The 144179-nt window shown below is 43.9% G+C and overlaps 1 protein-coding gene across 2 annotated transcripts; it reads right to left on the bottom strand.

Moving 5' to 3' along the window:
- Window positions 1-70249: 70249 nt before the first annotated feature.
- ELOVL4 (ELOVL fatty acid elongase 4) lies at window positions 70250-143092 on the bottom strand. Of its 2 annotated transcripts, none has more exons than XM_075923780.2 (6): window positions 109358-109492; window positions 108674-108861; window positions 102027-102107; window positions 78681-78852; window positions 75581-75708; window positions 70250-72892 (listed from the first exon to the last, which is right to left on the bottom strand). In XM_075923780.2, the coding sequence occupies exons 2-6, from the start codon at window positions 108833-108835 to the stop codon at window positions 72617-72619; spliced, it is 819 nt and encodes a 272-aa protein (XP_075779895.2). In that variant the 5' UTR covers window positions 108836-108861; window positions 109358-109492; the 3' UTR covers window positions 70250-72616. The 2 variants fall into 2 exon arrangements, with proteins under 2 accessions (XP_075779895.2, XP_075779894.2); XM_075923779.2 differs by lacking the exon at window positions 109358-109492 and adding an exon at window positions 142693-143092 and having other exon boundaries at window positions 70251-72892.
- Between the last annotated feature and the right edge of the window lie 1087 nt (window positions 143093-144179).

Here is a 144179-nt window from a genome sequence, read left to right as displayed (position 1 = left end):
CCTTCTCCCACAGCAGCAGCTTGGGGACCAAGTAAGACGTGCCTGTCCATGGCTGCAGGCACAGCTGGGGGAGGGGTGCATTTCTCCCAGCTGGGGGAAAGACAGACAGACACAAACAGACACACAAACTCTCAGAAATATATAGTAGATAACTGTCCCTTTCTCTAGTCCTGCCCCCCACTAGCCCAATGGGATTATAGCTATCCTTGTCCCCATCTCTGGCCCCTTGCTGCCCCCTGTGGTCATTCTGCAGCATAACTCCCTCCTACCAGACCCCTCCTTTTCCATTTGATGAGAAACAATAACATTCCAGACACATCCCATTATTCTGGCACAACCAAACCCTGACACTGCTTTAAATGATGATAAGAGGAATCTGCATACCAAAGTTGGTGGTCCTAGCTCTTACTGTTTAGGAGGAGTTCTTGAATAAATGGATTCACAGATGAACAGACAGACAGGGAGATGCACATTTCTAAAATATATAGTAGGATTTGGAAGTATTGATTCTAAAATGTAACTACGAGTGCCCATATTCTGGGCTCTGCCAGTTCCATATAATACATAATATATATAAATAATTATATGGAAAATATATTTAATATATATTTTAGTGGTCCCTCACTCTCCAGTGGGGAAGGCAGCCATTCTGCCTCACTGAGTCAGGTGGGCTTGGGTTGCACTAGCAGGGCCAAGCAGCAAGTAATCTGTTGCCCTCCTAGCAGCGGCAAACAACTATTAACAGCCTGGAGTTCTAGCCCCCTTGGGTACAGCAGAGAAGTAAGCAGCCTTTCCCTGGAATCTCCCATCTAGGGCTGACACCAATCAAGAGTCAGGTTCTGGCTCTTTAGCCCACAGTTTCCTGGCCGGGTCAGGCAGCAATGAACAGTCTATAAGTGAAGTTCTGGCCCTCTGGGTCAGAGCAGGGAACAGCCTTTAACCTATGGCACTGGTTTAAGGCAGACAGCACTGAGCAGTATAGGACTCTGGTCCCCTAGGCAGAGTAGAGAAATGGGGTGGGATTTAGCCTAAGGCTCCTAGCTCAGGCAGCCAACAAACTCACAGTCTGGGTCCACAGTCTCTTGACTGGGGCAAGACAGAGTACAGGCCTTCTGACCTAGGGGTGACTAGGCTGCCTTCCCAGGGACGGAGTTGGCAGCCAGATGAAGGGGGATCCAGGTCCACCCTACACCAGGTCCCAGCCCAGGGAGCTAACAGTGATGGATGGTTCCACTACTGGGTCAGTGGGGATCCCAACAAAACACACTGACTCATACTCCAACAACAAAACTGGATTAAAATCAGGTTTCCCTGAGCAGTTTCCTACCATAGTCCAGGTGCAGGGCTCCACAGTCTAAGGATCTTCCATCTCCTTGAGGTCCAGGGTTGATAGCAGTCCTGGCAACTCCACTCTAGGATCAGTCAGTCTCCTCTGGATCAGGACATTGCGCAGCATGTTTGCAGACCCAGAGTTCTGCAGCAGGCTGGAGACATCTGCCTCCTTCTATGGCTCCAACTCAACTTAGCTTCAGGATTCTCCCTTTATACCTCCTGCTCTGCCCCAAGTACTTCTAGTGGGGAGGTAGGGCAAGTTTGGCTTGGCCCACTGGGAGAGTACAGTGTTCCCTCATACTCAAATCCAGAAGGTGGCCACTCCACCTCACAACAGTGTGCCATATATTAAAATAAGAAAGTATGCATAAGGCTGCCCATGAATAATTCCACTTCAACCACACCCTCCTCTTCTTAAAGAAGAGTGGAAAAACCAGGATTTTGCAGCATGCTTAAATATTACAAAATTTGGGTTCTGATGGACCAAAGAGGGAACTGAATTTCAAATGGAGGGCCATGTAGAGAATGCTCTGCTAACAGATCCCTTTCCTTTACATTGTGGGAGCTCCAACTCTGTCCCCTCAGACTCTTTTTGGCATGTTATGCATTCGTAGGGAAGTAATTAAGAATAAGTCCCTGTACTCTAAATAAATGTTGCCAAGCTGCAATTGAGGGCCGACCCACAACATTTTGGCACCTGAGGTGGGGAGCTCAAATGAATCCCCCATGCCCCCTCGCTTGGGCCAAAACTTTGAAAGGTCTCAATTTTGCTTTCTTCCTGTTCTACTCCTCTTATGGCAATCCACCATCTCTGTGCATCTAGAGCAGAGAGAATACATATGCACCGGCAGTAGACACAATTTTCTATACTCTGGGTTCTAGTGGCATGCCCCTGCCTCCCGCCCCAGACTGGCACCTTGAGGTGGCTGCCTCAGCTCGCCTCATGGTAAGGCCAGCCCTGTCTGGGGGCAGCAACGCTACTTCCCCTGTATGCCAACAGTAGGCATTCTGGGGAGAGTCTGGGCTGGGTCAGGCTGGTGGTTTGGGAAGGCAAAGCCTTCCCCCGCCTATTATGCTGGATACTCATGCCTTTTATGCAAAGCAGAAGCCTGCTTGTCTTGTTCTGCTAAAAGGTAATTTTAGCATGATTTTCCTTTAATGAATGTTTCAGAAGGCTCTGCAGCGTTTTAATATATGTATCTTGGCTTGATACCTGGAAGGAGTATTCATTTAACACAATTATGACTAAATCATTTTCATTGCATTTTGTTTTTTCGGGCAACAAAAGTCTGTACTTTTCAAAGCCCCATCCCCCTTCGTCAGATACTTGTTAAAAGTGCTTCTCTGTATGTCTCCTTGGATGAGGTCTGTGCAGAGAAGTGTTGCTTAAATATGTGTTTCCTTATCTATTATTCTTTACAGCCTGGGAGCCCTGCAGTAAGAAGTTTGTCTTTAATTAAATGCAGATTGGTGCAATGGATTTAACACAAGTTATAATCAGATACAATCAATTCTAGCTGCTGAAGATTCCTAAGGTCTTATTCTCTTCTCACTTTTCAAAGTATAATTACTGGAAATATATAGACTGGGAAATATATTGACTGTGTCAACTGATTTATATATCCCTATCGACCTAGTTACCACCTTTCAGGGAAATAGGTGACCTATGCTGACCAGAAAATTCCTCCTACTGACATAGGAAGGTTCTACTCTGAAGCATTATACAGCGGTGCTGCTACAACTGTCTACACTGGCCACTTGAATTTCCGCAAGAACACTGACGATCTCATGTAAGATTGTCAGTGTTCTTGCAGAAATGCTATGCTGCTCCCATTCGGGCAAAAGCCCTCTTGTGCAAATGCTTTTGCGCAAGAGGGCCAGTGTAGACAACGCGGTATTGTTTTGCGCAAAAAAGCCCCGATCGTGAAAATGGCGATCGGGGCTTTCTTGCGCAAAACCGCATCTAAATTGGCAAGGATGCTTTTCCGCAAAAAGTACTTTTGTGGAAAAGCGTCCGTGCCAATCTAGATGCTCTTTCCGCAAATGCTTTTAACGGAAAAGCTTTTCCGTTAAAAGCGTTTGCGGAACATTATGCCAGTCTAGACGTAGCCTTTTTGTTTTATGTGTGGCTATATCTTTAGAAACCCTGGGTAACACTCTGGCCTCCTGAAATAAATCACAAAACTCCTATTGATGTAACAGGGTAGGAGTTTCCTTTATGACAATATATTGAAGGTGGTAACTGATTCACCCACATTCTTGACCTCTTGTACTCTTGTATTAGTGATTCATTTGCTAAAAGTATTTTGTACCGACTCAGGCTCTGTTCTTGAATATGGTAAAACTAGTGAATGAGGTTAGAGTCACAGTGCACTGCCCAACCCTGAATGGATTCAGGAATGACATATTTATGCTTCTGATGAGGATCCCTTGGGGATTCCTCCACACACATAACTGACACTGGATCTCTTTGTTTTACTCATCATTACAATGAATAGACCCAAGAAGCTCATTTGAACACTTCCATTCATCTCTCTTCTGCCATGTTCAAAGATTGATTTTATTATTTCAGGCTGATTAGTGAAACTGACTTAATTTCACGTTCCTTTAAAAAAAAATTAACCTTATATTTTCTCAGAGCTGGATCCAAAGCTCACTGAAGACAATGTGAGTCTTTCCATTAACTTCGATGGTATTTGAATCTGTCCTAAAAGTAGTTTGGTGGATATTACATAGTGTGCAGTTTAAATAAATCACTGCAAATGCTTTAAGCAGGATGATAGCACAAATGATGTCCCTGGGAACAAAGTAATGTATAAAGATAGATTGATACATGCAGTAAATCTACTTCCTTGATCATTTCTTTTTAGTATAAAGTCATTACCCTGCATCTTTAAACTCATATGCACAATTTAATGATCAGCATCACAGCTGCTACAAATGTGACAGAGAATCATGTTAAGTATCTGAAGTGCTTGCCACTGTTTCAGTGCAGTGACTAAGGAGAATAACCTAGTTAACCTAATCAAACACACTTCAGTGCTATCACACTAATATAGAGAAGCTCTCCCTCTTACTCAATAAAGGGAGATCTGGGGCAAAACAAAGGTATAACATTTACTCCATGTGGTAGGTTTAGTCACTTAGTTCCAGTTTTTCCCTCAGTTATAAAGTTCGCCCCATGAAATGGACAGAAGATTTCGGCCTTGCAGCCGTCTTTTGCCATTTCAAATTGTCTCAGAAAGTGAAAGTTCAATATTCAAAGCAATAAAAAATCCTACAGTGAAAAGTGATTTTAGTAAATCTGTTGGGTAGTTAATCTAACGTGGAATCAAAATCTGTCCTACCTAGACTCCCTGTTTATACTCCCAAGGATCACATCACCTCTTTTGGCCAGTGCTTCACACTGGTTATATGGAGTTCCATACACACACTCTTATCAAGGTCAGATATGTATTTGTTGTTGACCGATATAGCTGAGTAACCTCTTTAAACCAGATTTGAACCAAGTGAATTGGTCATCTTTAGACAAAGCTGAAGATAGTTTAGCCTTGACCAATTTTGCTACTCCATTAAGAAAATGGAGCAATTCATCCTTCAACACAGAAGTGCTTTAGTGTCTAAATTACTTTTAAAAATAGGATTTTGTAGCCTAAGGCATTTTGGCACTTTTGAAATTATATTCAACATGATTTAGCACATTTGCTTAGTAAACAATAATCAGAGTAGTCACAGCATTGTCTACCATGGCAATATTAAATTAAAATAGACAGTGAGATATTTTATTGGCACAGGAATTACAGTAAAAAAAGACCTGAAGTCTGATTCCCAGATTATGTTTCTGCAACAGAAATTTAGAGTATTAAAAGGAGCAAATAAATCTAATTAAACCTATTCCTGGTTCTCCATTACCTTTCCATTGTTTGAATTCCATGAGTGTAATCTAATGTAAAAAGTATATTTTGTTTACATGTAAATTAGTTATAGCATTCCTTTACTTCAAGCAATAACAGGTAAGTGGGAGAAAGAACTGGGAGTGAAGTTCTGCGAGAGTCAGTGGGGACATGAAGAAAGATACGTAATGTTTGACCACACGTGCATTGAGATTGATATCTATGAATAGTGTTTTTGAAATTTTTTCACGAGATATATATTAGATATTACACTTTAAAACACCCATGTTTAATTACTGCTTAAAGCTGGAAGTATATTTTGACACACATTTCATATAGTGGAATTAGCCAGTATTGCAATGAACTAATAGAAAGGGTGTAATATTTAATAGCATGCAGACTCCATTTGATAATTTTCTATGAGAGTTTCTTGTGGTGAAAACAAGATATATAATGGTTATCCCAAAAATATTCAGGGATGGGGGAGAGAAGGTATATAGTGCTTTACTTTCTTTTCCACCTTTGATCATGATCATGTGATGACCAGAGAGCAGAGGCAATGTATGAAATTAGCTTTTCTTGCTACGCGCAAGGCTGAAGGAAGGGTTAGTTCATACACAGAGGCCAACACAGATGACTACGCTTGAGGAGTGGGAGGAGTGAGAAAGGGGAATGCATAATATTTCCTGCAATAGGGCATAGCGTGCTTTTCTGTAATACCAGGAACAACTCTGCCTGAATCATCCAGAATTCAGTTTGCTGTCCTGAGGCAACATAGGGCTGTACTTTAAGTAAAAAAAAATGTGAGTAGGTGTAGTTGACATAAGTCAGGAGGGAAAATAAGGCAGAAATGAACACAGTCCAGAGAATTTCCAAAATCTGTGAAAATGGTACACAGTCTGGAAAATGGGTTTTGGTTCCCTCCTGCCCTCTTTCCCATGCCATTTAATGTTAACTGCACCTCACAGTGTTTTTATTTAAGTACCAGAATTTTAAAAAACATTGATAGTGAAAAATACTGATCGTTCATGTTGTGTAAAATAAAGAATTCTGTGGAGAAGGGAGATGTCTTTAGATAACTATTTTAGCGACACCTATGATGAAACACATGAACAATTGCATGTAATGGTTGTTTATATATATATATATATATATATATATATATATATATATATATAATGGAAAATTATTTTGGTAAAGACTGAATTACTGTGTAATTTTGTGTTTTGTTTTGTCCCAGTGACATATGGATGTCATTATCACAATCTGCAAGCAAGTGCACTTCTATCATCCAACTGTATTCATGGACTGTACTTAACTACAGCACAATACATCTCTTTGAAATACCGAATCAAAGGAGAAAAGCTTCATTCACATTTGTTTACTGGCTTTCATGTCTTTGGATAAAACTGAAAAGTGAATGAGTGTTCTATAATTATTTGTCTAACAACAACATAGTCCTCTGATTTTGTTACAGAAAATAAATATATTATTTAAGCTTATCATCTCAAAAAGGTATTTAGTGTTCACTTTATTACCTTTTTTACTATCTTCCCTAAAAATTGAAAAATGTAATATTATTGAAAGGTGATTCCTCAATATTTCTCTAACCGAAATGGTATTGGGTTTGTTCCTCTGAAACTGGTAAAACAGCCATGAAGATAAATAAGATGGCTAATGTTAGTTCATTAATAGTGATCAATATGATTAGGGGGCTGGAGCACATGACCTATGAGGAAAGACTAAGGGATTTGGAACAAAAGACAGAACTATGTAGCACTTTAAAGACTAATACGATGGTTTATTAGGGGATGAGCTTTAATAAACCATCTTGTTAGTCTTTAAAGTGCTACATAGTTCTGTCTTTTGTTTCAGCTACACCAGACTAACACGGCTGCATCTCTATCACTATTCTACTTGAGGGATTTGGGTTTGTTTAGTTTGCAGAAGAGTAGAGTGAGGGGGTATTTGATAGCAGCCTTCAACTTCCTGAAGGGAAGTTTCAAAGAGACTGGAGAAAGGCTGTTCTTAGTAGTGATGGATGGCAGAATAAGGAGCAATGGTCTCAAGTTACAGTGGGGGAGGTCTAGGTTGGATATTAGGAAAAACTATTTACTAGGAGGGTGGTGAAACACTAGCATGGGTTACCTAGGGAGGTGGTGGAATCTCCATCCCTAGAGGTTTGTAAGTCTCAGCTTGACAAAGCCTTGGCTGGGTTGATTTACTTGGGATTGGTCCTGCCTTGGGCAGGGGGCTGAACTTGATGACCTCCTGAGGTCTCTTCCAGCTTTATGATTCTACGATTCTAATATGCTCCAAATAAAAGCTGTATGTATTATGTTGTCAGCATTTATCTGGAACATCTCATTCTATTAACCTGCTTTGACCCTGCTAAGAAAGAGTTAAATGGATTCTCTTCATAATTTGCTGCTGTGATTTTCTATTACTAGGCATGGTCAGAAAAAAAAGGGGATGATGCTGTAAAATGGTTTGCTTCTGCCTGAGAGGGCATGGTCACCTCAGTCTAAGGTATCTACAGAAAGGAAAACTTACTCCTTTCAAATGTGCTAACTTACTTCAATTTTACCCTAGCAACCAGCCTCTTACAAGGGAAATACTTTATTCTCCTTTCACAAAGTCTGATTTTTTAAAAACAGAATATTTGGAAAGTCACAAAATGTCTTTTGTTTATAATTTTGCTATTCAGCAACAATAAACAGTAGAATTTAGGAGCAGTGGGAACCTCTCTTACCCTTCTTGGGATGGAAAATAACATGTAGCCCAAACCTGGTTGTCCTTCCTAACCAGAAATGATGGGAGAAGCAAAGAAGTCCTGTGGGCCATATTAACCTCTGTAGATCCAATTTAGTCTTTAGATAGATGGCTGCAACTACTATTGAAGCTGTGTCCTTATGTTGACTGGAGGGTAGGACTGGGATCTACTGGTAAATTCAGTACCTGTGTAAATAGGTACAACTCCATTGACTCCAGTAAAGTGTTAGGCTCAATATATTTTTTGTTCAGTACTTAAGATGGCTGGTGTGGAAGTGGTGTGTTTTTTAGAGGAAATTTCTTTTGTATGTCAAAATTTTAATAAGGAAATTATATAGGATTTTAAATAAGGTCAGGCATGGTTTGTTTACTGACAGATACTTACAGCTGAGCAGACATAGACCTGGTCCACACTGGAAATTAATTCAGTGGAACTACATTGCTCAGGGATGGGAAAAATCTGCACACCTGAGCAACACAAATAAATGGACCTAACCACTGGTGTGGGTAGTTCTAAGTTGATTGAAGACTCTTCCATAAATCTAACAACCCCCTCTCAGGGAGGTGGGTTATTGACACTGATGGGAGAACCCTATCCATACAGGTAGCATTTAAGTTGAGTCACTATTATGGGATGTCTTTAAAAAGTTTCCATGCAACTTGCAGGGGTTTCACTTTTGACACTGTATCTTTTAATTTTAGTTTAACTAATTTTTGTGTAGGCTCTATTTCTGAAATTAAATGATACATTGTTGGGCTGCTGTGGGTTTTTTCTGCCACAAGGATGTTACATTTAATTATATTATGATCGCTATTGGACCAATTCCTGTGTTCCATTTAGGACTAAATTAAGAATTGCCTCTCCTCTTGTGGGTTTCAGGACATGCTCTTCCAAGAAACCATAATTTAAGGTGCTTAGAAACTTTATCTCTGCATCCTGTCCTGATGTGACATATACCCATCCTAAGTAGCTTGTCCATTTAAGATTTTTACTTCATTTGATTCTATACTTTCTTTCACATGTAGAGCCACTCCCCTACCAGCATGACCTGTTCTGTCCTTCAGACATATTTTGTACTTTGGTATTACTGCGTACCATTAATTATCATTCCACCAAATGTCTGATGCCTGTTATACCAATATTCTCACACAATATTTCACAGTGTTCACCCTTATTATCATTTAAACTTCTAGAGTTTGTATATAAACACTTTAAAAACTTGTCACTTTTTAGATGTCTGCCATTTCATGATGTAATTAAAAGGGGTCTTTTTCAGCTGACGGTTTCGCATCAAAGCCTACCCATATCTTATCATCTTCCATCCTCTCCTCTTTAGTAGGACATAGAGAATCTCCATGAATAGATCCTTCCCCTTGAGATGTCTCTGTCTGAACAATGTGCTCTTCTGAACCTGTGGGCTTTCTTCCTTAGTTTAAAATTGCTCTACAACCTTTTTGATTGTAAGTGCCAGCAGTCTGGTTCCATTTTGGTTTAGGTGGATCCCATCCTTCCTCTATAGACTCCCACTTTTCTGAAAGTTTACACAGGTCCCAATAAATATAACCTTTCCTCCCTGCATCGTCATCACATCCATGCAATGAGACCCTACAGTTTTTCTGTCTGCTTGGCCCTGTGAGTGAAATGCTCTCATGGAGGTTCTGGACTTATCTAGTCTCTTATCTAGGAGCCTACATTTGGCCTCCAAGACCTCTCTTGTAGCCTTCCCTATGTCATTGATACCTACCACCAGCTCCACCGCAGCACTACACATAAGTCTATCTAGATATCTCGAGAGACTCTCAATCTTTGCATTAGGCAGGTAAGTTAGCATGTGGTTCTCCTGGTAACTGCAGATGCAGCTGGCTATGTTTCTAATGATTAAATCCCCCAGTACTAACACCTGTCTCTTCCAAATAACTGGAGTTCCCTCCCCTGGAGAAGTATCCTCAGTGCAAGAGGGTCCCAACTACAGGATTTTCTTTGCTCCAGTTGGATGTTCTCCTTCCTAGGGACTTTCATCCTCCTCAATAGCACAAAGGCTGCCAGATCAGGGGTGGGACTGTTCTACAGTGTCCCAGAAAGTCTAATCTATGTACCTCTCTGTCTCCCTTAGCTTCTTCGCTTCAGTTGCTCTGTTCTCCAAAGCCCGTACATGGTCTCTGAGGGCCAGCAGCTCCTTACACAGAATGAACACATATGCCACCTGCCAACTGGGCAGGTAATCATACATGTTGCATTGGGTGCAATAAACTGGATAGCCCCATTCTGTGGCTGGGCTTCTGCCTGCATCTTCTTTTTACTCCTGAAGCTCGGACCTTTGTTGTTTTGTTTTCACTGGGGCTGTTTTTTATTTTAAATTTAAAGCAGGGGTCTCAAACTCTTGACCCGTAGGCCATCCCCGTCCGAAGCAGTTGCTCTGTGCAATCTGGCCTGGGACTCCCAGTGAGCCAGGGAGACCCTGTCCAATCCTGGACCCTAAGCTCCACCCTTTCTTACCGTCGCCACACCCTCTCTCCCCATGACATCCAGTCCCCAGGACACAGTGTTGGGGATCACCTTGGGGGACTTGGTGTCCCTCTCACTCCCCGCAGTGGCAGGAGCCACAGGGAAGCGGAGCACAGCACATCTTTCTTTTTTTGCTTGAGATGAAGCTTCCAAATGGTGATGCATCATTTGCATTCCCTTTATCCCAAGATTGTCTTGGCAATCCACTTCACACCTGTTATACCAAAACGTCTTTTGAAGTTCCTAATACTTCCCAGAGATTTCCTTAGTCACATCTCCTAGAGAAATTACATACAATGATCAATAAATAATACCCCAAAGATCTTTACATTAATTCCTATTGGTTTTTGTGGGATATTGCCAGATCTATCACAAATACCATCTTCTAGGACTTGTTTCTCCCTCACGAAGTTTGGCACACAAGAAGACAGACTGCCTATTGCCACTGAAGATTTCTACGAATGATTCTCATTCCCATTTTTGTCAATTATTTCATAGAATCATAGAATAGTAGAACTGGAAAGGATCTTGATAGGTCATCAAGTTCAGTCTCCCACCCTCATGGCAGGACCAAACACCATCTAGATCAGTGATTTTCAAACTCTGGATCATGGCTTGTAAGGGCTAGCTGCTAGCTGGTTGTGAGATGCTTTGTTTACCTGCACCTCCCCAGGTATGGGCAATCGGTGTCCTTATCCACACTACTTCCCACAGCTCTCATTGGCTAGGAATGGCAATCCACGGCCAACAGGAGCTGCAATTGCCCGTACCTGGGGAGATGCAGGTAAACAAAGCATCTCACGACCAGCTAGCAGCTTGTACTTACAAACCACGACCCAGAGTTTGAAAACCCCTGATCTAGAAAATTTCTGATAGGTGTTTGTCTAACTTGCTCTTTAATATCTCCAGTGATGGAGATTCTACAACCTCCCTAGGCAATTTTTTCCAGTGTTTAACCACCCCGACAGTTTGGAAGTTTTTTCTAATGTCCAACCTAAACCTCCCTTACTGCAATTTAAGACTATTACTTCCTGGCCTATCATCAGAGGCTAAGGAGAATAACTTGTCTCCCTCCTCATAACACCCTTTTGGTACTTGAAAGGTTTTTAAAGAGCCAGGCTGATTACTAATGGGAATGGTGTCAATCAATCAACTACTGGGTGATGGGCCAAGGACACTTCCATTGTACCTCTGAGCTTCTGTCAGACCACAAAAGAGAGACAGAATTTCCTTGCCTGATCTTATATTCCATATACTAAAATGCCCATTTAGTCAATTTCTGCATAATTCCTGGTTAGCTTAAAATGGCTAAAGAGAATGAATGCATGTCCAAAGTGAGCATGGAAACTTTGAAGGTTTTTATGGTTTCACTTATTAGGAGGCATAGCTGTCTTCCAAGCTCCCAAGCAGTCTAATGGACCACATGTGTGAGTTCCTTTTGGAGCAATGCATAAGGGCTAAGCTTCCAGCACACAAAAGGATCTTAATATTAGCTAGGTTTAGCTAGAGATACTTTTTTGTAATAGAAAGCCAAATCTATTTTATTCTTTTGTTTGTTTGTTTTGTTTCTGACAGACTCATTGGCTACTGGAGAACTATCAGATTTATGAAACCAAGACAAACCATGTAAGAAAACATGATTGACTGTGGAAACTAGGGGAAAACTAATTTGTACTCTGATTATTTAAAACTGTTTTTTCTTTGCACCTATTTAATGCAAATGCCTTAGGCCATGTCTCCACTTGCCATGCTGGAGATTGATCTTCTGGCATTTGATTTAGTGGGTAAAGACTTGCTACATCGAATGCTGAGGCACCCCTGGTCGGCACCAGTACGCCTTGTAATCGCGTGGAGTAAGAAAAGCTGATGGGAGAGTTTGCTCCCATTGACCCTGCTTTAAAGATGGTGCCAAGCTCGACTTAAGATATGTTGACTTCAGCTACGTTATTTACGTAGCTGGAGTTGCGTACCTTTATCTTACCTTCCAGGTCTAGCATAGAGCTGGCCTTAGAAACCTTGGTAGAAGATATGTTTCTGTTACATTCATAATATTTCTAAGGTTAAATAAAAGAGCACAGAGGTGCCTCGCCATAAAAAGACCCTTCTTAAAGTTTCCTCCCTCCCACCTCTTTTCAGTGTAATAAAATATCTGATGTTTAACAAATAAATTCAAACACTAATGATCAAAGTGAAACCAGTGAGTCAGGCCTTCTGCCACAGAATGGGGAGGGGAGGTTGTGGGTATGGCCCCTTAGACCTCCCTCACATGTTGCTAGTTCATATTATGGACTAGAATAAGTCAGACATTCAAAATAGAGCAACTAGTTTTACTAGATTCCATTTTTCAATATGTAATGGCTGAAAGAAGCCTAAAAATCAGATGCAATCATGTTTCAATCTGTGTTTTTCTAAAGGTCCTAATCACTCCAAGAATAACTATATATTATTAATTAGCTTAACTTTCAGCACTTCACTATTCAGCCTTGAATATTTGTGTTTTAGATAAAATATGTGTTTTTATACAAAAGGAAAACACTTGACATTTTTCTGACTAGTATTAATCATCTCTATGTAAAGAAGCCTTTCATTTATGATTACTAAGAATATATTATGTGATTAGTATATTTTAAAGCATAATGAATGGAAATTTTTCCTCTGTTCTTCCAATGAGGCAATTTTAAAATTCAAATTATGTTTACATTATAAATAGCACAAGCTGACTTCATTAATACTAATAAAATCATTTGTTATTGCTTTCTCGGCATCTGCAGAGTGTATTCTCCATACAAACTGATTCTATTAGATTTATATCCAGCTGTGGTGTTTACCTGACAAAACATTTGTATGCTATTAGTGCAAGTTTTCTCTTACGCGTCTGACTGTCTTTCAGCTTTTCTATTTAGATACCAAGGACTAGCCATATTTCTGTGTGCTTGTTTCACATTGAAACAAATTAGTGTTCTTTCCTGGTTTAAATTAGGGAATATCTCACCCCTTTCTGATCTACAATACTTTTACTACATTAATCTTTCTGATAAACCGCTGGAGGTACCTACATTTCACTTCCTAGGCTATTTAAACACCCAAGTTTCCATTAACAGTAAATCGGGACAGCTGATTCTCTGCAGAGAAGACACATCTTTTTTCCCACTTATTCATACCAATGTTCTTTTTCATCAGAGCAGTGCTTCAACTCTAATAATATTTAATATCTACATAAATGATGATTGATAGTAGAATCATTATGTATACTGCAGTACCATGTGCTTACCAGAAGCTCTCATCATAAAAAAACTATTTCTATAATGCATGTAGCCTTAGAAAGAACACTGTAAACAAAAATAAATGTATTAGATTGCATCTTTTACATCTGTGGGGTTTTCATTCTAATAAGAGACTTGCATTACTGGGGCAATATAGAACAGTTAAAGAATAAAGGGCCAACAGGGGGTCCAATGATTGTCAGGCCCCTAAGCAATGTGGTGGAGTGGCTCTGCACTCATGGAAGGGGTGGGCCTCAGGAAAAAGATGCAGGGCAGCCTTTACCACCTCAGCCCAGCTCTCAAAGCCACCCAGCATGAACGGTACGGTGCTCCAGTGGGGGATTAAGGAGTCCAGAGTTCCACCTGCTGTTGTGACAGCAGTGGCAGCAGCCAGTAGCTCTAGGCCCTTTTGAATTGCCACGCCCTGGGGCAGCTGTCCTTTTTTTGCTCCCCTTCCCCATTGGTGGGCCTGAGGGCCAAATAATCCTCTGTTATAGTGATCCAGCTCCACTGAAGTTGTACTGATACAGGCACAGCTAGAAAAGTACAGTTCCTGCCCTCCTCCATGGAACAGTGATATCCGCCCCCATTCTGAGTTTTAACGTGCTGAAATCTCCATTTAACTTTCTCCTACCACATGGCATTCTGTAGGTTGGTCTGTTATAGCTCACTGTAATTATATCACACATAAACACATATGTGTGCACAAACACACACACAAGCTACATGAAAAGAACATTATTAAGATTGTAAACCCAAACACTCAAAAGTTAGGAAAGTCAAATTTAAGGTTGCTGGTTGAATCTGAATTCAGTCACCTGGTGCATATGACTTATGATACAATCTTTAATTACATGCTCACATCTTATTTTTTCCACCGGATACCTACCTTATTCAGTGTACAGGATGCTTAATGCTCACTGAATTATTCAATATTTTGTTTACGCCTCATTGTTCATTATACAATCCTATGTCTCATTCACATTATTTAGTCCATTCTGATGACAGAATTATTTATTTCATCATGGAACTCGTCTATGATGCTCACCACTATAATATCTGAGTGCTTCACAAGCAGTAGTTTATTTTGACTGTCTCCTTATGATTTGAAGGGACATCATTATTCCCATTTTATCAATGTGGGATGAGGCTCTGTGAGATTAGGGTTTACAGATATTATGTAATTGTGGGTGCCAATTTGACACACAGGCACTAATTTTTCATAGAATTTAGCATTAGAGTACACAGACAGTGCCATGTGGAGAGAAAAGGGGCAGTTTGCCTTGGATACCAGTTTGAAAGCCCCCCCCCCACGCCCCTGTAATTTGAGTGGCACTGTGACCTGGCACATGGGATCGCGGCACCACTCAAATTTGGCCAGGCTGCCTCCGATGATGGAAAATGTCAATTTCAGGATAGCGAGGTTGGGAAAGGGGAGGGCTCAATTTCAGATTTTGCTCTGAACAGCCCTGAGCCTGGCTCCCATTGACCTCAGCTGCAGCTGTGGGTGTTCAGAACTTCCACCAATCAGACCTCAGATATGAAATTGGGCACCCAGAAAAGGAGGCAGTAAGTTGCCAATAGTAACCTACAATTAGCTGATCACTGACATTTAAACTGTAACCTGTTAAAGATCTACAGGTAGCATTCAATATCTCCAGCATTGCTCTTCTTCCTTATACACAGAATAGGAAATAACTGAAAAGTAGCTTTATACTTTTGTATTTCATATTTTTGTTCTTAGATTACAGAAATAGTAATTATTTTGTATAATCTTCCTGCTGTTTTATTTTGAGACACTTTTGCTTTATTTTTCACATGTATTACTTTTGTTAGGGTTAGAAGAATACAAATTCACTGGCACATAGTGTCCCATTTCACTTTTCCATCTTCTCTTAGGAAATGTTATTACATTTACTAGCTGGAGGTCGAAACAACTGTAGCTTCAGTCCCTCATAAAGCATCATATTTAAATGTTTCTATGTTATTGAAGGCTATATTATTGAAGGTTAGATTACGTCAAATGTCTAAAGACCATATGAATTTCATTGATGAAAACATTGACAATGTGGTTATCTTAAGCTTTGACTACATTTTAATTTCTCTAACTCAATAAAGCTGTCCAGACGTACTATCTTTTCTTGTTCTATTGCTAAAAGGATTAAAACATGCACTAAACTAAAATTAGAAGATAATGTTTTGGGTCTCACAACTTTTTATGTTCTGTTACCTCTATTGGACAACACTGTCTAACTTCTAAATGTCATTTAAAATGACGTTTTTGTTCTCTGTATCACAACATTTTGTTGATCTAAAAAATAATGATTGTAGGTCAATATACAGTAGCAGCTCAGGAGATGACATAGTTTGAGGGAAGAAAAAGGAGTGATGGGAACAGCTTATGAACAACGAGAGTTCAAACAAATATAACTTCCCACTAAAACCTCCACATTAGTCTCCTCCAAACCGTTCATCAAAACTCACATCTGCTGTGATGTCTCCAAATAAACCCATAATAATTTTTAGGCAGCTGGTGTGCTGTGCTTATTACACTGATCTAAATTGTCTCATTATCACCTTTTGCTCCCCTTGTCTGTGTTTTGTATCCCTTACCCATTTATAGTGATAGTCAGGAAGCTCTCTGGCACAGTTCTTAGGACAATGGAGCTAGGTCATGTATGCATTACCATAATACAAATAATGAATCCAAGATATGTAAGTATGCTGGCGGAGTTATTTAGGAAACAGCTGGAAGAGACTGAATGTGTATCTTTTGTAACAACCCCTTGTGGGTGTCAGTGGAATATTAATATTGTACTTAGCTGAGAGGAGTGTTATGCCAAGATTCAAACTGCATTTCACAGCAACGCTGACTTGAGCTCTGCTATTTAAATGTTTCAGTTCCAGGTTCAGTGTCAACTTTACCATCGCCTAGTAAGCATAACAGATTTTAAAAGTTCCCCATTAAAATCCCTTCACAAGATGATGTGATTAAAATAGACAGCTGGTGTTATGCCTTGAGACTTAATCAGCTTCTTTTCAAGTAGGTGTCATTGCTCTTCTCCTTTCCCTGAGAGTTAGTTACTATAGCTATATATTTGGGCTTTTCCACTAAACCAAGCTAATGGTTTAGGTCAGTGGTTCCCTACCTTTTTGAGCATATGGACCCCTTTTCAATCTATTAAAATTTCACGGACCCCTCAAACTATCCATTTTTGCTAGCAGCCCAGCTAAACCCTTCTCACCACTCTAATAGCTTTCGAACAGTTAGATCGGGGTGACATATTAAAAAAAGAGAAAAAAATGGTACAAAGTGACTAAGCCGTTTATAAGCTGACTCCAGAGCACAGTCACAGTTTGTCAGTGTCAGCATGGGCCAAGGAACATGCAGACTGCAGGGCACGGAGCTTCTCAGGTCCCATTGGCTGCTCTTTGCCTGCGCTGCTTCCTCAGCTCCTGTCCCCTCCATCCTCTGCCCATCCACAGAGTGAGGGGGCTCTTGTGGCCAAAAGGGAGCTGCCAGCTCCTCAAGGGTGGAACTTCGGGAGCGTGGGAGGAAAGGGAGGCAGCAGCCATATGTGCCAGGATGTAGTTTGCTTTTGATCCCGTTCCCTGGACACTAAGGGAGTGAGAGGAAAGTGTTTTCATCCCGTGCATGCCTCTCATACACCAGCCAGGTGTGAAAGGCATGCACGGCATGCAAGCACTTTACCCACACTCCCTTAGCTTCCAGAGAAGGGGAAAAAAGCAAGCTGCATCCTGACGTGCATGTCTGCTGCTCCCCCACCCGGGGTAGGGGAGAAGAAAAGGAAAAGAAAATAAGGAGCGGGACCACTGTAGTGGCTGGAGGTCCGGAGGCCACAGTTTGGGATCCACTGCCTTAGATGTATGTGTATCAGAACTAAAAGTATATCAAGGGGAACACGAACAAATCTTTCTATCATGATATCCTTCTCCCACACCAGCTCCACCCCCTCATAAGTCCAAGATTTCCCTTCCCCACAAACCTGGGAAAACAAATAAATCTTGCTGTATGCCTTGAATATCACCAACTCCTGGTAGACCAAAATAAGTGAGGATCCCCCACTAAAAACACCCTGCCAATAGGCCTCCTTCAGTTTCAGCTAGTGACTGTTAGCTTTGGGCTATGGAGTGAGGAATTCTTCAGATCTTTTTACAATGGTATGCTTGAAAAATTTATCAATACATCAGAGAGGAGTTCAGCCTAAGAAGCTCCTGAACAGCTTCCTCCTCCATTATTTTATTCTCACTGTAGCACAGGATGCACAGGCCTAGTGATGTTGGATGAAAGGGCTGTTTTCAGAGATTTGTAACGTCTGTAAGCAGCTCACTAACCTGTTCAGTCCTGCAGCCTCTATCTCTTTGTTTACTTTGACTATCATACTACTCCCATGATTGTAAAGTCTTAGAGGTCTCAACTCCAAACTCCTAGTCTTTCAAGCTATATACATATTTTAAACAAAGGCAAATGTCAGATGCCACTTATCGTATAAAGTTAGGCATACCTCACTCTTCACAAATTTGAATTCCAAGATAAATTTAAAAGATTTTTTTAAAAGAGCATGTTTGAGGTTAAACTAGGAGATAACAATCAGAGCACAATACTGCAGGGAAGAGTTTACAAAATACAATCTAAAAAATGATAATCCTTTTATAATCCATCTATTTTATACCTTTCTGTGTCTGAGTGTGACCTCAAGAAGACATCTAATCCAGCCCCCTATAGAAAGGCAGGTCCAAATTTACTTATACCATCCATAACTGATGTTTGTCTACCTGTACCCACAAACCCACAATAATGGGAATGATACAACTTTCATGTGGAGCCTAGTCCAGTGCGTAACTATCTGTACAGATAGAAAGTTTTTCTAATATCTCATCAAAATCTCCCATGTTGAAGATTAAGCCCATTGCATCATGACCTTCCTCTAGTGAACATGGAGAACAATTGATCACTGTCCTATTTATAACTGCCCTTGACATTTGAAAACTATTATTAGGTTCCCCCCACATACTTTCAGTCTTCTTTTTTCACAACTAAACAGACCCAAGCATTTTTAACTTTTCCCCCAGATCAAGTTTTCTAATTTTTTTCTCTTTTTTCCTCTTCTCTGGACCCTCTGCAATTGGTCCACATCTTTCTTAAAGCATGGCAACCGGAACCGGGAGCAGTAGTCCCAGCCAAGGCCTCACAAGTACTGAGTAGAGTGAGCCAATTACCTCCTGGCTGTGTCTAGATTGCATCCCTTTTCCGTAAATTGGATGCAAATTAGACACATCGCAATTGCAAATGAAGCGGGGATTTAAATTCCCCCCACTTCATTTACATAAACATGGCTGCCGCTTTTTTCCGGGTTGGAGCTTTGCCGGAAAAAAGCGCCAGTCTAGATGCGGCTCTTTCGGAAAATAAAGCCTTTTCCGAAAGATCCCTTATTCCTTATTTTAAGAGGAAGAAGGGATCTTTTGCAAAAGGCTTTATTTTCCAAAAGATCCGCGTCTAGACTGGCCCTTTTTCCGGCAAAGCTCCGAGCCGGAAAAAAGTGGCGTTCATGTTTAAGCAAATGAAGCGGGGGGGATTTAAATCCCCGCTTCATTTGCAATTGCAATGTGTCTAATTTGCATCTCTTTTACGGAAAAGGAATGCAGTCTAGACACAGCCCCTGTGTTTTACATACAACAGTCTTGTTAATACCCCAGAATTTTATGAGCCTTTTTCACAATGGCATCATATTGTTTGCTCAGATTCAATTTGTGATCTATTATAACCTCCAGAGCCTTTTCAGTAATTCTGCTACCCACAGAGTTATTCTCAGTATTTTATATTTGTATATTTGATTTTTCCTTCCTACTTTGTATTTGTCTTTATTTAATTTTATGTTGCTAATTTCAGACCACTTCCCCAATTAATCAATGTCATTTTGAATTTAAAATGAAGCCACGTAGTTTAATTTGCATGGTTCTCTTATTAATTATAGTAGTGCCTTTGACAATGACAAAGGTAAGGAGATTGCAACGTGACTTTCATATACACTCACTCTCTCTTTATCTGGACTACTTGGGCTAATTTTGGCCCTCAGTGATATCCATTGTATGTCTACTAGACCAAGTCCAGCAGGCTATACATGAAGACCATAATTAGCCTAAATAGTCCAAAAGATATCTGATAAAGATGAAATATAACAGAGGGATAAGCTAAGTATATCAATGGGCTTGTGGTATTTTAAACTGAAACCACAAATTCAGGACCATGGAGAGCATTCTGTATTAATGTAATTTTAACAATGGAGAAAAGGCTCTAGGATGAATGGCAAAATAGGAAGGTGTATATAAAACGTTAGCTGGCCAATTTGCTGTCTGACAAAACTTCCCTCTGTGTTCTGTGTTGAAACATACAGTCCAGATTGTGATTCTTGCAGGACCAGATAAAGGAATAGGTACTGATGCCTAACATCCTGCGGTATTTGCGAGTATTAGAATCTCAACTAACATGTTTGAATGAAAATTTCTAAGGTTATGTCTAGACTGTGGTGCTATTTTGGGATACTGAAAGCCCAAAATAGCTATTCCACATCTTTTGAATGCACCTGTTATTTCAAAATAGATTTCAAAATAATGGGTGTGCTATTTTGGTGTCCCTGTAACCCTCAGTCCACAAGGGTTAAGGGACATTTCAGAATAGCAGTTTATTTCAAAATTTGGCACTATGGCCTACAGTCCACTGAGCCATGACTCTTGTCTAGACTGTATTTGCATGCTTAACACAGCCAGTGCTATAGAGAATTGCTGTACCTTCCTGATCTAAAGCTTGGGCTCATAACTTTTGGTGTTCTACCCTAAAGTGCAGTTCAGGCCCTTGAATGTTTGCTGTGTGCCATACTGTACTTAAAGGATACATAAACTAATTCAGATCTCTCTGACTGTAGGCCAGATACCTGAATTGTGTACTTCTCCTCTCTCCTTGCAGGCTGGACTGAAACTTTCTACAGATTTGCCTGAATGCAGGCCAGAGCCCTGGCTGTTTGCTGTCTGGACCTACATGAAGGCTGGGCTTAAAAGTTGGTACTGCTCCATCCCAGCATCAACCCAGCTCAACCCTTTGATTGATAAAATTGGCTGTAAATAATAGCTCATCATTACATCTAATATCTGGCTCAATTCAGGACTGGAATACCTAAGGAGGCTGCATTACTGACTTCTTTTTAGCCAGTGTAGGCAGACAGAAGTTTACTTTTGTTGCTGGTTTGGTATGTCTTATGAGAGAATAAACATTAGTTTTCAGGTGCGTCTTCCCTGTTTCTCAGCAGTTTGTCCTGAATTTGGTATTCTTAGTCATGACTCACTGAGGTACATTGCCAGTGTGTTCTAACCAAAACCCACTGCTCAGCAGGGAGAAGCAGCACAACCTAGCTCAGTGGAGACTGTGGATGAACATAAGAACATAAGAACGGCCGTACTGGGTCAGACCAAAGATCCTTCTAGCCCAGTATCCTGTCTGCCAACAGTGGCCAGCACCAGGTGCCCAGAGAGAGTGGACTGAAAACAATGATCAAGTGATTTGTCTCCTGCCATCTCTCTCCAGCCTCTGACAAACAGAGGCCAAGGACACCATTTTTTCCCCTGGCTAATAGCCTTTTATGGACCTAACCTCCATGAAATTATCTAGCTTCTCTTTAAACTCTATTATAGTCCTAGCCTTCACAGCCTCCTCTGGCAAGGAGTTCCACAGGTTGACTACACGCTGTGTGAAGAAGAACTTTCTTTTATTAGTTTTAAACCTGCTACCCATGACAGGAGGAGAAGGGTGCATTTGGTCCTGTCCACCAATTCAGGCAGATACTGGGGTAAGTAATGGAAGTCATTCTTTTACTTGACGAGACTGGATGCCAATAAGGAGGAGAGGCATTGATGCTGTTTTCTGAGGGTAGAAAGAGAAGAGCTCTCCTGCTCTCACTTCTGCTGCTTCCAAAAGTAGATGGAGCTTACTGTTGCCACCATCAAAGAGAAATGGAGATCTCTTGATGCCACCCTGGCTTTTCATTGTGGAGTGGGATCTCCAGCTGGTGTTTGGCCCCAGACTGCCATAACCCAGCAATGGGTGCTTGGATGCTTTTCTGATGGACCAAGGATTCTGACACTGCTAGTTCAGAAATAATCCAGGACTGGGAGACACTTTTCAATTTACCACTAGGAGGGAGGAAGAGTTCAGCATCAGTCAACACATCACCTGCTGCTACTTCTAAAGGGATCTTCTGTGTCTCTACACATCTGGGGTATGTCTAGACTACATGGCTCCATCAAAGGAGCCATGTAAACTAGTTTACCTGGCATAGTCAATGAAGCGGGGATTTAAATTATGCCTCGTAAAACGAGGTTTACAGGATCGGTCGGCAAAGGCTTCCCCAGCTGACAGATCCGCGTCTAGACTGCCGTGCTATGCTGGATCAGCTGATTGTCAGCACAGCGCAGCGGCCATGTTTATTTTAATGAAGCGGGGATTATTTAAATCCCTGCTTCTTTGACTATGCTGGGTAAACTAGTTGACATGGTTCTGTTGATGGAGTCATGTAGTCTAGACGTACCCCTGGAGTGCCCCTTTGCCAGCCATAGAGCTTCACAAATGGGATGTAGACTAGACTGGTCAGGCTCCTAGCATGGAAACCAAACTGACTTACTTTGCTTATTAAATAGGACTCTGCAAATGGTACAAATCTAATAGAAAGGTCTGAAAGAACATCCAGAATAATAGTTTAGCAGGTGCCATCTTACCAGTCAGAGAAATCAGATTTTTAGGGGTAAGAGAACACCCAGAGTTGTAGTCCACGTTGTCCATAAGTCACCAATACAATAAAGTACTTAGCCATCAACCAGCCCCATCCTCTTTCAGCAACGCTATTTCAAATTAAAGTAGAGAGGATCAATTTCCAAATAGTAGCTATCCCTTATTATTTAGACAGGAACTATATTACTTTTACAATAGATGCCTTTTTCAGTATTTGTGGAAGCAGGGTCTGAATGAATTCAGCTAGCTGTCAGGGAGAGGCTTTAGGATTTAGTAAACTGTCAAACAATTAAAAAGATTAATCACCATTAGTCATGACATTAAACAATTAATCATGACTGTGGGATTAATCATGTGATACATTGCACTGTTAATAAAATAATATCATTTATTTTAAATATTTTTGATGTTTTCTACATTTTCAGATATACTGATTTCAATGACAACATAGGATACAAAGTCTACAATGCTCATTTTATATTTATTTTTTATTACAAATATTTGCACTATAAAGAACAAAAAAATGCATTTTCATTTAATCTCATACAAGTGCAATCTTTATCATTAAAGTTGAATTTATAAATATGAAATTATGTACCAAAATGCATGCATTCATAAATAAAACATGGTATGATTTCAGAGCTTCCAAGACTACTTAGTCCTACTTCTTGTATAGCCAATCACTCACATACACAAGTTTTGTTACAATTTGCAGGCTATAACTGCCTGCTTCTTGTTTACAATGCCATCTGAAAGGAGAATAGGTGTTCACCTGGCACTATTGTAGCTGGCATTGGAAGATATTTATGTGCCAGATGAGTTAAAGATTTATGTCCCTTCATGCTTCAACCACCATTCCAAAGGACATTCCAGCACATCCATCCTGATGGTAGATTTTGCTTAATAATGATCCAAAGCAGTGCGGACTGAAATATATTCATTTTTATCATCTGAGTTAGATGCCATCAGCAGGTTGATTTTCTTTTTTGGTGGCTTGTATTCTGTAGTTTCCACATCAGAATGTTACTCTTTTAAGACTTCTGAAAGAATGCTCCACACCTCTCAGATTTTGGAAGGCACGTCAGAGTCTTAAACCTTAGTCAAGCACTGTAGCTATCTTTAGAAATCTCACATTGGTACTACTTTGCTTTTTGTCAAATCTGCTGTGAAAGCGTTCTGAAAACTAACATTTGCTGGGTCATAATCCAAGACTGCTATAACATGAAATAAATGGCAGAATGTGGGTAAAACAGAGCAGAAAACATACAATTCTCCCTCAAGGAGTTCAGTCTCAAATTTAAATCATGTATTTTTTTAAAGAGCATCCATCACCATTCTATCCTCTGGAATGAAGGCTGAAGAATGAAGGGGAATATGAATGTTTTGCATACCTGGAAGTAAAAACCTTGTATAAAAGTATAGAAGTTCAATGTGAACACCTGTTCTCATTTTCTAGTGACACTGTAAACAAGAAACAGGCAGCATTATCTCCCATAAAGAAGAAGTAGGATTGAGTGGACTTGTAGGTTCTAAATTTTTGTATTGTTTTGTTTTTGAGTTCAGTTATATAACAAAAAATGACATTTGTAAGTTATATGTACTGTAGAGATTGCACTTCAGTGCTTGTATGAAATGAATTGAAAAATACCATTTCTTTTATCATCTTACAGTGCATATATTTGTAATAAAAATAATATAAAGTGAACACTGTACACTTTGTTTTCTGTGTTATAATTGAAATACCCACAAATATTTAATAAATTGCAGTTGGTATTCTATTGTTTAACAGTTCAAATAATTGTGATTAATTTTTAAAGTAAAATTAATGTTTTGAGTTACTGAATTTACTGCAATTAATTGACACCCCTGCATTTAATGAACACACCTACTCTGCCTCTCTATCTAGCAAATAGAGCAGTATTGCTCAAATGAATAAACTTTGGCTGGTGTTGGTTTACTAATCATATTAGTAAAGAAAGTAGGGGTAGTGAAACAGTATTAGGGTGCATCTAGACTGGCATGATTTTGTGCAAAAGCGGCAGTTTTTGCGCAAAATCTTGCCGCCTGTCTACACCGTCCACAAGTATTTGCACAAGAACACTGACTTTGTAATGTACAAAATCAGTGGTTTTTGCGCAAATACTCCAACGCTCCTGCTCAGGGATAAGCCCTTTTGCGCAAGTATTCTTGCGCAAGAGGGCCAGTGTAGACAGCCACGTTAATTTCTTGTGCAAGAAAGCCCGATGGCTAAAATGGTCTACATCGGAGCTTTCTTGCACAAGGGATGCTTTTGCACAAAGGCACATGCCAGTATAGACGCTCTCTTGCGCAAATACTTTTAACGGAAAAACTTTTCCGTTAAAAGTATTTGCACAAAATCATGCCAGTCTAGACGCAGCCTACCAGTTTTCATTATTGTATGAACACAGGGAAGTGGAGGACTATGATTTATCTGTCCCAAATGAGGGGGTCACCTTCAGCTGAAAGGACCTTGTTAAGCCAGGGGCTCAGATGCTAGAGTCATGGTATCCCAGCTTGGAGGTGTGTGGAGTCTCCCTAGGGACCTCTGTACTGGTTTGACCTGCTCCTCCCCATTGTTCAAAGTAAGAGCTAAATAGGCTTCATTAGGCCCCTGTTACTATTTTAAATGCTCAAGCAGACCTGAAATCACTTGAGATGGGGCAGTGTTTCTGCTCATCCTATAATAGAGCTAGAAATTAAAGAGAGCTGAAATTTGCTAAGAAATACAGACACATTAAGGAGTAGAAATGAATGGCCTAAAGCCAGACTTCTCTCACAGAGTGAGTGCCCTAGGGCCATGTCCAGACTCAGGGGTTTTTTCGGGAAAAGTAGCCTTTTCCCGAAAAAACTTCCCCTGCGTCCAGACTCAAGCCGCGTTCTTTTGAAATTATTTTGAAAGAACGCGGCTTTTCTTTCGATGGCGGTAAACCTCGTTTCACGAGGAAGAACGCCTTCTTTCGAAAGTTCCTCTTTCGAAAGAAAGCGTTCTTCAATGTAAAGAGGCCGTCTTCGAAAGAGAGCATCCAGACTCGCTGGGTGCTCTCTTTCGAAAAAGCGGATTTCTCTTTCGAAAGATCCGCCTGCAGTCTAGACGCGATCTTTTGAAAGAGGCTCTTTCGAAAGATGCTTTCGAAAGAGCCTCTTTCGAAAGAAGCCTGCAGTCTAGACATAGCCTAGGTGTGCTCTCTTCCAAAGCCTGTTCCCAACAGAGCTGGGTTCTTTCCTTTTAACAGGAGCTGACAACCTTTGCAGGTTAGATGAAGTGGAGCTGACTGAGCCTACAGTAGCTCATTAACCCTTTCCATAACAAGAAGATACAACTTTTATGATTCTTGAGACAAGAGACCTTCCAATGCTAAGCAAATGTGCAGATAACAGCTCTGTGTGATTTTACAGAAATAGGTTTTGTGATAGGCTCTGGCTATGTCTACACTAGAGTTTTTTGGGAAAATGGCCAGAGGAGGCTGTGAAGGCTAGGACTATAATAGAGTTTAAAGAGAAGCTAGATAATTTCATGGAGGTTAGGTCCATAAAAGGCTATTAGCCAGGGGATAGAATTGGTGTCCCTGGCCTCTGTTTGTCAGAGGCTGGAGAGGGATGGCAGGAGACAAATCGCTTGATCATTGTCTTCGGTCCGCCCTCTCTGGGGCACCTGGTGCTGGCCACTGTCGGCAGACAGGCTACTGGGCTAGATGGACCTTTGGTCTGACCCAGTACGGCCGTTCTTATGTTCTTGTGTTCTTATGTTTTTGAAAAAACTTCACTTACAGCTACACAGCAATCGCGTTCTTTTAACAAAATATCAAAAGAACAGAAGGGTTCTGAAAGAGCTCTTTCGGAAAAAGGCATGTGTGGACGGGGAAGAGGGAGTTCTTTCAAAAGAAAAGGAAAGAGGAAAAAAGCACAGGTGCCCTGATGGCCACTCCATCCATAGTAATCACAGCTTAAATGCGAGATAGTGTCCATTCAGTGTGAATGCTATCTTTCGAAAAAGCAGATCACTTTTTTGATGTGCTTGGGCAATGTGGATGCTCTCTTTCAGAAGACGTTTTTTCAGAAGACCTCTTCCAGAAAAGCTTTTTCCAAAAGAAGCCTGCAGTGTAGAAGTAGCCTCTTAAAACTGAATTTTCATACAAAAAATGGCCAGTGAAATAATGATCTTACCTACAAATATGGAATCTGAAATTACACTGTTCAGGACCAAATCCTATAGTCATTATTATTTGGGGAAAGGCTTCCACATCTTGGCTGTGTCTAGACTGGCAAGTTTTTCCGCAAAATCATCTGCTTTTGCAGAAAAACTTGCCAGCTGTCTACACTGGCCGCTTGAATTTCCAGAAAAGCACTGACGACTTCATGTAAGATTGTCAGTGCTTTTCCGGAAATACTATGCTGCTCCCGTTCGGGCAAAAGTCTTTTTCCGAAAGACTTTTGCGCAAAAGGGCCAGTGTAGACAGCAGAGATTTGTTTTCCGCCAAAAAGCTCCGATCGCAAAAATGGCGATCTGGGCTTTTTTGCGGAAAACAGCGTCTAGATTGGCCACGGACACTTTTCTGCAAAAAGTGCTTTTGAGGAAAAGCATCCTGCCAATCTAGACGTGCTTTTCCGAAAATGCTTTTAACGGAAAAGTTTTCCATTAAAAGCATTTTCGGAAAATCATGCCAGTGTAGACGTAGCCCTTAAGTTTGGAAGACATGTGTTATGCTGTGAAGGGTGATTAATTTTTTATTCAGACCCAACTTGGAGTAGTTTTCAGAACCTGGGGACTCGGGATATTCCATGTTTAAGCTGTTTTAAAATAATATCAATTAATAAAACATTAAGGTTATTTTTCTCTCCACTCATTTCCCTGTCTATTCATTTGACTGAACTATTTAAAGGGATACTAGACAAACTATGAGTAAACCCTCTGTTCTCTCAAGAATCTGTGCTTAGTCATGATAAGAAAGATTTATATGAAATCCCAATAGATCAGAAGCCTGCCAGTGCCTAAATAGGAAATGCTTTTCTCTAGTAAAAGAAAAACTTCATTGCATGACATAAAAGACTCAGCATCTTCAACTGAAGAAAGTATTAGTGACAAATGCATAAAACATGCAACAAAGTTATTTCTTGGGGTAATTTAAGGCAGCGTCTGGTATAATAATTTCATTTTCCATAATTTTCATAAGTGCATCTGCCAAAATATTTGAACATCCCCATTCTTGTTGCATTGGGAAAAGTCAAGCAACCTCTCCATCTGCCAGGGTACATTTACTCTTTTTGGCACCCTCCTGGTATCACCCCTGTCCCTCTCGCAGCAAACAGAGGACCAATCAATTTAATCCTCAAAGTAATATAAAATCCATATGTGCAAGTATGCACTTTATCCAAAACCACCTTCTCCAAGGACTAATATCTACTAAAGAAAAATGTTTGCTGTACAGCGATAATTTAAGAACCTTTAGTTTTCCATCTTTCCTCTTGTTCAATAATACTAATTGCAGACATTGTGACCTAATGGCAACTCTTAAGCACTACAGTACTATCAGCATGAGTGTGAGGTGGGCTTAGGGAATTGGCAGTAGAATCAGTTTCTGTATGTCCAAGTCACACATATGGAATATAATCAGTTTAAGTACTAGCAGTAGCGTTTTTGTCATAGGCCTGTGCCTGCAAACATGTATGCGTGTGTGGTAGCTGGGCCAAGGTCATTTACCTGAGAAGCAAAGCAGGTATCTCTGCCTCCTAATCCATGAAGTGAGCAATTGACCGAGTGTAACAGTGACTCCATCCTCCCTCTTGCTGTGGGTTGAGTCCCAAGTCAGGGCCCCATGTGGGTACAAGATGTGCAGCCTGCCAGAACTAGGATAAACTTAGCCCTCCGTTTAAGTTACCTGAAAGCAAAGATAACCTGTTTTAGATAGGTATGAATATTACTTTAATTCTAATGGAAACAGTTTTATAAATAGTCCCCTGAAGTGTTTACAAACCAAACATTGCAATATTGTACAAGTGCATGAAAACTTGTCAATAAAACTGAGTGGGTAGTCCTAGGTTAGTTCTGGGTCAATTTTCATTGATCAAGTTAAGAGAAATATAGCATGTAAAGCAAGCAGTACAAATAATGCAATACAAACGACATTTTATACAAAAAAATATAGTAATGGGCATTGCTTGTAAATGGGGTAAAAGAATTTCAGGGAATTTTAAAAGGAAGACTTTTAACCTGGCAGTCTCCCTTTGAATTATTGGAAGGAAGGAAGGAAGGAAGGAAGGAAGGAAGGAAGGAAGGAAGGAAGGAAGGAAGGAAGGAAAAGTGAGGTGTTTCAGACCAGTTGTTTTGCTGGCATCAAGAAGTATGATGCAATTACTCAGTCACAGCACAGTTACTTAATTTCTCTATCAAGAGAAAAGCTGTGATAAGACTGTTTTGATTTAGGAGGGGAAAGGCTAAAGCCCTATTGATATAACCTGACAGCACATGAGGCAAATGACACGTCCTGTGAGGAAGAAATCCCAGTAGACTGCCCTCTGTGAAAGAGCAACACATACAGTTTGGCATTTTACATGCTCACCTGTAATTTGGTTTAGATAATGTCCTGTCATCCACTAGGGATTTCCTCACCACATAGAGGGACCACAGATTTTTAAGGAATCTGTGGGGCTGGAAGGGGTGATCAGAGGTTCCACTTGCCCAGCCAACCTCTTGCCCCTGCCTCTACCAGGAGATTCCTGATCCAAGGAGGAGCCCTCTGGGCTTTCTAAGAAGAGTGGGGGTACTTCAGTGTGGGATGCAGTTCCTACTGCAACCAGACCTTGCAAGCACCATATGTCCTGTTGGATTCAATGGAATTATTAAGGTTAGTAAAGCATTTAAGCTTTTGCTTTTAGATTATAAACAATTGTGGGCAGGGGTTGACACAGTCTGCTTCCCAAATAATCGTAATGGTAGAAGGTATTTTAGGATCTGGGGCAGGACATGTCACTTTGAGACAATCTGAAAAAGATATTATATCAAATGTTCCTTACACTAGAAGTAAATATTTTAACACCAAGCAAAATGACAGTTCTGGCTCTACCAAGGAAGGAAAAGTTAAAGTTAGATGGTTCTTCACTGTGCTGTAACCACTTTTCAAAAGCATGACAAGAATAGTCTGTGCAAGAGAACTGCAGCTTTGCAACTTACTTGGGGGCAATCACACAGTCAACTTGCATCAGTGAAGGTTATGTGTGCTGTCTCAGATGCACACAGCATGTTGTATCCACACAGCACACCCCAGAACCACTGTTCAGCTTGCAAACTGTGACACTGCTGCAAACAAAGTACAGTATGGCTGTGTCTAGACTACATCTCTCTATCAACAGAGAGATGTAGATTAGGCATGTCGAAATTGCTAAACGGGGATTTAAATATCCTGTGCTTCATTAGCATAAACATGGCTGCCGCTTTTTCGAAATGGAACTTTTGCAAAAAAATGCGGCAGTCTAGACGTGGATCTTTCGAAAAATAAACCCTTTATTAAAAGATCCTGTAAACTTCATTTTATGAGGGATAAGGGTTTATTTTTCGAAAGATCTGCATCTAGACTGCCGCTTTTTCGAAAAAGCTGCATTTCGAAAAAAAAAGCGGTGGCCATGTTTATGCTAATGAAGCATGGAATATTTAAATCCCTGCTTCATTAGCAATGTCAACATGGCTAATCTACATCTATCTGTCGATAAAGAGATGTAGTCTAGATACAGCCTATGGGAAAGAGAGTGGTTATGGGGCTGGAGTGAGAGGATAAAAGGGAAGTGGAGTGGAAGGGAGAGAAAGGAGACACTAGAAAATACTTGAGGTGGGAGTAGAAGGCAGAGATAAATGGCTAGGCAGGATAGGGTGAGAGCAAGTCATGGATGGCAAGAGCAGGGAATCAGCTAATTAAGGGTAAATAGGTGGAACAATCAGTGAAACTTAATAGACAAGAGCAATCAGTTTGTACTTGTGAAATATACCCGACATGGGGTTCCAACACATCATTATTAATTGGCACTCTACGTTCACAAAAGACAGCTCTGATTAATGGCTCTACCAGCATGAGGTACGTGCAAAAGAAATTTCTCCTTCATTTGTTAGTAAGACAAACAATTTCTGACATCAAATAATAGCAAAGTCTTTGATTTTTACAGAAAAATACCACTCATTAATCAAAGAAATGGGATTCCCAGCAGGTCTAGCTATAGCGGGGACCAAAATGGTTTTCACAGGCAACTCAGGAATTGATTCCTGAGGTCCTCTGTTCCCTCTATATCTCTTTCAGCATTTCACAATAGACATACAGTAATGCAGAGCTTTATTAGTCATTGACCATTTACATTAGTATTGAAATGCTATTAAAATAGCACTTGATAGGGCCATACATTTTAATTAACCATTCAGGTTTCTGAGCTATTGAAAAACATAAGTAATGCTGCCCACTTGTAATGAGTAAATCCAGACAGATGTGTTTCTGGGAGTTAATATATCAGTACAACGATATAATCTAACCAAGAAAAATAAGGCCAAATTTGTCCCTACAGTAATGCCACTGATATCCATTTGACTTGTTATAGTCAACCCTACAACTACATCAAATAATTTGAGCTGCAGGGGCCAGAGGTGTAGTCTTCATATGTGAAAAACGGAACAAAAATATATAAAAAAGGATATCCAGTGCTCTTTTTGTGTTCTATTGGCTCCAGCACTGTCCTCAGTGGGGGGAAAGAATATCTCCTGTAATAGCACTGCAGCACCTTACCAAATTCCCCTCCTCCTGCTACTAGTTCCTTCCTTAATTTAATCCTAACAGTTGAATTGCTCTGACGCTTGCCTCCAAAAATGCAGCAGTTAGAACTGTCCAAAATGTTTGTTATAAGACCCCAAACAATGTAAAATTTACTTTAGAAAAGAACCCGCCCCTCAAAATTTTATCCAGCTCCATGCTAGCATCCCAGGCCCAGTTTTGGATCAAACTGGGAAGATATCCACTTTGCCCAGATTTTATATGTCTTATATGTCTTACTACTTGAATTATCCAAACTAGTTCAGTTCTTGCCTCCTCTTTGTTAGAATCATAGAATCATGGAGTCCTAGGGCTGGAAGAGGCCATAGGAGGTCATCAAATCCAGCCCCCTGCCCAAAGCAGGACCAACCCCAACTAAATCATCCCAGCCTGGGCTTTGACAAGCTGAGACTTAAAAATCTCTAGGGATGGAGATTCCACCACCTCCCTAGGTAACCCATTCCAGTGCTTCACCACCCTCTTAGTGAAATAGTTTTCCCTAATATCCAACCTAGACTTCCTGCACTGTAACTTAAGACCATTGCTCCTTGTTCTGCCATCCGTCACAACGGTGAACAGCCTCTCTCCATCCTCTTTGGAATCTCCCTTCAGGAAGTTGAAGGCTGCTATCAAATCCCCCCCTCACTCTTCTCTTATGCAGACTAAATAAACCCAAATCCCTCAGCCTCTCCTCATAGGTTATGTGCTTCAGCCCCCTAATCATTTTGGTTGTACTCCGTTGGACTCTCTACAATGAATCCATATCCATGCTATAGTGGGGGGCCCAGAACTGGATGCAATATTCCAGATGTGGCATCACCAGTTCTGAATAAAGGGGAATAATCACTTCTCTAGTTCTGCTGTCAGTGCTCCTAATGCACCCTAATCTGCCATTAGCCTTCTTGTCTACAAGGGCACACTGTTGACTCATATCTAGCTTCTCATCCACTGTAATCCCCAGGTCCTTTTCTGCTGAACTGCTACTTAGCCAGTTGGTCCCCAGCCTGTAACAATGTTTGGGATTCTTTGGTCTCAAGTGCAGGACTCTGCACTTGTCCTTGTTGAACCTCATCAGATTTCTTGTGGCCCAATCCTCCAATTTGTCTAGGTCATTCTGGACCCTCCAACATATCTGCCTCTCTCCCTAGCTTAGTGTCATATGCAAACTTGCTGAGGGTGACCGCTCAGCGCGCTAGTCTGGATGCTCCCCTGCCGACATCAAAGCCCTTTGTCGGCAGCCCCAGTAAACCTCATCTCATGAGGAATAACGGGGCTGCCGACAAAGGGCTTTGATGTCGACAGGGGAGCATCCAGACTAGCGCGTTGAGCAGACAAACAGCTGATCAGCTGTTTGTCGGCTCAGCGCGGCAGCCATGTAAATTTAAATGAAGCCGCGATCATTTAAATCGCGGCTTCATTTGACTTTGCCTATGTGTCTAATCTACATGCCTCTGCCGACAGAGGCATGTAGTCTAGACACAGCCTTAGTCTTGTCTTACTTCTCATGCTCCTCCATTCTCCTTTGCAATGCAATCATACTTTAGTCACTCCCATCTTAGAATATAATAAGCTTGACCTCACTTGACTCTCCAGCTATCACTCCATTTCCCTTCTCCCTTTCCTTTCTAAACTCATTGAATGTGCTATCCACAATCATTGTCTGTTGTTCTTCTCTTTCAATTACATCTTAGACCCTCTCCAGTCCAGTTTCTGTCCCCTGTACTCCACTAATTTGTATTATCATCAAAATCTCTAAGGCTATCTTCTTAGCTAAAACTCAGAACCAATACTCTGGCCTCATACTCCTTGGCTTGTCAGCTACCTTTGACATCATCGGTCATGCTGTGCATCTTGAAATCTTTTCTTCCCCTGGCTCTTGTGATATTTTTTTCTCATGGTTCTCCTCATACTTTGCTGCTCATGTCTTTATTATGTCCTCATCAACCCTCCAACTTTCTGTGGGGATTTCATGGGACTCTGTCTTTGGTCCTTTCCTCATCTCTTTCTTTACCTTATCTTTGGATAATCCCATCCACAACAGAAATTCAGCTTAGTCACTATACTAATGATTTACCCAAATGAAAATCTTAGCCTCCTGGCCTGTCACCTTTCCTATTTTCCTTCGTCTCTCTTCCCAGTCCTCTACTTTATTTTTTTAAAATTTTATCAGCTTACCACATAATCTATCCAGTTTATCTGCTAGCTCAGCATCTAGGTTCTTTTCCTTTCCTCCTCCTCTATAGCATTCTCTGTAGCTTTTTAAGAACTCTTCCTTTGATATAGCACAGTCTACACTGGGAGTTAAGTTAGTATAGCTACATCTCTCAAGTTTTCTTATCCCTGAGAGACATAGCTGTACTGATGTAAGTTCCTAGTGCAGACCAACCTTAAGTAAGATTCAAAGAAAGTTTAGTGATGTATATAAAAGGAAGCACTCACAATTACCATTACATTGGATACATAACTTGTATAGTATAGTATAGTATAGTATAGTATAGTATAGTATAGTATAGTATATATATATATATACACACACACACACACACACACACACACATATATATATATATATATATATATATATATATATATATATATATATATATATATATATATGTATATATATAGATATATATCCATTTTCTCAAAGTTCAGGTCATTTCATATTTTTTATAAAGGTTTTTTGCACTTTCTTCTGAAGCATGAATTAGTGGCTAATGTCAAAGACAGAACACTGTGCAAGATGGGAATACTGCTCTGACCCAGTATAACAATTTCTATGTTTAAGAGTCGCTACAATTTTTCTGCAAGTGTTGGGATATACAATCATAGAATCATAGAATCATAGGACTGGAAGGGACCTCGAGAGGTCATCGAGTCCAGCCCCCTGCCCTCAAGGCAGGATCAAGCTCCGTCTACACCATCCCTGACAGATGTCTATCTAACCTGTTCTTAAATATCTCCAGAGAGGGAGATTCCACCACCTCCCTTGGCAATTTATTCCAATATTTGACCACCCTGACAGTTAGGAATTTTTTCCTAATGTCCAATCTAAACCTCCCCTGCTGCACTTTAAGCCCATTACTCCTTGTCCTGTCCTCAGAAACCAAGAGGAACAAATTTTCTCCTTCCTCCTTGTGGCACCCTTTTAGATATTTGAAAGCCGCTATCATGTCCCCCCTTAATCTTCTTTTTTCCAAACTAAACAAGCCCAGTTCATGAAGCCTGGCTTCATAGGTCATGTTCTCTAAACCTTTAATCATTCTTGTCGCTCTTCTCTGTACCCTTTCCAATTTCTCCACATCTTTCTTGAAATGTGGTGCCCAGAACTGGACACAGTACTCCAGCTGAGGCCTAACTAGTGCAGAGTAGAGCGGCAGAATGACTTCACGAGTTTTGCTTACAACACACCTGTTAATACAACCTAGAATCATATTTGCTTTTTTTGCAACAGCATCACACTGTTGACTCATATTCAACTTGTGGTCCACTATGACCCCTAGATCCCTTTCCGCCATGCTCCTTCCTAGACAGTCGCTTCCCATCTTGTATGTATGGAACTGATTGTTCCTTCCTAAGTGGAGCACTTTGCATTTCTCTCTATTAAACCTCATCCTGTTTACCTCCGACCATTTCTCTAACTTGCTAAGGTCATTCTGAATTATGTCCCTATCCTCCAAAGAAGTCGCAACCCCACCCAGTTTGGTATCATCTGCAAACTTAATAAGCGTACTCTCTATCCCAATATCTACATCATTGATGAAGATATTGAACAGTACGGGTCCCAAAACAGACCCTTGAGGAACTCCACTTGTTATCCCTTTCCAGCAGGATTTAGAACCGTTAACAACCACTCTCTGACTACGGTTATCCAGCCAATTATGCACCCACCTTATCGTGGCCCTATCTAAGTTATATTTGCCTAGTTTATCAATAAGAATATCATGCGAGACCGTATCAAATGCCTTACTAAAGTCTAGGTATATGACATCCACCGCTTCTCCCTTATCCACAAGGCTCGTTATCTTATCAAAGAAAGCTATCAGATTAGTTTGGCATGACTTGTTCTTCACAAACCCATGCTGGCTATTCCCTATCACTTTATTACCTTCCAAGTGTTTGCATACGATTTCCTTAATTACCTGCTCCATTATCTTCCCTGGGACAGACGTTAAACTGACCGGTCTATAGTTTCCTGGGTTGTTCTTATTCCCCTTTTTATAGATGGGCACAATATTTGCCCTTTTCCAGTCTTCCGGAATCTCCCCTGTCTGCCATGATTTTTCAAAGATCATAGCTAAAGGCTCAGATACCTCCTCTATCAGCTCCTTGAGTATCCTGGGATGCATTTCATCAGGACCTGGTGACTTGCTGACATCTAACTTTCCTAAGTGATTTTTAACTTGTTCTTTGTGTATCCTATCTTCTAAACTTACCCTCTCTCTGCTTGTATTCACTATGTTAGGCACACCTCCAGACTTCTCGGTGAAGACCGAAACAAAGAAGTCATTGAGCATCTCCGCCATTTCCAAGTTTCCTGTTACTGCTTCTCCCTCCTCACTAAGCAGTGGGCCTACCCTGTCCTTGGTCTTCCTCTTGCTTTTAATGTATTTATAAAAGGTCTTCTTGTTTCCCTTTATGCCTGTAGCTAATTTGATCTCATTTTGTGCCTTTGCCTTTCTAATCTTGCCCCTGCATTCCCGTGTTGCTTGCCTATATTCATCCTTTGTTATTTGTCCTAATTTCCATTTTTTATGAGACTCCTTTTTTATTTTGAGATCATGCAAGATCTCCTTGTTAAGCCAAGCTGGTCTTTTGCCATATTTTCTATCTTTCCTACACAGCGGAATTGTTTGCTTTTGGGCCCTTAACAACGTCCCTTTGAAATACTTCCAACTCTCCTCAGTTGTTTTTCCCTTCAGTCTTGCTTCCCATGGGACCTTACCTACAAGTTCTCTGAGCTTATCAAAATCTGCCTTCCTGAAATCCATTACCTCAATTGTGCTGGTCTCCCTTCTACCTTTCCTTAAGATCATGAACTCTATTATTTCGTGATACTTGCATTTTTCATTTCAAAGCCTAATTACAATGTTCTGTCTCTGACATTAGCCACTAATTCATGCTTCAGAAGAAAGTGCAAAAAACCTTTATAAACAAATATGAAATGACCTGAACTTTGAGAAAATGGATATATATAAGTTATGTATAATTTCAGTAGAACAAAGCGTCATTTAAAAATTACAGCGTGTTCTTCTAAATACTTATTCAAAACTACAGAGAAATTCTTGAATGTACTCACCTCCCAACCCTAAGTGTCCCTGTGATTTAGTATTATTTATGATATGGTATGCATTCTACAAATATTGTAAGCAAGATATATATCTGCTTCTGGATGATACCATGTGTGATGGATAGGAGGAGTACTGGCCAGCACCCACTGACTAAAGGGTTAAACTCAGGTAGCTAGCGGGGGTGTTGGCAGAAAGCCAGAAAAGCCAATGGGAAAGACTGTTGACATTTGAATTGTATATAGATACCCTAGCTGCTTCTTCCTTTGTGTGAATTCTAAGTTAAGGGCTGGAGGGAGCAATACGCAATAATCAGGACTACCAAGCCTCTAAAGAATTCAAGGCATGGAAGTAGACTGGACTACAAAGGGATCATGAGCAAATAGGGGGAAAAACGTATATTTAGTTTCAACAGGGAATTTTTTTCTTTGTTTTGGTTGTTTGGTTAAACTTCTCTGTGTGAATTCCGTTTGCCTTCCCTCTCCTACTCACCATATTTAATTTACAGCCCAAAGAGATGTTTTCTTTGTGTTTTGATATGTTCTTTTCTCAGCTACTCTGTAACATCTAGCAATCAAGCACACTTTATCAATTATATCTTTTTGTTTTGTTAATAAAATTACCTTTTGTAAGGTGATGATTTGATTCTTGTGTCCTGAAAGGTAACAGGAGGTCTGTATGTGTGCCTGCCTAGGTCAGCTCTGAGGGACACAGTTTGTTGTCTGTGGGTTTTGTTTGTTTGTTTCTTTCTTTTTTCAAGCTCTCTTGTGGCAAAAGAGCTTGGGGTATCCCTTGGGAAGAATTTCAAGTGTTTCTTCCCGTTTTTTAGTGATTAAATCAGTTGTTGGTGGCAACTACCTCCCCAAGTCAGTGAATCGGTGACTCTGGGGAGTTTTTGTAAGCAGAGACTATACAGGCAAGTTATTTAAGGTCTCTTGTGAACCCCACCTTCTACACTTGAAGTGTCAGAGTGGGGAACAGCCCTGACACCATGTATCATGATATTGGGGCTATATGGCTGTGCAAACATTCTCAGAAGAGCTATGAGATTTTAGAGACCTTGCTGCGTGTCATGACAGGTTGCACATTAAAATGCCACCGAGCTTCCAGACATGCCTGTACAACATCAGGTTTTGCTGTACTTTGGGACAGCGAGGGCTTTGTTGAACAGCTTTTGGTGAGATTTATGCAGAGATAGATGCCAATAGAGAAGAACATGCTGTGTTGCACCAGCTAAAATGCCCCACAAATGGTTCTGAAACATCCAGTGAGAACCTTCTGTAAACAGAGAGAACTTTATTCAAAGTGGAATTACATTTTGTGATGATTCTTGGAGTACTCAGGACTGTGAGTCACCTTGTTACCCCGCCTCCACCAAGAGGTGGTCTGACCTGTCGTGGCTGTTTGACAACTGGGGTCTGAACACCCCAGGGGAGAACAGATGGTTTGACTGCCTCCTGAATAATCAGTTAAATGCACTGATTGTCCAAAGGATGATTGCACTATAAAATATAGTCAGTAATGTCTTTTATGAAATATGATGTGATGTTTTGAACTTGATGGTCGTGATGTGATATGTATACAAACAGTAATGAATTTATATAGCTGTATGTATAGAAAACTGTGCTCATAATATGTACTATACCTCATGGCAGGACAGTGAGCTGTCAAGCAGGGAGGGGAACCAAGGTAATTGATTATATAAAGCTGGCTTCAAGTAAGTATTCCTTGTCAGACAAGTGAAATTGAAAAGAACATCCTGACTCTCAAGTGAAGAGGGAATTTCTCCTCTCTGAAAAATTGTGAGGCAGAGGGGACTGAGGGAGTGGGGAAATAAAGGAAAAAATAGTTTTTTTACAAGCAGGCTTGAGACAGGTTTCTTATCTAGAACTTGAGGGAGTATCTGGAGATGGGAAGCTGACCATGGACTCTGGTTAACTCCTATAGCTAAAGGATATCCTGCAGAAGTATTTTAGGGCAATAGGTAAATTGTATTAGAAAAGAATTAACATAACGTGGAAATGTAAAGCCTGAGTGTGACAGGGTGCAGCCACTGAAGACCCTTTGGGATTGTGCACCAGTGTGCTGATTATGACACTGACACACGCCTTCTTGCTCTCTGGGACTCTCAACCACCCTGTCCTGCTGGGCCAGATCCTCTGATCTCCCCCAGAAAAGGCACAGAGTTGGAATTACTGCCCCCTTGCAGAGCAATGCAGACACTGAACCAATACAGCTTTGGGAGGACACAGTTCTAGGGCATAGCACCCAGAAAACCAATTCTCAAAAGGAATCAAAAGCCCAAATAAATCTGTCTTTCTTTGGGTAAAAGTTTTACACATCTACTGTCATCAGAACTCTGTTGATAAAAGGCGTTATTCCTCTTAGAATGAGGTTTACAGCTGTCAACAAAACTGCTGAGTACTGTCGATGTTATGTCGACAGAACTCAGCGGCAGTGTAGACGCAGGTATAGTTGTGTCGACAAAAGTCCACTTTTGTTGATAAAACCCTGTAGTCTAGACACACCCTAGGTTACTAAGTTAAAATGAAAGAAAACAAGTAGCTAGTTCTAAATCACCTGGGAACTTATTGCATGCAGATTCTTAGCCTAAATAGCTTTTCAGTATTTCTGGTATTTCAGGTGTTCAAACTAGGGGCTTTAATTCGAACTACTGGGTCCCTGCTGCGTGTACACGTGGGCAGTTAGTCCAGACTTGTAAATTTCAAAAAGTGGCGACCGTCCGGGAAGATGCAAATCAAGCGTGGGATATTTAAATCCCGGGCTTCATTTGCAACTTCAAATGCCTACATTAGCCTCCCTAGTTCGAACTAGGGGGCTAATCTAGACATACCCTCAGAGACAAAAATGCTTTGCTGTCCTTCATTGAGGTAGGCAAGCAAGCAGGGAAAGCTGAGAACCGGCTGTCCGTGGTGGGGGGGGGGGGTCCCTTTAAGCACAGGCCTCAGATAGCCACAGGCAGCAGCCAAACAAAGTAACTCCTAACCTGATGCCCTGCTGGACTTGGTTCCGGCCGGCCTTAAATGCGATTCAGCATCCACTCAGTGTAGATGCGCTATTTCTAAATGCATTTTGTGTGTAGATGCGTTATTTTGAAATAACTTATTTCGAATTAACTATTTTGAAATAAGATATTTAGAAATAACGCTGTAGTCTAGACATACCCTAACTTACACAAGGATCCAGGAATGTCCCGAGCTGTGGCAGTATATGGAAGCATTAAGGAAATGTAAAGCCACATTTGTGCCCTTTGTGTACTTAGCTTAAAAATACAGCTGCTTGGAATCAGATCAGGCCAGTGCATTCAGTGACCACAATCACACTGTTCAGATAATATTATGGAATTAGTTACATTGTAATCTTTAGCTGCATCAAATTAACTTATAGTTTTACATGCACCATATTCATAGCTCATCCGGAAGTACCGTACTGTGCATTATTTTCCATTCACACCTTCAGGACATGACTCTCTGCATTTATTTATTTCAGCTGGGAAAAACCACTTCCAGATCAACAGGTAACAGTGTTAACTGCCTACACACAATGACAATTCAACTGGATCTAGAATATTCCTATTTATGTTGCAGGGCACTCAGCTAACACAGTGATGGGCATGATACATATACACAGACAAACTAATATGATTACTGGAGATTATATTAAATAGCTCAGTATGAGTTCAAAGACATCGGCTCCATCAAACAGCAGGTAAATTGTTTTAACTTACAATTGTCAACATTGTATTTCAAAAACTAAGGGCATGCTTTAGCACCCCTACCCTATCCATCCTCCCAGTATTATTATCCTAAACCCTACCCTACTCCTACTCCCAATATTATTATTATTATTATTATTATTATTATTATTATTAAATCAGTAGTCACCTTTGTTCACTGACGTATTTCTTGCTGCTTTTTGCAGGCACTCAGCAACTCCCAGTCTTTTTTTACAGAGATGAGAAAATAAGGGCATCCCTTGAAAAAAGGCAGCCCTACAATTGTATCAAGTTTCATCAGCCGACAAGGTACTTAAATTGCAACAACCCCTGCCAATAAGTCTCAAACACCACTGGAGATGCAAAGTTATGGCACTTTGCTAAAAGATACATCCTTCAGAATGAGATTTTTAAAAAAACTATTGTCAGCAGTATTGCTCAGTTTCCACAAGCCCTCAGGAACAGCTATAAAATAAGATCAAAATGGCTTCAGTCTCTGCAAATAGTCTGAGGTTTTAAAAGTAAAGATTCAACACAAAGAATCATACTTAATACCGCACAGGTTCCAATTTTTGAAATACTGAGTGCAAGTCCATATCCTTCAATATCTATTTTTTCCATGTCCATTTGCTTTCTTGGTTATAAAAATACTAGCACATTTACCCAACATTGCTCAATTACATTTGTGAACTTTTCCTTCACTCACAGATAGGGATGAAGGGGAACAGCCAGCAATGTCCCTGTATGTATCTGGGAGAAGCTTTAACCTCCCTCACTGTCATCCCTAAAGGATGCTGGGGGAGAGGTCTGGGGGGCGGTTTTGGACACGGGGAGAGTGTGCCCCCAACCAGCCCCTTTCACCTGCCTGGTGATTTTGTCTCTTTTCTGTATGATTTTCTGAGATGCAACCCCATTCCAGGCACATCCCATTTTCCTCTCACAACCAACCCTTGCTTTAAGTTATGATAAGAGGAAGCTGTATACAGAATTTGGTGGTGCTAGCTCTTACTGTTTATGAGAAGTTTTTGACCAAACAAACTGATAGACAGACACACAGATTCACTAAAATATACAATAAATACTAACCGCCATAAAGGATCAGATCAATGGTCCATCTAACCCAGTGTTTCTTAAACTTTTTAAGACCAAGGAACACCAAACAATAATTTTTTTTATGAGGAACACTGGGGCTACGTCTACACTGGCCCCTTTTCCGGAAGGGGCATGTAAATTTCAGCAGTCGTCGTAGGGAAATCCGCGGGGGATTTAAATATCCCCCGCGGCATTTAAATAAAAATGTCCGCCGCTTTTTTCCGGCTTTTAAAAAAGCCGGAAAAGAGCATCTACACTGGCCCCGATCCTCCGGAAAAAGTGCCCTTTTCCGGAGGCTCTTATTCCTACTTCGAAGTAGGAATAAGACCCTCCGGAAAAGGGCACTTTTTCCGGAGGATCGAGGCCAGTCTAGACGCTCTTTTCCGGCTTTTTTAAAAGCCGGAAAAAAGCGGCGGACATTTTTATTTAAATGCCGCGGGGGATATTTAAATCCCCCGCGGATTTCCCTACGACGACTGCTGAAATTTACATGCCCCTTCCGGAAAAGGGGCCAGTGTAGACGTAGCCAAATACACAAACAAAACCTGGCAATAGCTATCCATTACATAAAAAAAGTTGTCAGGCAAACAAAAACAAAAACAAAAACAAAAACAAAAACAAAGAAGTAACATAGTGCCCCCACGCCCCCCATGGAAGCTCCTGACGTGACCTCCACGTTTTCCTGCCCTCTCCCCAGGCAAGGGCTGGGCTGGCGTCACTCACAGCAGCCTGGGGCAGGGTTAATGACGTCACTCCTCTCGCTTTCCCTACCCTCCCTCAATCACAAAGTTAGCCCTGGCTTTCATTTTTAAAGCTGAGCGGTCCAGTGCCAAGGGAAAGCTCTCACTTTTTTTTTTTTTTTTAATTTTTCCAGGTCCTTTGGGCCCGCTCCTTGAGCCTCTGGACCAATGTGGGCTGCCAGATGCGGCGAAGTGCATGCGTCCCGAAGGTAGAGAGAGTTGCTGGGGGAGGGGAAGGGAGGTGAGTGCATACCCCAGAGGCAGGGCTGGGTGGAAATAAGTGGGAGGAGTCTCGCGCGGTTGCCGCTGGGTGTCTTGCGCGCAAATCCAGCAGGGCAGAACAGAAGAACAGGGATTCCCCTTTTAAGGCAGCTATCTTCTCTATGGCACACCCAAGACTGCCTTGTGGTACACCGGTGTGCCATGGAACACAGTTTGAGAAACGCTGATCTAATCCATTGTCTTGTCTTCTGGTAGTGGGCAGTGTCAGAGGAAATGAATGGAAAAGAACAGTTATCGAATACTCTATACCCTGTCGTCTAGTCCCAGCATCTGGCAAATGGAAATTTAGGTGTAGCCAGAGTATGGGTTTGCATCCTTGCCCGTCTTGGCAAACCACCAACTTACTTGATTCTTTTTTGAATCCAGTTATACAACCTCTTCTGGCAATGAGTTCAATAGTTGTTTCACAAATTACTTCCTTCCTTACATTTATTTTAAACTTGCTGCCTATTAATTTCAATGGGTGATTTCTGGATTCTATGTTATGTGAAGGGAAAGCAACACTTCCTCATTCACTTTCTCCACCCCATTCAGGATTTTATAGACCTCTGTCATATCCCCACTTAGTTATCACTTTTCCAAGCTGAGCCATCCCACTCTTTTTAATTTTGCCCCATCTAGAGAAGCTGTGCCATACCCTTAATCAGTTGTGTTGCTTTTCTCCTTTCCAATTCTATAATATCCTTCTTGAAGTGAAGTGACCACAACTGCACTCAGTATTCAAGGCATGGGTGCACCATGGATTTATATAGTGGTATGAGGATAGTCTGTATGATTTTGTCTCCCTTTCCTAATGATTGCTAACATGCTGTTTGCTTTTTTGACTGCCCATGCACATTGAGTGGATGTTTTCAGAGAATTGTCCACAATGACCCCAAGATCTCTTTTTTGAGACACAACAGATAATTTAGGCCCACGTCATTTTGTATGTATAATTGATATTATATTTCTCCATGTGCATTACTTTGCTTTTACTAACATTTAATTTCATTATTTCTGGTTGCCCAATCATCCCATTTTTTGAATTTCTCTGTATAGTGCTTTTTTGGTAAAAACAAAGGTGCTGGTACTCCAGGGGAAAAGTTGTTGAGAGGACCTTTCCTCTTACAGTATGACTGCTTACTTTGCATAAGAACCTTTGGTGTAAAGAATTATCAAAGGCTTTCTGAAAGTCCAAATGCTCTATTCACTGCATCTCCCTGTCCATATGCTTGATGATACCCTGAAAGAATTCTAACAGATTGGTGAAGCATGGTTACCTTTACAAAAGCCATATTGACACTTCCCACAACATACTGTATTTCACCTGATAATTCTGATCTTTACAATAGTTTCAACCCGTTTTCCTGGTACTGAAGTTAGACTCACCGGCTTGCTGTGGCTAAAAGAAATGTCCCCAGATCAGTAGTTTTATTTGCTTTCCTGAATGAAGGTCAGATTAGCAGGATTTTATATGGTCCAGAGTTGGATTTACTACTGACTTTCAGCTTCAACGGCAACTCAGCCTATCACAATATCATGAAACTATATTGACATTTATTTTCCCCTTGCTCCAAATCATCCCATCACACCATATCAGGAAAAATGCTTATTTCTAATTATACCATTTTACATTGGCGCCATTGGGTAAAAGTGAGTGGCATAAATCAGTAAACTGGTTTAAATTACACATAGGATATGTTACAGATGTGCTGGGAAAATATGTTTCTAGTCGTTATACATTTCTTCAGTATAGATGAGGTCTGGGGAAAAGGGGCAGCTGTTTTGGGATCAGTTGGGAGAAAAGCAGCCAACAGGAGGTTTTAAGAATGCGGTAAGTAAAGCAGTTCCCTCCTGCTGCCATTTTACACTCTCCTGTTGGCTAATTTTCCAACTGCATTGCTTTAAGCATGTAACTTATAGTAGCTTACTCACCATCATTTATTGCACCTCTGAATTTGATACAGAGTCTTTACAGCCCAGATTCTGCAATCTTGACTCATAGGGTGTGTCTAGACTACATGCCTCCTTCGACGGAGGCATGTAGATTAGCCAGATCGGAAGAGGGAAATGAAGCCGCGATTAAAATAATCGCGGCTTCATTTAAATTTAAATGGCTGCCCCGATCTGCCGATCAGCTGTTTGTCGGCAGATCGGGGGAGTCTGGACGCGATGCCCCGACAAAGAAGCCTTTCTTCATCGACACAGGTAAGCCTCGTGAAACCAGGCTTACCTGTGTCGATGAAGAAAGGCTTCTTTGTCGGGGCATCGCGTCCAGACTCCCCCGATCTGCCGACAAACAGCTGATCGGCAGATCGGGGCAGCCATTTAAATTTAAATGAAGCCGCGATTATTTTAATCGCGGCTTCATTTCCCTCTTCCGATCTGGCTAATCTACATGCCTCCGTCGAAGGAGGCATGTAGTCTAGACACACCCATACTGAATAAAGCCTTTTACATGATGATTAGTCCTGTTGTAATCTACAACCAGCTGCTTGAAATCAAGGAATTTCTCCATGATTTAAAGTCCGCTGTTGCCAAATCAGGCACATATTCAAGTTCCTCCACTGGCTCCCAGTTAGCTTTGATGCCAATTTAAGGTCTTCATCCTACTTTTCAAAGCTAAGTGATTGTGCCTCAGCTCACCAAAGATTGAATTTTGCTTTAGAAACTACCGTGCTTCTCTGGGCCAATGCAAATCACAAAACATGTGAGAACTGGGAACAAGGCGCGGTTATCCAGAAGGATCTGGACCAGTCTACAAGAGAAGATCAGGCAAATGCAGACCATCTTTAGGAAACACTGAAAAAATCTTCCACTTCAAAAATGTTTTCCACCATAAAGATAAGACTCACAACACTGAGATCCCCTCCTGCCCAACAAACCCTTATCTACAACAATAAAAAAATTCAACAAAACCTTAAAACCCAACAATCCTACCCCAAGCAGTGTTTTCACCCCCAAAGGGGAGAAATCCCAGGGTCTCCAGGAAGTCCACTAAGAACTTTGTTATTGATACTAATCTTACATGAAAGTATACTATGGTGAGGAGTGGCAGCATAAAACACATATCTACATATTTTTTCAATGTGAGTTAAGGTGACAGAAACTGACCATGTGAAAATCATCATATCACTTCCTTCTGCTATTACTTAAACACTAGCCATTTTATCAGGTTGTTAAATGAGGCATTATTAATAAAATACGAGTTCTTTCACGCCTAGGTCATTGGTTCAAATTCAGCACAGGACAGTCACAACTGAAATTCAGCATCATTGTATAGCCATCCTGTGTCTTCAGACTAGTGCATGCCAGTCCACTTTCTGATGATTATTGCACACACCATGCTCATAGCCCCCCAGGCTGGTGGCCTTCCTAACAGGAATGCTCTAACCTCCCACTGAAGTTAGTGAAAGAAAATCGTGCTCTCCCTTATATCATTATAAATTTGGACTAGTGTGTTCAGCTTCTGTGAAGTTACATTGGATTAACAGCCCTGCTAAATGCCACCAAACCCCACTACTTTAATCCTTGCTGATTCTTGATGAACCACGTGGTAAAAGCAGGGGATCTAGATTTTCTCCCTCAGAGCCAGCTTAGAGTGAGGCAATCTCAGCCCAGACATGTCATTCTCCTGAATCCCAAATGTCATAGAAGAAACAAACACATTGCAGCAAAACCCGTGATATTTAAAAGAAATTGTGCCCCCCTGCTGACTTAATTAGATTTTTATCTTCATTTGTAAATCTGGTGAGAACATTCTAACATACTGATTAGTGTTCAAGGTTAATCATTCAGATGTCCTGCTGGATAATAAAATCTTCTCTGTCAGCTCTGAAATAAGATGCCTAATATTGATTTTTAGAGAAAGAAAGCAAAAGATGAATGGCATATCTTTGGAGGAACACTCATTTTGAGAAGATTCACAGCTTTTTATGTGCCCTTTGTTGCATTTTATTGGGGACATAAAAGTCTGGAATAATAATATGAACGGAGATGTGCTGCTAGGGTTTAGGGTTTAGGAAATGTCTGTGAAGACTCTGGACTTATTTGAATGCTAAACAAATCAATTTCCCAACCTGTCTACAAGTCATTTATCTGCTTCCCATTCAAACTGATTGCAGGTATTCAGTATAATAAAATGGGATCATCTTCAATCCCCAATTGCTGTTGCTTTCTGGGCTGGCCATTCAAACACTAAGGCTGCGTTTACACTGGCATGATTTTGTGCAAATACTTTTAACGGAAAAGTTTTTCCGTTAAAAGTATTTGTGCAAGAGAGCATCTATACTGGCATGTGCCTTTGCACAAAAGATTTGCTTTTGTGCAAAAGCATCCATGCCAGTGTATATGCTCTCTTGCGCAAGAAAGCTCCGATGGCCATTTTAGCCATTAGGCTTTCTTGCGCAAAGAAATTGATGTTACTTGTCTACACTGGCCTCTTGCGCAAGAACATTTGCGCAAGAGGACTTATCCCTAAGCGGGAGCATCAAACTATTTGCACAAGAAGCCCTGATTTCATTCAGTAGAACATCAGTGTTCTTGCGCAAATACTCACGGCCAGTGTAGACAGGCGGCAAGATTTTGTGCAAAAGCAGCTGCTTTTGCACAAAATCTTGCCATTGTAGACACAGCCTAACATTCTAAGAGCAACATAACCTTACTGAAATGGCTAAAATTTAAAAGAATGCCCGTTTAAAATGGCCGTTGCCAAACTGCTTAATCACCAGGTCCCTCCCCAATGCTGCCCTCTTGATGGTTGGAGTTCATGTCCAGGATATTGTCTGATTGCATGTGAATATTAGCTGGTGAGTCACTGAGCTGTCAGTTTTGCAGTAAGATTTTATATGAATAACATCTTATTGATATAGAATGTTTTTGCAAAAACACACACTCATATGGGATTTTATACTTTTGGCTTGCACATATTTTACAGGGGCCTTTTGGGAAGACCTTGTTTAATACTGCCTGCTCTGAGCTTCATTCTCAGCCCAATTCTACATACTTTAAATTCCACTGGCAGAGGGGAATCATTACCTGGCATATTGCTTGGGCAGTTGAGATGTTACCATCTCCATATAGAGAGAATGACGGGGCAAGGATGTGGCACAGTAGGGGTAGGATGAAAGTGGGCAGAATGCACGAACTCCACTTGATTCCTGCTCAGTGCATGTGGCCTAATTGAAAGTGGTCCCCAGACTGGCTGTTAGCACAGAATCAGAACAGCAGGAAAGATGGTTTGTTGGCCTTGACAGCCCTCTTCTACTCCCCTTCCCCAAACTATTCTTCTCGGCCATACCTTACATTTCACCTTATGTCTTTGCATATATTTTTGATGTGGCGGGTGTTTGGAGGAGTGACAATGGCTTTGTATGTACCAGGACTGACTTTTTAAAGAAAAAATACTTAATTTTGTAAACTGACAAAGAAATGTGAACCAAAAAAAGAGCTAGATTTCTGCAGATAAGTTTTTTATTAGACAAAGTTTGTGTTTGGGTAAATTTTAATTGTGATTTTTGTTGTCTAAAAGTAAACACACCTGGGAACTTGCCATATGTGTTTACAACCCTAATCACAACTTTGTCATAGCCCAAATATGTTGTAATTCACATTGAAGACCAATATTTTCAAATGTTTGCACTCATATTTCAAAACCACACTGAAAGCAGCCTGGGACTGAGTGCTGCAGAGCATCTAAAGCTCCTGGTGACATCAACTAGAGTTATGCGTATTAAGTACTTCTAAAAGTATGGACACTTTGGCTACATCTACATTGTAGGCTTCTTGCGGAAAAGCTTCTGCAAATGAAGCTCAGTGTGAAATATCGCCGCGCTTCATTTGCATAATTAAAGAGCAGCCATTTTGCGCAAGAGGCTTTTGCGCAAAAAGGAGCTGTGTATATGGCTCCTTTTTGCGCAGAAAACCCCTCTTGCTCAAGAGCCGTTCTTCCTCCAAAAATTTATTGAGGAAGAACAGCTCTTGCATTCTTCATTTGCATAAGCTTTTCCGCAAGAAGGCTACAATGTAGACATAGCCTTTTATATGGGCACTTACATATATTGAGGGGCCTACGATCAAAACTTTGGCCTGATGTCTCACCATTTTCTTTTGTAAAGGCATTTACACGGTCCAACATTAAGGCCTGTTATTCTCTACAAAAACCAGTGAGGAAGACTTTCACCAGGATTGGCCTGGATCCTGCAAACATTTACTTACATGCTTATTTTTATTAGTTTGAGAAGGTCCATTGCAATCAAATATGAGGCTTGCTGATTCAGGGCTCCCGACTGTGGCAAGACTGAAACTGCAACAAGCAGATGCTTAAAGGATTCAAGACAATTTCATATTGCTTTCAAGGGAAATCCATGTACTCTGTTTTCTTTTCCTGGTTTATTGCACAATTGCTAAATTAAACCTTCATGATTTATTTGTGATATTTTCTTGTTTCTTATTTTTAACCTTAAATCTCTCTACTGTAAATCTCTCCTCATCCAGAGGTCAATCAGTTTTCATAGTTCAGTCAGTCATTGATCACCCTCTAGTGGCTATTCTGAGAATATAAATATCAGTAAATTGGCCTCAAAAGGCTGAGTAGTGAGCTCTGGAAAAGCTGATGTGTATATATTCAGGCTACATAAGGGCTGGAACAAGATAAATACACATACTCAGAGTTGCACCTTTTGTGACAGCTCCTTTTACTTGGTAAAAACAAATATTAAATAAACAAATTTAAAAATCATCACATTTAAATTACTATATTGATTTCTTTAAATTAGTAAAACACAGATTTGTCACTTGTGACAATCATAAAAAGCAGAAGTACTTGTAATTACAAAAAAGCCACCTAACAATAATGCTCATCTGTGCTTTGTAAGAGAGTTAGAGTCTCTCTCTATCTGGACTCTCCCTATTCTCCATGTCAGCATTTTAATGCATTCACCTAGGTCGGGGGGGGGGGGGGGGGGACGAGGTTGGGGGTGGGGCAGACAGGGATAAATGGTCTGGTGCCTGAAGGTTAGTAGTGTACTAAACTGCCTTTGTTTAGGAACGATCATTAGATGATTATGAAATACCCTTCTTCCAAACTGACCCAAAACAAAAAAGATGTGTACAAAAAGAAGCTGTTCTAACATAACATCAATAAAGCATATTGCCTGCATGTATTGTAAGAGTAAACATTCACTTTTGCTTCTTAAGTGATTAGCTTTGACTTTATATTTTAAAGACTGCATTGCAGTGCAATAGAATGAGCTGCTTTCTAAAGAAAAATTAACTTAATCCTGTAGATTTTGTGTAATTAGTAAGATCCCATATCTTTATTTTTATTGTATTAATAGAACATCCATTTTGGGGCTGTCATAGTAAGCTGTATATTATCTTATAGACGAACAACATTTTGTTTTAATTTTTCCAATCCCAATCATAAATGTAGGCAAACGGAGCTTTTTTTTAAAAGCATGAAACAAAACCTTGGTCAGTTAATATTTATTAGTAAGTGAAATGTCCAGTAAAGCCGTAATGCAATCACTACTCCAGAACAGAATTTACTTTCTTATTACTGAGCACGGACAACTGCAAGCACTACAAGGATACAAATCACTTAGGACTAATTGTGAGATAGCTGTCTGCCTTGAGGAAAGAACAAACACCACCCCTGGAGCAACCAGGATGGAAATTGTGACACACGGAGTAGATTGCATCATTTAGCAGAATACTCTGCTGGTCTACCAGAATAACTATGCTCTTGGGTGCATTGTGAAGGGGAGATAGCAGGGGAAGAGATCCAAAGCTAGATCCAAGGTTAGTCAAGTGAATAGATTTGCTAGTTTAACAGTGGACCTTGGGTGGTGCCAGTCCACCTTTGATGAACTTTTCTGTGAATCTTCAGACCAGCATGGGAGCAATGGCTGCTGCCTAAAAAGGGCTGAGTCATGTATGGACAGGTGACTTGCTCATGTGGCACACTCCATTTTGTAGCTGTATTTTTCCACTGGAGAATGATGGGCGTCCCTCCACATGACTGAGGCTACAAAAAGGGTGCTGAAGGTTCCTCCATTTTGTCTTCAATCCAGCTCAATCCAGCTTCTCACCTCTGGAGTTGCTATGAACTGAAGTTTTAACAAAGGGCTGATGACCCATCCTTATAGCAGATGTATTTTGTAGACTTGATTTAAGACAGCCGATTATTCCACTTCTGTGTCAAGTCTGCACCGAGAACTTTGCAATTGGTGTATGTATTTAATTCCTTTAACAGTTTTAATTCTCATCCTTTCTTTTGTGAATAAACCTTTAGATTGTAGACTGTAAGGGGTTTCTTAACAGTGTGCTTTCCGAGTAAGATCTGAGTTATAAATTGACCTAGGATTGTGGCTGGTCCTTTGGGATCAGAAGAACTCTTTCTTTTTATTTAGTGAAATTGGTTTTCATAACCTCTCTTCTGTATAGGGAGTGGTACTGCTGACGGCACAGGAAAACTGGCATGTCTAAGAAAATTGCTTATATGATGCATTGGTAGCCACTATGGTGAACAGAAGTGCTCTTTGTGACTGGTTTGGTGCCTTATAGTGGGAGACCTGAATTCTTGAGTTGTAAGTAGCACACGGATGTTGCTACATAGGAACCGGTTCAGAAAAAAATGATTAAAGGATTAGAAAACATGCCTTACAGTGATACTCTAAAGGAACTCAGTCTATTTAGCTTAACAAATAGAAGGTTAAGGGGTTGTTTGATTACAGTTTATAAGTCTCTTCATGGGGAGCAAAAATTTTATAAATATTTGATATTTCTCAGTCTAGCTGAGAAAGACATAACATGATCCAAGGCTGAAAGCTGAATCTAGATAAACTCTGACTGGAAATAATGATGCTAAATAGCCATCTGAAGATTTTACCAAGAATTGTGGTGGATTTTCCATCCATGGAATCTTTAAAATCCAGATTGATGTTCTTTTGAAAGCTGTGTTCTAGGAATTATTTGGAAGAGTTTTATGGGCTATTGCCTGGTTTTGACCCACGTGGCTAGGTGAAGTTTGGGGCTCTGTGGGTAGGTTCCGATGGGACAAGAAATTGGTAGCAGCTAGATATTTCTATGCAATCCTGTTTATTTACTGGAAATATATGGTGTCCTCTGTCTCTGAATGCAGCGTGCACCAAGAGAAAAGGAGCACTTTTTTAGCTTTCTAGCTCCCCAAATCCTTCCAGTCAACACCAGATCCAAAATGTTCTCTCTGTCTAGCTTTCCCCAGGATCACACTGTATTTACAGGCTCCTGCATGATTTTTTCTTGTTTTTTTTTCTGTTCTTGCCTCTGACCTCAGAATCTGTATGTTCACCTGTACACCTCTATTCTACACAATACTCAACCCAAATGCTCATGAGTGTGGGATTACACACATCTTGTGTCTTAGGTGAGGTTTATTGTGGCACTCTGTACATCAAAGTAGCACCATGGACATTATTATGATACATTTCGTATAAAGTATATCTTGTGAGGTATCATTTGTAAAGTCTTGATCTGTTGAACAATAATATTTGGTTGGACTGTATGTGCTGTCTTCATATGTGAAGTTATAAAGCATTGCAATATGTGTTACTGAAATACACTGTGAGACTGGAAGACGCCCACAGCCAAAGTTTCAGTTACAACAAATGACCAGCCAGAAATATGCTGATGGCCCCTTGAAGGGAAACCACTTTTCCACTGGCCATCCCAGAGATTTCTCAGAAAAAGCACATGGACAATGGGGACTTTTTGACCAGCACGTGCTGCCTTACCCCCCATATCAAAGAAGACTCTTGCCAGCAAACTGGAAGAAACTATAAAAGTGAGGAAGTGACATCATCACTCCGCCCTCCCCCCCCCCCCCCTCCCCCCGCCCGAGTCAACTCCTGGAACAATGTCTGGAGAACAAAGACTTTGAACAAGGGAGTGTGGTCCCAGGCTGGAAATGGAATCCAGACTAAGAAGCAGTAACCTGCTTGTACCATCTGTCGGGGTGAGACACTGCTTGCTTCAAATCCCTATTTAGTGTGTAGAATATAGACTACAAATTTATTTTTGTTGATTAAGTAACCAACTCTGGTCTCTCCACCTGCTACTTTCTGTAATCAACCCATTTTATATTTTACCTAAAGCAGTGTCTTTTGATTGATGTGCTTGGGAAATCTCAGCTCAGTTGACAAAGGCCACATTAAGGAAGTGGTAAAATACTTAATGAACTTACACTCTCAGGGTACGTGTACACTGCACACTTTCAAAATAAGCTATTTCAGAGTATCCACAGTACCGCTATTCCAAAAGAGCTATTTCAGAATAAGCATTATCCCTTATGGAATGAAGTTTACAGATTTCAAAATAAGCCATCCATAATTTCAAAATTATTTCAAAATAACAGAATTGCTGTATAGACACTCACCTTGTTATTTTGAAATAACTGTGTTGTGTAGGTGCACCCTCACTTGACCACACACATTGGTTGCTGGAGCTGTGTGATCAGAGGCCATACCAGTCCAGAAGTTGGTTGCTATGGCTGTCTGGAAGTTGGCTACAGGCCTTGAACAGGCTTCCTAGCTGCTCTGGGCCTACTGATGGGACTCACGTGTTCAGAGTTTGTTATAAGGTTGTTAAGGACTAGTTGATAAGCAAATGCTTATTGGATAGTTGAGTCGACTAGTCGCTTCCTTCCCCCTTGCTGCCTCTATCATATAGAGGTAGCAAAGGGAGGGAAAGAGGGGGTACTTCGAAGCAGCAGTGCCGCACGGAGCCCGTGCTATGGGCTCTGTGTGGTGCTGCCACTTTGAAATGCCGCCCTGGTAGCATTTCAAAGGGGCAGTGCCATGTGGAGCCCGGGATCAGCTGACAACTCCCTAGTTGATCCCAGGCTCATGCGGCATTTCTGAAGACCCCAGAGTCAGCTGGGGAGCCCCCAGGTGATCCCAGGCTCCACACAGAATTTGCACAGAGCCCAGGGTCCCCAGCTGATCCTAGGTTCCACAGAAATGTTGCAAGGAAACCTGGGATCAGCTGGGGAGTCCCCAGCTGACCCCGGCTCTGCACAGTATTTCAAAGCAGCAGCGCTGCATGGAGCCTGGGGTCATTGGGGAATGGTGAGTCCCACACTGACCCTACGCTCCATGCAGGCACTTCCACTTTGAAATGCATAAGAGCCCCCACTGGGGACTTTTGTATATTTCAAAGCTGGCATACTGCATGCAGCCCAGGACTAGTGGGAAGTCCCTCTGACTCTAGGGTCCATGCAGGTGCTTCTGCTTTGAAATGGGCTCTTGTGCATTTCAAAGCAGAAGTGGCCGTGTGGAGCCCAGAGTCAGTGGGACTTCCTGCTGGCCCCAGGCTGCATGCAGAGTTCCAATTTTGAAATATACAAAAGCCACTTCTGGGGCTCTTGTACATTTCAAAGGAGGAATGCGGAAGTGCCTATCAACTAATAAATTAATCGATATTTAACATCCTTTGTATGTTCTGCACAAGGAGTGCATGGAGTACATAAACCACAAAGGAGCCCAACTCCATCTTTTTATCAGGAATGGACACAAAACACTGTTTGATTGCTGCTCTGCTGTGAGCAACTAGAGAAAGTGCACCTGACATTACTAGGGCAGGATCCACAAATGTAAAGGAAACCAGAGTTGTTTTATGTGTCCATTTCATGTATTTTCAGTGTGACATGGATGAAGTTGAGTAACATAATATGGTTACTGACTGTCATGTAGAATTTTTACAGATAGCTATATTAGAATTGTAGTGAATTTTGTAGTGTATTTTATAAAAACTGTTAACATACAACAAACAGCTTATGGATTACTATAATGAGATTCTCTGATTTTTGTATTTTATAAAAACTGTTGATTTATCTCCATATACACAGTTTATGGATTACTGTGATGAGGTTTCCTTGTATTTATTTTAACAACAACAATTTGGATATCCTTGTTTACAAATTGAAAACTTTATTTTAAACATGCAAGTAAAGAAGTTACATTGTAAAAACTTTTGAGGCCGATTTAAAAGCTGTAAAAGACAGGAAATAAAAAACAGAGCATATTAAGAAATCAAATGAAAGAAGGGGAAAAACGGCCAAAAATATACATTGCCAATATACTAATTCCAGTGTTTCTGGGTGTCCCCCGTCTTTGGCCCTATTAGCACATTTCACATGCATGGAAATGTTGAACAGAAGTGGAGGAATATACCAGGTACATTTGACTGTTCAGTGCTGTGTTCATGGCTGGTCATGGCAAAGGCAAACCTCAAAGGCTGCATAGTCTGCAGGACAATGTAGCATGGAAGGACTCAGACCATGAGGCTGCAGCTGGAGACTGCAGATTGGTTGACAGGAGAGTGAGCAACTTCTCAAACGGCTTCTGTTGCTGCACTCTGTGTTTTTCCTACAATCTCCACTCTTGCTCCACGAACTAGACTGCTAATCTCTCCTTATATTGGACAGCCTCATTGACTTTTTTGCATTCTTACTTCCTTCATTTCCTGATAAGAAATTTCTTCATTTAATTTGCCTAAAATGTCCAGCCTCATTTAATCTATGATTCTCTTTCTCCTTGTATGCCTGGTCAGAATCCATTCCTCCAGACTGCTGTTTCCCCTCCTGCTCAGCAGAGGTGAAAGGGCCTGACAAGGAAAATGAAAGAGCCTGTTATCGTCAGTGAAAATAAGAGTTTTACAGTTTCCTTTGGACTGTCACTTCAAGGTCAATCGAAGATGCTTTTTGTGTTTTCGTTTTATTTTATTCACATAAAATTCATTGGTCTGCATAGCTTGAAGCATGACTTTCGGGAACTTCTAACATACACATCACGGTAAGATGCACATACTAAAAATAAATTAAAAGCATTTATAAATACCCTCTTTTGCCCTGGTGGTTGGGGGAGTCTTCTGAAGGACCTTGTTACTAGCTATGGTTTCAAAATCCTCCCAGGTTGAACAAGCTCTGGAGGACATCATTGTCTTGAAGGTTGCTGAATGGAAGAAGAGGTTACTCACCTTCGGTGCAGTAATGATGGTTCTTCGAGGTGTGTCCCCGTGGGTGCTCCACGTCTGGTGTCGGGCTGGTCCCGGCGCCGCGAATCGGAGCTTGCCATAGCTGTAATCGACCGGGTCGCGCATGCGCGAGTAGCGTTCGCGCCTTTGAACAGCCGCGCGCGACCCGGTCCCCGCCAGTTCCTCTCACCGCCATCTGAAAAAGATAATAAAGAAGATTCCGTAGCAGGGAGGAGGGCGGGTCGTGGAGCACCCACGGGGACACACCTCGAAGAACCATTGTTACTGCACCGAAGGTGAGTAACCTCTTCTTCTTCTTCGGGTAGTCCCCGTGGGTGCTCCACGTCTGGTGACTCCGGAGCAGTAATCCACTAAACATGGGCTACGGAATCACTAGCATTGTGGCTTGGCAACACCGCTGAGGCTAGGGCCGAATCAGAAGCCAAGCGCTGCACTATTGCGTAATGCCTTGCGAACGTCGTGTTGTAAGACCATGTAGCAGCACGGCATATGTCGCGTAAGGGTACTCCTCTGACAAAGGCCGTTGACGTAGCCATCGCTCGTGTCGAATGGGCTCTAGGGTGTGATAGAAGCGGTTTCTTAGCCATGCTGTAGCAGGTAGTAATACAAGAAACGATGATCTTCGAGATACGTTGGGCAGATAAGGCTTGACCTTTAGAGTGTCCCAGGGTGGAGACAATCAGACGATCCGTTTTCCTAAAAGCACGGGTTCTATCTATGTAGAAGGCTAAAGCCCTGCGGACGTCTAGAGTGTGCAAAAGAGCGTCCCGTCTCGACGTGTGAGGTTTTGGGTAAAAGCATGTCAGAACGATCGGTTCATTGATGTGAAAGTCGGTACAGACCTTCGGCAGAAAAGCTGGATGTGATCTCAATGTTACAGCGTCCTTAGAAAAAACTGTATATGGGGGTGATGACATCAGTGCTGCGAGCTCACTCACCCTACGTGCCGACATTATAGCGAGGAGAAAAAGTACTTTCATTGTGAGGTGAGGCAACGGAGCGGTTGCTAGAGGTTCAAACGGGGTTTTTGTTAAAACGTCGAGGACCAAGTCAAGACTCCACGCAGGTGGTGGGGGCCTAACTGGTGGATTAAGGTTAATGAGGCCTTTAAAGAATCTTGCCACTATAGGATGGGAAAAAACTGACTTCCCTTCGATGGGCATGTGGAAGGCCGCAATTGCCGCTGCATGAACTCTAAGTGATGATATGGATAGCCCATCCGTCTGCAGCTGGAGAATATAGTCCAATATGACATTAAGTGGTGAAAGAAAGGGGTCGAGGTCTTTAGGAGCGCACCAACGAGTGAATCTCGACCATTTTGAGAGAGAGGTCTTTCTAGTCGATTCTTTCCTACTATAGAGCAAGATGCGCTTTACCTGGTCCGAGCAAAGCATCTCGGACGTGCTGAACCATCTATCATCCAGGCTGTTAAGTGAAGGGTGTCCAGCCTCGGATGGAGAAGAGAGCCCTTCTGTTGCGACAGTAAGTCCGGTAGATGAGGGAATCGGTACGGTATCCGAGTCGAGAGCTGCAGGAGGGTCGATTACCACGGTTGCCTGGGCCAAGCCGGGGCTATGATCAGCACTCGTGCCCTTCCATGACAACCTTCTCTAGCACCCTGGGAATGAGCACAACAGGAGGGAAAGCATATAACCGTGATGTTCCCCAGTGAAGAAGAAACGCATCTCCCAGAGAGTGCATGCCCACTCCCGCTCTGGAGCAGTAAGCTCTGCATTTCGCGTTGGTCCTTGTGGCAAAGAGGTCTATGTCCGGTTGACCCCAGTGGTGAAAAAGGGGCCTGAGGACGTCCGCACGAATTTCCCACTCGTGGTCCTGGTAAAAATGTCTGCTTAGAGCATCTGCAATAGTGTTTTCTGCACCGGGTAAGTATGCAGCGACGAGAGAAATGTCGTTTCGAGTGCACCACTTCCACAGTCGAACTGCCTCTGCACAAAGGGATCTGGAGCGAGCACCGCCTTGTCTGTTCACATAATACATCGCTACGATGTTGTCTGTTAGAATCCTTGTTGTTGTGCCTCTTATGTGCTGTTTGAACCGTCTGCATGCGTGAAATATTGCCCGCAGCTCGAGGAGGTTGATGTGCAACAACATCTCCGCTGGGGACCATCGGCCTTGTGCCTTTTCGGTACCCATGTGAGCGCCCCAACCCGTGAGAGACGCGTCCGTGGTTATCTCTCTTGCTGGTTGCGGAGCGTGAAACGGAACCCCTACTAACATGTTGCTGGGGTCGGTCCACCAGTGGAGGGACTGTTTGACCTGCATGGGTATCACCACCGTTTTGCGGATGCTGTGCCTGGCGGGATTGTACACGGTGGCCAGTCAATGTTGTAGGCACCTTAAATTTAGTCTTGCGTGCCGCACAATAATCGTAGTAGCCGCCATATGACCCAGGAGCTGCAGGTATACGCGGACTGGTAGCATAGGAGACTGCAAAATCGTTATCACCAGGTCCTTTATGACCTGGAAACGCTCTATCGGCAAATGCACTCGTTCTTCGAGAGAGTTTAACCGCGCTCCTATGAAAGTAAGGATCTGCGTTGGTTGCAGTCGGGATTTTTCTGTGTTTACAACAAGGCCGAGAGACTTGAATAGAGCTAGAGTGACCTTCACCATGTGGGAGGTCTCCGCGCATGTGCGCCCCTTGATCAGACAATCGTCCAGGTAAGGAAAAATTGCGACTCCTATCCTGCGTAGATGTGCCGCTACCACCGCTAGTGTCGTGGAGAACACCCTCGGTGCCGATATAAGGCCGAACGGGAGTACCTTGAACTGGAAGTGGTCGTTTCCTACCACAAACCGTAGAAATCGCCTGTGTGCCACGTGAATTGAAATGTGGAAATAAGCGTCCTGCAGATCTAGGACTGCGAACCAGTCTCCTTTGTTTAGTGCTGGCATGATCTTGACCAGCGTGGTCATTTTGAAGCGCTGTTTGCGGATGAAGCGATTTAGACCTCTTAGGTCGAGGATTGGCCTCCACCCCCCTGACTTCTTGGGAACCAGGAAGTACCTGGAGTAGAACCCTTTTCCGTGAAACTCCTTCGGGACCCGTTCTATGGCACCTATGTTTAAGAGGTGGAGGATTTCTTCTCGAAGAACATTCTCGTGGGACGGGTTCACAATCAGAGCCAAGGTTAGGGGGGGTAGTGGGGGGAACTGAAATGAATGGAATCGAGAGGCCTGATGTTATTAATTCTAGGACCCATCGGTCCGATGTAATGCTGGCCCATTGATGTATGTAGGGCTTCAGCCGGTGGTTGAATGTGTTGGAAACGCGCTTCTGTATACTGACCACTGGAGGCATGTTCGCGTCCTTTGCATGTGAGTCAAACCTGCTGCCTAGGAGCAGGTCTGGTTGGTGGACGATTTTGCTGTTGTTGGCGTTTGCGCTGCGGGCGCTGTCGAAATTTGGGTTGTTCAGGTACGCGCTGCTGTTGCCTATATGAGGAATAGTCATACCTCCTTTGGAATGGATAGTATCTCCTTTGTCTGAAAGGTGGTGTGTACATACCCAGAGTTCTGAGGGTAGTACGTGAATCCTTCCCTGAGTGTAAAATTTCATCGGTTGAGGAGGCAAACAGCTTTTGCTTATCGAAGGGCAGGTCCTCGACCTTGGTTTGTAACTCCCTAGGAGCTCCCGCTGACAACAGCCATGAGGCCCTACGCATAGCGATGCCTGAAGCCATGGCTCGCGCCGCGGTGTCCGCCACATCAGCAGCGATTTGTAGAGATGTTCTGCATGCCACGAATCCCTCTTGAACTACAGCTTTCAGAAGATGTTTCTTACTGTCCGGAAGATATTGCATTAGTTCAGGAAGCTTGGAATAGTTATCAAAATTATGGTTTGATAGGAGCGCAGCATAGTTAGCGATGCGAAGGAGTAAGGTTGAGGAAGAATAGACCTTACGGCCGAATGAATCCAGCTTTTTAGAATCCTTGTCCGGAAGGGAATTCTTAAAGTGCGAAGTCTTTGCCTTATGGCGGACTGCATTGACGATCAACGAATTAGGCTGGGGGTGATTGAAAAGAAAATCCAGGCCTTTTGATGGTATGAAATACTTTTTGTCCACTCTTTTGTTAGTAGGTGGCACTGAGGTTGGCGTTTGCCAGATATCCTCGGCCACCTCCATAATGGCTTCATCTATCGGTAGGGCGATCCTTCTCTGTTGCTTCGGATGCAAATTTTTGAACAACTTATGTTGTTTTCCTTGGGTCTCAGTAATCTGCACCTCTTGCGATTGTGCTACACGGCGAAACAGATCCTGGAATTCCTTTAGATCATCAGGGAGTGACGACTCGTTCGGAGTTATAGCTTTGACAGCCGAAGATACTGAAGAATTAGCATTAGGAGACTTGTCTGGTTCTGACTCAGAAAGTTGTCCCTCCTCCAGGTCTGATTGCTGTGACCTAGGAGTCGGGGATCGTGGGGACGGCACGGGTCTCCGGGAAGGCTGTCTCTGCCGTCCAGAATGTGTGGAACCTGGACTTATTGAGCGACAAGAGCATGGTGACCTACAGCGAGATCGTGACTGACTACAGCGCGAAAATTCGTCATAGTAACGGTCATGATAACGTGAGCCATGCCGAGCAGAGTGTGCAGGTGATGAGTGCTTAGATGCTCTAGCATAGTACAACCACTGTGATGAGTACGTGGAATGTCTGGAAGGAGATCGAGACCTAAAGCGCCTGTGATGCGAACAACTACGCTCCCTATGGTGGTGATGATGAGAAGACACCCTGCGATTGCAACTCTTCCTACGACCCAAAGTGCGAGAAGATGCCTCCGGAGAGGGTGAGAGAGAAAGCACCCGAGCATCTGAGTTGGATGGTGCCCTAGAAGCCTGAGGTGGGAGCTGTTCCTGAGAGGAAGGCTGCAGGGTTGTAGATTCAATAGAATGTGAAGAGGCAGGCATTTGGTCTGCAGGCTGCTCTCCCGGTGTGCACGGTGCTGAGGACAGCTCCCTGAGGAGAACTGCGTGAGGAGGCTGGAGTGGTCGGCACCGGGAGCGTGGGTGCCGACGGAGCTGGCCCTTTCAGGGGCTCCTGCGGTGCAGGCTGCGGCCGCGGGTTTGACGTGCCGGGCGGCTTTTTTCCTGCCGGTGCACGGGCTGCCCTGGAACCAGAGGCACCCGGCTTTCCTCCTGCGGTGCCCCGCGGCTGTGGGGCTATTGGCAGGGACTTTGCGGGAGAGGCTCTCTTCCTGCTCGGAGAAGGTGCCTTTGGGGAAGGAGCCCTCCGCTTCTCCAGAGTAGGGTCCGAGGCAGAGGATCCTGCCGAAGTAGAAGGCATCAATGCCTTATCGAATAAAATTTCTTTCAGCCGCCTTTCCCGCTCCTTACGAGCTCTGGATGTGAGTTTGGCACAGTGCCCACACTTTTGGGGAATATGTGCCTCCCCGAGGCAGCGGACACAGGCAGAGTGGCCGTCCGAGAGCGGCATAGAGTCCCTGCACACAGAACATTTCTTGAAGCCGGGAAAGCCCGGCATTTTAAAGGACTGAGAGGGCTTGTCCCGCGCTCCTCTCTGCGAGTGATATTCTGTTCCCGTTTCCTTGTTGGTTTTATTTTCTCTGTATATTTTGTATATCTCTATTATTTATTTTATTTTATTTATTTATTATTACTTTTTTTTTTTTTAAAGTAAGCCGGTGGGACTAAGGCTGCGGCAAAAGTGACCGGAGCCACGGTTTGAACCGCCGGTTTTAAGATTAATTACGTCCGGTTACTCAGTTTTCCCTTTTGTTTAAATGGCAGTGTTAATTAATAATATTTTTTTCACGTTTCTCTGAGGTAGAGAGGAGACAAGAAGAACTCCGTCCACGACCAGGGGCGGATGAGAGGAACTGGCGGGGACCGGGTCGCGCGCGGCTGTTCAAAGGCGCGAACGCTACTCGCGCATGCGCGACCCAGTCGATTACAGCTATGGCAAGCTCCGATTCGTGGCGCCGGGACCAGCGCGACACCAGACATGGAGCACCCACGGGGACTACCCGAAGAAGAAGCAAGAGTTTTAATTCCAGGCCAACTGTGGAGAGCCATCTATCTATGCTAAGATATTTTGGCATCTGGTGACTGACTGGTACATCTATGAATGAATAAGGCTAATAGACGACCCTAAGGGTATGTCTACACTAGCCACCCTAGTTCGCACTAGGGTGGCTAATGTAGTCATTCGAACTTGCAAATTAAGCCTGGGATTTAAATATCCTGGGCTTCATTTGCATGTTCCCGGGCACCACCATTTTTAAATGCCCAGTAGTTCGAACTACCTGCCCATGGCTACATGCGGCACGGGCTAGGTAGTTCGAATTAAAGCTCCTAATTCAAACTACCTAGCCCATGCCACGTGTAGCTGCGGGCAGGTAGTTCGAACTACCAGGCATTTTAAAATGGCGGCGCCTGGGAACATGCAAATGAAGCCCGGGATATTTAAATACCAGGCTTCATTTGCAAGTTCAAATGCCTACATTAGTTACCGTAGTTCGAACTAGGGTGGCAGTGTAGACATACCCTAAAAGTACAGTGTATGCCCTGGCCTGGATCTGGAGCTTGCACTCTGAGAAGTTTACATACATCACTGCCCAGAAATGGGTAAAAATTCATTGCAAAATAAATAAGGGTATGTCTACACTACCACGCTAGTTCGAACTACGGTGGCTAATGTAGGCAACCGGAGTTGCAAATGAAGCCCAGGATTTAAATTTCCCGGGCTTCATTTGCATATTGCCGGGTGCTGCCATTTTTAAATGTCTGCTAGTTCGGACTCCGTGCCCGCGGCTACACGCGGCACGAACTAGGTAGTTTGGATTAGGCTTCCTATTCCGAACTACCGGTACACCTCTTTCCACGAGGAGTAACGCTAGTTCGGAATAGGAAGCCTAATCCGAACTACCTAGATTGTGCCGCGTGTAGCCGCGGGCACGGAGTCCGAACTAGCAGACATTTAAAAATGGCGGCGCCCGGCAATATGCAAATGAAGCCCGGGAAATTCAAATCCCGGGCTTCATTTGCAACTCCGGTTGCCTACATTAACCACCCTAGTTCGAACTAGGGTGGTAGTGTAGACATACCCTAAGGTGCTGATTTAGGATAGAGATGCCTCCTTAAAAGCAACCTATACAGATTCAACTAGCAGCCTCAGAACAAATACATTGACCCCATGGATTCATAATACAGACACTGCGGGCTAAATATTACTCAGACCTAAAAACATAGCCTGCTATTATTTGAGCTGGCAATGCAAGCAAATCTGTGACACTTCAGTTACACTGGGAATATGGTCCAGCATGGCCAATTTCTAAGCTGCGTTGTACTTGCAAGAAAGGGAAGGCAAGTTGTATAAGTCTAATAACCCAAATCCACGTTTCTAACAGTGAGTAAGCAAGTAGTCAAATTTCATGCTAACATCTTGTTGAACATCCTTTCCCTCCATTTCTCAGTCTCCATTTTGAATATCACGTGGTTTCTGGGGCAGAAGCTGGGGTTCTCTAGAGAAACAGCATAGCATCTGCCTTCACTGGAAGCGCATTATAGCCAATAGATTATACTAATATTTCAATTTCACATCATCAAGAAATCCCTCCCAATGTTAGTATTAATAACAAAATATATGTCAGCCAGCACATACCAGGCTCTGGCTTCAGTTCAGTTTCTTCTGCTGCTGCTCCAGCTGCAGGCTAGTTTCCCCCCGGCCATTTCCAAACAGATCCGAATATGGACCCAGGATGTGCTGTAGCAGCTCTGGCTGCATAGCCTTCTTCTCCAATTTGTCCACATCTTTCCTGAAATGTGGTACCCAGAACTGGATTATAATATTCCAGCTGAGGCCTAATCAATGCAGAGTAGAGCAGAAGATTACTTCTCATGTTTTGCTTACAAAACTCCTGTTAATACATCCCACAATAATGTTTGCTTTTTTTTGCAGTGGTGTCACACGGTTGGCATGTATTTAGCTTGTGTTCCTCTAGGATCCCTAAATCCCTTTTTGCAATACTCCTTTCTAGACAGTCACTTCCCATTTTGTATATGTGAAACAGATTGTTCCTTCCTAAATAGAGTTTTTTGCATTTGTCCTTGTTGGATTTCATCCTATTTGCCTCCGACTATTTCTCCAGTTTGTCCAGATCTTTGTGAATTATAATCCTAGTTTCCAAAGCACTTGTGACCCCTTCCAGTTTGGCATAAGCTACAAACTTTATAAGCATACTCTTTATGCCATTATCTAAATCATTGATGGAAGATACTGAACAGAATCAGTTCCAAAATTGATCCCAGTGGAACCCCACTGTGACCACTGATAACTACTCTCTGAGAACATTATTCCAGCAGTCATGCACCCACCTTATGGTAAACTTATTTAGGTGGTATTTCCCTAGTTTATTAATGAGACGGTCATGCGAGACCATATCAAATGCTTTACTACATTCTAGGCATACCAAATCTACAACTTCCCCCTTACCCACAAGACCTGTTATCCTATTAAAGAAAACTATTAAATTGGTTTGACATTTATTATTTACAAATCCATGCTGACTGTTACTTATCACTTTATTATCTTCTAGACATTTGCAAATGAATTCCTTAATTATTTGCTCCATTATCTTTCCTGGTACAAAAGTTAAGCTGGCTGTCCTGTAGTTTCCTGGGTTGTCTTTATTTTACTTTTTATAGATGGGTACTATATTTGCCCATTTCTGGGCTTCTGGAATCTCCCCTGTCCTCCATGACTTTTCAAAGATAATACCTAATGGCTCAGATATTTCCTGAGTCAGCTTCCTGAGTATTCTAGGATGCATTTCATCAGGCCCTGGTAACTTGAAGACATCTATCTTGGCTACATAATCTTTTATTTGTTCTTTTCCTATTTTAACTTGTCAACCTACCTCATTTTTGCCAGCATTCTCTATGCTAGGTGTCCAATGGCCCCCAACCTTCTTGGTGAAAACTGATACAAAGAAGTATTTAAGGACCTCTTCCATTTACACATTTTCTGTTATTGTTTTCCCCTCTTCATTAAGAAATGGTCCTACCCCGTCCTTGATCTTCCTCTTGCTTCTAATATATTTGTAGAATGTTTTCTTGTTACACTTTATGTCTCTAGCTAGTTTGATCTAGGAAGGGCTGGGATACACTGGCCTAAGGGTCTGTGGGATAGCATTGGCAGAATATGAACGAGAACCTGGTGAGCTGAGCTTCATCCAACCGTACACTGCAAACTGAATGAACTTGGGATTCATGTCTTGGTAGGACTTAAGTTTGGACACAAAACCCGGGTAAGTCCTCAGCTTGAGCCATGAGAAGTTTCTGGCATGAGTTAGAAGACTTTGTGTGTGGCTTGGGAGAGGGCTTGGCTTAAACTCATGTTCACTAAGAAACATAGACATACCCTTAGGATATTCTTACATTTCATCTGGGAGCAAGTCTCCTGGCCTGAGTCCAGGGCACGTAGCAGTGCATTAAAAATATGGGGACAGAGGTTGCTCAAGAGCCCAAGTGCCAGCGTGAGCTACAATGTCAAAGCACCATCAGGCCACCTATTTTAATGCACTACTATGACTCACACTAGCACAAATCTATGGCTCTAAGCTAGGTGGCTCACTCCCACATGCAGTGTAGACATATCAGTAACAGTCCTGCTTTCCCACTGTTTTTCATCTTATATAGGTATCTGCATCAGTGAGGGAACAGATCAGCTGTAAAGCACTATTATGTCCCAATTTTCCACTCCTACCATGGGATTGTAAAGGTATAAATGACTTCACAAAGGACAAGGATCTGGGAATCAGATCCAATGTCTGTAAAGTGCTTGGTGCTGTAAAATTACAAAGCATTATGATACATTTACTAAATCTCACTTCTTTACTTTTTAAATGATCTTTTTCTCCATATTAATACTGCAAAGAAAAGAGAGTCTGCAGCCCTCAGAGGGTGCAAAGTTTTTCCCCTCAGGACTTTCTCCAGAACACAGTGGGAGAGGAAAGGTTTTAGTAACAGGCTGGATTGAGAGGGCTTTCATCAATATGATCATTATGCACTGCCATTTCATTGGCTCCCTTTCCTTAATGGAATTCCTCACTATCTTCTGCCCATGTAAGCAAGGCACAATATTATCTCTGTTGCAACAGGATAGAAAACCATTACATGCTAACCCTGCCCAACAGATAAACAGCTCCAGCTTCTGTTGGCCTAAGATGATATTAAGGGCCACACTTGGCACTGACTACTCTAAGGCTACGTCTATGCTGCGGGTATTTGTCGGCAAGAGTATGCTAATGAAGTGCTCATTAGCATTTGTTGTGCTGTCATTTGCATATCTTTGCTGATGCTTTTTGTGCAAGAGGTTTTTGCACAAAAACAAGCAGTGTAGACGGGTCCATTACATGCAAAAAACCCTTTTGCGCAAATCCCTTATGCCTCAAAAAAGGAGGTATACAGGATCTTGTGCAAAAGGGTTTTTCTGCGCAAAATGGACCCATTTACAATGCTTGCACAAGAGATATGCAAATGACAGCACAACACATACTAATGAGTACTTAATTAGCATACTCTTGCTGACAAATACCTGCAGTGTAGACATAGCCTAAGATGCCTGTAGGGCACTGAGAATCTAAGTGGAAGCCAAATTCTTCACTAAGTTCTCAATTCCCTCTCTAGACTAATCTGCTCAAGCCTCAGCTTAGTTCAAAAAATCCCACCAAATCATAAACTGAAAGAATGTGCCTGAAAAAAAAAGAGCTAACCAGTAACATCAGAATACAGAGAGTGATGTAATCATAGTTTATAAGTTTCATAAAGCCAAGTGAGATACAGAGAGGGAAAACTTATCTATGTGTAAATCATGACCAGTGAACTTCTGGACAGCATGAAAAATAAACTTTATTTTAATGTTTAAAAAAGCAAAGCATCCTATGCACAAGAAACCTCCCTAACCCCTCATTACCTCTATTTACATGCATTATTGGCAAATAAAAGAAACACGCAGAAAGCAAGTATTTTTTCATTCTTTAGAAACAGAAGTAATTGGACCAAATTCTCTGATGATGTAAATGGGTACAACTCCATTGACTTTAGTGGAATTTCAATGGCTTAAATTAGCAGAAAATTTGTCCCATTGAATCTGACACCACATTGCAGGGTGACTAAAAGTCACACGATTGGCTACATCTAACCCCTTCTGGATTTTCATTGCCCGTGCTGGCAACCGATTCAAGTTAATGTACCATCTAAATACCAAGTAATAAATCTCCCATCCAAATCACAGCATGCCAAATTGCAAGTATTTGTTTTCAAATTATGCTCTTGATATTACACCATATCAAAGTCTGGTTTAATTTTACATACCATGAGCAATCCCACTGAAGTCAAATTTGCAAAGGGGCATAAAACCCCTGTGGAATCGGGGCCTGTAAATCTGTATCCATTCCCATCCTTGAGAACATGGCTGCTGGATGTGCTAGAAGCTTACTTAAAGGAAGAGACTTTTCTCCTATCTGACTAAGGGTATGTCTGAACAGCGGTGCTATTTTGGGGTAACATCCGTCATCCTGAAATAGCATTCTGTGCATCTTAAAAAAAATGGCCCGTTATTTCAAAATACATTCAAAATAATGGACTTCTTATTCCGGCTTCCTGTAAAACTCATTGCACGAGGATTAAGTAAGATGCAGGAATAGTGATTTATTTCAAAATTAGCACTGAACAGGCAGCCCCAAATTTCAAAATAAGCCATGCAATTCACGTAGCTTATTTCGAGGTACGCACTACTGTGTAGTCGTACCGTAACTGTATAGCTTTCTTAAAAAGCTCTCTCCCTTTGAATGGAATAGTTGGTCAGGTATCAGAACATGCATGATGTGTGATACCCATAGGTCTGGATGAAAGTGATTCCTTGTGCACTTGAGACACCAATTTTTTTTTTATATTTGAACAACTGGCATTTTGAGGTTCCTAGCATCTTATACCTGAAATGACCAACAAATGCTGTTCATGTTTAGGATTGCCTGGTGTCTGGTTTTGAACTGGACAGTCCAGTATTTGAGCTTTCTGTTTGGGAAACAAATTGAGAAAATATAAATGAGGAAATATAAATGTCCAGTATTTTCTAAATAAGATGTAATGTAGATTGTGATGTAATGTCAAGTGTGTCCAGTATTTTTGTAGAAACCATCTGGCAACCCTATTCAGGTTTGAAATGCCTGGCATCATAACTGTAATCAGTGGAAGCACTTAGTTTTGATGAACTTTAAAAACAACAAATAGTCTGGTATCACTTTATAGACTAACAAAACATGTAGATGGTATCATGAGCTTTCATGGGCACACTTCTTCTGATGACCGGAGTGTTGGATGGTCTAGCACCAATATAAATGTGTGTGGGGGGGGGAGGAGAGAATGAGAGGCAATGGGTATATAAATATCAAAGGGAAAACCGAGCTGGTATGTAATGAGCAAAACTGATAGTATATAAGCACCTAAAAACCGGATAAAGGAAGCAAATAAGGACCATTAGTTAGCCAAGAGTACTAACAACAGAATCCTTTCTGAAGAATTTTTTGAGGAAGAGTACTAACACCACTGTCTCTTTTTCCTCCCCCTGCCCCATTCTCCCCTATTTATTTTGGTTCTGTGCCCACGAAAGCTCATGATACCATCTACATGTTTTGTTAGTCTATAAAGTGCGACCAGACTATTTGTTGTTTTTAAAGTTTATCCTGTACAGACTAACTCGGCTACCCCTCTGAAACTTTAGTTTTGATGGTTAATCCTTAGGAATTTGAAGCTGCCAAATTTCATGTTTAAAACTTGTAAATTACTTCTCAAATTGGGCGCACCTGTTAAGAACATATATAAGTCCTACTTCGCTTTTAAAAAAATATGAAGTGAGTTATCAAGAGATGAAGTTTCACTGTTGGAAATGGGATTGAGGAGGATATATGTAGGATTAGGTACAAGTAAGTGGCGTGACAGCTGATTGGTTCAAAGGTTTCAGAATTTCTTAAGAAAGCAACCCTTTCAATGGAAAAGTCCAACTTTGGTGATCTCTCCATGTAGCAGAGCCATATGGTTAAACAGAGTTATGATTATATAAAAAAGTGCAGAGCAAAAAAAAACTCACTATACAAATTTTCAGCACTTTTGTTTTAATTTTGTGTATTTGTACACATATTTACACATGCACTCTGTTTTGTCTACATTTCAAGCCAAATTCTGAGGTGCCATGGATAGTGAGGCAAGGCACAGAATAGGCAAGTCAGTGAGTTTCTAGTAGTGCATACATGTGCTAATGCCTCAAACCTGAGGAAAGAGGAGGAACAACAAGCTGTAAACTTAGGCTTTGTTCTGCAGCTCTGGCTTCTCAGACACTGGAGGAAACAGAGAGGAAGTACGAGTATTCTACTCACAGCCATGCTATGCTTTCCTCAAACTGCAGAATGCTCTGCTAATAAGAGACAGCATATTCCGGCTCAAAGCAGAACTGAATCATATGGACACCAATAAACAATTGGGTCAAGGAAAGCTCTTGTAGCAGAGGATGGGTGCTGTGGGTTCAATGCTACCTCAGTGACAGTGTTGGTGACCTCTCCACATAGCAGAGTGCCAGGAAAGATCTCTATAAATGGTTCTGCCTGTGAGTGCAAGTGGTGTTTGGGCTGCGCCTGCACCTGGATTCACACTGAACGTAGTTCTACCATCAGCAACTTCCCCATCTACAAGTACCATTTGACCCAGAATTCCAATGTAAGATTAGCCTAACTTCTTGCCATAAGCTTCAGTTGTTTTCATCCTTATGTGCGTTTTTTATGCATACCGGAAGTAGAAATTTGGCTCCCAAATACAGGCAGTCCCCGAGTTAAGAACCGGGCTTTTCTTGCCCCGGAGGATGCGGGCGGCGGGACCGCCCAGACGCGCCGAAGTCCCGCCGCCCTTGTCCTCCAGGGCGAGAAAAGCTGCTCCGCGTCTCCCTGGTCTGCTGGGGGGGCCAGCAGACCAGGGAGATGCGGAGCAAAGCCGCGGAGGACCCGGGCAGGACCGCAGTGCGTCTGGGCGCTACCGCCGCCCGGGTCCTCCATGGGGGCTAGTGCGCTCCTCCCCCCCCCCCAGCAGACCAGGCTTTTCTCGGGACTCCTGGGGCAGAGCAGCCGGGGCGCTGCCGGTTGGTCCCGCAGTGCCGCTCCTTGGCGCTACTGGACCAACCCGGCAGCACCCCAGCTGCTCTGCCCCAGGAGTCCTGATTCAGCCGCTGCTGATCAGTTTCAGCAGCGGCTGAATCAGGACGCCTGGGGCAGAGCAGCTGAGGTGCTGCCGGGTTGGTCCAGTAGCGCCGAGGAGCGGCACTACTGGACCAACTCAGCAGCATCCCAGTTGCTCTGCCCCAGGTGTCCCCAAGTCAGCCGCTGCTGAAACTGACCAGCGGCTGACTACAGGAAGCCCGAGGCAGAGTTGCTCTGCCCCGGGCTTCCTGGAATCAGCCGCTGATCAGTTTCAGCAGCGGCTGACTTGGGGACACCTGGGGTAGAGCACCTGGGGTGCTGCCGGGTTGGTCCCCGCAGTACTGAGGTGCGGCGCTGCGGAGACCTACCCAGCAGCGCCCCAGCTGCTCTGTCCCAGGCGTCCAGATTCAGCTGCTGTTGAAACTGATCAGCAGCTGATTCCAGGAAGCCTGGGGCAGAGAAACTCTGCCTTGGGCTTCCTGTAGTCAGCCGCTGGTCAGTTTCAGCAGCGGCTGAATCTGGATGCCAGTTCCGACTGAAGTACAAATTCGACTTAAGTACAAACCTACTGTCCCTATCTTGTACGTAACCCGGGGACTGCCTGTACTGGTCAACATGCAAGATGAAAATTTTATTTCAAAAGAATCTCGAGAGGCCCTTTAGGAGCCAGATGTTAAATGTATGCAACATTTCAACTAATTTGGCTTAAAAAGAAAGGAAGAAAAACCATCCCAGTCAAAAGGTTAGCTTACTAGAAATAGGGAGACTACATGCAAATTTGTTTGAGAAGACCTTGAGAAAATTGACTTTCCTTGTATGTAAGACTTTCCTTTTTCCCCTCCCACATGCTTTATGATTACCATTACAGAGAAATATACATTTGTACAAATTCAGAGAGGATTTTTAAGAGCATCAAGACTAGGTCAATAAAATAATTAATGGTCGTAGACCAATTCCAATACAACAGAGCCTCTGTGCTCTAGCAGTCCAGTACCCTGTCATGTATTCTGCTTAGGGACAGCCAGAAGGCTTCCTACAGAAAAAATGACTTCCATTGTAACCCCTATTTTCAGTACTGTAAGTTATATTCTGAAGTTTTCTTCCTTGCATACCTATCTTGGCATTTGGATACAGTAAAATGGGGAAGGACAGAAACAGTAACAGAAGAGGAGTTGGTTTTATTTGCCTATTGTTTATTATAGGGAGGATGGATAATAGTTAACAATTTAAAATTGAGTTAAATATTTTAACTTCTACATACAGAGCTTCTTACAAATTCTTGCTTTAAAAATTGTACCATTTCCCCAACGTAAGAGATTTGAGTAGTGATGAACTTGTTTTTAATAATAAATATCAGAAATTTATCTGGGAACCTGCAGACCAGGTCTCATGGCCTAAACAGAGAAGCAGAAGTTTAGAGATCTACGCTGTAGTCTCAGCTCTGCCTCATATTCACTGTGAGCTGGCACAAATGACAATTCTCTATGCCTCAGTATCCACATCTTATTAGAAAAGGAATAATAATTATTGCCATGCTTTCCTCACAGAAGGAAAGATTCATCTATGTGAAGCCTTTGTCTTCTTATAGCTGTTTTGGGCAGAGCAACCCTGTAACTTAGACTGACAAGAGCCAGCAATATTGGAGGAATGCCAGACAACCTACCTCTATCATTAATATTAGACAGTGGCCTGCAAACAATACCATTTGTGTACATACAGTATATGCTTACATAGACATGTAATCTACACTCATTATAGTACTAAGACACAAGATCAACTTATAGTTAGACATTCCCAGAATATTATATACTTACAACGTATTTGGTGTAACAATGTACTTTAACTGAACATTCTTTCTCCTGAGGAAGTGTGCCTGTTTTTTATTTACCTGACTGGCATCGAATAAGCATAGCATTTGCAAAAGAAGGATTAAGTTCTACAGTATGTTCCTTTTCACCATAACACCATACAATCATTTTGAGTGTTACAAGAGTTAGCACCATGGGTTTAATGCAGGTGGGAAAAAAGGTAGAATAGCCTTATATCAGATGGATTATCTTAGGCCATGAGATGGTCTTTGTTTCATATAAATATGTTTTAAAAAAGTTTTTCTCCCACTTAATCACATCCAGAATACCATTCCGAGTTTGCATTAAAAGAGACAGATGATAATTCTACAAAACAGGTGAAAATATATTTTTTCAGGAAAGCTCTTTTCCCCTCCAATTAGCATTAACTGACATTTATATTACAGGATTCTGTATTTCAAAAATTAAAGTTATTTAATGCTAAATGTTCTTTTCAGCAGATGAAGAGGTAGGTATATTTTCACAATATAAGAAAAATTGTAGCAGACAATTAAAACAAGGAGAGTCTGGTAACTCAACAAACTGTTCTAGCAGCATATAAACATAATTGTCTTGATATATCCCTAATTAATGAGAGAAAATGTATTTTTCTGATCAGAACAGGCAACATCATAATTTAGAATTTAATAAATTTCTGTCAAAAACAGAAATACTCAAAAGCTACCTTTTTCCACAGAGAAATGTGGTCTTCAACAAATCAGTGGCATCATTGTTAATATTAACCTTTAGACTGCTAAAACTGCTATTCTTTGTTCTATTTACCAGTGCCAGTGGTCTGAAAGGTTTCACAGAGATCATCAAATACTTGATAATTATATAATTGTAACAGAAATTTATCTTGAAGCATTTTTGTTAAAACAATCTTCATGAATAATGAAAATATCTGTGTTCTAGCTCTTCGGTAAACTAAGGGTTAATTAGTACAGAGTGTTTTTTTTCCTTTTTCTTTTTAAGCCAAACTGGAGGTTCCCCACTGCCAGCAATGGCTAAGGCCTGGATAAGTTACTCTCCTTTTGCTTTTTCCTTGTTCTGCCTTTTTCCATGTTCCACCATTAGATTGTCTGCTGGTCTGTTAACACCATTTGCAACAGCTCCATTCACTATTTTGCCATTCTTAATGGATTCCTTGGGTATTTTATATGTCCGATAGTAGAAGTTACCGAACAAGAAAATAAAGGTGATAGCATAGATCATTACACCCCAGTGCATCCATTTAGGGAAGGGACAGTCGATATAAATAGACATGGCTGTGTGGCCCAGAGTCACATGGAACTGAATCTAAAAAAAAAAAAAAAATATTGTATATTAAAACATTTCATGTTAGGTTAGGTATGACTTTTACTGAAAATACAATATTTATTATAAAAAAATAAAGTATATTGTGAAACACACAATTCATGGCTTACATAAGTAATATATACATATATTTGCAATGTTTCTTTACACTAACAAATGCAAAGTGTAGTCAAATATATTTTTTCAGTATTTTAAATTTCAGAAGGAAGTTACTAGAAATTAAAATGCTGTTCCTTTACAGTATCTGGCAGAGATCATCAAAAGCTTCACAGCAACTATATAAATCTCAGTACTCTAGTTACTAGTTTTCTCTGTTACATTCACATTTGCAGTATGTTGCACAGACAGGAGAACAAATGTACTGAAGTGCAAGATGATAATGCAGAAATCACTCATGTATGCACATGCTGATTATATACATAGGCATTTCAACTTCTGGTACCCTCCAGACCCTGTTGCCAAAGATTGCTCCATTCCTCCCAACTCTCTCCCTCTACTACTGAGAAAGGTCAGGCCTTTAGTACTTATAAGTATTTTTTTAAAATTTAAAACAATTATTTTAAAAAGCTCTTCCTTTCCCTCAGCTCCAACTACAATTTATTCACCACACATACAACTGATGTAAAGGTCTAGCTAAGTGTTGCTCTATCTAAAACTTGACTGAAACAGCTAAATAAGTCTGAATGTACACTGTGTGTTATTTCAGTGCATGTTGGTTTGTGAGCCTTTCTTTCAGAATACAAAATATCCTATGCTGATTAAGTTAGGAAAATATCTACTTAAGCTAAACTGAAATAAGACTCCATTACTCTGAATTAAGACTATCAGTACACAGACTTATATTGAATTAAAACTGATTTACTTATTTTGGTACAGGTTTGTGCACAGACAAGGCCTATAAAATCCACAAGAAAAAGCCTTTTCAGTTCTATGGCTGCCAGTTAACTTTAGACTACATTTGAAGCTTAATAGCACAAAAGTCATTACATCTTGGCTGCTGTTTGGTAGTTTATGTGGAAAGAGTAGTTGGACTCAGCCTAGGACATTATGGATTTTTGTTCAAACATCACAAAACCCATAATTCACAGCTGGAACCAAAGGACTCTCTTTCTGACAGAAACCAGGAAATGAACAGATCTGGAGGCTCTCCCCACATACAGGAGGTCCCTAGCAGTTCAGAGTTGAAACAGATCAGGAGGGTAACATTAGAAAACATTACTACTTTCTGTGTTGCATCTGGTCTGAAGATTGAAATAGCATTGTAGATTGACGCATGTATTTCACTAACACTAAAATTCATTTAAATGTGTAAAAGGAATTAATGGAAAAAACATCAGATTGTTAATGACAATCTGTGCTAGTAGATGCTGCTGTGTAAATAAGATTAAATATCAAACTCTACAATGATTGTCTTTTCCTTTGAAAGGATTATGTTAAGGGCATAGAATAGTTTCACAGTATAATTGCCTTCTGGTAGCTGGTTTTCATTATTTCTGTCATGCCTCCAGGGCAGATGACGGTTTTGCGGGGCCCCGGGCAGCATACTTCCGCGGGCCCCCCCCCTTTGCCATGGCGCATGCGCAGTGACACCATGCGCATGCGCAGCGGCGCCACGGCGCATGCGCGGGGCTTTCTGAAGCGCGGGGCCCGGGGCGGCTGCCCCGTTCGCCCTGCCGTATATCCACCCCTGCATGCCACTATAATCAAACTGATACAGATTTGATTATTTTGCAAAAGCAAAATAACAGCTTAATTACTATTACTGGCTATTCTGACTTTTTAAAAAGAGTAATCAAAGAGCAATGTATATGTGTAATTACAGTAATTCCTCATTTAACGCTATACATATGTTTCAGAAAATGATCGTGTTAAGTGAAAATGTGTTATGCGGGGTCAATTTTCCCATTGAAAATAATGGAAAAGGTGGGAGTTGCGTTTCAAGCAGTGGTGTCTGTTGGGACCGGGACATAAGGTTGGGGGAGAAAGGGGACTGGGTTACAGCAGGGAGGGGATGTGTTTGGCTCTGGGGAAGGAAAGGGGAGGATAGGGGAGGGATCTTGCAGTCGTCGGCTGGGTTTCCCCATCTGGCTGGTCGCCAGCAGCTGCACGGGGCTTCCCCTGCCTCCTTGCAAAGCGGGAGGTTCGCAGCTGGCCGCGCTGTTCCCTGGCAACCCCCTCTGGCCAGATGCCTCGCTCCCTCTCCTCTGCCCCCCCCCCCCCCCCCCGCTTGCAGCCCATGACTGGGTTTCCCCAGCTGGCTGGTCGCCAGCAGCTGTGCATGGCTTCCCCTGCCTCCTTGCAAAGCAGCGGAGGTTCGCAGCTGGCCGTGCTGTTCCCCGGCGACCCTCCTCGCCGGACACAAAGAGGCAGGGGAAGCCCTGCGCAGCTGCCGGCGACCGGCTGGCCGGTCAGGGAAATCGTGTTATTGTGGGGATAGTCGTATTGTTCAAAAAATGTTCCCTAAAAAAAAAATCATGCTATCATGAAAACGTGTTAAGTGGGCATGTGTTAAGCAAGGAATTACTGTATTTCAAAAGTCCACTTCTAGAAATATATAATTTCTGACTTAATCTGTGAATAAGAGACAGCCATCAAACCTCATGTTTGACTGGGACATATTCTATTTAACAGACAGACAACAAAGCAACTTTAGAGAGAGATTTTACTTACTATTTGTAATATGGTCAAGTATCGTTTCCACCACAGATATTTCTGAAATTTAGGGCCACAGGCAGCTAATCCGTAGTACATGTACATAACAACATGAATAAAAGAATTCATTTGGGCTCCAAAAAAAGCTGTTCAGAAATAAAAAAAGAGTCCATATAGTATTATTTTTAAGCATGAAAACTCTATTTGTATTACACAGTAAAATAAAATTATCACATTTTGTACTTACAGTTTTGTAAGCACTAAATAGTAATATGCATAAAAACTGAGCTTAAGTTGAAATCCACATCTTTTGGCCTTTAGACAGGTTTGACTGTAGGCTTGAGCCTGCAAACATGTAACCTATATGAATAACTTGGTCATGTCAGGAGTCCCACTCACTTCAGTGGGACTACTCACATGATCTAAGCTACATGCATGTTTGCAACATGCAATACTATTACTTATAACAATCTCCTTTTTAAAAAATTAAAAAAACCAGTAGCACCGATATTTCAGGATTTATCTTATTATGTAAAAACAATAAGGTGTCCTATGGCACCTTAAAGACTTATAGATACATATTTGCCCTAATAAGGACATGTCTACACTAGGAATTTATTTTGAAATAAGTTATTTAGAAATAATAACTTCTGAAATAACTATTTTGAAATAAACAACAAATGGTCTAGTAGCACTTTATAGACTAACAAAACATGTAGATGGTATCATAGGGAACTATTATTAAATAAGTGTTATTCCTCATGGAAACCTGGAGTTATTACTTCGAAATAACCAGCGCCTTATTTTGAAATAATGGGCCTGGTAGTGTGGACGCTCCACTTGTTATTTCAAAATAACTCCTAGTGTAGACCAGGGCTAAGGTGCCACAGGACTCCTAGTTGTTTCTGCAGATACAGAATAGCACGGCTACCCGTGAGATCTTAAAATGTAATAATTCTTTACATTTAAGCTAACATTGGCATCTATCAGGCTAAAATTAGGTACTCCCCTCCCCAAATAATTTGCAAAAGTGTCAAGCGCCCAGCAAAGCTCATTAAAATTAATGAATTATGGTCTTCTGAAAACCAGAAATAGATATATTTCCCTATTTACATATGTATAAATATATAAACAAGAAAAAAAAGAAGTTATATATCAAGTGTAGGACCAGTGCTAATGAGGCTAATCAAGTCAGGGTGTATGTGTCTCATTCACAGCAATTGATGGAAAGATGTGAATATCAAGAGAGGGGAAACTGCCTTTGTAGAGCATTAACCAGTGTGAATCCTTATTCAATCCTAATTTGATTATATTGAATTTGCAACATGACCCCATGTCCGGTGTCTGTTGCTGCAGAAGGGCCACAACACAGACTTGCTGTGTTTCTTCTGTTAGTTCCAGGAATTGTAGAGGCTGAACAACTGGACCACAGAATTGAGCTGAGTTTTGAAATGGCCTGAGGCATAGGCTTATGGGAGTTGAGGGCACTCAGCATTTTACAAGATCAGGCCATCATAGGCTACAAGTACAAGGTATGGGATTCACTGGGAAAAGGAAGTTGGGACTACAAACTGCGCCTATTCAATGGCCATGAACTTCGTGTAAAGAGTGCAGTGACTCTGAACACACAGGGAACCCAGGATTCCTCTTGCCCTGCAGCTGGGTTAGGGAGAATTCCATTCTCCAACCCCTGTACAGAAATCTGTGATTATGAATTTCACCCCACAGGCTGAAATATGTATATAACCTCACATTTTCTATTTTAACATGCATATAGCGTGTGAACATGTAAAACATCCAAAATATACAATTTAGTATATGAATTTTAATAGAAGATTAATTTTAGTATGGATTACATGTATTATTATTGTAAATTATTTTATAGTTATTTTTATAACTCTTTACAAACAGAATAGGACATTTTCTTCCAACCTCTGCTTCAGGAGAATTTGTAAGTTGAGAGAGGCAAGGCAAAGCAAGACATGACACAGAGGAACAAAATGCAATTAAGGAAGGGTATGGAGAAAACAGTGGAAATAAGATTTCATTGATGTGAATTTTACAAGAACAGAAAGAAAGGAAAAGAATGTTAATTATAGGTTTGCATCATTATGAACAGCTTCTACAACCTGCTGCAGGCCCATAGACAGGGGTTGGCGGGGGGGCGGGAGGGGGCTGGGGAGCGGAGGGGAGGAGAGGAAAAGGGGCAGTTGGTCGGGCGACTTCAAAGGGCCTGGTACTCTAGGCCGCCTTCACTGCTACTGCCAATGGAGCACCACTCTACATGCTCTGTGCATCTCTGAGGTCTGGGATGTGGCACCAGGCTCTGGACGATGCAGTGAGGTTGGCTGCCTGTTGACCCTTTTCTGTCCGAGGCCCACCCCTTCTGGGAGCGCGGAGCTGCTCCCCCCCTACACCTTGCCCAGGGGCCCATGCAGGCAGTTGACTATCCTGACCTACTGACAAAGGTTTATTGCTACCCTTCTAATTAGCAATTCAGATGTTGATACTTGCTTTGTTAATAAAACAAACAAACAAAAAAACCCCACACTTGGATATAGGGCCAAATTTCCTTCTAGTGAAAATCCAGAATAGCTCCATTCCCTTCAATGGATTTAGTTTGGAGTAACAGGGCAAAACTGGCTTGTAGTTCTGAATTCCTAATTCTCTGTAGTTGCAAATTGTTAGGTTAAAACAGGGTTGTTAAGCAGTTTAAGTCCCAGGATATTAAAGAGACAAGGTGAAAAAGGTAATATTTTTTACTAGATTAACTTCTGTTGGTGAGACAAATTTATCTGCCTGCTCCCTATAGTAAAGTGATGATTTTTGTAAAGATCGAATTTGTAAAGATGGAAGCTCAGTCTTGCATTTGATGCCTGTGAGTAAAGTGTTTCGCAACTCGTAAAACTATAGTTCTAGTCTCTCCTCCTCCCCCTCACTTCACACAGAAGGAAGTTGCACTGACTAATGTAGCTGCTATGATCCGAAGCTATTTGAACAGACTTATCAGATATTACTCAGTTCACTCCATTAAATAGTCGTTTATTTCTAAATTCCAGATAGATTGTTTCTCACATTTATTTCTTTACTGACCTGAAAAAAAAGACAGTTCACTCACCTTGTCCTCCTGGAACCCACTTGATACCAATCCACCACAAAGTGAACATAGTGAAATGGTGATAGACGTGAAGGAAACTGATTTGGTTAAATTTCTTCCTCAGGATGAAAAATATTGTGTCCAGGTACTCAATTCCTTTTGAGAGGAAGTACCACCATAAAGCACCAGCTATCTGCAATATAGGAACAAAGCTCTTAATGATTCTCAAAGAAATAATAAAACGAAATGTAACTACATCAGTGTGCTGTGAGGGAGAAAGGGAAGTTTCTAATCCATTCTGAAGACAGCCCTGAATTCTGGGTTATGTGCAGCGGCAGTGGGATCACAGGTTAGGAAAAGTAATTTATGATTTCACTATTAAATGTCTGGCAACATCAGCACACTGGGCTTTTTTGGATTTTAGTCTGGCCAAGGATTAATTTTTTGTAGTTTAAGAACCATGGGTTTAAAACACTATTTTATAAACTCTCTGGCTGCGTCTAGACTGGCATGATTTTGCGGAAATACTTTTAACAGAAAAGTTGTTCCATTAAAAGTATTTCCGCAAAAGAGCGTCTAGATTGGCACGGATGCTTTTGCGCAAAAAGTGCTTTTGTGCAAAAGCATCCGTGGCCAGTCTAGACGTGATTTTGCGCAAGAAAGCCCCAATCGCCATTTTAGCCATCGGGGCTTTTTTTGCACAAAACAGTTCTTCCCTGTTTACACTGGCCCTCTTGCGCAAGTATTCTTGCGCAAGAGGGCTTTTTCCCAAGCGGGAGCGTGAAAGTATTTGTGCAAGTAGCACTGATTTTGTACATTACAAAGTCAGTGCTCTTGCGCAAATTCAAGCGGCCAGTGAAAACAGCTGGCAAGTTTTTGCGCAAAAGTAGCTGCTCTTGCGCAAAATCTTGCCAGTCTAGACGCACCCCCCCATGTTTTACAATTTAGCCATCTCTGAAGAGAAGCAGTTTACTAGTTCTCATATACTTCCTCTTTATTTTAGACTCTTCTCCCACAGAGATCACGACTGAAAGACCCGTAGGCAATCGGACCAAAACTACCATATAAACCATAGTATTGAATAGGTACTGGAAGTAGGGAGGTTGGACGTGGCGTGGCATCCCCTGGTTCAAAGTGATGTCCAATTGTACACAAGATTACAAATTTGGTTCTCTGGCTCTCAGCAACCCCACTACACAAACTGTTCCAGAATCACATGCACTGTCCAGTAGTCCAAAACTGTGGTCTCGAGACCACTAGTGGTCTGCAGCTGCCTTCCAGGTGATCCGCAGCTTGAACTCAGCCCCTCTCTTCCTCCCTCCCTCCCTTTCCCCGCTGAAGAGAGCCCCTACTAGTACTCCAGCCTTGCCTCCACTCCCTTTTGCGGGAGAGGGAAGACAACCCAAGTCTTCCCGCCATATCCAGCTCGCAGGAAAGAAGCGGAGTCAAAAGCGGCTCCACATGCTGCCACTCCCCCTCCCCCGACTGGGGGATGCTTGATTTGCATCTCTTTGTCAACAGAGAGGTATAGTCTAGACACAGCCTAAGTGGTGTGTCCACACTATCAAGCCTGTTGCACCATCCATAAGTACCACTGACATCGATTTCTCTACTCCTGCTTTTCACCAGGAGTAACGTTATTCCCGATCTTGCATGGCTGAAGTGACGCTAGTATAGATGCAGTGTTGCCAGAAATTCGATGCTATTGGTGTCTGGGAGGCCTCCGTCAGTTGTCCACTCCGACCACTGTGGCCACAAGTTCCACCTCTATTGCTCTCCCATAGAGCTCAAAAATGCCCAGGGAGCAGCAGAATGATCTGTCTCACGTGGCCAGCACTGGCAAGCAAGGGGATGAGTGTTGAATTTCAACATTCCGTCAGACAACACTTCGACAGCTGAGGGTACATCTGTTTCCATAGCTTCCACTTCCCAAGGGTGCAGAAGAGCACCAGTCTGGAGTGTGCAGGAGATTCTGGACATGATCGAGCTGTGGGGAGGTGAGTCCATCCTCAATGAGCTCCGAACCAGCAAGAGGAGCTCCAAGATCTACAGCAGGATCACAAGCTGCCTTGGGACAAAAGGATACGCATGGGACACCCAGCAGTGCAGGGTAAAAATTAAGCTCAGACTGTCCTATCACAAGGCCAAGGAGGAGAATGGATGCTCTGGAGCTGCACCTTACATCTGCTTCTACTATGAGCAGCTGAATGCATTCAGGGGTGTGGCGGCCAGCTCCCACAGCATGGTCAGCAAGTTCAGACAAGATATGCCTGGCATCAATCCGCAGGAGAGCAGGGTGGCGGAAGAGCAGGAGGAGGAGGAGACTAGCCAGTCACTGATGTCTGAGAGCCAGGAGCTCATCATGATGGTGGAGCTGGACATAGAACCATAGAATATTAGGACTGGAAGGGACCTCGAGAGGTCATTGAGTCCAGTCCCCTGCCCTCATGGCAGGACCAAATACTGTCTAGACCATCCCTGATAGACATTTATCTAAAATACTCTGAAATATCTCCACAGATGGAGATTCCACAACCTCCCTAGGCAATTTATTCCAGTGTTTGACTACCCTGACAGTTAGGAACTTTTCCCTAATGTCCAACCTAAACCTCCCTTGCTGCAGTTTAAGCCCATTGCTTCTTGTTCTATTCCCAGATGTCCTTCTAGGACATCTCCCAGGCCACCGACAATCCTGGGGAGGGCACTTCTGGTGAGTTCACAAACTTTGTTTAACTACAAGCAGGTTCAGGCAATGGAGAGGCCACGTATGCCAGACCCGGCATGTGCTGGACACAGTGGGAAGCCGCCCCGCTCCTTCCCTCCCTCCTGTCCACAGGCTGCTACCCTGGCTGGGAAAGTAGCAATGTCCTGGTGAGGCCCGGTGTGCTGGACCCAGTGTGTGCTAGACACAGCGGGAAGCTGCCCTGTGCTGCCCCTCTCCCCACCTACAAGCTCCTGGCCTGGAAGGCCCCTTACCATGCCTGCCTGTCTCTGGACCGAGTGTGTCCGATACTCCCCTGAGACACCTGGCACCTGCTGTAAAGTGCCCACTTTAAAGCAAACATTTGGCTTTGCACAGAAAACTTCTCCACTGTCTTTACAGAGACCTTCTGTGTATGTGAATAGATTAGGTTTAGAATTCACACAATGTATCTCTTCTAATATCTGCCCTTGTAACTTTTCTTTGCAGCTGGGCCAGCTACCAACTCAGTACATCCTCTAGCTCCTACAGTATCTGCCTGCCTGGTGCAGATTGGCAGGTGAAAGCAGACAAGAAAAGAGATGTTCCGCAAGCAGATGAACTTCATGCTCTCACTCGTGCAGGAGATCTGGGCTAAGCACCAGAACAGGATTGTGAAGCAACAGGAGAGGAGAGTCACCTGGGAGCAGCTCTCGAGGCAGCACGAGACAATGCTTTCCTCCCTGTCTACTGTCATGGAGCACGTGGCAACCTGCCTCAAATGGGCCACCTTCCAAGAACCTCACCTGCCCCGATCACACCCCCGCACATTCCTGCATTTGCTCAGCCTGTTATTGAACTCCTCCTTGCTCGGGTCCAGGCTGTCTGTGTAGGTCTTCATGAGCCAGGGGAGCAAGGGGTAGATTGGGTTGCCAAGAATCACTATGGGCATTTCTACCTTTCCGACTCTGATGTTCTGATCTGGGAAAAAAGTGATGGTGTGCACCTTTTGGAAGAGGTAGGAGTTTCGAAAGATACACGTGTCGTGCATCTTTCCTGACCATCTCATGTTGATGTCAGTGAAATGGTCCTTGTGATCCATGAGCACCTGCAGCACCATGGAGAAGTATCCCTTGCGAGTGATGTACTCCAAGGCATGGAGTCAGTGATTAAACTGGCAATGTTAATTTCTTAGACCAACCCTTTTCCCCAAAGCATTCAAACTGGCTTTGCTGCACTGTGTATCTCAGTTCTTTTTTTTATTATCATCTTAAACCATTTGAAAATGACTGATGTCCTTCCTATTTAGTCACAGATAGACTGAGAAAATTTCATGGCCAATGTCAATGTTAGAAAATGCAGACTGAAGATAATAGTGCTGTAGCATATAATGAAGTGCATATGGTAGTTGTTTCTTTTTTGTACAAAGGAACTGACACTAAAAGAGACTGTTAGGAAAGTTTTGAGGGCAACTGCAAACTTCATCACACTTAATCCAGTTTAAACAGGACTTCAAAGCAGCGATGCAGCACAATGAAAGTCTGTGATGTAGACAAGCTGCAAATTTGTAAGTTCTGACAAAAAAGTTTCAACGCACAACTGACAACTTCATTCAGGTACTGGCTCTACTGCCTCTTCAGACTCAACCTCAAACTGGTTTTCTTTTATGAGGACTAGAAACTCATGTTGCTAGAACAGTAGATTCCACTTTCTAGCAATCCAAATGTTAACTACAGATAATAGCAATATTTTCCCAGGAATAAATCCCAACCCAGTAAGTTTGTTATTAATGAAATTTGGATATTGATAATAGCATGCCACTTACTAACTATATTATTTGGAAGAAAGGCCACAAATACAGGCAGATTCATAAGGATGAAGTCAGGAAATGCACACCCCCGCAATTCCTGTGCTGGCTGCAATCTCACACCCTTTTCTTTCACTTATTAGCAAATGACAGATATTGGCAACTTTTTTCTGGCAACTAAGGGATTACTCACAAGTAGAATATACTGTATTCAGAAGTAGCAAGCACATTTTCTCTGATACCAAATTCAAAATAGTGACATAACATCCCAACAAATGTTTTCAAGTAGCACAACAGATCTACGCGCAGCTGTTTAATGTATGTCCCTCTTCTGTAGCTCAATGTTGGTTGGCAGGAACTGATGAAGCACTGTATCTAAAAGCGTGCCGTGACAGCCATCTCCAATTGTTCCATTTTCTTCTGAAGATAAGCTGCATTTAAACAAGTTGCAGGAGACTGATTTGTATTTTTCGAAAGATCTTCCAAGGCTTTTTGAATAGTAATATACTTTTGACACAATGGCTTGGTAGAATTGGCACAATTATGCCACTCAGTATTTGACAACCTTTTAGAGTCAACAATCTCTGGCTAGTGTCCGTATTTATACTGTGGAAAATGGATTTCTAGCTATAGGTTGAGGAAAAGCAGAACAAGTAGAGTGACTGCATAACCCCCTCAAAATGACTACATCTGAGCAACTGTTAACACTGCCAACTCAGACTAAATGTAGCATTATCATGTCATTGTCCTTGGCAATTAGACACATCCAAAACTTATTTGTCATAGCCAGCACAGCTTTGCAGGTTTGCACATGTTGTTCTCAGGTAGGTGAAACTCAATAAATTTCACAATTATATGTCCCTCTGAATTGAGAAATCAGAAGGTGAATGTGAACTGGTCTACACGTATTACAATAGGGGTTGTAATAACTATTACAGAGAAATACTTAGCTTGCTGCAATTCTCCTGCTTTGGTATTTTTAATGATCATTCCTATCTATTCAATGAATGTCAAGAGATAGACGACAATAGACAGGAAGGCTTATTTTTACTCTTTTGTTCAAATGTAACAAGATGGTCAGCCAGAAATGGATAAAACTGTGATATTAGCTTCAAAATCCCAAAATAATTTCTAATGTTTTTGGATTCTAATACATCATCCTGACCCTGGAAGCCAAACACATGAGCACTTAAAAACTTTATAACTGCCACAGCAAGCTGAAGAACATCTCTCTGGTACTGCTCTTCTGAATTAAATTGGTGTGCCAGATCAGAACAAATGTTGTCCCTACCATGATAAGTTTCAGAAAGGTAGCTGTGGTACTCTGTTTCCGAAAGAACAAAAAGGAACCCTGTGGCATCTCAAAGACGTACCCTTTGAGATGCCACAAAGGGTATCATTATCATTAGATAATGATCCCTCACTATCACAGACCTTGGAAAGCAGGCTAGTCTTCACTTACATACAGTCCCCAAATCTGAAAGAGTATGTCTACACCGCATCCCTAGTTCGGACTAGGGATGCAAATGGAGACGACCTAAGTAGTTAATGAAGCGGGGATTTAAATATCCTGCATTTCATTAACATGATCTCACCGGCGTGCTAGTTCGAATCACAGCTGGGACTAAAACCCTTAGTCCGAACTAGCGTTACTCCTCTTGCCGGCGAGATCATGTTAATGAAGCGCGGGATATTTAAATCCCCGCTTCATTAACTACTTCGGTCGTCTCCATTTGCATCCCTAGTCTGAACTAGGGATGCAGTGTAAACGTACCCAAACAGATACTCACTACCTATACACCCCACAACAGAAAGACTAACCCGGGGCCAATCCCTGCAACTAGCACCATTGCCAACTCTGTCCACACATCTACTCAAGTCACACTGTCATAAGACCTCACTACCTCAGCCATACCATAAAGGGCTTATTCACCTGCACATCCACTAATGTGATATATGCCATCATGTGCCAGCAATGCTCCTCTGCTATGTACATTAGAATAATAGGATTGGAAGAGATCTCAAAAGGTCGAATCCAACCCCTTGCCCAAGGCAGGACCAACCCCAGCTAACTTATTCTAGCCAGGACTTTGTCAAGCTGGGACTTAAAAACCTCTAGGGATGGAGATTCCATCACCTCCCTATGTAACCCATTCCAGTGTGTTGCCACCCTCCTAGGCTACATCTAGACTTCAAGCATCTTTCGAAAGAGGCTTTTTTGAAAGATACTTTCAAAAAAGCTTCTTTCAAAAAAGAGCATCTAAACTGCAATCTCTTCTTTCGAAAAAGTGAGCCGCTTTTTTGAAAGAGAGCACCCAGGCAGTCTGGATGCTCTCTTTCGAAAAAGCCCTGTTTGCATTCAAGAACCCCTTTTTTCGAAAGAACACTTTCGAAAAAAGGCGTTCTTCCTCGTGAAATGAGGAGTACCACCGTCAAAAGAAAAGCCGCGTTCTTTCAATTTAATTTAGAAAGAATGCGGCTGTAGTCTAGACGCAGGTGAAGTTTTTTCGAAAAAAGGCTACTTTTTTCGAAAAAACCCTGCAGTCTAGACACAGCCTACTAGTGAAATAGTTTTTCCTAATATCCAACCTAGACCTCTCCCACTGTAACTTGAGACCATTGCTCCTTGTTCTGCCATCTGTCACTACTGAGAACAGCTTCTCTCCATCCTCTTTGAATCCCCCTTTAGGTAGTTGAGGACTGCTATCAAATCCCCCCCTCACTCTTCTCTTCTGTAGACTAAACAAACCCAAATCCCTCAGCCTCTCTTCATAAGTCATGTGCTCCAGCCCCCTAATCATTTTTGTTGCTCTCTGACTGTTGATTTTACATGGACCAAACCAAACAGTCTCTACAAAAAGAATAAATTAACACAAATCAGACAAGAATGGTAACATATAAAAACCAGTAGGAGGGCCCTTTAACCTCCCTGGACACATAGTTACAAACTTGAAAGTTGCCAGTGAGCAAACAAACTTCAAAAACAGACTGCAATGTGAAACTGCTGAGCTGGAATTCATATGCAAATTTGGCACAATTAGAATGGGTGTGAACAGGCACTGGGAATGGCTCATTGGTTACAACAAGTAATTTTCCCCTTTAGTTACTCTCACCTTCTTATCACTGTTGGAAGTGAGCCACATCCACCCTAATTGAATTAGCCTCTTCAACACTGATGTAATACTCTCTTGTCTGGATGTATGTATGCATATACCTGCCAACTAATCCTTTCACTTCACTATATGTTTCTATGTTTCATGCAACTGATGAAGTAAGCTTGAGCTCACAAATGCTTATGCCCTAATAAATGTGTTAAGTCTTTAAGTTGCCTACTAGACTTCTCGTTGTTTATATCCCTACTAGATGATTTTGTATGTATTACTCAAACAAGCAAGCAGAATCAGTGTTCTGTACCCCTCTTATACTCAGCAAGTCACTAAGGCTATGTCTAAACTGCAGGCTTCTTTCAGAAGAAACTTTTCCGGAAGAGATCTTTAGAAAAAACTTCTTCTAAAAGAGTCCACACTGCCAAAGCGCATTGAAAAACTAATCTGCTTTTTTGAAAGAGGGCGTCCACACTGAATGGACACAATCTCGCATTTCAGCTGTGATTACTATGGATAGAGTGGCCTCCTTACTTCGAAGTAGGAATAAGAGATCCTCCGGAAAAGGGCTTTATTCCGGAGGATCGCGCCAGTCTAGACGCATTTTTTCCGGCTATTCCCCAAGCCGGAAAAAAGCGGCAGACATGTTTATTTAAATCCGCAGGGGATATTTAAATCCCCCGCGGATTTCCCTATCCTGACTTACCTGATTTGCATGGCTTTTCCGGAAATTGTGGCCAGTGTAGACGTAGCCTTTGTGTTTACTGTTGTTGTTTTTTTAATATGCTGAGCTTTGGAGATTTTTCTAGTAGAGCTGCATTTTTTTAACACTTTTCTTTCTCTTTTTGTTTTGTTTTTTCTGTTTACCATGTCCACTTTAGTAGTGATGGTTGTACAGAATGCATGATTTACACATTTGTTGTATGCTGATCACTCCTAGAATGCTAACACCAGTGTACACAGTGTGAACTAGCACACACTGGTACAAGCATTCATTTATATATTCACATTGTAGTTCAAATATATTGACATTCATCTAAAAACAGTCAGGTGACATAACAAAAATGCTCAAATCATTTTCAAGGGAGGGGACCGCAAGTGTTACTAAATAAAAAAATAAAATTGTGAACAGTAATTCCTGCTCTTACAGAGATGTACATGGGACTCGTACATGTTTTAGGGCCCAGTAAATAAAAAAAAAGTTGAAAAAGAAATCTATAAGCACATAATTAGGGGTCTCCCATGTCTGCTGGGGGCCATGTCCATGAATATGGTCCTGACAGGTCTGCAGCAGAGCTAAACTAGTAGCAGGCCAGCAGAAAGCAAAAGCTCAAAATGGCTACAAAAAGCAAGCAGAAGCCACCCTCTCCTCTATCTCTCTGACAGAATGGCTCCACTGTGTGATAATGCGTGTATTGGGCTCCATTACATAGAAGCCATGAAGGATAGCCCCTGCACGGGAAGTAGAAGGAAAGAGAGAAGAGCTTCATCTCCTCTCCCCCCCCCAATACATAAACACAGTAGGGAGAAAGGGGAAGCAGGAGGACACATAGCCCTGCCCTACATGTTTCTGCTTGGGAATGGCTCCCTCCCCAATCTGAGCAGGAGCAAGAGGGATGTCTCACCTGCCTCTGGGTCAAATCACACCCTGCGTAATGACACGCATATTTTAGGTTAGGTAAAAGTTGGAAGGAGAAAGCATCACAGGAGCAGAAGCTGGAGTTCTGCATTGCAGAGTCAGTGAGTTCCCGGAAGAGTAGCAACATACTTATTGTTGCCAATCTTCATGCTTTGCAAATCACCCGCTGAATGGCTTCGTCATCTCCGTGTATATTTTGGAATCAATGTACATGATAGGGAGGTGAGATAGTCTCATTAGCTTACATAAACAGAGGCACGACTGAATAATTTCTGCCATAATAGGGAGAAAGAGAATAGATGAAAGAAATAAAGAAGACTGTCAGAGCTGGGAGTTCCCAGATACATAGGCAAGCCAAAAGAATTCTTAAGATACATATTGCTCAATATGCAGCACTTCTTTCTGCCTCTGGGCCAGACAGTCATATGTTTAACTCCCACAGAAAGCTTGGCCTCACACCCATTGATGACTCTGTTGTGCAGTGAATGCTCTTAAAGGTGCTGTACATTTAAAGATATTAAAAAAGCATCTACTCATCTCTCATACATGTTCATATAAAAGCAATCACTTGGAGGCTTGCAACAGTGCTAAATCAAATATCCTGACAGCTACAATGAGTGCTGGTTTAATACTTATGTGCTACTGTTATTAAAGAAACACAGGAACAAGAAGCAGTGTTTTGAAGAGTTATGTATGCCAGTGTTTCTCAACCTTTTTTATAAAGTACCCCTTTAAAAAAAAATTGTAAGTACCCTCAGTACCTACAGTTTTCAGACACAATTTTTTTTTTTTTACCATTGCAACACATTTGTTTAAAGAACTTAATCATAGCTGGGCGGGCAATGACATTTTGGGGTGCAAAAAGAACAAAAATAATAAAGCACTGTAAAACTTAAAACAAAAATTCAGTTTTCTCCAAATGTGAGTTGTATGGACGTACCCCCACAGACTTCTCTCAAGAACCTCTAAGGTTACTCATACCACTGGTTGAGAAACACCAAGGTATGCGACCAGGTGTCAGGTTTTGGACAAAAACACCCGGTTAAAGGGAGATCATATAGTCTTTTTTCTGCCACACTCACTAGACACAGAATGTCCACATACCTCCGCTGTTCCGCACAGCAGGGCTGGCAAACTCCTTGCTAGTTACTGCACCACATTACTCATGACTGTATCCAGCCTGTGGGGCTGCAGCTGTGGCACTTGGTGCCCTGTCTCCCAGTCCCTGCAGCAGGGCTGAAACAGCTAGAGAGCAGAGGAAGATCCAGCCCCATGCATTGTGAACTGACCCTGGCTCCCTCGTCTCTCCCTTTCCCTCTCCCCGTCCCTGCAGGCACCGCCAAGGCTGCAATCCCAGACTCCATGCAGTTCACACAAGGGTATGGCAGGAGGTATGCGCACAACAGTATGCGGGAACAGCAATGTGCACTGCAGGCTGACTCCAACCTGAGAAAGGGAGCACCTGCCCAGGACCAGGTCTGACTGAAGTTGGGGAGGGGGGTGCAGATGGCAAAGGGAGAGGGGGCACAAAAGGGGAGTGTGGATGAGGGGGATACTGTGCAGGGCGGGGGATTGTTTTAAGGGGAAAGCCTGAAGGGAAGTAGATGGGGCAGACGGAATGAAGCACTAGAAAGGGGAATGTCTGGAGGGGAAAAGGGAGGAGGACACACTGGCTGTTGCAGACAGGGAGAGTGTTTGCAGGTGCCAGAAGGCACCTGGGAGGGGGGAGAAGGGAACTCTAAAAGAAATGTATGTCTTAAAAAGTGAATGTTGTTGATTAGTAATTGCAGAAGAGACAATGTATCATACACCTCTGCCCACCTTTGTCTCGCTTCATTATAAACTCTTTGTTGCAGACTCTTCTTATGTATATGCCCAGTACCTACCACCCAGGAGCCCTGATCTTAGTTGGGTCTCTAGGTACTAAACAACAATTGAAATAATACATATTGTGGAAGTATATGTGTTAGTGCCTGCTAAATGTGTTCGCATGAATACACTTGTGTATCTGCATGGACGTATGGGATTCAGTTTCTACAGATGTAGTTATGTTAAGTATCTGGAAAGGTGCATTTCTGTGGTTGTGTTCTACAGATCTGTACCTGGGCTTCAGGAGTGGACCTTTAATGGACCCATTGCAGCTATGATGTGTGATACTAATTCCACACATAAAAATTACAGTAACTTTAGTGAACACAAACATGGAGCTGGTTACAAAAATGGGAAGAGGGGAGAGAAAGAATCATGAAAACCTTTGTGAAATGTCATTTTTAAAAAAATTACCTTTTCTGGCTATTTTCCTGCCAGCTCTAGTGTCCTGTAACAAATAATACCTGAACTTAGCATAACACATCTTTCCAAATAATAAATATTCCAGACAAGGCCTGTTTGGCCTTACAGTGAAAATGAGCATGGGTAATGGAGGGCAAGTGACAGTGGGGGATGGAGTAAGTGGGGGCAAGGCTGGAACAGGGTCTCAGAGAAGGGGCTATGTAATGTGTAGAGCAAAGCTGTTTGGTTTTCTGGAATTTGAAAGTTGGCAACCTTAAGCATAGAATGGATGTGAAAGTGAAACCTGGCAGTCAGACAACCTTGTTTCTATGCCCAGCACACTACAAGCTTGATATAGGAATAACAGAATTGGCAGGAACCTCGAAAGGTCATCAGGTCCAGTCTCCTTCACTCATGAAGGATCAAGTACCATCTAAACCATCCCTGACAGGTGTTTGTCTAACCTGCTCTTAAAAGAGCAAGTCACTCAATATTTATAGTCCAGGAGTCTTAGAATTCCATGTAGATTACTAACATCCTGTTAGATGAGTTATACTGAATAACTAAATCCACTTAAAAGCCATTCCCCCCTTCCTATAAGACATGACAAATTTTAAAGATCCAGGGTGGTATTCACCTCAGTTTCACATTTCTCAGTGGGATTATGCCTACTCATTTTTTCATAGAATCTCAAAACCTTCACCTAAAGGGTGCTACATAAGTAGAAAACAGCAGTATCAGTTGCATGCTTTGCTCAACAGCTATAAATAATTCAGTTTTGCTATTACTTATCACTTACAAAGATGTTGACAGATTTCAAGTGCTGTAAAGTCTTTAATTATCTCAATACCCTAAGGAGTGAGGAACTATTTTTGTAGATGAAAAAATGAAACAAAGAAATGCTAAACTGCTTGTTCAAGATCAAGCAGCCACTTAGTGATGGAGATAGGGATAGAAAGAGCGTACATGTCCACATTCTGTTTAATATTTTAAGAAGAGGCACCATTAAACTTGCTTTGTAAAGCATGAAAAATATAGAACCTAATTTATAGTTGTATTTTTGATAAAGTTGCTTCTTAATATCATGATTAACAGAAAGAATAATGAAATCTCAATTAATAAAAACAATTTAAAAATAGCATATATTATCTATATCTATTATATTTAGAGTGTCTGTTTGTCTGTGGGTCTGTCTGCAAATCTGTTTGTTCAAGAACTTGTCCTAAACAGTAAGAGTTAGGGCCACCAAATTTGATATGCAACTTCCTCTTACTCTAACTTAAAGCAGGGTCAGGCTTTGGTTGTGTCAGGAAAATGAGAAATGCCAGGAATGGGCCTGTTTTCCAGAACATGGAAAGGGAGGGGCAGAGAGGAAGGATGCAATACAGGCAGTCCCTGAGTTACGCGGATCCGACATATGTCGGATCCACAGTTACGAATGGGGATTTTCTCGCCCCGGAGGACTGGAGCGGCGGGACGCCTGGTCCCGCCGCCCGCCTCCTCCGGGGCGAGAAAAGCTGCTCCCTGTCTCCCTGGTCTGCTGGGGGAGCCAGCAGACCAGGGAGACGCTGAGCAAAGCAGCGGAGGACCCGGGCCGGACCCGTGGCGCTTCCAGCTGATCTGGAAGCGCCGCGGGTCCAGCCCGGGTCGTCTGCCGCTTTGCTCAGCGTCTCCCTGGTCTGCTGGGGGGGAGATGCAGCTAGTGCCTCCCCCCCCCCCAGCAGACCAGGGAGACGTGGAGCAAAGCCCGGGGCCTGTGGTAGAGCAGGTGGGGCGCTGCCGGTTGGTCCCGCAGCACCGCTCCTTGGCGCTACTGGACCAACCCGGCAGCACCCCAGCTGCTCTGCCCCAGGAGTCCTGATTCAGCCGCTGCTGATCAGTTTCAGCAGCAGCTGAATCAGGACGCCTGGGGCAGAGCAGCTGGGGTGCTGCTGGGTTGGTCCAGTAGCGCCAAGGAGCGGCCGCGCTACTGGACCAACCCAGCAGCACCTGAGCTACTCTGCCCCAGGCGTCCCCAAGTCAGCCGCTGCTGAAACTGACCAGCGGCTGACTACAGGAAGCCCGAGGCAGAGTTGCTCTGCCCCGGGCTTCCTGGAATCAGCTGCTGATCAGTTTCAGCAGCAGCTGACTTGGGGACGCCTGGGGTTCTTAAGTTGAATCTGCATGTAAGTCGGAACTGGCGTCCAGATTCAGCTGCTGTTGAAACTGATTAGCTGGAAGCGCCGCGGGTCTGGCCCTTTGCTCAGCGTCTCCCTGGTCTGCTGGCTCCCCCAGCAGACCAGGGAGACGGGGAGCAGCTTTTCTCGCCCCGGAGGAGGCGGGCGGTGGGACCAGGCGTCCCGCCGCTCCAGTCCTCCGGGGCGAGAAAATCCCCGTTCATAACTGCGGATCCGACATAAGTTGAATCCGCGTAACTCGGGGACTACCTGTATTTCGAGCAATTTTGGCATATAGTAACAGACTGAATCAACATCTTAGTGGGTCACTTATGACATCTACTTCTTTGATAATACTCTCCAAAACACTAATGATCAGGTACATTGAAGGCCTTGTTCCAGTTCTCTGTATTTGCATGCGTCTATACAAACAAGTTATGCTGTCCTGGTCTTGCAGCGTTGACTCTTGCACAGCATATTGCCTCATGCAGTTCGCTGGCGCTTGACCTGAGCTGTGGCACGAGACCTCTATCCTCCTATTTTAAATCCATTGTATTTGGAGGAGGAAAATAAGATTGGAGCAGTGGGCTTGTCTCAAAACTAGTGTTCAGTATGTGAACGAAAAGAGCATCACTTGTTGGGGTGTTAGCTTCTGTTAACTGCAAACATGTGAACAAAATGGCGTACACACTTTATCAGAACTGCAAACTTCTGCCAAGTCTGATCTCTGGTAACAAGCCCGTCAGCCACTCAACCATACTCCATTGGATTACAAGAGCTTTCTACAGATTACAACAGATATGCTCCAGACCCCAGGTCCTTCAAAGTGTCCCTCTCTGGCATCCAGAACCTGATTAAATCCCACATCCTCTGCTCCCATACCCCAGTTCACTAGTTTTATCTAAGACCACTGCTCCTGTGTCACACACAGAAGGAAATTTATTTAGGAAACAACAGTGATTCAAACAAACAAGCACGAGTGATGGAAACAAATGGTTACATACAAAACTATAAAACAAGAAGTAGAGTCTACAGCTATTAACAGTTAAGTTTCCTATCTAATTCAGTAGACCCCACTCATGATTAAGTCTTTCACAGTGCTTGTTGCCCTCAAGAAGTTAGGACCTAGTCTTCCATGAAGCACCCCCACTCATCCAAGTAGCTCCTCAGTGACAAACATTGTGTAACCATTCTCCACCCTGTGAACTACTGAATCAGTCTTTTACTTTTATTCCTAGATAGGGTGATTCCCTCACAGTCAGACTGTTCCTTTCAAGTGGTTTTCATGGAAAACTTTGATAGTTGTCCAGTGACATCTGTTGCTTGGGGCAACGGTGGACAATCAAACAATATACTGTATAATCAATAGCCAGGAAGGAGTGAGAACTTTATCATGTTTGAATGAGCTGGCATTGAGATATACTGTTTCCTTGTAACTCAGTTTCACTAATCGCACTGAATTGTGCTGCTATTGTAATTCCAACAGGCGAAACTAAACCTGAGATCTCTGGAACTTAATGCAGGAGCCTCCCTACAGTTTGAGCTAAAAGCCAGCTGGCTCTCTGCTAAGATTGTAGTAGAGCAAACTTATTGCTCATCTCTGTAAGTGGTTTAAGTCAGTGGTTCCCAACGTTTTTTAAACTGTGGTCTGGCAAACACATTCATAAACTTTTGGCAAACTGGTAACATTTTATTTATATATTTGCATATTCATTATGCAAATAGAGTAACATAATTTTGGGGGGAGTGTCAACATGGTTTCTCTAAAGAGAAATCATGCCTTATTAATCTACTAGAGTTCTTTGAGAGGGCCAACAAACATGTGGACATGTGGGATCCTATGTACATAATATATTTAGATTTCCCAACTATACATACAAACTATACATCCCAACTATGCATTCAAAATGATAGGGACTGATTTAGCCATAATTACTCAAGAGAGAGTACTTGGAGTCATTGTGGATAGTTCTCTGAAAACATACTCAGTCTACAGTGGCAGTCAAAAAAGCAAACAATGTTAGGAATCATTAAAAAAGGGATAGAGAATAAGACAGAAAATATCTTATTGCCTCTATATAAAACCATGGTATACCCACATCTTGAATACTGTGTACAGATGGGCTGTGTCTACATTGGCACCCCTTTCCGGAAAAGGGATGCTAATGAGACCAGTCGGAATTGCAAATTCCGCGGGGGATTTAAATATCCCCCGCGGCATTTGCATGAACATGGCTGCCACTTTTTTCCGGCTCGGGGTTTTGCCAGAGAAAAGCGCCAGTGTAGACGGGATCTTGCGGAAAATAAGCCCTTTTCTGGAAGATCCCTTATTCCCACTTGAAAGTAGGAATAAGGGATCTTCCGGAAAAGGGCTTATTTTCCGCAAGATCCCGTCTACACTGGCGCTTTTCTCCGGCAAAACCCCAAGTCGGAAAAAAGTGGCAGCCATGTTCATGCAAATGCCGCGGGGGATATTTAAATCCCCTGCGGAATTTGCAATTCCGAAGTATCTCATTAGCATCCCTTTTCCGGAAAGGGGTGCCAATGTAGACACAGCCATGTGGTCACCTCAAGTCAAAAAAGATATATTGGCATTGGAAAAGGTTCAGAAAAGGGCAACAAAAATTATTAGGGGTTTGGAACGGGTCCCATATGAAGAGAGATTAAAAAGAGTTGGACTTTCATCTTAGAAAAGAGTAAGGGGGGATATGATAGAGGTGTATATGATGGTAAGAAGGTATGACTGCTGTGGCAAAAGTGAATAAGGAAAAGTTATTTACTTGTTCCCATAATATAAGAATTAGGGGTCACCAAATGAAACGAATAGGCAGCAGGTTTAAAACAAACAAAAGGAAGTTTTTCTTCACTCAGCACACAGTCAACCTCTGGAACTCCTTGCCAGATGATGTGGTGAAGACTAGGACTTTAACAGGATTCAAAAACGAATTAATGGAGGTTAGGTCCATCAATAGCTATTAGCCAGTGTGGGTAGGAATGATGTCCCTAGCCTCTGTTTGTCTGGAAATGGATGACAGGAGAGGGATCACATGATGGTTACCTGTTGTGTTCACTCCCTCTGGGGCATCTGGCACTAGCCACTGTCAGCAGACAGGATACTAGGCTAGATAGACATCTGTCAGGGATGGTGTAGGTGGAGCTTGGTCCTGCCTTGAGGGCGGGGGGCTGGACTCGATGACCTCTTGAGGTCCCTTCCAGTCCTATTATTCTATGATTCTATGATTCAGTCTGACACAGTATGGCCATTCTTATGTTTTATAAATAATGAATGTTCAAATAAAAAGTTACCTGTCCATCTAGCTCTAACCCAGCCCCTTTCCCCCCAGTGCCTAACACCCTTTGACCCTCACCTCTACGCCCCGTGCCCTTGGATCCTTTAACCTCTGACACCTACCTCCCATGCCAACACCCTCTTGCCCTGTGATCCCACCATGCCCTCACCGCAAGGGTCTGTTTTGGGACCCGTACTGTTCAATATCTTCATCAATGATGTAGATATTGGGATAGAGAGTACGCTTATTAAGTTTGCAGATGATACCAAACTGGGTGGGGTTGCAACTTCTTTGGAGGATAGGGACATAATTCAAAATGACCTTAGCAAGTTAGAGAAATGGTCAGAGGTAAACAGGATGAGGTTTAATAAAGAGAAATGCAAAGTGCTCCACTTAGGAAGGAACAATCAGTTCCATACATACAAGATGGGAAGCGACTGTCTAGGAAGGAGCATGGCGGAAAGGAATCTAGGGGTCATAGTGGACCACAAGTTGAATATGAGTCAACAGTGTGATGCTGTTGCAAAAAAAGCAAATATGATTCTAGGTTGTATCAACAGGTATGTTGTAAGCAAAACTCATGAAGTCATTCTGCCGCTCTATTCTGCACTAGTTAGGCCTCAGCTGGAGTACTGTGTCCAGTTCTGGGTGCCACATTTCAAGAAAGATGTGGAGAAATTGGAAAGGGTACAGAGAAGAGCGACAAGAATGATTAAAGGTCTAGAGAACATGACCTATGAAGCCAGGCTTCATGAACTGGGCTTGTTTAGTTTGGAAAAAAGAAGATTAAGGGGGGACAGGATAGCAGTTTTCAAATATCTAAAAGGATGTCACAAGGAGGAAGGAGAAAATTTGTTCCTCTTGGTTACTGAGGACATGACAAGGAGTAATGGGCTTAAAGTGCAGCAAGGGAGGTTTAGATTGGACATTAGGAAAAAATTCCTAACAGTCAGGGTGGTCAAATATTGGAATAAATTGCCAAGGGAGGTGGTGGAATCTCCCTCTCTGGAGATATTTAAGAACAGGTTAGATAGACATCTGTCAGGGATGGTGTAGACGGAGCTTGGTCCTGCCTTGAGGGCGGAGGGCTGGACTCGATGACCTCTCTAAGGTGCCATAGGACTACTCATTTTTTTAAAAGTTGTATTTAACAAATTGGTCAGTATTTAGTTTTAACAAAATACTTTTTCAGATCACTGGGTGTCAAGACAAATGGTCCCATTAATTAAACATAAAATACTCAGGAAAAAGATGAATAAACCAAAGAGTCTGCAAGGTATGTAGAGAATACTATAAATTCATATGACTTTCTCTGTGACCTAAATCTTGGATACTGACATGAGAGGAAACTAGTTTCTGAAATACAGAACACCTTAATGAAACCAACAAGAAGAGTAACTCCAGGATGGGATATATGGAGAAAAAAATATCTCTCTCAGATAGCTAGGACCTAGATCATTTAGGGCAACAATATAGTAATCAATGCCTGTGTTGCTCTATTCGGGGGTGGTTACCTCAACTTTGTGCCTTGCCTGTGGGAGACCATAACTTCTGGCCCAGCAAGACAAGGTGGGCGGGGGGGAGGGGGTGTGTGCCAGAGGGCAAAAAAGCAGGTTCAGTGGTAAGACTAGCACAGTGGGTGACAATCTCAAGAGGACCCCAGTGATCAAACCCATCACACTGTGCCCAACTTTAGGATTCCTTCATGACTAATGCAGTGGCTAGCCTTATAAAAATGAAAAAGTTGAACCTTGTTGTCTGATGGAAGGTTCATCCAAGATCAATATATTTTAGTGTTCATTTCTTTCCAATATTCACATTGTATCCAAAATCTTGAGCTATGCTAAGCACCTTTAATTTAACTGATTCTTGTTTCTTAGAGTTCTCCTTAACTTTGTCTTCATATAGCACTGGAGGAACATGTGTCAGCTATCTGAAATGCAAGCAGACACATCAACCTCACTGATCCCCAAACCTTTGGGGCCAGTATCTCCTGGAATTTTTAATGCAACATGTACCAGTGACAGAAATACATCTCCTTGGGGATGGGGAATGGGTCAGTCATCTCTATATCTTAGCAGGAATCATTTATGAGATGGATATGCATTTATACTTGGCTGGAATGAAGACTGTTTGTCTTTCAGCCGGAGACCAATCACACAATGAAAAGAAGAGAAGTAAGTCTCCAGCATGAGCTTGGAGTTTGTCCTAGTTTGATCTATGTCTGATAGTTTGAGCTATGACTGATGTACGAGTGTGGAATTTCAGTGCTAGTTTCCTTTGCGTGATTGCACTAATGGCACTATACCTCTGACATCAGCAGGATGAAGCTCATTTTGAAGCCAATGCATTGCTGTATCAGTAATTTTGGTGCCCACTCTCTTCTTCATTACAGACCTCATAAAAGGAATATAACAAGTCAGATGATACTTTCCTTCAGTAGTGATGAGGTCATTTACTCCCACCAAATGAACACTCATTTTATGGTCAAATACACCTCCCCTCATTATCTGTTCTCTCCCCATGAATGTAGTTACGTATAGAGATGAGTTTCTGTTTATGGTGCATGTCTTGTCAAAATATGCAACATCTCCACTTAAAAGGTTCACAAAACTGGACTGTCTTACATTATGGACCTTGGTGTTTTTAATAAAGAAAACTACAGCTTTCCGCATGTGATACATTGGTTGCAGAAGCTCTTGTGTTTTGTAACCTCTGTATTTTGCTTCTGTTGGTGTATTTGGAATAGCAGTTTCTATGACACACAATTGAAAGATGGACTCAGTTTTGTCGTTGGCCTTACTGTATATGACACAGTATAGCTTCTTTATAATGGCTGTTGCTTTCCTTATTCTATGCAAAACTTGTTCACTGACTTCTTACCCATCTTCTTTGTGTTATTTGCCAAGAATCAGGTAGAGAGTAGGAAACTGGGGTTGACCTGTTAAGACTTACTACCACTGCCATGCTTTATCATCAGCTGTAACCAATATATAAAAGATTTGTTTGGTATTATCAACCAATTACTGCTATTTCAGCAAAATAAAAGGTATAATTCAAGTTGTATTTTTCCTCCATATTGTAAGTAAATTAACTAGAAACCTAGGCATTAACTAGAAACCTAGGTTTAGAATCTGTGAATTCATTTAAGTTTTTTTTCCCAAAAGTTTATCAAGATCTTTTCATTAAGTTTGAAAAAGTTAAGGTTCCTCTAGCAATGTTATCTTGCTCACAACTAGGCATATGTATTATCTGTAGCCTATGCCATTTTTTAAATTAATTGAATTGTATCCTCTTCTGCATTATGCCAGACAATCTGTCTTCCTCAGAAGGACTGCTGAAGGCCCCATGTGCAGCAAAACTATGTTGCTTCCACTGGACAAAGAGTGAGTCAATGAGAGGTCATGCAAAAAAAAAAATTGGACATTCTGCTTCACAGAACTGAGCTCTGCGGCAGTGCTCTACAGAAGGCAAAGACTATGGCAGTGATAATAAAACTACAGGATTTCTGAGTACATGGTTCATAAATCTGGCTCATAGTCACTACTCCTGCTTACACTTTGCAATACTGGCCATGAAACTGATACAAGATGATGACAACAACTGCAATTCTTTTCTTCATGTCCACGTTGTTATGGATAATTTAGCAGGCAGTACTTTTTTTAAGTTTCACCCATAGTGGGATAATGTGTCCAGGGCAGGAAATTTATAGTTATGTAATGATTAAACTGTTAAAAGTCAGTTTTCATATACAGTGGCCAACACTTTCAGAAACACTTAAGCCTCACTGAAAGTCAAGTCATTTAAATGTTTTTTGAAAATATCATCTAGGACAGGGGTCAGCAAGCTATGGCTCAGTAGGGGGCCAGATATGGCTGTTCTGGAGCCCGAACTCAGCCCCCTCTAACTCTCCCCACAGCAGGGAGCCAGCGCTGTCACTACAGCCTTACAGCTCCTTACAAGACAAATTCCAGCACCAGCTTCTGGCAGGGAGAGAAAGCCCTGAGCCTCCCTGCAGGATCTGGCATGCAGTGAACATGCTCCATCACTGCAGTGGCATGCTCCGTCATTTTTGTCTCTGTGTGCCGCCCTTTTCCTTCCCCCAGGAACCAAAAAATGTCTCTGTGTGCTGCTCTTTTCATTCCCCCAGGGGCACACTTCCTAGAGGCTTCCCCTGCGAATCCTTCCTGGTGAATGGGAGCAGCTGGAGGCTGTGTTACACACGGCGTGAAAGCAAGTAAGTGGCCCCCTCAACCCTCATGCCCAGACCCCGCATCCCACTCCTGCCCCCGGCCAGACACCCTACTGCCAGCCTGCTCCTGTACCCTATCTCCCACCCAGACCTCGCACCCTCACCCCACCCTGCACCGCACACCCTGCCCAGATCCTGCACTTCCATCCCTATCCTATTCATTGGCAGCCCTGGCCCACACACTTAACCCCTCATTTTTGGCCCCACCCCAGAGCCTGGGGGGGGAGGAAGGGGGACAAAATCCACTAACCCTGGAGCCCCAGAAGAGTAAATTTGGCCTAAGGTCTTGAACCTCAGTCCTCCCTGCCTTCCCCCCACCATGGGGCTGGAGCACCAGGGGAGTGAGGTGTCTCAGTTGGGGTCCACATCAGTGAGGGCTGGGGGGTTTTGGAAGGGTTTCTTTGCTTCTCACTCAGTTGGGGACCACACGATTTTTCTGTGGGACAATGGCCCCAGACCTAAAAAAGATTCCCCATCCGTGCCACAAATAAAGACAATGTTGAAACCTTTTGTGTTAGACATAATATTTTACTTTATTTAAAAATGAAGCCTGGCCAACAAGCCCCCAATTGGGACCCAGCTTCAATATGGCCGCAGCATCGTGACACTTCTGCACCCCCCATATATACCTCAGCCCTGACCCCGTCATACATGTGAACCTCCCTGTCCTGAGTCCCTCATACCTCCACAGCCCCAAACTCCTGTACACCCACATCTCCAGTCCCCTGCCATAACACTCTTGCACCACCCACATCCGCCAAACCTGTGCCAAGCCCATCAAATACCCAAAGCCCCTGCCCTGAGCCCCTCAAACGCCCCAACCCAGACTCCTGCACCGCCACATCCTCAACCCCCTGCCATAATATTGACAGAAGACAGCCTGGATGTGTGCATGAAGCTGGATTTGACCAGTTATGATGTAAACTTCAAAGAAATGTACAAAAAGATGCAGCAGCAGAAGTCCCAGTAAATTATGTGAGTACATTTCATTTATGCTATTAGTAATCATTATGCCAACTATCAATTATATGAAGTTGTATATTTTCAGTCTTGCAAATGGGCATTCTTATACGGCTCTTTGCTGATCACTTGTTCTGAATTTTGATGTAGTTTGGCTCTTTGGTTTGAAAAGGTTGTCGATCCCTGATCTAGGATATTTAGTGCGTCACCTCAGAATCATGGAAGAATATATTTATACTGGAAGCTAAAACCAAACCCCTCTAAGACTACTGTGTCAGTGTTTTTTCTAAATTATCAAAGGGCTAAGATGGAACTCCAAGAAGATTTCTGCGGCCAGTAGATAGAACACGTTCCCGCCCTGACATACCTTGGTGTGACTTTAGACTAATGCAACCAGTATCTGAAAATACTCAAGACAGAATAAAGGAGTGTATAAATCTCATCCATAAACTAGCAGGAATGACCTGAGGGACTGATGCAAAAACTATGCATCTCTTCACTGGTCCTTATCTACTCCAAGAGGAATATTGCTAACCAGTCTGGATACACAGTTCCCAGACATCACTTGCTTATTCCAAATTTAACACCATCATGAAGATTATTACTGGCACAGGGAAGTAAATGACATATCTAATGCTGCTGTTTTTAAGCCACATGTAAGAAGTATGTGAGCAAATGCACAGTGATATGAGAATGTTAATATTTACATTTCCTGACTCTCTTTAGAGCCTATACATTGAAAAATGTTTATTAATACACATTTATGCAATATCCACTAGGATATTGGTCTGTCTTTCAGAAATGAGTAAAAGAGGATATAAAGCTAACCATAGGAGGAGGATAAAAATTGCAGAACTTGGGCAGGAAGAGGGAAGATTATTGACCAATACCTTTTACTTCTAAACATGTTATTTTCAGACTTGCTGAGTTAAAGCTTAAAATAATAAGCTGCATGTGCAGAATAAAAAAATTAAATTAAATTAATGGAGATTGCCTATCTCCTGGAACTGGAAGGGACCTTGAAAGGTCATTGAGTCCACTCCCCTGCCTTCACAGCAGGACCAAGTACCATCCCTGACAAATTTTTGCCCCAAATCCCTAAATGGCCTCCACAAAAATTGAACTCACAAGCCTGGGTTTAGCTGGCCAATGCTCAAACCACTGAGCTATCCCTCCCCCTTATAATAATACATAAAAAGGGTACTCACCCTCATTTCATAAATATTATCTGAATAATCCACAGTCTGGCAGATATAGCTGTAACCTCGAGCGCTAGATGCAAAAAATAGCTGAAAATATTAAAATGATATATGAGAGTAAGTTCATAAAGAGAGAATTTTATTAATGATTTTAGTGTTATAAGTTTATTCTAAAAGCAATCTTTTAAACCATTTTTATTTACAATACAAAGACACTATTTAACAAATCATCACTCAAGATAATCTCCTCTGAAGAAGCGGATTTTGCCCATGAAAGTTCATGATACTGTCATGCTATATTTTTGTTAGTCTCTAAGGTGCCATAGGACTACTCATTTTTTTAAAAGTTGTATTTAACAAATTGGTCAGTATTTAGTTTTAACAAAATACTTTTTCAGATCACTGGGTGTCAAGACAAATGGTCCCATTAATTAAACATAAAATACTCAGGAAAAAGATGAATAAACCAAAGAGTCTGCAAGGTATGTAGAGAATACTATAAATTCATATGACTTTCTCTGTGACCTAAATCTTGGATACTGCCATGAGAGGAAACTAGTTTCTGAAATACAGAACACCTTAATGAAACCAACAAGAAGAGTAACTCCAGGATGGGATATATGGAGAAAAAAATATCTCTCTCAGATAGCTAGGACCTAGATCATTTAGGGCAACAATATAGTAATCAATATGTACAACTGTACTCAGAGGCAAATACAAAGCCAATAAAGAGCACCAGTGTAATGTGTTTATACACATGCCTCTTTGAGGCTAACTTTATCAGCAGAAGCTTCCAAGTGCTCTAGAAATAAAGCACTTTGCAGTATTTTAGCCTTCAGGTTTCAATCACTGTGATAAGTTCTCATCAGAAGGGAGGGGCCACAGCTTCTCAGTCAACTTTTAAAGGTATGCCAGGCCTCCAGATCCAAAGACAGCAATGAATCAGGTCCAACTTCTAGGCCAGTGGTCTCCAATTTTTTTACACCCAATATCACTTTTTAAATGACAGAACAAGCCAAGATCTACCGCCCTGCCTATTCTTTGAAGCCCTGCCCCTTCCTTGAAGCCCCACCCTCTCTATTCTCCTCCTCTCCATCACTTGCTATCCCCAACCCTTATGCTGCTGCTTTTTTTTTTCAATTCTTATGTAGGAAGAGGTTTTTCCAACATTTGACCTGTCTAGACTGGACCAAATGTCAGAAAAAACCCTTCTTTTGGAAGCCCCCTTATTCCTTGTGGAAAGAGGAATATAGGGGTGACCGAAAGAGCATGTTTGCTCTTCCACTAAAAAAAGCGAAAGAACAAATGCATCCCTGGATGCAGAAGAGTTTTTCTGGGATATCTCCAGAATCCTGAAAAACTCCTGCAGTCTAGCCGTACCCTCGCTGGGTTGAGACAGGATGTGTAGGCTCCGGGGTGGGAATGAGGGATTTGGGTGTGGGAAGGGGTGAGAGGTGCAAGCTCTGGGAGGAAATCTGGATGCAAGAGGAGGAGGAGAAGGGGACACTGGATTGGGGAGGGGGCGCCAGGCTGGGCACTGTTGGGGTTAGATGTGGGGTTGGGGTACTAAGCAAGCCACAGACTTGTGGATATGAGGGTTCAGGAATTTGGGTTGGGGTATGTGAGGAGCTCAGGGCAGGGGTTCCAGTATAAGACAGGGTCAGATCTAGGGTCTGGGGGAGTGTTCCAGGAGTGTTATGATGCTGCAGCCAGATGGGGGCTTGGCCCCAATTGGGGGTTTGTTGGCCATGCTTCATTTTTTAAAAAAATACTATGACAAACACAAAAAGTTTCTGAATTGTCTTTATTTATGAGAGGGGCGGGGAACCTGTTTTGAGTGCGGGGTCACTGACCCACAGAAAAGTCAGTTGGGGCCACACAAGTGAGATGCAAAAAAAACCCCTCCTCCAACCCCCACTCCCCCTCCAAGCCTCACTAATGTGGCCCCAACTGTGCTGGTGGGAGCAGGGGACATGGTACGGGGGAAGGGTGCTAGTGGGTGCTGGGGCAGGGGACAGGTGCCAGTGGGGACAGCGTTCTGTGGCTGGGGACAGGGGAGAGAGAACAGGGTGCCGGGAGGGCAGGGGACAGGGTTCTGTGGCAGGGGGCAGGGTGCCAGTGGGGGCAGAGAGTCCCCTGCACCAGCCTCCTCCCAGGATTTCGCCCCCCCCCCAGAGGAGGGAAGCCCTGTCGCATGCCTCCTCTGGGCCCGACTCCCTCCTCCCGCGAAGCAGGGAAGCCTGCGCACGCGCCCCCTCGGGGCTGACTTCCCCTTCCGCGGATGAAGGAAGCCCCATCGCGCGCCTCCGCCGGGGCCGGCAGGAGCCTTCCGTGGAGCAGGGAAGCCCCCATCATGTGCCCCTTCCAGGCCCTACTCCCCCCTCCCACAGAGAAGGGAAGTCCCAGCGTGCGCGTCTGGGGACTCACCCGGTAAGTTCCCAGCATGCCACAGACTTGGGGCAAGGAAGCAACCAGCGCATTTCTGGATCCCTGGAAGTCACGCGCAGCTGTAGGACTCCCATCCACCCGGCAGAGGTAGTGCCACTACCTCTATTGTCACTCGAGGTAGGTAGTGGGGCTTCTTGGGGGTGGAGGGAAATCGGGGGCCAGAACGCCTCGCGATCAACTGGTCAAGGCCTCGCAATCAACCAGTCGATCGCGATCGACTGGTTGGTGACCACAGTTCTAGGCCATCAGCCATAATGGCGAAGACCAGATATACAGAGACCGCCAGAGGAGAATGAAGCCCCTATTCCAGCCTCTACAGAGCAGTCATTTCTGTGTTATTGAGATCAATCTCAAATGAATTTACTGCTTTGTGTCCCCATCTCTGTTAGACACCAAGATCATGTCTACACTATGGGGAAGATCGATGGAGCTGTGGTTGATCTTCCAGGGTTCAGTTTAGCAGGCCTAATGAATACCTGCTAATTCAAATTGAGAGGGTACCCCCTTTCAGCACATTTTGTTCCTGTCAATTTCCTGCTGTCTGGATGGTGATTTAAGATACGGCGACTCCAGCTACGTAATTAATATAGCTGGAGTTGTGTATCTTAATTAGACATTCCCCTTTTGCATAGACATGCCCTAGGAGAGCCGGAAGAGAACACAGTATCTAACAAAGAGATGATATAGAATTGCATGCCATTCAGACACTGAAAAATCTGCAACCTATGACATCAAGCTTCACTAGCTGATGTGTACAAAAACAACACTTCACAAAAGAGCTCACAAGAAGAAAAAGCAATTAATTCAGCACAGTTCACTGAGTCCTCTTACTGGTCTGATCCCACTTATGAGTTCACATATTGTCAAAATAGGGGTAAGTGGGTGGAATTCTATGGTTTGTGTTATACAGATCAGACAAGGTGATCTAGTGTTCCTTTCTAACCTTAAAAATTTGTGTCGAAAGGTATCTAAGGTTGTTGATGGATATAGCAAGCAGAAAGGATACCTGTATAGCATTTTAAAGTTTAAACAGTACCTAATATATATTATATTTATTGGATAATTTGATTTGATTCAACTCTAGAAATAATGTCAGGCCAAAATCAGTCATTTAATATGCAATGCCTGCCTGTGAATTCTGTGATAATTCACAGCAGTGGGACTCCTACATCCTGTTACTCATGTAAGTTAATATGTCCTGGAATCAGTAAATCACTAAAACATCATACTATGTGAAATCTAAGCTGCATAGCTATAAACCATGCAACATTAAAAACTCAAGGTGCAAATATTTATTTCAAATGCTCTTCTCCAAACTATATCTAAAAATCAAGAAAACATGTTTTTACGACGACAAGCCTTTCTTTTAGTCCCGCTTAATAGTGAATACTTGAGATAATGGTTTTAAACTAGTATAAAGTTAAAAGCTTATTACTTATTATTATGGCTATGTCTATGCTACTAGGTTATTTCACAATAATAATACCCAAAATAACTATTTTGAAATAGCACATCCACACTATAGGGAAGCCTCAAAATTAATCTGAGGCATGCTCCCTTAATGTGGATGTGCTATCTCAACTTAGAGCCCAGGAGACACTGTGGAGTAGTTACTCTGAATGGCTCTGGAAAGTAATTATTTCAATTATAGCAGCTGAGTGTCCACACTAACCCTATTTCGAAATAGTAATTTTGAAATAGGCATTATTCCTTGTAGAATAAGGGGTTATTATTTCAAAATAACAAGCCTGAATGAGGGGTTATTATTTCAAATTAATAAGCTTGCTGTGTGGACGCTCAGCTTGTTATTTTGAAATAACTCTGTAGTGCAGACATGCCCAAAGTGTTCTAATTTATTTCTTGTAAAATAAAAGCACCCAGAGTATCAACAACTAATACATATTAGAATTTGATATGTTAGGAATAGCCAAATTGATTCATTTCTTCTGTGAATCCAGATTTCTAGGGGTATTTTAAATCCCCAGAAGTATGCAAATCTTCACCTGAGTATCACTTGCTGCTGTGCAACTGCATCTGCCACGCTAGGAGTGACCTAACAGAACAATATGAACTAGTATGAGACTCGTCTCTCCCCAAATGTATATGAGCAGAATTTCACTCTGCTTACACATCACACACAAAAAAAACAAAATGTAAAGGCTCAGACACAAACCAAGGGAGGAAAAGTGCTATTAAAATGGAGAAATCAAGTTCATTTTTAGAGATTGCAGTTTTAATCTTCTTAGGCTATCAGACTCTTCACAATTAACCTGGGTAAAGTGCCGGAGATCGACGTTCTGGAACTTGATTTAGTGGGTCTAGTATAGACCTATATACTGAACACTGAGGGCAGCTCCTCACAATCGCCTCCCACTTAAGCTAAGACAACTCCAGCTATGTATTCCAGGTCTAATTTAGACCTGGCCTAATTTGTACCAGCTGCTAGTGATAGCTTTAATCTAGATAAACACATCAGAGGCATTTCAATGATAGCAGTAGGTAGTGGAATGGTTTTTTGAAGCTGCATGTGGTGCAATGGAGGAGGTTCCAATAGCACTTTAGTAACTTTAAGGATTTTACCACAGGAGTAGAGTAACAAATTGAGATGATCCTGAAACTGGTTTTGCTGTCCATTAAAAGAATGGAGAAGAGTCTTGAGGAGTTTGCGGTGCAACTTTTGTACCCATGTTCTTCAATACAATGTGCACAAGATAAGCAGTGTTTGTGACCCTCAATAAACTGACATTACATTTTTAATCAGCACTAACATGTTTAAACTTAGTGCTGCAGGTGGCCATCTGCCTGAAAAAGTGGTGTCATGTGGTATCAATTGCAGCATATATTAATTCTTTCGCTGTCTTCGGCACACACTACCTGTATTACAAATTTTCAGGGAGGACCTTGGAGTTGCCTTCGCCCTTCCCACCTTTATCTGAAGAAATCAAACAGAGTGCTGACACTGCCTGCCCTGTTTATTCTTTGCAATTAGATGAGACACACACTGAGTTAAATTCTGCAATAACATTTACTGTTTGTAATCCTTTTCTCTTCAGTGGGAGATGTAAATCAGAGAGAAATGGGGTCCAGTATGTTCTGTATAATCTAATAGAGGATTTTCTAAGTAATTATAGCTAAAATTAATGTTATTGAAGTATGTCTTGACACAAGTAGCTTCAACATAGTCTAACAATGCTGTAAAAAAAAGTAGTGGTTCATATGAAAAAATAACTGTTGGAATAATACCACTTTAATGGTGAACTGAATGAAAATAGATGTTTATAAATCCAATTCCTAAAAGCCATTAGTTTCAACTGCACAGTTCACTTGTAGGCTCCTGGCAATGGATCTCATGCTAGCAAAATAAAAATTCTTCCATTAAGGAGTTAATCTGAAAAAAAAAAGATTTTCAGCCAGCAAATGAAGACAGTCACAAATTTTTAAGTCAGAAAAGGATTTGTTCAACTCATATGAATTGTATGAGAAGTGTTCTAGTAATCAGGATAAACTTAAAAAACAACAACTGGTCTGGTAGCACTTTATAGACTAACAAAGCATGTACAGGCAGTCCCCGAGTTACGTGGATCCGACTTACGTCGGATCCGCAGTTATGAACGGGGCCGTCTCCCTGGTCTCCAGCAGACCAGGGAGAGGAAGCAAAGCAGCGGAGCACGCGGGCAGCGGACAGTCCAGACGCATCTGGGCTGTCCGCTGCCCGCGTGCTCCGCCGCTTTGCTCTGCTTTGCTCCCCGGCCCCCTGGTCTGCAGACGAGGGGAACGGGGAGCAAAGCTGCGGAACACGCGGGCAGCGGACAGCCCACTTCAAAGTAGGAATAAGAGATCCTCCGGAAAAGGGCTTTATTCCGAAGGATCGCACCAGTCTAGACGCTTTTTTCTGGCTTTTCCCCAAGCTGGAAAAAAACCGGCGGCCATGTTTATTTAAATCCCTATTCTGAAGTTGGAAATTAACATGCCTCTTCCGGAGAAGGGGCCAATGTAGACGTAGCCATACTGATTTACAAACTCGTGACATATACCAATTCCAGCGACACCATTACCATTAGAACACTAAAAAACCAAACATCAATATATCCAGCACCCAGAACAGCTAACCAAATCATCCAGAGAATATAAACATTACACAATGTATCTAACACTGACAAAATTGTGAATTCTAACACAATTCCAAAGTATAAAAATACAAGACCAACCTCTTTAAAAATATAGAAGTTAAGTAGAACCATTCCAAAGTTGTAGCTAATCAGCAAGAAGCGCAGTTGGAAGGGTTCTCTTGTCCTCATCCACTTGGGGCCCAGCCAGACAGTGATGAGGTAAAGGGTGCTTATTGTCAGTGTTGGAAATGGAGATTGCATCAAGAACCAGTCATCAACACGTTTGTCTGGGGGGGAATAAAACACATCAAATTAACTAAAAATAATAAAAAAACCAACATGCTTTTTCATTATGTTTAAAGAAAATATATTCACTATAATTTTAGTCATCACATTTTTTAAAGTTAATTTCCTGTAACATCTATCCTACCTGACATATAGATCGGATGGGAAGATATAAGATAAAGTGCTTGTCTTTTCACTGATCATTCATTTTTAAACGAGTAGTTTAGTAACATTACATTTTCAAAACGTTGGAAAAATGCAAATTAGACTACACAATTCAAAAGCCAAGGAATTACTATGTGAGGCAAACTATATTGGTCAGGTCCACAAAAAACAAATGCCTCATTGTCCATCATAAACTGTAGTCACATTATCACAACATTCATTGGCACCAATGTCATTCAGATTCAAGTACAGACACACACAAATAAGGTAAGCCAGACAACTCAAAATTTAATGCATAAAAGAAGCATTAATTAGCTTAACCACAATACGTACAATTTTATGCAGGATCAATTGTTATACTTGTTATGTAGATCAGCATGCTATGTCTCAGACCTACCAGAAATTATACAAGTATTGGAAAACTACTAAATAAATAAGGTTGAAGGACTGGCTTAGTGAGACTACTCTATGAAGCCACGAGTGATACCCAAGTTTTATTTACAGACTCAGTGACTCACTCAAGATAGGGTTACCAACTGTCTAATTACCCTTACACCACTCCTGCCTTATCCTTCCCATATGCTCTGTCCCTGCCCTGTCCTCCAAAGCCCCACTCCTGCTCACTCCATCCCTGCTCTCTCTGTGGTTCACTCTCCCCAACACTCACTCATTGTCATCAGGGTGGAGTGTGGGAGGGGTGGGGAGTGAGTGCTCTCAAAATAGGGATGTAATAGTGTAGCCGATTAACCAATACGCGAAAGTTTATAGGTGAATGCTATAGACTACACACATTTCCCCCCTTGCCAGTAAATTTTTTAGCAGGCTGGCCAGCAGCCTGGCTCAGTCCTGGCTTGCAACACGTCTGGAACCTACCTCTGCTGTGTCTCTGCATTTAAACTGTATTAGGAGCTGGGCAGGCAGGCAGCCCGGCTCAGACATGGCTCATGCTGAGTCCAGGATAAGGATGTTAAAGACTAATTGACTATCTGATAAGCAAATGCCTATTGGATAGTCAGTCGACTAGTTGATTCTCCCCCCTTGCTGCCTCTATCAGATAGAACAGTGGTCACCAACCAATAGATCAGGATCTACTGGTAGATCTTGGAGCCTCTAATAGGTGATCCTGACTGGTTTGGCCAAGAGGCTATCAAGGGCTGGCACTTCAGCTACCCCTCCCTGCACTGCTGTGCATCTCCTGCCCTTTGCCTTGGAGCTGCTCCTCCCCCTGGGGAGCCTCCTGATTGCTGTGCAAGGCAGGGTAGGAAGAAGAAAGGGGTGCAGATGTCAAGGTGCCCCCTCCCACTCTGTATCCTTTCTCCACAGAGTAGAAAGGGGCACAACAGGATTTGGGATGGAGTTTGCTGGCTTCTTTAGGGAGTGGCCCAGAGCAGGGGTGAGCCTGCCTTAGCCCCACTGCAACACCACCCAGGAGCCACCTGAGGAAAACAGGGCCAAACTGGATCCCACATCCCGAACTCCTATCCCAGTCATGAACCCCCTCCTGCACCCCAAGTCCCTGTTCTATCCCCGAGCACCCATGCTTCCAAACGCCCTCCCAGAGCCTGCACCTAGACCCCCTCCGGCACCCCAACTGCCTTCCCCAAGCTCAGCTCAGAGCCCCTCTCACACCCCAAATCCTTTAATCCAAGACCAGAGCTTGCACCCCAACCCTCTTCCCCAGCCTGATGAAAGTGAGTGAGGATGGCAAGAGAGGGAGGATGACATGAGCACAGGCGGGGCCTTGGAGAAGAGGCAAGAAGGAGGTGGGACAATGGTTTTAATATTTGGGGTAGATCTTGGATTGCACTTAAATTCAAAAAGTGATCTCATGCTCAAAAAGGTTGGAGATTACTGGGATAGAATCAACAAAGGCGGGGGGAGACGAGGTATTTCAAAGCAGAAGCGCCGCACAGCTGAGCCTGGCATCAGTTGTGCAGTGCTCCCCCTTTGAAACGCTGCCTCGGGTATTTCAAAGGGGCGGTGCTGCACAGCTGAGCCTGGGATCAGCTGTATGCCGGCGTTTTAAGGCGGCAGCGCTGCATAGAGCCCGGGGTCTGCTGGGGATTTCTCTCTGCAGCATTTCTGAGGAACCCGGGATCAGCAGAAATCAGCAGTCAGATGGGCATTTCAAATCTGGGCTCTGCGTGGCATTTCAAATCAGCTGCACAGCATGGAGCCTGGAGTCAGCAGGGGATTCTGAATCCCCGCTGACCTCATGATCCATGCTGCGCTTCCGCTTTGAAATGCACAAAAGTCCCTGTTGGGGACTCTTGTTCACTTCAAAGCTGGCACACCCATATGCAGCCCGGAGTCAGCAGGACTTCCTGCTGGCCCTGGGCTGCATGTGGAGCTTTGCATTCCTCCTTTGAAATGTACAAGAGACCCACCTGGGGGGGGGGGGGCTCTTGTACATTTCAAAGGAGGAATGCAAAAGTGCCTATGAACTAGTCGATGGAAATTCTATCAACTACTCGACTAGTAAAATAACCAATAGTTAACATCCCTAGTCCGGGACCTATGCCTTCTGCAGCTCTGCATTTAAAATGTATTAGGAGCTGGGTGGGCAGGCAGCCCAGCTCAGTTCCAGCTTGCGCCATGTCCCGTGAAGGGAGCTGTTTTTTAAACTGGCACCCCTCGCGAACCAGCTCCTGCCTGGAACCCTGTGCTGCTGCCTCTGATACAAAGGCAGCAGCGCAGAGTGGCAGAGGGCTCCTCCGAAGTGGGAACACTGGCTACTGGCCTTGTCCCCGGGGACTATAGAATAGTCGACTAACCAATAAGAATTTGTGAGGTTACTCGACTATTAAATTAACCAATATTAACCATCAATAACAAACCCAAATATCCTTTCCCTGTCTTCTTCCCCATCTTTCTCCGAGGCCCTGCCCCTGCCCCATCTCTCCTCTGAGGCCTCACCCTCCTCACTCTGGGGAGCTGGGGTACAGGAGTGGAGGGAAGTAGACACCCTAACATCTCAGCATCCTCCTCCTCAGTCTCCTCCACCCTGCAGAGCAAGCAAGAGGCAAACAGGAGGCAGCTCCAAGGCAGAGGGCAGGAGCAGCAAAGCAGTGTGGGAAAGGGCAGCTGACGTGCTGGCACTTGACAACCTCCTGGCCAAAGTAGTCAGGATCACCTGTCAGAGGCCCCGGGATCTACTACTAGATCCTGATCTACTGGTTGGTGACCACTGGCATAGGAGGAGGCTGTGGGCTGAGCCATGGGGTTATGGTGCAGGAAGGGGGTGTTGGTTCTGGGAGGGAGTTTGGGTATGAGAAGGGGTTCAGGAGTGGCAAGGATTTGGGATGTAGGAGGGGGTCAAAATGCAGAAGGGGATCCAGGTCATGGTCTCTGGGAGGAGTTTCAGGACTGGAGCAGGAGGTGGGATGCAGAAGGGGGTCAGATGAAGGCTCCAGCTGTGTGGCACTCACCCCAGGTAGCTGACTCCCAGTTGGTGGAGCAGCAGGGCTAAGGTTCCCTGCCTGTCGTGACCCCACATTGCTCATGGGAGTAGCTAAAACGTCTATATATTGAGGGGGCAATGGCTCCTCATGCTGCCCCCCACCCCTGCAGCCCCCACATAAGGGCCACAGAGAGGGATGTGCCTGCTGGTTCCAGGAATGGCACGGAGCCAGGGCAGGCAGAGAGCCTGCTTTACCATGTTGCAGCACCTTACTTTCAGATGTCAATATCCTGGTTTGGCTTCAGGAATCTTCAGAGGTCGAGCCTGATTCCTGGAGACTCCCGGCAAAACCAGAAGGGTTGGCAAACCTAACTTAAGAGCACCACTCCAGAGATCTGAAGTTGTATTTAAGGACACAGATTTCAACATAGTAAGTGTTGGGCCAGTGTTCCCTGTACACTGTGTACTCAGACAGCCACTCAGGAGAGAATCAAATGCCACCCAGCTGATTAGCAGAACTTCCACAGCTAGGTTGTTTGTTTCTACTGGTGATACACATTCACATTCCTTGGTGCATATACAAATTTATTCTGCACATGGATGGAAAAGTTTAGAGGGAACATCGGTCCTGGTTAATGTAAAGAAAGCATTGTTTGTCTGAGGACTACTGTCATCTTCAAGATACAGTAATTAAAGCACGGCACCACTTTGAAAAAATAACTGCAAAAACAGCGTCAGTTTAATCAGATCTGATTTTTATCTGTACTCCGAGTTGTGGCTATTTAGTTTACATACAAAAAGTAACTTTTCCACTATCATCACACAGCTGCATGAAAGTGAGCGTGATTGCTTCCTGACTCATACACTATCAGTGATACTGTTAACTAAATTCCAATTCAAGGGCAATATGTACAATAGCGTTTATTAAAATTTTGCCCTGAGTTACATTTGTGCAACCTCACTGAAAGAAATACAGTTACACATATGTAATTAAGAGTAAAATCTTTATTATTGGTCATGGTGCTTAACCTTAACTAAATCCATAACTTCTTGATCCCAAGTTATGTTGCAAGGCTGTCCAAAAACCCCTCCTTTTGTTTGTAATTTGTGTACCTCTGATATAGAGTCAATGAGAGAAATATAAAACATGACATTTCCATTTGTATCAATTGGAACCACATTTTAGGGTCAGATAGCTGAACATTTAACAAGTTCTGCATAGTAGAATTTCCTGGATTGTGGCCTGCAGAAAGAACAAATCACATGGTGCTGTTGCTTCCTCCCCAGCTTTCAACCACTTTTACAAATGTCCAAGCCCTTTGCAATGAAGTGGCTGAAGGAGGAAGAGAAACCAAGCTAACTACTTCCATTGGAGGGGCTCTTACTATTTAATAGAAAAAAGAGGAAAGGAAACAGGAGTTTTAAAAACAGGAGCCACTGGCAGCCTTGATGCTGTTAGAATAAGAGAAGCCAATGGGCCAAAGGAACCAGGCAGCTAAGCAACTTGTGCAGGAGAGAAAAGACACAAGCATCAGGGAAGGATGTAGGGACAAGAGAAGTGGACCACATGGCAGAGAAACATTTACAGTGAACCAGAGAGAAAGAATGGAACAAACCAGGTGAGAATGGGAGAAAATATGAAGGTCAAGAGGTGACTGTTGTGACGGACCCAGCGGGGTCCGCACTCGAACCCGCGGGAGAACCCCACCCCCCCCCGTGGAAGGAAAAGCGGCCGCCGCGGCTGGGAAACACACCGGCGCGGCGGCACTGGGGTCCGGACGCCCCGCAGCGCCGACAGGAGCCGGGAGCGGGAGGCGGGGCCGAACGCGAGCGGCCAGGAAGCGGCCGACCCTGCCACCCTGGCTGACGCTCCAGCGGAGGACCCAGGCGCATGCCGGGGCAGCCCCGAAGGGGAGGGCACAGGGGGGACGGAGCTTACCGCCCCGACGTCATCCCCCGGCGACCATAAAGGCCGGGAGCGTCCCAGCAAGAAGGGGGAGAGTGCAACGGCGGGTGCCCTGGCGTCCAGGAGCACCAAACCCCCAGCCCCTGGGGCAACCCAGAGAGACGGGCTCGGCAGCTGGCAGCTCGCCCTGGGACGCGCCCGATGACTCCGGCGTGGTGAGTGATCCCAACCTTGCTCCGCCAGCGGGGCAAGTCAGTGGGGAGTGGAAGGAGCCCGAGGCGGGACCCTTTTGGCGCCCGTGGGCGGACGAGTTGAGGGCCGTAGCCCCGTCCGCCGTGGAGGGCGACAACAGGTCGCCGACCTCCGCTTAGGGCCTCGGGCTGGGACCCGGAGGTGAGGGAGGGCCCGGGTCCCCCACTCCCGTCCCCCCACATCAACCCTCTTTTCCCCCTCAAACCCGAGGAGGGGGAAAGGCTGACAAAGGGGCCGCCGAGCCCCCTCAGTCCCTTGGGGGCTGAGGGGTGATCGCCCCCGCAACCAGACATCACTACTAGGACCCCGGGTGGGGGCCGAAGAGCCAAACCCAGATGGTGGGTTCGCTGGGTCCCGCCCCCTCCCCGGACTTGGCCGTGATTGGACGTAAAAATCCGTCACACTGGTGGAGAATGTGGGCATAAACCTTGTTTCCCACAGACAAACAAGACCGGGAAAACCGGGCGATTTCCCCAGAGTACGCTACTGAGCCGGAAGGAACAATGGAGCCCCGGCAATTCCTAGAATGGTTCGAAGGAAACCAACGTCAGCAGAACCAGATCCAGCAGGAGCGCCAGGCGCAGCTGGTCCAACAACTGACGAGTCAATTCCAGGAACAACAAAGACTACTGATTCAGGAGATGGCCGCTCAACAGGACCAGTGGCGGCAGACTTCAGAGAAGAGATGGGGGACCACCACGGGAGGACCAGGAGGAGCCGGGGAAGGGCCCAATCTCCCCCTGCGCCTTAGCAAGTTGGGTCCCTAGGACGACCCCGAAGCTTTTCTGACCACCTTCGAGAGGGTGGCGGCGGCAGCTCGCTGGCCGCCAGAGCAGCGGGCCACCCTGTTGGCCCCCTAATTTGAGCGGGCCCGCTCAGCTGGCTTATTACTGTAGCCTAGCAATTTCGGACGCCCTGAATTATGTCAAGGTGTGTGAAGCCATATTGGACCAAACAGGACACTCCCCTGAGACCTGCCGACAGAAGTTCCGGCAAGAAGGGTACAAGACAGGGGACAGACCACGAGCGGTGGCCCAGCGGTTGCGGGAATGGGCCAATCGGTGGCTAGAACCGGAACAGAAGACGGGGGTTCAAGTCACTGAAATGGTAGTCCTGGAACAGATCATGCACATATTACCCCGGGACGGGCAGCCTCCCAACCTTGCTCCCAACCCTGATGGAGGCACACCTACTGGCCAAACGAGAAGAGAGCGGGGGCCGTCGAGAGGTACTACCAGGCCCAAAGACTGGAGGGTCCCGGCCCTTGGGGAAACCCGGAGGGCGGGAACCCCCCCCCCCCGGAGTACGTCGAGGACGGGATAATGTCCCTCATTTAGCCCCGGTCTGACCGCCCCAGCGTCCGGAGAGAGCCGAAGAGGGAGATCCAGCGGAGCGGACCCAGAGGGAGGCACGAGCGGGGCCCCGGGGACCCTGCTTCCAGTGTGGGCAGGAGGGCCATTTTAAACGGGACTGCCCCATGATGGACTGCACGCTGAACCAGGGGGAACCCGCCGGGACCGCGGCAAAGACAACAGGTACCGGGGACCGCGTCATCCGGGAGATGCTGGTGGAAGGGTGGCCCGTTAAGGCCCTGGTAGACTCCGGGTCATCCGTGACACTCATTAGGGCTGACCTCGTCCCCCATCGCCAATCGGAGGGAGAACCTGTCTGGATGCGCTGCGTCCATGGGGAAGTCCGCGCCTACCCCACCGCCCAAGTACACCTGACCGGCAGTGGCCAGGACCTACTATGGAAGGTGGGGAAAGCCAGGAACCTGCCCTATCCCCTCCTTATAGGACGAGACTGGCCCGGATTTGGGGCCCTGCTGCAGAGCCGGACCCCCCTAACGCCCCAGGGGCGAGCAGCGGAGTCCCGAAGCCAGGGGCAGGACGGGGAGCCCCACAGAGGGGCAATCTGTCTGGAGTTAGGGACGGAACCAGATTTCTTGACAGAGCAAAGGATGGATCCCTCCCTGCAAAACACCTGGGACCAAGTGACCGCGACCGGAGGGACGGAGCAAGGCTCGGACGGACCCGCCCAAGGACCGCAATTCCAGGTATGGGAAGACCGATTATACCGGGTCACGACGGAAAGGGGGGGGGAAGGAGTGGAGGCAGCTGGTGGTCCCCACCCGATTCCACCGGGAAGTATTAGAGTTGGGACACGCTAACCCCTGGGCAGGACACCTGGGGCACGAGAAAACATTGGACTGGGTTCTGCAACGGTTCTATTGGCCAGGGGTCTTCCGAGGCGTGCAGGACTTTTGCGAATCCTGCCCTGAATGCCAGAAAACCGGCCCGGCCAGGGTGCCGAGGGCCCCCTTGGTACCCCTCCCGGTGGTGGCCGTCCCATTCGAGCGGATAGCCATGGACCTGGTTGGACCTTTGGAACAGACGGGGAGGGGGCACCGCTTCATTATGGTGGTGATCGACTGTGCCACCCACTACCCGGAGGCAGTACCCCTCCGAAATACCAAGGCCCCGACCCTGGCCCAGGAACTCTTGCGGATTTTCTCGCGAGTCGGGCTTCCGCAGGCAATCCTCACAGACCAGGGCCCGAATGTGACGTCGCGGGTCATTAAAGAACTCTGTAGGATGCTGAAAATCAAACGGCTGCAGACGTCGGTTTACCACCCCCAAACCGACGGCCTGGTGGAACGGTTTAACCAAACACTTAAGGGCATGCTGCACCGGTTTGCAAAGGAAGATCCCCGGGGGTGGGACCTAATGCTCCCCAGCCTCCTATTTGCAGTGCTGGAAGTCCCCCAGTCCTCCACAGGCTTCTCACCATTCGAGCTGCTGTATGGCTGGCGACCCCGAGGGATCCTGGACCTCCTGAGGGAAGGCTGGGAGCAGGCGCCGACTACCGGATGCGGAACGGTCCAGTATATCACCCAGCTACGGGAGAAGCTAAGCCGGCTGGGCGAGTACGCCCGATTGAATCTGGAAGAGAGTCAGAGGCACCAAACAAGGTACTATGACGCCCACGCCCGCCAGCGGAACTTCCAGCCGGGGGACCGAGTTATGCTACTCCTCCCCACAGCACAGTCCAAACTGCTAGCGCAGTGGCAGGGACCCTTTGAGATAGTAAGAAGGGTGGGGGAGGTCGACTACAAGGTGAAGCTATCAGGAAGCAGGCAAGGGACACAGCTCTTCCACATCAACTTGCTAAAGAAATGGGTACCCTGCGAGGCCCTGTTGATAGCACCGGCCTCCCGGGGAGAGGACCTGGGACCCCGAGGGGAGGAAGGAGAGGAGCAGCCAGAACCCCGGTGGGACCCCGAACTAACACTCCCACAACAGGAACAGTTAAAAGAGGTCCTCCAGCGGCATCAGGGGACCCTCACAACGAGGCCGGGCCGTACGACCATGGGGCTACACCAGATCATCACAGAGGAGGGCCGAAGGGTGCACGAGCCCCTCCGCCCCCTCCCCCGAAAGGTGTGGGACACGGTTAAACGGGAGTTGCAGCTAATGCAAAGCTGGGGGGTGATAGAGGAATCTGCCAGCGAGTGGCGCAGCCAGATCGTCCTGGTCCCAAAACCCGACGGGTCAACCCGGTTTTGCATAGACTTCAGGAAAGTAAACGCCGTATCCCGGTTCGATGCCTACCCGATGCCGAGGGGGGACGAGCTACTGGAGCAGGCCGTGTACATAACAACTTTGGACCTGTCTAAGGGATATTGGCAAATCCCACTTGACCCCCCGGCCCGGGAGAAGACAGCCTTCTCAACACCCTTTGGGCTGTTCCAGTTTCGGACCATGCCTTTCGGATTCCATGGGGCAGCCGCAACCTTCCAGCGGATGATGGACCGAGTTCTGGCGCCCCACCAGGAGTACGCCGCCGCCTACATAGATGACATTGTCATCTACAGCTGAACGTGGAGAGATCATCTAAGCCACATCGAAGCGGTACTGACAACGCTGGGTAAGGCGGGCCTCACAGCCAACCCCAACAAATGTCACTTTGCACAACGGGAAGTCTCCTACCTTGGCTACATGGTGGGGCGGGGAAAGCTGAAGCCAATTTACAGCAAAGTACAAGCCCTCAAAGATTACCCGACCCCAACAACAAAAAAACAGATCCGCCAGTTCCTGGGGCTGGCAGGCTACTATAGAAGATTCGTACCGCAGTTCGCCTCCCTAGCTGCCCCTTTGACCGAACTGATAAAGAATGCAGAACCAACCAGGGTTCAGTGGAACCCACAGGCCGAACTCGCTTTCCAAACGTTAAAGGAAAGCCTGGCCTCAGCCCCGGTACTGAGGCAGCCAGACTTTGATAAACCTTTTATCCTCTATACAGATGCCTCGGAGGTGGGACTCGGAGCGGTGCTAGCCCAAGAAGAGCAGGGCGGAGATCAGCCAGTCCTATACCTGAGCCGAAAGCTGTTACCAGCCGAACGGGCCTACGCCACGATCGAAAAAGAAGCACTTGCGGTGAAATGGGCAATCGACACACTACGGTATTACTTATGAGGGAATAAATTTAAGTTGGTGACTGATCACGCACCCTTAGTTTGGTTAAATTCAATGAAAGAAACAAATGCGCGTATAATGCGGTGGTACTTGGCTTTACAGCCGTACTGCTTTGACGTGGTGCACCGGCCAGGGATTACCCATCAAAACACAGACTTCTTTTCCTGAATAAGGGAACAACCAAACCCTGGGACCAGCCTCTCTAAGGGGGGGAGGTGTGTGACGGACCCGGCGGGGTCCGCACTCGAACCTGCGGGAGAACCCCCCCCCCCGTGGTGGGAAAAGCGGCCGCTGCGGCTGGGAAACACACCGGTGCGGCGGCGCTGGGGTCCGGACGCCCCGCAGCGCCGACAGGAGCCGGGAGCAGGAGGCGGGGCCGAACGCGAGCGGCCAGGAAGCGGACGACCCTGCCGCCCCGGCTGACGCTCCAGCGGAGGACCCGGGCGCACGCCGGGGCAGCCCCGAAGGGGGGGCGCAGGGGGGGGGCGGAGCTTACCGCCCCGACGTCATCCCCCGGTGACCATAAAGGCCGGGAGCATCCCGGCAAGAAGGGGAAGAGTGCAACGGCGGGCGCCCAGGTGTCCAGGAGCACCAAACCCCCAGCCCTTGGGGCAACCCGGAGAGACGGGCTCGGCAGCTGGCGGCTAGCCCTGGGACGCGCCCGACAACTCCGGCGTGGTGAGTGATCCCAACCTTGCTCCACCAGCGGGGCAAGTCAGTGGGGAGTGGAAGGAGCCCGAGGCGGGGCCCTTTTGCGCCCGTGGGCGGACGAGTTGAGGGCCGTAGCCCCGTCCGCCATGGAGGGCGACAACAGGTCGCCGACCTCCGCTTAGGGCCTCGGGCTGGGACCCGGAGGTGAGGGAGGGCCCGGGTCCCCCACTCCCGTCCCCCCACATCAACCTCCTTTTCCCCCTCAAACCCGAGAAGGGGGAAGGCTGATGAAGGGGCCGCCGAGCCCCCTCAGTCCCTTGGGCGCTGAGGGGTGATCGCCCCCGCAACCAGACACCACTACTAGGACCCCGGGTGGGGGCTGAAGAGCCAAACCCAGACGGTGGGTTCGCTGGGCCCCGCCCCCTCCCCGGACTTGGCCGTGATTGGACGGGGGAGGGGTGCGAGGTGCTCGCACCCGTAAAAATCCGTCACAACTGTAATTAACATAGTTCTTGGAACAATACCTCTATTAATATATGATCCAACTTGTGAAGGGAATGAGAACTAGGACTCTACCATTCTCAAAGTTTGGATACTGTCGGTGCTGCAGCATTTGTTTCCAGCCCTAGCAAGATGCTACATATTTACCAAGATATCACACTGTGATGATTACCATTTTACCATCCCACCCACACTCCTATTACCATTCAATTTTAGCAACTGGTTTCTATCTAGCAAATTGAGATAAACAAGTGCAAAGTGTATATCATCAGAAAGAACAGAACTCAGCTTCCTAATAGAATGAAATAATTGGTGCCTGTTCTCAAGTTCCCTGCACTCAGCTTCTGCCAAGCAAAGGCAGAAGGGTGTCTGCAAAGAAACATTGGCTTCTAGATTCTGGAGTCAGTTATGGGTCATCTGAGAGTTGGGAGTAGCCAAGAAGTAGCATGTTCTGGCCACATCACCTTCTCATCTCAAATATGGAGGGCTGCCAGGTGCGGCAATGCAGAAATGAAAAGAGATCCAGTTGCTTCGCAGCCTCTTTGCACAGTCTGAGCACCATAAAGGGACAATACTGCAGCAGGGAATCTGACTTGAATCTCCAGCTAGTGATTCAAGAGATAATGAATGTCTAATATGCCAGTATTGAAATGGGAGAAGGGGGAGACTAGTTGAGTCCCCAGCAACTGCCAACAGCAACTCCTTCTTCTGCCTCTGGAGTTGCTACAATCCAATGGAAATGATTGGAGAAAATGTCTGGCACACAAAGCCTCTGAGTCATTTAAATATCATATGTGCAAAGAAACCAGAGTGCAGATGGACAATGGAGACAATCAGAAGAGGCACAGCTCACAGCTCTAAAAGGTGACCAGGCCTTGGTGGGTGTTCTCATTATCATCCTCTTCCCAGACAAGGAAAAAGTAAAACAAAGCAATCTGCCTTGATGAGGTAATTCTCCCAGTTGGAAATTGGGCACTATATTGTTACCTTCGGGGACATAACGTTCTTCTTTCTTTGGCAGTGTTCAGCCTCCAATGGGATAGAATTCAGACTATCCCTAGATATCTAGAGGCTTAATTAGTAAAAACACTTCATGTTGAGATAAAAATAAAACTGATCCTGAAATCTCTGGATTTCAGAAGTGGTCCAGGATTGCATTCTCTAGTGCTACCATGACACAAATTCACATTAACCTGTGTACTGTTCCTGTGAGACTTTGGACAATGAGCATGTTTCACCCAGAAAGGAGAATATCTCAATGGAGTTCAGTGAGAACCTGACAATGGATGCTATGATTCTTGAGTTTACACTGTACATCAGTATAGCTATGTTTGTAAAGTGCTTGGGAATAAAAGGTTCCTGAATTTAGACATAGTTATAATCAAGAAATTACTAATCAGTCTTCTCAGTTGTATGATTGTGGTGTGCACGCACACACACATATAACATTTTCACATGGATACAGCTGGGTTATAATTTAATACACTATATTCTGACTAATTTAATTTGGGAAATATAGGGTAGAAATATGAATTAAAAATGCAAAATATGACATTTTGATTGTGCTTTTCATCTAAAAAGAATTTTATAAAAAGGAAGGTAAATCTTACCATATATTTTAGAAATGTGCATCTGTCTGTCCGTGAGTCTGTTGGTTCGAGGACTCCTAAACGGTAAGAGCTAGGACCACCAAGTTTGGTACACAGCTTCCTCTTATCATAACTTAAAGCAAGGAATGGTTTTGGCTGTCCCAGAACAATGGGATGTGCCTGGAATTTGACTGATTTTCATAAAATGGAAACAGAGGGGATCTGGTAAGAGGGACAGTTATACTGTGGAATGATCACATGGGGCAGCTAGGGATCAGAGATGGGGACTGGGACAGCTATAACCCCATTGGGTCAGCAGAGGGCTGGGATGGAAAAAGAGGTGCCACTCTCTGTCCACCTAGCTCAAAAGCCATGCAGCACTGTGGCAACACTGTGAATCCCCCTAAAATAATCTTGGGCCCACTCAGACTTCCTTTTGAGGACAGGACCCCCAATTTCAGAAACACCAGACTCCCCTGTAAAATCTGAGCAGTACAAGGTAAAACCACAGAAATGAGCAGATTTCCCAGAGGCAAACATGATTTCATGGTCTCTGATACTTTTTTCATGGTCATCAATTTGGTAAGGCCCTAGTGATGACCACAGATGACATCTGCTGGGCATAGAAAGCTATGATTTTTAAAGTTACTTACTCATTAAATCCTAAAAATTCACATGCAAGCAGTTGAGAAATGTCTCCCCATGAAAATGAAATATAACAGCAAGAAATCTGACCCCTGAATTAAAAAAACCTCCAGCTGCTTCAGTTCAAAATTACCAATGCCTTTACCTGATTAGAATTGACAGAGAGTGACTGAATGTTTCAGTGGATTAATGCATTTACCTTTCAAATCCTCAGACACAGATTCTAATTTGATCACAAATAAAATGACTCATTACAGAATAGCCCACAGCACAGCTACATCTCTTTTTTTGTCAGAAAAATAAAATATATATTCCGAAAAGGTAAGAATTTTAATTGGCACTCAGCCAAAAAAATGAACTCAGAACAAAAGAAGGGAGCCTTGGAGCCACAAATGTTAATGATTTTAGCACATGAAAAATGTAGTTATATGAAAATCAGACTTTTATATGCAGTACATTTTACAGTAATGGTGGGTGGATGTGAAAGTTTTTCAAAATCCCACATTACAAATCTGAAACAAGAGATAAAGAATATATATTTTAATCTTTTAGAAGTACCTATCCTTGTGGTATTTAATTCTCTTTATGAGACAAATGCCACTTCAGCATTAGTGTAAATTACACATATGCACTGGGGGAGAATCTTAATAAAGGACTTTAAAAAACCCCACCTACATGTTCAGGAAACAAAGAACACAAAGACACTGAGAACACAAAATTAACCTACATTTCAAAGTTTTCAGGAAAAGGGGAAAATCAATACTGTTGTGAGCAAAAGCTGAAACAGAAGGAAGCTCTCACAAATCATATTACACAGTGTTCAAATTTTTGGTGTGAAATTTGTTTCTGTAATGGCTATTTTCTTTATAATTATTATCTGTACCATATTATAGAGACTCAAATTAATTTTCCAAACTATTTTGACAAGTATAAACTGTCAAGAATACTAGAAGAATTCTGTACCTATATCTTATATGGAAGGAAATTATATGAAAATATATTTTATAGGAAGAAAATTCCTGCATTGACAGGAAGAGGACTTCATAGTATGAATGTGTCTTTTCTATCTAATATCTATATTAGCTTTGGAAAGCATTATACATCTAAAAATACAGAATGCGGATTTAAAACATCTCTGTATTCATATTTCATGTAATGTCAACACGTGGTAGTCTAGATTTTTAGATTAAGAGCATATTCATTCCTTAGCTAGAAGGCTGCTATTCACTAATTTATCTAGGGAGCCTTTCAAAGTATTAATAGCTAGGCTACTATTCTCAGCGCAAAGACACTTACAATACCAATCCAGTATATCCATCTGTCCAATTACCATCACTTCTGCAGATGTCTTTAAACAGTTATATTTCTAAAGGTGAGCTTTATAAACAAGCTTTTTTTTAGCTCATTTAGTGTATTTTAACAAAAACATTAAACTGATATTTTAATAATGCCAGAAAAATAGTACCCCAGATAGTACTAACCAACAAATCTCTTTCTGCATTGTATTATTTGACTTTTCAGTCAGCTTTCCTATTGCTATCATTTACAAAGAACTTTACAAAACAAAAAGAGTGCCATCATAAAAAAAGGGAACTCAGAATTAATGAGCTCACACACATTAAACTGTAACAAAATGTTTATAAAATCTTTAAATTAGCTTCCTTCTGATGTGGTTTTTAAGGATTTAAATTACTAAAAGAAACATTATGCTTCAGAAATAATGGCCCAAACATTTTACTAAGTAGCAGTGCTACAAATGTTTACCAACAAGTACAGTATTTACTACTGCACATAATCTGCTTGACTGGAAGGGAATGACTCATAGTACAAAACATGACACTCGCTTTGCAACACTTGGTCCTAAGGTTGTAAACTGAAGAATCAGCACACATCATAAACATTTCAAATACTGAATTTATTGCAAATACATTCTATCCCATTTTTAAAGCTTGCCAAAAGAATCTGTCAAAAGAATCCTCACTTGAAGGGGTTAAGAGAGCTAAAAGGGGCTAATTAACCTAGGAGGCCCTAGGAGAGAATTAAGCTGTCTAGGCAAGCCTTAATAGAAAATGAAGCTCAGCTGAACAGGTGTAGGATGGACTCATATGAAATCACATGAGAGGAATAAAATATAAAACAGGGAGCAAATGGCCAGTGCCAGAGAACAAACTAAGAAACAAGTACAGGGAAATAGCAATATAGTCTGGGAGTAAACAGCCTACTTGCTGAACAGTAGGGTCCCTGTATTGGGACCAAGATTACTGAGTGGGCTTGAGTTCCCTTGACCACCACTGAGGAAAATACGCTAGTCTTGAATTAAAGGATGGCCTGGAAAGTAACCAGACAATTCATCTGGAGAGATTGATATATGCAGCCACCCTGCCCCTGCATCTAATTTGTTCCAAAGCTTAAATCTGACAAAACTAACTTTTTGCAAAGCCAATAATAGAAATGTTACGTTTTTTAAAAATGTCAGTAGAAATAATTTCCAAAAATAAACTTTCCCCTACAGCATTTGCAATCCAAATATTGCAGTATGTGAAAAGTAGTGATGTTAAATTTAGATTAATCTGCTAATTGAGTAGTCAATGGAATGTCCATCGACTACTCAATTAGGCAATAGGGAGGTGCTCGCTATTCCACTGTGCCCCTGACTTTGAAATGTACAGGAGTTGTGAGTGGCTTTTGTATGTTTCAAAGGAAAAGGTGAACAGGGAACCCATTCAAGTGGCTCTTGTACATTTCAAAGGGAGAGGCACAGCAGTTGGCCCCCCCCCCCCCATGAGCCTCTGAGGGGGCGGGGTTGATTAATCAATCACCTGTGAAGCTGTGCTGCTGTGCAGCTTAGAGGGAACACTGGTCCCTACTCATGTGGGTTTCCCCACTGCACCTCTGCCTCCCCCCAGCATTGGCTCCTGCTCCCCCTGCTTGGTGCCTCTGATACAGAAGCAGCAAGGGGGGCAGTGACTAGTCGAGTAATGACTTGACTACCCGATAAGCCTTATCAGATAGTCGCTTGCATCCCTAGTGAAAAGATACTACTAGAAAAGCAAATTTCTATTAAAAAAGTAAAATTCACTAATTCAAGCTAAGAAAAATACAATAAACAAAATTATTTCAACTCTGATAATCTGAGAAACTAGTGACATGGACAAAGTGTCATGGTGAGGGAGGTGGTTAAGGATTTTAACATGACTATCTACTTAGGAATTCCTACGCCTCTATCACCGTACTGAGTGTGCCTCAGAAGTATTAATTAGCTTTCTATGACTGTTACAGATGGAGAACTAAGACACAGTTTCACTGAGCTGAAGGTAAGTAACAGGGAACAAGATTTCCCTGAACTAATTCCTGAAGTTGAGCATATTTTCTAGAAGAAAAACCCAGTCTTAATTTAATTTAATCACATCCAAGATGTTCCAACGATTAAATGTCATTATTACAAATATACACATCATTAATTTGAATTTGTCTAACTTCAAATTCTAGCATTGGAACTTCTTATATCTTTATGTAACCAACAGGCACTGAGACCACTGAGAAAGGGAGAGTGAGAGTCTACTATATAGCCTTACCTAAGAGGCAGCTGGCTTTTGGCTCATAGCTTTAGCCCCTAAGGTCCCAGGTTCAATCCCACCTGCCAATGAGCCGGGTCCATCAGCTTTACAGTTCAACTGAAGAGACCTCTGATCGTATGTCTGTTCTGGTAAATTCTCACAGACTTTGATCAAGTAGTCTCTCTGATAAAATAAACTGATTCAACTCCTTGTAGCATTTGTTATAAGGGATGTTTTTTCAATCCTTTAATCAATCTTCTTTGAGCCCACTTCAATCTTAATTGGGTATCTTTATCCAGCAACGTTTACGCTATACTAATAGGGAAAATAGGATAGGCCCTGTGCAAGAGGATTCTACGTGTACCATTGTTTTGATAGCTATGGTAAGTGTTCATAAAAGTACTGAGAAGTGAGCTGGTCAATTATATGGACTGCAGCCCAAAAGTGAGTATGGGAGCCAAGCAACAGGCTTTGTCAGTCACATCCCATTTTTAAAAACAGGCAGATAGATTTAATTCAAATTTTCCCCTCTCCTCCCACTTAGTAATTATTAACATAATAACGGTCATACTGGGTCAGACAGAGACATCTCCTAGGAGAGGGTTTATTATTATTTTAAATTATTTATTATTTAAAAGATTGCACAGATACACCCAAAACCTGTCTTTTGAATGCAAGGCTTTTGGAGTAAATTCTTGCTATTTTGAACTCTATACTTACAATAAAGGAACATGTAAACTTAAAACAAAAATATTAAATCACATCTTTCTAAAAGAAACCCTACGCAACTATTTTAAAATATACATATGTGCATTAGACACCTATTAAAGTACTTAGGAGGCCCCGCCCTGATGAAATGACATCACAGCAATATTTCTAACCTGCTAAAATTAGGGATTTAACCTGCTAAATGTCAATTAATTGAATAGTTGATAAACCTCATTAATTCTTATTGGTTAGTCGACTATTCTATAATAGACCCGGGGGCAAGGGTCTGAACTCCCGGACCCAACACAAGGCGAAACTGAGTTGGGCTGCCTACTTGCCTGGCTCCTAGGACACTTTAAATACAAAACCACAGTAGGTCCAGGACCCAGTGCAAGTCAGGACTGACCTGGGCTGCTGGCCAGACTGATAAAAAATTTATTGGCAAGGGGTGGGGGAAAATGCATGTAGTCTATAGCATTAACCTATAAGCTTTTTCTTATCAGTTAATCGACTATACCAGTGGTCCCCAACATAGTGCCCGCAGGCGCCATGGCACCTGCCGGGCCATTTATGTGCGCCCGCGGAGCAATCTGGGCTGGCCCTGTCCCCGGGTGTGCGGCAGGTGCCAGCCCCAGGCGCCTGGGTGGCCCCGACCGGTGTCGCAGCACATGCCGGTGCTGGTGCTGGCCCTGGCCCCGGCCCCGGCCCCGGGTGTGCAGCACATGCCGATGCCAGCCCCGGGCACACAGCGCCTGGGCAGCCCCTGCCTGGGGTCGCAGCACATGCCAGTGCCGGCCCTGGGCGCGTGGCACTTGGGCGGCCTCTGCCCGGGGTCACAACACATGCCGGTGCTGGCCCCAGGCATGTGGCACCTGGGCAGCCCCGCCCCCAGCCACGTGGCCCGTAAGTAGCCCCACCCCCGGACGCGCGGCAGCCCCAAAACGTTGGGGACCACTGGACTATACTATTACATCCCTAGTTAAAATATCCTAGAAATACTTCAGTTTGTGACTTCCGCAATATACTTATCCCAAGAATCAATTTATTTTGCTGTATCACATCTTACAATGGGTACACGTTAGGGAGGTAAAAAATTGTTTTAAAGTGTAACTGTGTAACTGCTAAAAATCTGCTAAAAGCTTTATGCTGCAGAACCTGCAAGAAAGTTATACTGCAGAGCCTGCAAGTAAATCAGCTCTCGGGGAGCCACCTGCTCCTGGGAAGCCAGTGTGTAACCTGTGGTGGGGGTGCTGAGCCAGGCCCCGTCTTGCGATGGGCCTCAGGGGTCTGGAGCAGGGAGCTCTCCAGTTCCTACCAGTTAACTCGAACTGGTAAGCCTCACCCACTAAACCATTTACATCCCTAGTACACATTACAGTTAAAGAGAGCAGTTGCTTCAAGAAAAGGATGAAACCATTGCACACTAAATAAAGGAGCCAAACTCATAGGACACTAGAGTTGCCAAGCATGTAATCACACACCCACACAAATAACTTTGCCCTGCCCCTTCCAAGGCCTGCTCTGCCCCTTTCCTGTTGCCCTGCTCCACTCATTCCATCCCCCCCACCTCTGTTACTTGCTCTCCTCCACTCTTACTCATTTTAACTGGGATGGGACAGAATGGGGGTGCAGGCTCTGGAATAGGGGATTGAGGTGCAAGATGCAAGCTCTGGGAGGGAGCTTTTGTACTGGAAAGAGCTGAGGTATGGTGTTGGGGTGCAGGATGAGATATTAGGTGCAGACTCCGGCTGGGTTGTGCATACCTTGGGCGGTTCCTGTTGGCGGCATTGTAGGGCTAGGCAGATTCCCTACCTGCCCTGGCCACGTGCCACTCCCAGAAGTGGCTGACACATCTCTGTGGCTCCTATGGGGAGGGAGGGGAGAGAAAGGGGAGGCAGGGGGCTCTGTGCACTGCCCTTGCCAGCAAGAAGGAGTTGTGGAGCCAGAACTGGGGGCAGAGGACAATACATAGAGACCCTACTGCATGATCCAGGGCTGTGGGAATGCGCCAGCTGCTTCCAAGAGTGGCATAAGCCCAGGGCAGTCACGGAGCCTGCTTTAGCCTTACTGCACTGCTGGACTTAAAGCATCTTAAAATCTGCCCTTTAATTGCTTTGGGGAGATAGAGCCTGACTCTGGCAAAACTGGGAGGTTGGCAATCCTACAGAGTACAGCTGCTCCCTGAGTTACAACCACCTCCACTTAAGACCATCCGCACTTACGACCAAAGTGGTCGTAAATGCAGATCCGAGTTACAACGGCGATCTGCGCTTACGAACAGTGCGGTCGCCATGTAACTCTATGGGATCCGAGTTACAAACACTTTGAGTTACGGACCAAGTGTTGGTCCGTAACGTGTTCGTAACTCGGGGAGTGGCTGTACATACATTTGCTGTGAAGTCATGAAAACTTTTCACATCTAAAAGATCACTTTGTTCAAACCACCTCCTGACAAGCATCGTCCCTGCCCTCATAAGTTGATTGCAATCATCAGTGACTGTGCACATGGAAAATCATTATGTGGAAACATGCAAATAATACATTCTTCAGTGCACAAAACGTGTTACACCTACTCAGTACGTGAGTTTCACATATTCCAAACTATGTTATTGGCAAACCAAGATTCTCCAATGAGGGCAAAGTTTACTAAGACAGGCGTACTTACATGCCACACATGAAGCTTTAAAATAAAGTTTACTTTATTATCTATAAGCTGACAAACACAAAAGAATATTACCTCATCTTTAATTACAGTATCACTTTAACTAATTTCTTGGTTGAGATTAGGAAACCAAATTTGAGCAGAAAGACTTGTAGCCAAGATACATAAACCCCTAATAGCTTCAGAGAATGAGTTATAGAGCATTAGTGGACACTGGGGGGTGTTAAAATGCAAGTAATTGGCTAACCATGTAACCGCTGAAAAATTTCAAGCTTATCAGCCGTTTAAACAGCCAACTACACCCTTAAATTCCTAGTGGACACCAGTATAAATGTATGAATTCCACACCTATGGCATGAATTGCAGTACCATATCAGACCATTGGGACAGCTAGTCTAGTTTATATTTGGAAATTTTGAAATAAGCAATTATTAAATGAAATTTCCTTGTGGGCAGATCCTCCTAGCACATTTGGTTAAAGATCAACCACACTTGGTTGTGCCCAGGTGTATGGGGGTTTAAATCTTTCAAACTTTTCATTTTATAACCTTTATTAATGTAATTCTGTTCTCATAAATCTCAATGGATATTTCCCCACATATTTATAAGCACTAGAAGACTGTGGGCATAGTGCAGAAATGTTTTCTTGATATGCACTATCACAATGAAGTGATATTAATCTAGTCTCTCTCTCTCTCTCTCTCTCTCTCTCTCTATATATATATATATATAAAAACCTTTTCCTGCGGGATGTCTGAGGGTACGTCTACACTACAGCGCTAGTTCGAACTAACTTAGTTCGAATTAGTTAATTCGAACTAAGCTAATTCGAACTAACGCGTCTAGAACTAAAAACTAGTTCGAATTAGCGTTTTGCTAATTCGAACTAGCATGTCCACATTGAGTGGACTCTGAACAGGGCTTAAGGATGGCCGGAAGCAGTGCCGGCAGGGCATCAGAGGAGGACTTAGAGCATGGAGATGCTGTCTCAGGATAGCCGAGGGCTGCACTTAAAGGGTCCCGACCCCCACCCCGGACAGACAGTTCTAAGGGGTGCCCCGCTTGCAAAGCAGTCCTGGCTTGGAGTGCCCACACTGGGCACATCACAGCACTCGGCCATCAGCCCGGCTGCACTTGCCGCAGGCTGCCATCTGGGGAGAGGAGGCAATTGGGGGGCTGCAGGAGAGCTTCCACCCCCAGAAGCCCACAGAGCCAGCCCAGTCCTCCCCATCAGGGGCTCGTACCCCATTCCTCCCTCATCTCCTTCCACTTACCCTTCCCTAGCCTCCCTTCTTATTGATGTACAAAATAAAGATAACGTTTCTTCCAACATTGACTCTGTCTTTATTGAACAAAACTGGGGGAGACTGGGAAAAGGAGGTGGGAGAGGGGAAGAGAAAGGCTGGGAGAGGGGAGGGCAACTAACATGATCAGGGGTTGGGAACAGGTCCCAGATGAAGAGAGGCTACAGAGACTGGGACTATTCAGCTTAGAAAAGAGGAGATGGAGCGGGGACAGGATAGAGGTCTCTAAAAGCAGGGGTTGGGTGGAGAGGGTGCATTCAGAAAAGTTTTTCATGAGTTCCCATAAAGAAGGACTAGAGGACACCAGAGGAAAGGAATGGGTAGCAGGCTTCAAACTAGTAAGAGAAAGTTGTTCTTGACAAAGCAAAGAGTTAACCTGCGGAACTCCTTGCTGCAGGAGGCTGTGAAGGCTACAACTAGAACAGAGTTGAAAGGGAAGTGAGATCAAGTCATGGAGGTTGGGTCCATGGAGTAGTCTTAGCCAGGGGGTAGGAGTGGTGTCCCTGCCCAAAGTTTGTGGAAGGCTGGAGAGGGATGGCACAAGACAAATGGCTTGGTCACTGTCTCCGGTCCATCCCCTCCAGGGTCCCTAGGGTTGGCCGCTGTCGGCAGACAGGCTACTGGGCTAGATGGACCTTTGGTCTGACCCAGGACGGCCATTGTAAGCTCAGGGCTCAGGGTCGGGGGTCTCAGTGGACCACCTGGATTTTCATGCACACCTGCTCCTGGGTGGCCAGGCTGGCAGCTCTCCTGCCCTAGACAGCCACTTTCCTGTGCCTAGTGCGGAGATCGTGGACGAGGTCCACAATGTCTGCACTAGCCCAGGAAGGTGCCCGCCTCTTGTGGTCCAGGGCAAGCTCCCGGGAGCCGCCAGCTGGTCCCGGGAAGAGGGGGTGGGCTGGGGGGCATCGGGTGGGTGGCTCTGTGCCGTGCCAGGTGCAGGGTCTGCTGGCTGGGTGCTGGCAGGCTTGCACCTGGCACGGGCACCGTAGCCAGCCCGTGCCCCTTTAAGGGGTCCGGGGCCGGGAGGGGGGCATAGAGTTTCCCTGGTGTTGGCCAGAGTGGTCACCAGGGAAAGCTGGGGAGGGCTAGCCTCCCACTAGTTCGAATTAAGGGGCTACACACCCCTTAATTCGAACTAGTAAGTTCGAACTAGGCTTAATCCTCGTAAAATGAGGTTTTCCTAGTTCGAACTAAGCGCTCCGCTAGTTCGATTCAAATTCGAACTAGCAGAGCGCTAGTGTAGCGCCTATTAAAGTTAGTTCGAACTAACTTCCGTTAGTTCGAACTAACTTATTAAAGTTAGTTCGAACTAACCTCCGTTAGTTCGAACTAACTTTGTAGTGTTGACATACCCCGAGTGACATCCTGCTGCCCTTCCCTCTGTCCTCAGCTGCATGGCCTCTCCGCTCCTTCTCCCCTCCTCCATGCTCCAGGGGGAGCTGTAGGAGCTGTGAGCCGCACGACCTCTCTCCTGCTCTGGGGAGTCACGGGAGCCACGTGGCCACTCTCCTCCCCAATGCTCAGTTTCCTGAGATGGGGATGGAGGAGAAAACCCCGAGACTCTGCGCCAGATGCAGCTTACGGGGATGCGCACACATGCCCTGTTTTGAGGAGGTGAGCCACTAGGATGCTCCAGTTATTCAGGTGGAGGGGTGTTGCTACAAAGTTTGCCTCTGATATGAAGTTGTGAGACCTTGTGAGAGCTTCCCAAGCACATGCACTGAGACTCTTGGCTTTTGTCCTTGCATGCTGCTCAGAGTGCTGCTCTCTCCCCCGCTGCTCTTCGCTGGTCCCAGCTGCAGCAGTGGAAGGGGGGCGTTAGAGAGACAGGATAAAGAGCAGCCCCCACGCGTGGGGCAGAGATCACAGCACCAGCCAGTGGGGGCTGAAAGGGAAAAGTCCTTTCCTGAAAAAGGAGTCTCCGTGGCCTGAAGCACTGCTGCACTCATCGCCCCTAGAGGGGGCCAGCCCCGTCTCCCAGAGCCACCTGCTGCAAGCTGGAGATGGAGATACCCCCGGAGAAGGAACACCGGCCCTGCAGCAGATGCTGCCCCGCCCTTTTCCTGCCCAGGTGCAGCTGCCACCTGGCTCTAGTAATCCACACGCACTCCCCAGAAAATCAGCTCCCTCCTCTCCCAGACTGGCCAGACACCCTGCCCACAGCCTGCTCCTGCCCCCAGCCAGACACTCTACCCCCAGTCTGTTCCTGTGCCCTCCCCTATTCCTGCCCCCTCCCTCTGGCCAGACTCCCTGCCCCCAGCCTGCTCTTGACCTCTCCCCCTGGCCACAGGCCCAAAAGTCCAGGTCCCATCTGGCTGTAGAAAGGGCTGGTGCAGCCCCCTTCCTGCTGTAGAAGGGGAGGCCACGATCTGGCTGCGGTGGACAGATGGGGGGGTTGGCGAGCGTAGTGAGCCGGGGGTGCAGTCCCCTAGCCTTATGTACCCGGCACATTTAAAGTAGACTATGTGCTCAAGATAATTAGGGTTGCCACCCCATGCTCGGGGTATCCCTGAACCTCTGACTGTGAAAAGCTAAATCTGGATGACAGAGGACAGACCATATGAAATTTCCCTGGTCTGTTCATTTTCTCTTAAACATCTGGCTCTGGCCACTTCCAGAAGATTGGATAGCGTGCTAGATGAACCAATGATCTAACTCAGAGTATGTCTACACAGCAAAGTTATTTCAAAATAACATTCCTAGCGTCTACACAAGCCAGCTGCTATTTCGAAATTAATTCGAAATAGCGGAGGGCTTATTTCAAAATTGGTAAACTTCATTCCACAAGGAATAGCGCCAATTTTGAAATTGCTATTTTGAAATAAGCGCTGTGTAGACACTTATTTCAAAATAGGGGGCCTCCAGACCTTGCCAGGATGCCCTGCTGGCTGCCCTGGCCACAAGGTAACTTCTGACCCGATGCCCTGCCGGAACCAGTTCCAGCTGGCCTTAAATGTGATTCAGCATCCAATCAGTATGGACGCACTATTTCGAAATAGCAAAAAGCTATTTCGAAATGCATTTTGTGTGTAGATGCGTTATTTCGAAATAAGATATTTCTAAATAACTATTTCGAAATTAGATATTTCAAAATAACGCTGTAATGTAGACATACCCTCAGTTCTTATGTTCTTATGGACTAATCACCAGCAAAGGTGAAAAACAGATTTTCTTTCAGCACTGGCTTTGTTGTTCACATGTAAGCCAAATATTATGGCTCACAACAGGTCTCTCCCCAATGTAAAGTAACTGGTAATGAGTAAAAAAACCTCTTCAAACAGAAAGAAGTAAACAGCAAACGGAGAGGTGAGGATAGTGACCCGATCTTGAGGTGCACATTAAAAGCTTGCTCTACTACATTTTGGGGGACAAAGAAGACTACCAGTAGTCATCCTTCACCAAGAAAGTAAATGAAGAGCAAGTTTGCTTCATGAAAGAGGGATCTAAGCCAGGCTTGATTGAAAATGCTGGAGAGAACTTCCAGCGAGGTATTCTCCTGTCTAAATAAGCTTAAATTTTAATTAAATATAGTCTCTGGAAAGCATGCAATGATCTGTTGGTAACCATTTGTTTCCAATAGTCTTACATTTTAAAGAAGATTCCAGTAATCGTATTATTTTCACTATAAAGATATCTACGTATTGTGGTATTAAGCAAAGGGGTGATCCTGAGTTAACTCTTATAGGCTGGTATATATTGCTTCTTTGGGAATAGCAGGTCTGGTGATTCTTTTAAGATACGTCTACACAGCAGCGTTATTTTGAAATAACTAACGTTATTCTGAAATAAAATAGTGTGTGTCTACACTACAAGCCTTTATTTTGAAACAATGTCAAACTAGAGGACTTCTCACTCCAACTCATGATAACCCTCTTCCTTCGACTTCCTGCTGTGTAGACAGCACCAAAAGCCGAATTAAGCTATTTTGACTTAAACTATGGAATTCACATAGCTGAAGTTGCGTAGCTTAATTCGACTTTAACCCGGCTGTGTAGACATACCCTTAGTGTCCAATGAACAAGGAATGCTTCATAGATTTGAGGGATGGTGTGTGCCTATCACTACCTGTAGAGCAAGGCCTGTAAGGTGGTGGTTGTGTTGAAGGAGGCTGGTGAGTTTCAGGAAGATCCACAGCCAGGGGTGGCCTGTGAGCCTAGGCAGACTCGACGTCATGGGGTGCCCGGGCATCCAATGATTACGTCACGGCCATTGATGGCCGTGCAGGCGGGGGCGCCAGTTGTGCCTTCCACCGGGGGCGCCAGCTGCCACAGCTGGCCTCGGGCCACTCCTGTCCACAGCAGGCACAGAAAAGACTTCGTCCTGCTGAGAGCAGGTAGGGGTTAGGGGAATATTACACTGAGTAAAAAAATCTAGTAAATAAGAACTGTCATTTACCTTTAATTTAAAAATGTAAATTTTAGAATCTGAATAATTAAACCATAATTGCTCAGATATAGGGTATACTCCTGGTTAGCAAAAGCTAGTACACTAATGAGAACCTGTTCTTTTTTTTTTTTAGAAAAAAATACAAATGCAAAATAAAAGCTTGAAACTGATTTAAATCAAGGTGTCCTGATTACTGATTAAATCAATCTATTGTAATGTAAATGCTAAGACCCTAATCTTAAACATCAAAGTTATACATGTGCTTCTCATGGAAAGTCAGTAGTTACACATGTGAGCCTTTAAGAATCTGTAGGATTGGGGCCTAAATAAAGTAGAAAAGTATTCCAAGACCAAAAAGCTATATTATAGGTTGTGAAAGCTTAAAGTACATAAGTAATTCAAAGAGGAAAAAGTTACAGGAATATTTACTACTATCTTAAAGCCAAGCCTTTTAAATACAGAAATTCAGAGATAAGATTAAACCTAGAAGAAATCCAAATATGTTAAGGAATGGAAATGTATATATAGGGCATCCAAACAACCTTAACTCTGTCCCAAGAAATTCATCACAATGGTTCGGCAATTCTAAGATGGCATACTCGATTGTGTTATGTATGATGGTGAATCAGTGATCAAGGCAGTAAAGCAGGGCTGTGCCTTGGCTCCAACTCTCTTCTGTCCTATTTCAGGTGCCTTTTACAACTATGACACTGGTATTGGCATGAGACACCAGACTAATGGCAAGCTTTTCAATCTGAGGAGACTACAGGCAAAGACTGTGTGTAGAAAGTGACTGTTCATAATCTATTCGCAGATGACTGTTCCCTGAATACTAAATCTGAGTCTGACATGGAATAGTATAGACTATTTCTCTTCAGCTTGTGACACTTTTTGTCTCACTATCAACATCAAGAAGACAGAAGTGCTGAACCAGCCTGCACCAGGAAAGTCTTACATAGAGCCTACTATCACAGTGAATGGCCATACCATCCAGGCAGTGGACAAGTTTACTTATGTCACAGGACACTGCCAGCTGGAGTTCACAATGAGTTCACAATAAACAATTCTGAAGGTTGGCAAAGCCATTGCATTGTCAAATTTGTATGCGTGCAAAAATAGTGTACAGACACCACATTATGAAGCTGAATCGCTTGGGCTGTCTGAGAAAACTGAAGAGGACAAGATAGCAAGACAAGGTTCCAGATATTCGTGTTCTCATATAGGCAGGCATTCCAACCTAGATGGACAGAACATGTCACCAGCATGTCAGATGAGCCAGTGCCAAAGATCTTTTACAGCGAGCTAAAGGAAGGAAAGCACTCTCAGGGAAGCCAGAAGAAATATTTCAAAGACTCCGTCAAGTTCTTCTTCATACATTTCAACAATGATCCAGAGTCCTTTGAAGATCTTGCTCGTGAACCTTCTACCTGTGAAGTCTCATCAATACTGGAGCAGCAAGGAGAACTACTGAGGCAAAGCAGAAATGCTAGCAGTGTAAATCTCACAACAGCAGCACATCTGCTATTAATCTAGTAACTTTATTGCAGCATCTCTTGTCCACTGTGCCACAGACAACTCAAAGCTAAAACTGGTCTGATCAGCCACTCACATGTTCACAAAAAACAAACTATTCGGTACTGTCACGATCATCTTTGAACTCAAAGGACGAACAACAACTCTGCCCTCCACTGACACCATGAAAAAAGTACAATTGGGATTATCACAATAGTGTTTATAATCCTAGAACAGATTTTATTGATGTTTAAAAACACATTACACTTTTTCTCTTCTTGGTACTCTTATGATGGTGCTGAGCAATGCTAAACTAGAAAGACTGTGCTAAAATTGAGAAGTGAGCCAAGCTATTCCTGGACCTCTTCCTGGATTTTGGACAACAAAAGGAAAGAATGCTGGCAGAATTGCAAAGTGTCAGAAAAGTCTTGTGCGTTACAGTAGAACAGGGATGGGGAACCTTTATTGGGTTGGGGCCACTGACTCACAGAAACATCAGTCAGGGGCTGCACACAAGCGAGAAGCAAAAAAACCAAAACAAACCCCTCACTGACAAGGCTCTCCCCTTGCACACCAGAACCGGGGGGGGAGGGGGGGGAGGGAAGGGGGAACAGGCCAGTAGATTGTGTGTGCCCCAGCCCCATAGGGAGTGGTGGGGAGGGGGCCTGAAGTGCCAGTGTGGGCTCCCCAATGCTGGGGGGGAAAGCCCTGAGCCTCGGGAACCAGATCCAGGCAAGCTGGGGGCCACATCTTAGGTTCCCCACCCCTGCCATAGAACTTCAGACTTTGTATACACTGCTATGTTTAAAACACAATCACCGCAGCATTTTAACGCAGCAGTGTGGTCACAGTGCCAGCACTGGAAGAGAGTTCTCCCACTGTTCTAGGAATACCTATCAATACTTATTAGCTAGAATGGGTACGAATGGCGTCCCTAGCCTCTGTTTGTCAATGGCTGAAAATGGATGACAGGAGAGGGATTACTTGAGGACTACCTGTTTCTGTTCACTCCCTCTGGGCATCTGGCATTGGCCACTGTCGGAAGAGATGATATGGGGCTAAATCGATTTTTGGTAAGAACATAAGAATGGCCATACTGGGTCAGACCAGAGGTCCATCTAGCCCAGTGTCCTGTCTTCTGCCAGATGCCCCAGAGGGAATGAACACAACAGGTAATCATCACATGATCCCTCTCCCATCACCCATACCCAGCCTCTGACAGAGGCTACAGACACCATTCCTATCCATCCTGGCTAATAGTCATTGATGGGCCTAACTTCAGTGAATTTATCTAGTTCTTTCTTGAACTCTGTTAAAGTCCTGGCCTTCACAACATCCTCTGGCAAGGAGTTCCACATTACAGTGCAGTAAAGTGACAGTGTAGACAAGCCCCCAGAGTTGCAAAAGTTTTGGGAATAGAAGTTGTTAGTAACTCTGAAATGCTCAACTCTGAAGATGAACAAAACTTTATGGTTCTTTCAAAAGTTTACAATTGAACAGACTTAATACAGCTTTGAAACTTTACTATATAGAAGAAAAATGCTGTTTTTAAAGTAGTTTAACAACAATATTATACTTTATTATTTGTCTCTTCTGCTGTCTGATTGCATACATTCAGCTCCAAATGAAATATGTGGCTGACTGGTCAATTTGTAACTGAGGTTCTATTTCCGGGGTAGTGGCCAACCCATTAAGTGAAGAGAGCCAGAACAGTGGCGGAAAAAATGCAGAGCCACACCAAAATTGTTAAGCAAAAAAAACCAAACTCCAAAAAGGTCCAGCTCCCCACCAGCCAAAAAAAGACGCTGCCCCTTTAAAAACCGTGGGCAGGCTTTTTGGCCACATCAGGCTCCCATGAGCCACTACCATCTTGGTGAGCACAAGGGGCTGAGGCCAGTAGCCGAGGTAGGGGTGCATGGGGCAGCTTCGCGAGCCATGGGGGAGGCTTTGCAAGCCACACTTTCAAGAGCGAAGAGCTGCATGCGGCTTGCGAGCCGCGGGATTGGCCACTCCTGTTCTATTGCATGAAAAGAGATGAGAGAAACTGGGATGCCTGATTACAAGTGAGAAAGAAAACAGAAGACAATGGGGAAAGGTTAGAATAAACAAAGAAATATTACTGTGTAGGAGCTGTAATGGGAATACCGTTTCTTATTTTGTATATTGTATAATGTTGCTGTGTAATTTCAAAATGATTTATTCAATAATACTGATCCATGATGTCATTAAGTGGTGTGATGATGTGATTGCATGACAATTTCTTTTCTGATGACTGCTGAACAACATCACTGCTATGGTTCTTCAGGACATGGTAAATTTATGATTTTTAAATGGATGAGTTGAGCAAGAAGAGCATCCAGATGCTTTATGCCCTTTTCCAAGTAAAAGAAGAGCAAGAAGAGCAGTAAACTGAGCAAGAGTACTACAAATCCATAAATGGAATTTGAGGGTTTTCATGACTTATCTGAGGACATAGCAGCATTGTTATGTGATGACACTACAGCTGTCAACAGTTGAAACATCATACTCAGGCAGGTCCACCAACAGTAATTCTGGGATGTAGGGCAAAACAGTTAATGGGCTCCCTATGCACACTCAAAACATACCTGGGCAGATATAGTCCACCTGACATTTGGGTGATGCTGTGCCTGTGTAGCTGCCATCAGGAGCCTTATAGCTGCTATCAGGCGCCGCATGCCCCGCTCCCGGATCACGGGCTGCAGCAGCTGTCAGCGGCTATCCTGCAACGGCTGTCCAGGGCGGGGGCCGCGTTAACCGCCACAGCACTGGCCAGCAGCAGCCTTCCCCCTGTGGCCGCAGGGCCCTGCACGGCCAGGCTTGGCCCGCCCTGGGCGGCCCCAGGCTGTGCGCCAGCGGCAGTAGCTGGGCTGCGCCAGGCTGGGCATGTGCGTCCTGCCACTGCTGCCAGCTCCGCGTGCCCTCCCCCATGTGCCGGGTGGGGGTGGGTCCGCGCATGTGCCCTCCCCCAACCCAGGGCGCAATTCAACAGTCTGCCCGGGGCGCCGGAATGGCTCGGTCTGGCCCTGCCTAGCCTAGCCCCACCCTTTCTCCTTCACCCCATCTGTTCATTCCCCCCCTTACTTGCTTTCCCCCACTCTCACTCACTTTCACCCTCATTCACTTCCAGCATGCTGGGATGGTGGGGTGCGAGCTCTGGGATACAGGAAGGGGTCAGGGAGTTGGCACTTACCTCGGGCAGCTCCCAAAAGCAATCAGAACAGCCCTCTTGAAGTGACTCCTAGGCAGGGGAAAAAGGGGTCTCCCTGTGCCTCTGCCCATAGGCACTACCCGCTGCAGCTTCCACTGGCTGCAGTTCCCGGCAGAGTAGGTGCTTTGGATGGGGCACTGTGCAGACACTCCCTCCTCCCCCAGGGGCTGCAAGGACGTGCTGGCTGCTTCCAGGAATGGTGTGGAGTGAGAGTGGGTAGGAAGCCTCTCTTAGCCCTGCCTCACTGCAGGTGCCAGCTGGAGGAGGGGCAAGCCCTTCTAAATCACCTGGATCCCCAGCAATTGCCTCCTTTGTCACCCTCCCCCATCAGCAGGCCTGCACTCAGACAATGTAACAACATGAAGCAATCGTTTTTACCTTTTACTTGATTGTGACTACAGTAGTGCCCCTTCTAGAGCCCCCTTATGCATATTGCCACTATATAAATAAGTACTAAAATGATACTGGTATGGTTTAGGCCCCTTCCAAGACTGTCCTTCCAGGCAGCCTCCAAACCTGATGGTCATAACAAGAAGCCTTCTCCCCCTTCCAATGTAACTGACACTTAGCTTGTTTAAAATCCTAAATTACTATACTATTTCATTACCAGCAAATTAACAGAACAATGAAAAATTGAAGGCCTAATTAGAAAAAAGCTCAGGATGGTTTTAGAAACATCAAAAGGACATCTACTACTGCCTATGCTGTTTCTCCATGCCACAGTGTTAGAAAAAGTTTTTTATAATATGCCGTTTTAATGGAAGACAGCAATCGCTTTCGCTGTTTTTCTAATCACTCTTTGCTCAGGTTTTTTTTCCCTTTCAGCTCTGTCTTTTGATTTATACTGTTATTGCACTGTACCACAGTGTACAGAAGATAGTAAAAACACACATTCAGTAGCCAAAAAAACCCAAACAACCCTTCTCCCTAAAAGGCTGTGAGTAGACCCTTAAAACTATTTTCTTTCATTCTGACTCTAGCACTGATGAGCAAAAAGAGTCTCCGTTCCACATATTACATGGGTACAGTATATGCAAATATATTCAGTGGAGCATAGGCTGGCTTATTGCAATGCCTTTCTGTTGCATCTTTTCCATTTGATCTCAGCTTCAGGAAGATTTGAAACATAGCAGAGATGTATGTATGGGATTATTTAATATTTAAAATATGTCAAGGTAAAATCAGAAGCTAGGGTGGCAAGGCAGATCATGAAATAACAAGCTGTCTGTATCTACAACATAAGCTTAATTTATTATCTGACAGATGGCTGGGGGTGGTGGGCTGCAAAGCAGGAAGGGAAAAGGCATCTGATGAGGTAGGTGAGCTATCAGAATCTTTAACCATTCCCTGTTCTAGACAACCAATCAAAATCACAAACAGTTGCATTATTGTCTTCCTGAGCCTGAAGCCTGCCTGCAAAAATAACTCAGTGACAAGAGTGAACGTATCTCATATTGCATCAATGGAATAACTCTGCAACCTAAAGATGACCATTTCAACAATCACTATTCACTATTTCACTGGTGCTCATTTTAGCAGAAAATCAAACAAACATATATGTTCCCAGACTGCAAGCTGCTTTCTACCCTGTCCCCTTCGTAACTTCTCCAGTATAGCTACTAGTTACCAAAACAAAAATATCAGCATAAAGAAGATGTAGGAAAACGATGAAATGGAATACAGTGATTGTAGTTTTAAAATAAAGTGAAAAGTTTCTGTGTTGATTGTATTAATTGGTTCCCTATTTCGCAAAAAAAAAAAAAAAAAAAAAAAAGTTTGTAAAATGTAAGTGATACTGCTCAGTGCTAACTGATGAATTTAGGTATATAATTCCATGGAATATATGAGTCTTGTTTATCACTACTATCAAACTTTAGGCTATAACATATTGCCAAGAAAATAAATTGAGAGGAGGAAATTAAGTAGAAGTTCACTTAGCAATAAGATCCCAGAGTACCAATAATATGATTGCCACTTAATACAAGTTTTAACACAACATTTAATATTGTGACTAAGATGAACTAAGAAGTGGAAAGTGACATGTTCCAATAAGGTGGTCCCACTATCTTCAATCATATCATATCATTAAGTAACACCTAGGAGGGCATAGAGGGTGGAGGGCAAAGGGAAACCCATGCACCAATATGCTCCCAGTATTTATAACTGCAAAGGGACCCCTCATAGAGATAAGATAGGGGTGCAGAAGAGACTAATAGTTCATAATTTACCTGCAGGGGTGGAAGGCTCCTGCCTCTTTTCCTCACCCCCTCTGAACTGTTCAATGCACTATTAATGGACTGAGAGTCCGTGCCTGCTCTGCACATAGAGACGGTGTCTAGAGGAATGGAGCCATTTTGACCGCTGTGTGACAGTGACAGCGCGTAAGGAGGGAAGGCTGGGAGGGACCGTCTCTCTCCAGAGTGGACTGGAAGAAGAGAGGGATAGAAAGGCTGGGGGCAGTAGCCATGGCAGGGGCAGAGTAGGAGGGGACAAGAAGAGAGCAGGAAATGGAGAGAACTGGAGACGAGGTGGTCAGCTGGGGCTGGCGAAGGGACACAGAAGGAGAGAGCGGGGGATCAGAGGAGAGTAGTGGCCGGGGGACAGAAATCCAGGGGAAGGCGCTAGGTACAGGCAGGTGCCCTAAAGGCAGGGGATGGAGGGCGATCCATGGGGAACGGCAAGAGGGGCTGGAGCGCTAACAAAGCGCGCAGAGCTGGGGCAGGGCAGAGTCGTTGGCGGGGGGGCTGTGGGGAGCAGAGATGGGGCAGGTCGGAGGCCAAGGGGAAGCGGAGTCTGTCGGGGGGAGCGGGGCTATGGCACCGGCTGGGGGGGGGGGCAGGCTGCGGCGCCGCGGAGGCTGGGGCACGGCAGGTGCAAGCGGCGACTACCTCGGATGCTCCAGCTCCAGCGGTAGAACTCGAGGGTGTCGTTCAGCAGGCTGGACACGAGGCCCGGGGCCCTGCCCGGCTGCTCGGCGGCGGGTCCCATAGCGAGCGGCGGTGGCTGGGGAGGCTGCGCTGCCTTAGTGCCGCGGCTGCAGCTGCTCCCCGCTGGCACCGGGCACGTAATTTAAGCGCGTGCCGCTGCCGGGGCCCCCGCCGCTGACTCCGCCTCGCGCTGACCGGCCTGTGCCCGCGGGCAGGGCGGGAGCAGCGCAGCGCAGCGCAGCAGGCGCCCGGCTCCCTGTCCGCCGGCTGGGGATGGTCCGCAGCGCGCGGCTCACTCCACGTGACCTGGCCAGCAGCCTCCCCCTCTTGCCGCCGCAGCCGCAGCACCCCGCAGACACCGCTCCATCACCGGCCGCGCAGGCGCACAGGGCTCGGCGCTCTTGCAGCTGGAGGTGCGCTCTCCCTCCTCCCTTGGCAGCCTGGCGAGGGGGGTCCTGGCTTGGTCCCTTGTTGCAGCCCCTGCCATGCCCGGGGCTGAGTGTTAGCTGGTCCGCCCCTGGCAGGTGTTTGCCTAACCCCTTCCTCCCACCTGCAGTGCGGCCGGTGCCTACCCATCCTGCCCCCGCGCTATTCCTAGTGGGCCACCTACACACACACACCCCTTCGGAGATTTGCGCCTCCCATGGCTCTGGTCCTGCCTTGGGTCTCTAGGCTTTCCCCTCTTTATAACTGCCATTTACATCCCTCATCGCTGCTCCCAGGGCCCCCATTCCTCCTCCCCCCCCCCCCCCCGGCCTTCCCTGCTCCAGAGCAAACCAACCCCCCACTTTTTATTTTCACTCCTTCTTCATATAGGTCAGGTTTCCTAGAGCTTTCTTCGTTGTGGTGGTTCTCCTCTTGTCTTTCTCTTATTTGTCCCCAGTCTTCTTTCTCCCAGTATGGTGCCTTGAACTGCGCACTACCCGCCAGCCGAGTCTGTATGCGTGCTGAGTAGCAGGGAAGAAGTACTTCTCCCGACTTGATTACAACACTCCTGCTAATATATGCCAGAATGTTCACTTGCTTTGCAAGTGTTGCACTGTAGCCTCTTATAATGGATCATTAAATTCCCCCTTCACCCCATCCTTTCCCACAGTGCTTTCCTAAGCAATCATATCCCGTTTTGGTTTTGTTCAATTAATTATTCTTTTCCAACTGTAGTATTTTGCATTTGTCCTTATTGAATTGCATCCTACTTATTTCAGACCATTTCTTCAATTTTTCAAGATCAGTGTGTTCCCCAAAGCACTTTTAACCCTCTCAAGCTATAGTTCACAGATATACTCTTTTATGCCTTTTTCTAAATTGTTTATAAATATAAATTATTGATAAATATATTGCATAGAACTAAACCCCAACTGATCAGAGTGGAACTTCATTTAATTTGTCCTTACAGCTTGATTGTGTACCATTTATAACTACTCTCTGAGTATACTTTTCCATCCAAT

The sequence above is a fragment of the Pelodiscus sinensis genome, chromosome 3 (assembly GCF_052426305.1).
Source record: "Pelodiscus sinensis isolate ZL-2025 chromosome 3, ASM5242630v1, whole genome shotgun sequence".
Taxonomy (NCBI): domain Eukaryota; kingdom Metazoa; phylum Chordata; order Testudines; family Trionychidae; genus Pelodiscus; species Pelodiscus sinensis.
This window is presented reverse-complemented; position numbering and strand designations above follow the sequence as displayed.

Coding starts and splice junctions, on each gene's coding strand:
- ELOVL4 (XM_075923779.2), bottom strand. CDS start 142,792: ATGGGACCCGCCGCCGAGCAGCCGGGCAGGGCCCCGGGCCTCGTGTCC. Junction 75,709..78,680: donor GTGGGTTCCAGGAGGACAAG/GTGAGTGAACTG, acceptor ATTTCTGAACAG/CTTTTTTTGGAGCCCAAATG. Junction 72,893..75,580: donor ACTTGACCATATTACAAATA/GTAAGTAAAATC, acceptor TTTTTTTTTTAG/ATTCAGTTCCATGTGACTCT.